The sequence below is a fragment of the Oncorhynchus nerka genome, linkage group LG16 (assembly GCF_034236695.1).
Source record: "Oncorhynchus nerka isolate Pitt River linkage group LG16, Oner_Uvic_2.0, whole genome shotgun sequence".
Lineage (NCBI taxonomy): Eukaryota > Metazoa > Chordata > Actinopteri > Salmoniformes > Salmonidae > Oncorhynchus > Oncorhynchus nerka.
This window is the reverse complement of record NC_088411.1, coordinates 12,268,040-12,375,116: the sequence shown is the minus strand read 5'-3', so window position 1 is coordinate 12,375,116 and position 107,077 is coordinate 12,268,040. Positions and strand designations below refer to the sequence as shown.

The 107,077-nt window shown below is 42.9% G+C and overlaps 1 protein-coding gene across 1 annotated transcript; it reads right to left on the bottom strand.

Annotated features, from left to right (window-relative positions):
- Positions 1-5,193: 5,193 nt before the first annotated feature.
- On the bottom strand, positions 5,194-96,465 carry LOC115144032 (1-phosphatidylinositol 4,5-bisphosphate phosphodiesterase epsilon-1-like). Its single transcript, XM_029684649.2, is given in 32 exon segments — positions 5,194-8,168; positions 8,683-8,889; positions 14,238-14,435; positions 14,545-14,673; positions 14,818-14,936; positions 15,185-15,446; positions 16,871-17,034; positions 18,686-18,979; positions 24,065-24,187; positions 24,526-24,643; positions 24,829-24,953; positions 26,366-26,498; positions 29,585-29,743; positions 29,949-30,065; positions 30,252-30,359; positions 30,621-30,786; positions 30,896-30,957; positions 31,181-31,419; positions 33,461-33,597; positions 34,089-34,211; positions 34,458-34,572; positions 42,668-42,785; positions 42,888-43,028; positions 43,289-43,635; positions 43,638-43,900; positions 47,783-47,979; positions 48,335-48,575; positions 49,630-49,775; positions 64,576-64,889; positions 71,300-71,561; positions 85,474-86,131; positions 96,267-96,465. Coding segments are annotated over 30 exon segments (5,568 nt in total). The 5' UTR covers positions 85,954-86,131; positions 96,267-96,465; the 3' UTR covers positions 5,194-8,168; positions 8,683-8,721.
- Positions 96,466-107,077: the final 10,612 nt, after the last annotated feature.

The window sequence follows — 107,077 nt, the reverse complement described above, 5'->3', positions numbered from 1 at the left end:
GTAACCATGCCAGCCCAGGACCTAAACATCCTGCTTCTTCACCTGTGAGATCATCTGAGACCAGTCACCCGGACAGCTGATGAAACTGTGGGTTTGTAGAAGGGAAGAATTTCTAAACAAACTGTCAGAAACCTTCTCAAGAAGCTCAACTGCGTGCTCGTCGTCCTCACCAGGGTCTTGCCCTGACTGCAGTTATGCGTTGTAACCGACTTCAGTGGAAAAATGCTCATCTTCGATGGACGCTGGAGAAGTGTGCTCGTCACGGATGAATCCCCGTGCAAATGGCGTGTATGGTGTCGTGTGGGCGAGCAGTTTGAATATGTCAACATTGTGAACAGAGTGCCCCATGGGGGCGGTTGGCTTATGTTATGGTTAGGCATAAGCTACGGCCAACGAACACAATTGCATTTTATTGATGGCAATTTGAATGCACAGAGATACTGTGACGAGATCCTGAGGCCGATTGTTGTGCCATTCATCAGCCGCCATCACCTCATGTTTCAGCATGATAATGACCAGCTCCATGTGGCAAGGATTTGTACATAATTCCTGGAAGCTGTAAATGTCCCAGTTCTTCCATGGCCTGGATATTCACCAGACATGTCACCCATTGATCATGTTTGGGATGCTCTGGATCGAGGTGTTCGACAGCATGTTCCAGTTCCCGCCAATATCCAGCAACTTCACACACCCATTGAAGTGTGGGACAACATTCCACAGACCACAATCAACAGCCCGGTCAACTCTATGAAGATGTGTCGCGCTGCATGAGGCAAATGGTGGTCACATCAGACACTAACTGGTTTTCTGATCCATGCCTCTACCTTAAAAAAAAAAAAAAAGTATCGGTGACCAACCAATGCCTATCTGCATTCCCAGTCATGTGAAATCCATAGATTAGGGCCTACTGAATGTATTTCAATTGACTGATTTCCTTATCTATACTTTAACTCAGTAAAATCGTTGCGATTGTTGCATTTTGTTTATATTTTTGTTCAGTGTGTGTGTGTACACACACATTTTTAAACATGACCAGCATGATGGGATGTTAATTTCTACATGTATTTTTAGATATAGATATAGGCCTATTGTAAGTGTGTAGTGTCACCATCTTTAGGCAAAATAAATACTTGATACACAGCGCCATAACACGTTATGACAAGGTCATAACATGGTCATCATAACACCTGTTGTGATATTCCATTATTTTATGGCTGGTTATGACACCTACACAAGTGTCAAAACTCACAAAACATTCCATTATACCATTAACATACGGTTGACATGTTAAATATATACTTTTTTATTCACCATATTGTAAAAGTGTACACAATGTCAGACATGCACCTAAAACAAAGCAGATTTCAGGAGCAGGACTAGGCACCTTTTTTGGGCTGATATAAGGGCATGTACGTGATAGGCCTATCTGGCTTATATGATTATGTCATAATGCTTCTTGGACAGTGTCATAAAGTTTATTTTGTTAGTCCAAGTAAAGTGACACAGGATGGTCATAATGCTTCATGAAAGTGTCAAAGTGTAATTTCTTAAGTTAACACTGTCATGAGCCACATTTATGACAAGTTATGTCAGCCGTTATGACATGACTGAGTGATTATGACTGTCATTACTTTACCCAACAAAGGAATAAACAGAACTTCAAGCTACATCTTCATTTGACATAGGTAATGAACTGTCCATTGATAAAAGAGGACCATGTTTTCAAAACAAGTGGTTCTGCACTTAATTCACCATTACACTGGTAAGCTAATGGTTAGATAATATCAGGAATGCATACAGACATCTAGTGAATGTGTCCAACACACCACCGCCTGGATTTATGTTTATTTATGTTTAGCACTTACTGACCAAAACATTATGATTACATTTTTTTTCTCTCAATTACATGTATTGCTAAAGTAAAGGATTAAGGAAATATAGGCAGGCACCACATTACTACAATACAGCTCACTCAATCAAGCCTGGTGGTATTGTACAGTTGAAGTCGGAAGTTTACATACAATTAGGTTGGCGTCATTAAAACTCGTTTTTCAACCACTTCACACACATTCTTATGAACAAACTATAGTTTTGGCAAGTCGGTTAGGACATCTACTTTGTGCATGACACAAGTCATTTCTTCAACAATTGTTTACAGATTATTTCACATAGAATTCACAGTATCACAATTCCAGTGGGTCAGAAGTTGACATACACTAAGTTGACTGTGCTTTTAAACAGCTTGGAAAATTCCAGAAAATTATGTCATGGCTTTAGAAGCTTCTGATTGCTAATTGACATCATTTGAGTCAATTGGAGGTGTACCTGTGGAAGTATTTCAAGGCCTACCTTCAAACTCCTCACTAGGATTAAATGTCAGGAATTGTGCAAAACTGAGTTTAAATGTATTTTACTAAGGTGTATGTAAACTTCCGACTTCAACTGTAAGTATAAAAGCTTGCTTTCATATAATAAATAAAAGCTTGAAATGTTAGTGGAATGGGATAATGTCTTAGTGTGGTGTGTGAATAATCCAATACTGTAGTAGGTCAAAGCTGTGTGCTGGAAAACCTTCGTTAACAGCTGTAGACTAACAGTGAAACACTTACTTATGGGTACTTTTCCAACAATGCAGAATTAAAGATAAATATATGTCCATGTAAATAGTGACACGAGGAATAAATACACTGTAAATAACAATAACGAGTAAAAATAACATGGCTATATACAGGGAGTACCAGTACCGAGTTGATGTGCAGGGGACGAGGTAATTGAGGTAACTGGGAGTTTCTCCCATTCTTCTCTGCAGATCATCTCAAGCTCTGTCAGGTTGGATGGGGAGCGTTGCTGCACAGCTATTTTCAGGATCTCTCCAGAGATGTTCGATTGGGTTCAAGTTCGGGCTCTGGCTGGACCACTCAAGGACATTCAAAGACCTGTCCCGAAGCCACTCCTGCGTTGTCTTGGCTGTGTGCTTAGGGTCGTTGTCTTGGTGGAAGGTGAACCTTCACCCCAGTCTGAGGTCCTGAGCACTCTGGAGCAGGTTTTCATCAAGGATCTCGCTGTACTTTGCTTCATTTCAGGTTTCCCTCGATCCTGACTAGTCTCCCAGTCCCTGCCGCTGAAAAACACCCCCACAGCATGATGCTGCCACCACCATGCTTCACCGTAGGGATGGTGCCTGGTTTCCTCCAGACGTGACGCTTGGCATGCAGGCCAAAGATTTCAATCTTGGTTTCATCAGACCAGAGAATCTTGTTTGAGTACTTTATGTGCCCTTTGGCAAACTCCAAGAGGGCTGTGCTTTTTACTGATGCGTGTCTTCCATCTGGCCAGTCTACCATAAAGCTCTGATTGGTGGAGTCCTGCAGAGACGGTTGTCCTTCTGGAAGGTTCTCCCATTTCCACCGAGGAACTCTGGAGCTCTGTCAGAATGACCATTGGATTCTTGGTCACCTCCCTGACCAAGGCCCTTCTCCCCTGATTGCTCAGTTTGGCCGGGCAGCCAGCTCTAGAAAAGAGAGTCTTGGTGGTTCCAAACTTCTTCCATTTAAGAATGATGGAGGCCACTATCTTCATGGGAACCTTCAATGCTGCAGTCATTTTTTTGTACCCTTCCCCAGATCTGTGCCTCGACACAATCTGGTCCCGGGGCTTTACGAACAATTCCTTCGATTTCATAGCTTGGTTTTTTTCTCTGACATGCACTGTCAACTTTAGGACCTTATATAAACAGGTGTGCCTTTCCAAATCATGTCCTTTTATTTACCGCAGTCATGGTTATGACTGTCATAATGTTATGACGCTGAGTATCAAGTAAAGTGTTTCCGAAATAAGTCTGACTTGGGTGGCTGAATTTTTGGATTTTCCTCGACACCGCCTGGTATAGAGGTCCTGGATGGCAGGGAGCTCGGACCCAGGGATGTACTGGGCCGTACTCATCACTCTCTGTAGTGCCTGGAAGTCAGGTGCCCTGCAGTTGCCGTACCAAGAGGTGATGCAGCCAGCCAAGATGCTCTCAATGGTGCAGCATTATAACTTTTTGTGCATCATACCAAATCTTTTCAGCCTCCTGAGGGGGAAATGCTTTTTCACAACTGTGTGGACCATGTTAATTCCTTAGTGATATGAACACACTGAGGAACTTGAAGCTCTCGACCCGATCCACTCCAGCACCATCGATGTGGAAGTAGGCATTGTGGTACTTGTTCATTTCCTGCAATTTGTATAGAATTGCAGGAAAATAGCTGAAAACCATCACATTTCACACTCCGGTGCCAATTCTGTACCAATTTTAGCCATGCCCTCAACCCCATTCATTGGTTGTAAATTTGTTGATATTGGACATTTAACCATTTACACTCGTGGGAATTGGCCTACATTGATTGGGTTAAATTGAAATGTTTCTTACAAAAGAAATATGAAAAGCACATGCATAAGCATGGTAGCAATTGAAAGGCAACAGATTAAGATTATGGGAAAATTATAAGACCAAAGTTCCCTTGACACAAGACTGACTCCAAACACTTTACATTTTCTGTACTTTTCACTGCGTTTGTTGATACATAAGAATATTATTGGAAAATATGGGGTAGGTGCAACTTAAGACAACGGTTTGAGTGAGGACTAACTGGTGTCTCCAAGTGGCCACACACCTCAAGTGTGCACAGTTCCTAAGTAATTTCAATGCACTTTGACTCAGTCTTCAACGATAATGTGCTTTTTTGAGCCCTCTAAGCTGTGCTGTTGAGAAACTAGAGCAAACACTTTTGTTTTGTTTGGAACACAACCCTGCATCCCCGCCATCACACAATTACTGTTGTTTACGCAATCCAAAAACGGCCCATTATATATCTCAATCTGGGTCAGGTTGGCATCATTTATAAGCTTGTTCGGGTGCCAACATGACCAGCGAAGTTATAAAATATGATTTTAAAAAGTGTTAGTCTTACACAGGGCAATTCAGAGAAACAGATTATAATTTTGGTGCGCATAGAAAGGAGTCATGGGTGCATTCAGGTGAGTGTTCCACAGTGAATTTTCTTCACAAAAGACAAACAGATTCTGTTCAGAACAACCCAGGGTATGACACCATGTCATATTGTAACTGTACATCAGTGATCAAACATTAACACTGTATATGACATGAGTTTTATGATATGGAAATGTGAAGTGCACATTGGCTTGCTTGCATGACATCAAAGCGGTATTTATTATAATCATCAACGTCTCATCTTTCAAAATACATTAAATCCTCTTGTTTGACAGCATTTCCCTCACTGAGACAAAACATTTGCAAAAGTTGCCCAATTAGCAGGAGGGATGGGAGCAACTACTTGTCGCGTGCGGTGCTCAAGTTCAGAACGGCTGTCAGTCAAAACCCACACAGCGCTGTGAAGCGCAGAGGTCTGACGTAATGTATAGCATGTTACTGTATAGCCACTGTGTTCCAATTTAGACACTTATCAGTGACTAAATCTGCCATTTTCAACCCGTAAACGGGCATGAGTGTAGTGGCCTATGTATTATAACTACTGTAGTATTTATACATCTCATACAGACGCTGTATAAAAGCCCATCATTTTGTTTGCTGTGAGATTGTATGGACCCAGGGGGAGAGGCTGAAATGTGTATCTAGATCTATAAGGAAGTTGACACTTTTGCAGTACCAATGATCAGACACCAAGTACAATATAAATCATTCATTAGAAATGCCACACCTTCATAGTTTTAAAACAAACTTATACTAAGTTGAAAAAAACTACAGACTGACTTTGTTATACAAATCTCACACTTAGTGATCACATTCTAAATTAAAGGAGGGAAACAACATGGCCCCCATTGAATCAAGTTTCTGACAACAGACAAATGGGCATAGGTTAAAACACCTAGTAGACAACTCAGTATAATTTCATCAATAAACAACTTGGGAACAATATCAGAAATCGCTAAACCCTGTATTGACATTATGATAGTTGTGTGTGCTCCAATAGACATCAACAAAATTACTTTAAAGCGGCAATCAGCAGTAAAAACAATTGCAAAGCGGCCTCCCCCACTGGTTCGGTTAAAAGTTGAGGGACGGGGCTGGAGAAATGTAATTACTCAAATTCATAGACCGAGCTATGGATGCAAGGATTGACCAACCATGATATCAAAATTAAACTTTAAACCATGTTGAGGCTATATAGTTTGTTTACATTTGGTTTGTTTACAAACATTGGAGTAAAACAAGCTTATATTTTGGGTTCTGATGGGGTACGACAGTTGAACTAAGCTTATGAGGCCTTTAAATTAAAGTTATATTATTCAAGAATCAAATGAGTACTTATCAATTTATTAGTCCAAAAATGGATGTAGGAATTGCTGATTGCCCCTTAAGAATGTACTTTTGATTTGATGTTTTACAAAAATAAATTATACCTGGGTATTCAAAAACCTCTCTTGCTTTTGAAATCAAGAGGTGATGGGGTTCTCAAGTGCTGATACGCTTGGACCTGCTGCAATGACGAGTTGAATTTGAAACCAAAATCTTATTTTGTTTTCAAATATCATATCAAACACCTTACACCATCATACATTGAGTACTCCAGTGTATTAAAGTAGTCAAAAGTTTAGTATTTGGTCCCATATTCCTAGCACGCTATGATTACTTCAAGCTTGTAACTCTACAAACTTGGATGGATTTGCAGTTTGTCGTGGTTGTGTTTCAGATTATTTTGTGACCAATAGGAATGAATGGTAAATCATGCATTGTCATTTTGGTGTCACTTTTATTGTAAATAAGAATGGAATATGTTTCTTAACACTTCTACATTAATGTGGATGCTACCATGATTACGGATAATGAATAATGATGAGTAAGACAGACGCACAAATATCATACCTCCAAGACATGCTTACCTCACACCATTACAATAACAGGGGAGGTTAGCATTGTTTTGGGGGTATGATATTTGTGTGTCTAACTTTACGATACATTCAGGACTATCCGTAATAACGGTAGCATCCACATTCATGTAGAAGTGTTTCGAAACATATTAGATTCTTAGATTCTCCAAAATATTTTTTACCCTCAAATTAAAGCTGACAGTCCGCACTTTAATAACCTCATAATCATTGTAGAATTTCAAATCCAAAGTGCGGGAGTAAGAAGCCAAAACAAAAACAGTCACCGTTACAATACTTTTGAAGCGCACTCTTTCATATCAAACAAGATAAACCATCGGGAAAAATGGCAATAAAAAATACTGAATATAACAGCAAAACTACTTCGTGCAAAACACTGAATATCATCAAATACACAACTATATAGTTATAAATTACAGTATTGTGAATACTGGGACATAAGGCCTGCATTATTTTTTTTCCACTAATTGGCCTTTTGACCAATCAGATCAGCTATTTTGCCAATAACTAGGCAAATGATCAGAATTGGGCTGCCTGTGTAAATGCAGCCAAAGGGAATCAAACAACAAGCCAGCTTGTTGGCCACATTCACAATGCCCTCATTCTTAGCAGGAGAAAGGCTACTGCTGCTTCCCGCACCTCAACTAAATCCACTGTCTGGAGTTCATGCAGACATTCAACACCAGCCTACAGTAGGCCCATGACTCAGCTGCGGGTAGAAGAAGATACAACATGGCCAAGAATCAAGCCTATATTCATTCAAAAAAACAAAAACAGGCTGAACAGGGTTCTGGCTGCTGCATTCAGCAACTGCGTTCAGCAACGGCCACCACTTCAGGGATGTATTCATTAGGCACCAAACAATAATAAAATGGACTGAAACAAGGAGGAACTACCTAAACTTGTCCAATAAGAAACACTTGTCTTTTTCCGTTGCAAAATGTTTTGCTACGGTGTACCCTAATGAACACAGAGGGATGGCAGCTAACGACACAGCAGATAACACGACCTTCCTTCACTCCGAACCGTCATCCTGGAGCCGCCATCCAACTCTACCAGCCAGCCAGGGTGGGACTTTCTGGGGGAAGCTCTTTACTCAACTCATCATGGTGTGTTCAGGAATACTGGTGCGCTCTAAGGTGGTCAGATAGCCGGTGTGGGCCCTGCTCCCAAGGGCCGCCACCACCCCCCAGGAGGAGCCTCTCTGCCTCCACCCAGCCCTCCACCACCCAGGCCTTCGAGTCCTATAGAGAGAGACCCTGAAAAAGGGAGAGAGAAGTAGTGGACAACAACACGACAGACATATCTGTCGTATTGTATACATATCTGAGTATACAGTACTTCATGGGCAGTTGTGTATTGCATATGTCATTGTCCACTCAAACATACTAATGCATATCAATCTATAGATGTCATTGTGTTATGTTAGTTGTTAAAATATCAATAATAAAATACTACACACACAACATTAAAATAAACATTTTGTTTGAAACACTGCAGATAACGTCGACTTCGACATTGTCCCCGAGTGACTCATTTATCCTAATTAATGAGGCGAGAAATAATTGCGTAAAAAAAAAAAAATGGCATTATATAAATATTGTATAAATAAATGAAGATGTCAAAAGTTAAGAGATTGAAAAAGGAAAACTGACTGTGGAAGACATTTATAGGCATGGCCAGAAGGAGGAGACGAAAAAGATGGGGGCTACTAGGGCCAATAGGGAAAGCCCTAGTTGTAAAGACAATAGGAAACAGTAGGGACTTCCGTACCTTCTGGGGACTCCATCCACACACTGCAGACCGAGCGTATCACTCATGGGTCTCAGTCAGAGGCACACCGTATGCTGCCCTGCTGCTTTCATCCTTACTGTGGCTGCTCTCTTGTGCGGCCGGGGCAACGGCGGTCTGGCTGCAACTCGTCAGTTTCTTCAGCTCGCTGGCAAACGAGATGCCTTTCCTCTCGTCCTCACGGGCCATCTGAGTGCGCACACACACACATAGTCAGAGTTATTTCTGATAAAAGCAAGAATTCTAAGGAGCAACAATAATCACTTGAACTTGTGGTTTGATGTGGGTGTGTTATGTTCGTATATTACTGAACAAAAATATAAACACAACATGTATAGTGTTAGTCCCATGCTTCATGAGCTGAAATAAAATCATCCCAGAAACTTCTCAAATTTTGTGTCCAAATTTGTTTACATCCCTGCTAGTGAGCATTTCTCCTTTCTCCATTCAATTCCACAGTCTAAAGTTTGAGTGTGCTGACTGCATGAATATCCACCAGAGTTGTTGCCAAAGAATTGAATGTTCATTTCTCGATCATAAACCACCTCCAACATTGTTTTAGAGAATTTGGCAGTACGTCCAACCGGCCTCACAACCGCAGACCACGTGTATGGTGTCGTGTGGGTGAGCGTTTTGCCGATTGTGAACAGTGTCCCATGGTGGCGGTTGGCTTATGGTATGGGCAGGCATAAGCTACAGCCAACGAACACAATTATATTTTATCCATGTGATAGAGGAATTCTAAATTCCTTTATGCTTTAATTGCCAAAACCAATTTCGCACTCGTTTCTAATTCATTAATGATGTGTAAGTTCATTAATTATGCATGAAGTAGATCGAGACCAGTCTTAAAAGCCAGGTAAGAGCGTTTAATTCCAGAGAGTACTGAAGCATACACATTTTTCCACAGGTTATAAACTGAACATGACATCATCAGTTTATCCCCCCTCTCTCCGATTCTCACAAGAGCCCATTGTTCATTTAGGCCTGGAACGTCTCCCAGACATTTCTTATCTGTCTGACAAGCCATAACCTCGCTCCTCCGTTAACTTCCCAAGAGGCCCAGACAATTAATTCATTCTGCTTACATTTTCAGTAACAGCTTAACCAATAACTTTGACTTTTCATACCATAACATAATAGTATTAGAATAAATGGTTCTAATCAATAATGTATACATAATTAATCATCTAAACTATAATTTCCTCTAACACCATGGCAATTTTTATGCACAGAGATACTATGACGAGATCCTGCGGCCCATTGTCGTGCCATTAATCCACCCCATCACCTCATGTTTCAGCATGATAATGCACAGCCCCATGTCGCAAGGATCTGTACACAATTCCTGGAAGCCGAAAATGTCCTAGTTCTTCCATGGCCTACATACTCACCAGACATGTCACCCATTGATCATGTTTGGGATGCTCTGGATCGACGTGTACAACAAAGTGTTCCAGTTCCCGCCAATATACAGCAACTTTGCACACGCATTGAAGAGTAGGACAACATTCCACAGGCCAGAATCAACAGCCTCATCAACTCTATGCGAAGGAGATATGTCGCACTAAATGAGGCAAATGGTGGTCACACCAGACTGGTTTTCTGATCCACACCTCTACTTTAAAAAATAAATATATATTTTTAAGGTATCTATGATGCGTATCTGTATTCCCAGTTATGTGAAATCCATAGATTAGGGCCTAATTTATTTACTTCAATTGACTGATTTCCTTATATGAACTGTAACTCAGTAAAATATTTGAAATTGTTGCTTGTCGCATTTAGATTTCTATTCAGTATACATATGGAAAAAAATAAAAATTGTCATTGATGACAGGTGCTCGGGCTGCGATTATGTCCGGTACGTCAGTGGCTGCAAATCATTTCGGACCCCACTGCATATGCATGACATTATGTAAAACATGTCTCACACTCAGTCATAGTTAGTAGAATAATGAATTGGCAGATTGGCACCTTCAACTTTTAAAAGGTTACGAGGAAAGTTAATAATTTGAACCACATCAATTAATACTCATTCACTGAATGTTAAGTATATGAAATTCAAACATTCCTTACCAAACTGCTTTCTATAATCCTGCAGACTATCATTCTCCATGAGAAAACATCTCAATTAATCTCTCGTGGACAGATCTACGTAAACCTAACTTGCACCATAGAATCTGTCGGGAAGGAATGGGATGCGAGGGATAATAAGCATTAGTAGTTCTGGTTTTATGGCACTTATGGTTTTGTCGGGACTGATGGTTTGTACGGTTGTGGCTAGATGAGTACATCGCCATCTAGTTGTCAACAACTCTCGTCACCAACGTGACAACTGTAGCGTAAACCCAAACCCTTTTCCTAACGTCTCTGCTGGAGCGTGTCCCCATACATGAGTGGTTAATTCATGTCAAATGACCAGGAAGTAGGGGCGGCAGGTAGCCTAGTGGTTAGAGCGTTGGGCCAGTAACCGAAAGCTTTCTAGATCAAATCCCTGAGCTGACAAGGTAAAAATCAGTCCTTATACCCCTGAACAAGGCAGTTAACCCACTGTTCCTAGGCCCTCATTGTAAATAAGAATTTGTTCTTAACGGACATGCCTAGTTAAATAAAGGTTAAATATATATATATATTTTTTAAAGTAGGAATGAGAACGTTTGAGTGGTGACACAGCGTTTTATACTTTTAAAAACATTATTTTGGGACCAATGTGTTAGTGCTGTTCTTAACCCCCAGTTTTTTGACAGGATTTTACTGTCCTGACTGAACTGCTAGGTCTAGCCACGACTAGCTAGGCTACATTGCCGTCACCGGCAAAGCTCGTCTCGCTTTGCGGATGGCTCTTGTAGCCGGGAAGGCTGTTTGACTACTCTGATTTTTAGACTGATCTGGAAATGGCCACAAAATTCTTGAAATATAAGACGTGTGAAAGAAGAAAAATTTACTGACATACACTTGTGATAAGTGTAAACAGTTCGTTGCCTCAAAAGACCGGATCATTGAACGGGGTCCTAAATAAAAGTCTTGCTCTGGCCAAAACGACTTCAATGCTGCATGCATTATTATCGAGGGGATAATCCAGGGTGCTCTACAAGACTGGGCTCCTCTGCAGTAGCTAATGTGGACACGAACATGGGCCACTTTCCGGTATTAAACATCCCACCGACGAGAACCAGAGAACTACTGCGTCTTGCTCTACACCATCGGAGACAAGGCGGAGTCGAGTTAGAGGTAGAAGAGGAGGAAAATCTCAACGTATCTTCCATTTGCCCTCTCCTCCAGACCTGTGGCTATCTAACCGTTTCAAGGCTCTGAGCTCCGTCTCCAACAGGGCCCTCCGCCGCTCTACCCGTCCTTCCCATTCCACCTCAGTACCGAGAGCAAGCTCCTCTGGATCTGGTCCTGGGTTACTGAGCCGGGCTGTCCACTGGAGCAGCCCCCAGAGCACGTTCCACACCTCGCAGGGATACTCTCGTCCTCTAGTGGTAGTTATAGGAAGCTCCATAGTTAGGGTGGTCACGGAAGCAAGGACCCTCGGCTTCCCTGCAGCCCATGTTCAGGACATAGATCACCAGGTCATTGCTGTGATGGAGCACCCGAATGCTCACACAGTAGTCAATTCATGTCGGTACAAACTACATCAATCTTCATAAGTCTGAGCAATTAAAAGCTGACTTCAGAGTGCTCACAGGCAGCCTAAAGGAGACAGACAAGCAGGTTCTAATTTCCGGGCCGAAACCAACAACAGGTTGCGGAATGGAACACTTTAGTCATCTACTCGGTCTACACTACTGGCTTAAATCCTACTGTTCCTCGGTAGATTTTGAGTACATTGACAATTTTGACCACTTCTGGGAGAGGCCCCAGTTTAACAAGGAGGATGGCTTGCAACCAAATAGGAGGGGCAAAGTTTCTTACCCGAGGAGGCTCTTATAAAACATTGACTCAACAACAGCCCAACCCCTGCTCAGGTAATTCTTCCCATTCCCACATTATTATCATCATACTGCTACAGATAATCATTGCCAGTGGTATTGTCAGTAATAATCTTATGCCCATACACTTGAATTCCACTGTTCCCTCTGTTACGGTTAGCCCAAATGGGAAGCCCATGAATCAGCTCGTCTAAATGGGAAGGAATGATATACAATCAATTTTAATTCCAGGTTATAAGGCAACAAAATAGGAAAAATGCCAAAGGGGGTGAATACTTTCACAAGCCACTGTAAAGATACATAAAAATAAAAGTGTTGGCCTATTACTTTGAGTCAGCTGCATGCCTGACCCTGAATTAGCTATGTTATCTATTTTTCATCTCTCTGGCAGACAAACACACACCCGTTAAACGCCTTAGAGTAAAAAACAGAACAAATCCTTTGGTCTCTATAGAACTTTCAGAACTTGTTAGAATGAGAAACCAGGCCTGAGCCAAGGCTAGAAAAATCGACTGTGTAGCTGATTGGCAGCTTTTCAGGCAATTGAGAAATAGATGAACCTCCTCAATTAAGAAAGCCAAATCCTGCTACTTTCTAAGTTTTATCTCAGACTCTGCTGGTGATCCATCTAAATTTTGGAAAACAGTTAATGCACTGAAGCTTGGAAAATGTCTCTCCCTCCCTGCCTAAGCAAGTTGTGTCAGACTCTAGCATCATATGTCTGCATATGAAACAATATATTTATCTTATTTTAGTCTTTGGGAGCTAGCAAGATTTTATCATCATCATCATCACACACACCGACAGCAGCTTATGATTTCTTCTTCCGTATAATGGCGGTTCACAAACAATTGTTTAAGGTGCATGCCACCACCTACTGTGATGGAGTGTGTGGTCCATCACAGTTACACAACTTTACATTAGTATAAAATAAAACAAGCACAAATACATTTTAGTCACAACAACATTTCACTGTCATATACAAAATAAAATCAGCTCCTCCCTCGACACAGATTGATCAACATCACATTTTTTCGGTCGGCCCACCACTTATTTTCCCTATAAGCAACAAAACCAATGCGTGTGCAACTGTGGAGAAATGTAGGCAGGGTTGGCTTAGAATCGAGGGATGGTTGACAATATTGAAGCTGTACTTCCTCTCCATATCATTATAAAAAAATATATAAATTGCACAATGAGCACTCAAATTGTTAGTCGTTTCTCATCCAGCTAGCACATTTTTTGGCATATTAGCATACAGTAGAACTAAAAACAAGACATGGTATCAATGAGATGCAACGAGCTGAAACGAGCCATCTACGATTCCCCACGTGGCAGCTTCTTGTCATTGTTGCTAGCTATCCGACAGTCCAGAATCACAACCCCATCGACGCGCACGCATCGATTTCATGACGTTGTCAGCTAACCCGTCTACTGTATATGAAAGGAAAGTAGTGTGTATTTCATAATATGACCCCAGGACGGGGCACTTAGAATGAAGAAATTGATTAAAAAAACAGTATTTGCTTGACCGGTTTCTCATTAAAATAGCTCGACTCTACAGCAGTCATGGGAAATTTCCGTTGAATAAAGTAGTACCTCTTCCTTGGTTTTAAGGCAGATTCTGCCCACATATCCCTCTTCGGGCTGCCAGCTGTTGATAACCCTGATGATCTCCTCCTCAGGGGCTACGGGGCGCTGCTGAGGACACCTCTTACGGTCACTGCGCTCCTTCCCCAGTGACACCTTCTCCTCACAAAGGAAGTACTCACTGGCACCATCTGTGGACATCAGCAACTAAAGTGGGGAGAGGAAAAATGGATAGGCCACTATGAACTGAGAGCGTGGCGGGTCTGGTGTGTTTGTGTGGGTACATTTTCCTATCGGTGGGTGTGCCAGGACTGACCGTGTCCAGTAGCTGTCCGGCGGTGGTCTGCTCTTTCACAGACACTACAGTGAAAGGCTCTCGACCTGGCACACCGTGGACAGTCACTTTGTGTTGCTGGGCTGCCCTCCGCTCCTCAGAACTAAACAGCTGCCAGGGAAATACAGTGTTGTAGATAGTCCTTACATGTATTTTAAGGTTACTAGCTAATTAGCTCATCAGATGCTGTTCAAAGAGCTACAATAATATAAGCAATCCCTAGCTGCTCCTCAGGGGTGTGTGTGTGTGTATTACCATGGCAGCAGGCAGGGCTGTGCCGGTGGGGCTCTCCTCTACTCTGCGGCTATAGATGAACAGACTGGACACCTCCAGGGGCTCGTTGTGCTGCGTCCTCAGCTGGATGTGTCTATAGCCTGGAACAACAGACCACCAACCATAGACATTAAGAACAGAGAGTAGAAATGTATATTACCTGGCCACATGCCATGCTGTAGCTGCTAGCAAACTCTGTGCATAGCATGTTGCTAAATATCATTGTTCAATTATCTATTAATAGGTTACATGCTATTGATGTGTATACTTGAGAAAAAAATTGTCAGGAATATTTCAAGTGTAAATAGAAGTTTAAAGTCTTCACTTTCTTCCTCCTCTTCTCCCTCACCTGGTTTGAGGGCCCGTAGGGGCAGAATCCTTTGAGCAGTGGTCTGGTAGCTGTTGTTCTCGACCACAGCGATGCGCAGGAAGCAGGCGTCCTCAAAGTGCACAGGGAATCGGAAGTGCTCTGACCACATGGGGTTGAGCGCGTTGCGGTGGATGGGCTTGGTGCGGAATTGGAAGCTGTCCACGGGCATGCCCATCACTTCCACCTCCACACAGGGGCTGCCCGCGCCGATGGCAGGGCACACGTTCTGCCCAGACACAATCTGACAGAGGGGGAAAGGACACCTTTTATTCATTATATACTGTATATATATACTGTGTATTCAATAATCTCAATCCACTATAAGACAGATACTTGGCATTACACGTGTAATTACATTACTCAGTTTTACTTAATACTTTATAATACTTACTGTATGTCATATTCCTGGCAGATTTGATAAGAAATTAAACATCTGTTTACACAACTCGTTTTACGACCTCTTTTCCCATTCACTATTGCAGAAGATTAATTGGGTGGTGTCCTTGTCTCAAATAGAGAAATCATACTGTATATATGGTGCAAATATCTCCAATAAACCCATCAAAACTATGTTGAAGAGCCCGATGGGAGTGCTTTGGGTAAGTGTGTGTGTGTGTGTATACCCAGCAGGGCAGTTAGTGAGAGAGACCAGTATATGGATCATATTGAAGTGTGTTTGGCTACATTTTAAAATACGTTTTTGATGGGTTGAGTGTCTGTGTATCCCTAGAGGGGGAGAGATTGTGTGTGTGTACCCCCAGCAGCATACCACCCTGCATCCCATTGCTGGCTTGCCTCTGAAGCTAAGCAGGGATGATCCCTGGATGAGAGACCAGATGCTGCTGGAGGGCCATTAGGAGGCACTCTTTCCTCTGGTCTAAAATTTACAAAAACTTTCCCAATGCCCCAGGGCAGTGATTGGGGACAATGCCTTGTGTCAGGTGCCATCTTTCGGATGGGACATTAAACAGCTGTACTGATTCTCTGTGGTCACTAAAGAGCTCATGGCACTTATCATAGGGGTGTTAACCCCGATGTCCTGACTAAATTCCCTATCTAGCTATCATGTCCACCTAATCATCCCCAGCTTCCAATTGGCTCATTCATCTCCCATGTAACTATTCCCCAGGACTTTGCTGTAAATGAGAATGTGTTCTCAGTCAACATACTTTGAAAAATAAAGGTAAAATAGATATTTTTTTATAAAAAGTGTATGTTCGCATGCTTGCTTGTGTGCATCCATGTAAACTCCCCTCCATATGTTCATATCCATTCAGTTTCTATTAGACCAAATAGAATCCAAAACACAATCAAAACAAACTGGAAATACATCCAATAAGTTTGTAGTCACAAGCTTGATGTATTCATTGCGTGGAAGGAATATGGGACAAAATACTAAACTTTTGACGATAAGCAAATTTGTCCACATACTTTTTCAAAATGGGAGGGGGGACAAGATACATAGTGCTTTCATTTGTAAACAGTATAACAGATTTGTATGAAAATACCCTCACATAAAAAGGTGCCATTCTGTACTGTCACCTCATATGAAACATTTGATCTCAAATCCAAAAGTAGTATCGAGCCTATGAAGCAGAGAGCCAAAAATGCTTTTAGCAGTCCAAATACATATGGAGGGGAGTGGGTGTGTTTGTGTGTACTCACAGTCAGAGAGTAGAGTGTTGGGCTTATGCTCTCCACGTCTCTCTCCAGGGAGCAGAGTTGCTGGTAGAGGGGACAGCTGCGATCCCACAGCACTGGAGGTTTCAGGACATATCCACAATGCCCATTTGCCTCAAACAGAGCCGTGTTCAACTGCATGGGCAGGTCTGGAGAGAGCAGAGGTGGCGACGGAGAGAGTGAAAGAGAGAAGGTGGTGAGAGAATGAGAGAGGAGAAAGAGTAAGGAAACAGACAACAGCAGACCATCCATTGTTTCACAAGCATCACTTATCCTAATTTTAGTTTGAAAATTGGCACAGATGAGTGGAGAAACATAGCTTGCAAATCTGCAACTAGGCTTTATAAATGTGTAAAACAGACAAGCCTGTAAAACGCATGTTTTATTTATTTATTTAACTAGGCAAGTCCGTTAAGAACAAATTCTTAGTTACAATGACGGCCTATCAGCATCACGACCATGTCCAGCGTACCGAGCTGACTCAGTGCTGCCCAGGTCAGAGCTCCCCCTTACAGAGAAATGAGCAATGACATGCAAGATAACATAACCCAGTGTTTCCCCAATACATCTCCACACGGTCATATTGTACCCTGTCCAAGCCATTTCCAATGAATAGGCAACTAGAGTTTCTTGAAAAGTTAAGAGTTCATAAGTTGTAAGTAGGGCCCTGAGTTTTTCCTGACCATGTCACCTGACCAGGGTACAAAATTACCTAGTTAAAGACGACACTGAACAAAAATACAACATATAAAGTATTGCACCCATTAGCCGAAATAAACGATCACAGAAAATGTTCATATGCACATAAAGCTTTTTTTGCTCATATTTTGTACACAAACTTGTTTACATCCCTGTTAGTTAGCATTTTTCCGTTGCCAAGATAATCCATCCACCTGACAGGTGTGGCATATCAAGAAGCTGATTAAACAGCATAATCATTACACAGGCGCACCTTGTGCTGGGGACAATAAAAGGCCACCTTAAAATGCACAGTGTTGTCGTACAACACAATGCCACACGTCTCGCGGGAGCGTGCGATTGACATGCTGACTGCAGGAATGTCCACCAGAGCTGTTGCCAGAGAATTGAAAGCCACCTCCAACGTTGTTTTAGAGAATTTAGCAGTACATCCAACAGGCCTCACAACCGCAGACCACGTGTATGGAGTCATGTGGGCAAGCGGTTTGCTGAACAGAGCGCCTCATGGTGGCGTTGGGGTTATGGTATGTGCAGGCATAAGCTACAGAATGAACACAAGTGCATTTTCATCAATGGCCATTTGAATGCATAGAAATACCTTGAAGAAATCCTGAGGCCCATTGTGAGGCCCATTTTTTTTTAAGGTATCTATGACCAACAGATGCATATCTGTATTCCCAGTCATGTGAAATCCATAGATTAGGGCCTAATTTATTGATTTCATTTGACTGATTTCCTCCTATGAACTGTAACTCAGTGAGATCTTTGAAATTATTGCATGTTGCATGTTCATATTTTTGTTTAGTATATAGGGGTTATTTCCCCATACCCTGATAAAGTCCCAGCCTGGTTATTTCCCCATACCCTGATAAAGTCCCAGCCTGGTTATTTCCCCATACCCTGATAAAGTCCCAGCCTGGTTATTTCCCCATACCCTGATAAAGTCCCAGCCTGGTTATTTCCCCATACCCAGATAAAGTCCCAGCCTGGTCCTGGACTAAAAATCATTTGCAATGAAGAATCTCCATTGAGCATAGTAACGTCCAGGGACTAAACTGGACCAACCAACCTTATCAGTAAGACTCCTCTCCATGTCCTTACCATCAGTCTGATAATTGAGAGCCACCACTTGCATGCCGTGTAGCCAGAACGGTAGAGGGTTGGGGTTGGCTGAGTCGATGCGTGTGGCGGCCGGGTAGGTCCTTAACAGCTGGAATGTGGTGTGCTGGATCAGCTTCTCTGAGTTGCGGCGGCACAGGCGCTTGGCAGTGTTCTCGTTGACAGAGGAGATGTGGTAGCACTTGGGAGTGTGGATGACGGCACTCACTGAGGCATTGGGGCTGAGCACGGGCGATGTCTGCTCTTCCCAGCTCAGACGGCTGCCCTCCACGCTACCTGGAGGGGGAAACAGTTACACATTTACAATCTAGTCATTTGGCGGATACGTTTATCCAGAGCGATAGCAGTGAAAAAGGAGCAGAAAAAAAGGACAGCTCAAATAACAATTAAAATTAAAAAAAACTTTTTCCCAGGATAGTAAGACAATGTAACACTAACATTTAACTAACCCAAATAGTACAGGTAACTGCCAAAATAATGAAAACACTTGAGTAAATCAGAGATACAAAGTATATTGAAAGCAGGTAATTCCACACAGGTGTGGTTCCTGAGTTAATTAAGAAATTAACATCCATCCCATCATGCTTAGGGTCATGTATAAAAATGCTGGTCAGGCCGTTATTTGACTACCTTTGGCCCTATAGGATGACAATTGGGATGTGGCAAATGTAAAACATTTCTGAACGTTTAAACTGCCCTTTTTTTTAAATGAAGATAGGCAACCAGGTGAGGAGAGTTCCTTACTAATTAGTGATCTTATTTCATCAATCAAGTACAATGGAGGAGTGAAAACCCGCAGACACTCGGCCCTCCATGGAATGAGTTTGACACGTGATTTAAACCATAAGAAAAAAAATCATAAAATGAAGTGAATTCACGATTCAGATATGGTCCTGCAAAGCAGCTCAATCTACCTTGGCTACCTACCAGACAGCGCTCACCTTACTGCTGTCCCCTACCCACTCAGCAACGATGTTACGTAATGCCGTTATAGGTTCTCTGCTGTGTCCCTCCCCTCCATGTTCTCAGTTGTCAGTACTTCATGTTCCACTTCTCATCAATGTGATGGCTCGTTGCAGTGATGTAGGACAGCATGTTCATAGAAGCCCAACAATCTGTTAACTCCACGTAGTACGGTGTAGGAGAGCTCACACTTTGTACTTGCAGAGCAATCATTGTACAGTTGTGGCCAAAAGTTTTGAGAATGTCACAAATATACATTTTCAAAGTTTGCTGCCTCAGTTTGTATGATGGCAATTTGCATATACTCCAGAATGTTATGAAGAGTGATCAGATGAATTGCAATTAATTGCAAAGTCCCTCTTTGCCATGCAAATGAACTGGCTCCTACCTATCTCTCTGATTTGGTCCTGCCGTACATACCTACACGTACGCTACGGTCACAAGACGCAGGCCTCCTAATTGTCCCTAGAATTTCTAAGCAAACAGCTGGAGGCAGGGCTTTCTCCTATAGAGCTCCATTTTTATGGAACGGTCTGCCTACCCATGTCAGAGACGCAAACTCGGTCTCAACCTTTAAGTCTTTACTGAAGACTCATCTCTTCAGTGGGTCATATGATTGAGTGTAGTCTGGCCCAGGAGTGGGAAGGTGAACGGAAAGGCTCTGGAGCAACGAACCGCCCTTGCTGTCTCTGCCTGGCCGGTTCCCCTCTTTCCACTGGGATTCTCTGCCTCCAACCCTATTACAGGGGCTGAGTCACTGGGGCTCTCGCATGCCGTCCCTGGAGGGGGTGCGTCACCTGAGTGGGTTGATGCACTGTTGTGGTCATCCTGTCTGGGTTGGCGCCCCCCCCTTGGGTTGTGCCGTGGCGGAGATGGTTGTGGGCTATACTCAGCCTCGTCTCAGGATGGTACGTTGGTGGTTGAAGATATCCTTCTAGTGGTGTGGGGGCTGTGCTTTGGCAAAGTGGGTGGGGTTATATCCTTCCTGTTTGGTCCTGTCCGGGGGTGTCCTCGGATGGGGCCACAGTGTCTCCTGACCCCTCCTGTCTCAGCCTCCAGTATTTATGCTGCAGTAGTTTATGTGTCGGAGGGGCTAGGGTCAGTTTGTTATATCTGGAGTACTTCTCCTGTCCTATTCGGTGTCCTGTGTGAATCTAAGTGTGCGTTCTCTAATTCTCTCCTCTCTTTCTTTCTCTCTCTCGGAGGACCTGAGCCCTAGGACCATGCCCCAGGACTACCTGACATGATGACTCCTTGCTGTCCCCAGTCCACCTGGCCATGCTGCTGCTCCAGTTTCAACTGTTCTGCCTTACTATTATTCGACCATGCTGGTCATTTATGAACATTTGAACATCTTGGCCATGTTCTGTTATAATCTCCACCCGGCACAGCCAGAAGAGGACTGGCCACCCCACATAGCCTGGTTCCTCTCTAGGTTTCTTCCTAGGTTTTGGCCTTTCTAGGGAGTTTTTCCTAGCTACCGTGCTTCTACACCTGCATTGCTTGCTGTTTGGGGTTTTAGGCTGGGTTTCTGTACAGCACTTTGAGATATCAGCTGATGTACGAAGGGCTATATAAATACATTTTGATTTGATTTGAATCCCCAAAAAACATTTCCACTGCATTTCAGCCCTGCCACAAAAGGACCAGCTGACATCATGTCAGTGATTCTCTCGCTAACACAGGTGTGAGTGTTGACGAGGACAAGGCTGGAGATCACACTGTCATGTGGATTGAGTTTGAATTACAGACTGGAAGCTTCCAAAGGAGGGTGGTGCTTGGAATCATTGTCCTTCCTCTGTCAACCTTTGGTTACCTGCAAGGAAACACGTGCAGGCATCATTGCTTTACACAAAAAGGGCTTCACAGGCAAGGATATTGCTGCCAGTAAGATCGCACCTAAATCAACCATTTATCAGTACATCAAGGAGAGCGGCTCAATTGTTGTGAAGAAGGCTTCAGGGCGCCCAAGAAAGTCCAGCAAGCTCCAGGACCGTCTCCTAAAGTTGATTCAGCTGCGGGATCGGGGTACCACCAGTACAGAGCTTGCTCAGGAATGTCAGCAGGCAGGTGTGAGTGCATCTGCACGCACAGTGATGCGAAGACTTTTGGAGGATGGCCTGGTGTCAAGAAGGGCAGCAAAGAAGCCACTTCTCTCCAGGAAAAACATCAGGGACAGACTGATATTCTGCAAAATGTACAGACAGGGATTGGACTGCTGAGGACTGGGGTCATTTTCTCTGATGAATCCACTTTCCAATTGTTTGGGCATCCGGAAAAAAGCTTGTCCGGAGAAGACAAGGTGAGCACTACCATCAGTCCTGTGTCATGCCAACAGTAAAGCATCCTGAGACCATTCATGTGTGGGTTTGCTTCTCAGCCAAGGGAGTGGTCTCACTCACAATTTTGCCTAAGAACACAGCCATGAATAAAGAATGGTACCAACACATCCTCAGGGAGCAACTTCTCCCAACCATCCAGGAACAGTTTGGTAACGAACAATGCCTTTTCCAGCATGATGGAGCACCTTGCCATAAGGCAAAAGTGATAACTAAGTGGCTCGGGGAAACAAACATCGATATTTTGGGTCCATGGCCAGGAAACTCCCCAGACCTTATCCTCAAAAGGCGGGTGGACGAACAAACTCACAAATTCTGACAAACGCCAACATTGCTTATGCAAGAATGGGCTGCCAGTAGTCAGGATGTGGCCCAGAAGTTAATTGACAGCATGCCAGGGCGGATTGCAGAGGTCTTGACAAACAAGGGTCAACACTGCAAATATTGACTCTTTGCATCAACTTCATGTAATTGTCAATAAAAGCCTTTGACTCTTTTGAAATGCTTGTAATTATACTTCAGTATTCCATAGTAACATCTGGCAAAAATATCTAAAGATACTGAAGCAGCAAACTTTATGGAAATTAATATTTTTGTCATTCTCAAAACCTTTGGCCACGACTGTACCATTTTTTAACATCTGGGCCGTTAAGGCATCTTGTAGTCTGGTTCTATATATGCCATCAGGGCATTGAAGCCAACATCCTCTACCATTGGCAATGACTGCATTTCAACTGCAATTATTTCTGTACTCAGTACTGTGATTACTGCAGTCAGCAACAGGTTGGGTCTCCCTTTCAGATGGTTAGGCATGGCACCTGTACTGCCACTGTAGCTCAATTCCACCTAGCAAAGTTGACATTTATTTCACCACCATCTCATTTAACTTCTCAAAGTACTGCCATACAGGACTTTGTGCTGTCACTTCCCCGTCTCACTCACTGGCATTTTTCCAACCGTTAACGATGATGACGTGCGAAGTGCCTTATATCCGTGGCAAATAAACGTTCACACCTCTAGATGACAATGCCCTCCCATCCACAGGGCACAAGTGGCCACTGAATAGTTTGAGGAGCATGAAAATGATGTAAGCCATATGTCATGGCCTTCTCAGTCACCAGATCTCAACCCAATTGAACACTTATGGGAGATTCTGGAGCGTTGCCTGAGACAGCGTTTTCCACCACCATCAACAAAACACCAAATGATGGAATTTCTCATGGAAGAATGGTGTCTCATCCCTCCAATAGTTAGACACTTATAGAATCTATGCCAAGGTACACTGAAGCTGTTCTGGTGGCTGGTTATGGGCCAACACCATAGTGAAGGGTTTCCTTTACTTCAGAAGTTACCTGAACCTTTCGAAGGGTTATGATTGATCATGAAAGAGGCATTAGCTACACAGCTATTCAAACTCTCTGCCAAGCCTCAGTGCCGAGACAGAAAAAACATGCCTGCAAGATATGCCGTTTCTAACAATCCCATTTCAACCCTTTTTACAAACCCTTTAAAAACTCCACAGCTTCACTCAGCATCTTTCACTATACTCTGTAATGCAGCTGCGCACACTAAGAGGGCCATTTTATTAAGGGATAGTCCACCCAACTTACAACATGACATTGGTTTCCTTACCTTGTAAGCAGTCTATGGACAAGGTCTGACAGCAATCCATGCTTTGGTTTAGTTTCCCTGGCACTGTTTCCACATGCTAACATTTGAGCATTTGTGGCACAAAACCCATTCATGTCATGGGACCAATATTAGCATGTCCAAATCACACGAATGTATCTAAAAATTGACTGTGAAACTCAGTCACTTATAGATGATTTGAACATGTTGAGCGAAACAAAATGCTTATATTGGTCGCATGACTTGAATAAGATTTGTGCCACAAATGCTAAAATGTCCATAAAGGAAAACCAACAATCCCTTTAACAGGCTGGTTCCAATGGGGGGGTAATCGGACTGAGTCTGTATGTGGGTGTCCTTACCTGTCCCTACACATCCCAGCTCCAGGTCAAGGTCTATGGGTCTGGCTCAAAGGCTCGGCCATACGTACCCTTCCCTGGTACCGCCTCCCTGGGGCTGCCTCCACTACGACCAGGATCCATGCCAAAGACGGACTTCTTGTTCTTTCTGTCTTTTCTTCTGCCAGAGGCTGAATGAGAGAGGGTGGAGAGGCCTGTTTCCCCCCACACACAGAAAGAAAGCGACAGATGAGAGTGTAAGACAAGGGCACCATCACACTTCCTTTCCCTTTCTCACGCTGGTTTAATGTTGCTTGTTTGTTCTGGCTGTGTTCTGGAGAATTATACCCATAGAAGATGTGCACCCGATTCTAATTTACAATCAATTCAGAGCCCTGTTTTACTCCTTTGTGAACATTCATCGTTCTCTCTTTCGGTTGGGAAAATCACCAGGCAGAATAAAAACACTGCGCTACATTCCGAACATAAACCATTTCCATGCTGGAATGAGCCATATAGTAAAGTTAATTGAACGGAATTAAAGGAGGACTACCAGGGAACTTGACAGCCTGGCAGTAGATGATGAGGTCAGAGAGCTCCTGAGCGATCTGTCGACTCTCCTTCTTGTTCTGGGGGGGATATAACTCTTCTTCCAGCTCTATGTCAAATACCTGGGGTAGGAACAGAGTCAGTGATTCAGATCTGGGATTACTTCTAGGGAAAAATATAAATTTAGGGTGCATTTGTCAAGCGTTTATATACTGTAGGCCTGGTGTCTCGTAGTTAATATTTAAGATCAGTTTTATCTCTATGGTCTCTCCTGGCTCAGAGACTAGAGGTCAGAGGTGAAACCCACCTTCCCTTTGTACTTGGTTACAGCATTGTCTGCTTTCTTCATCCTCTTGGCCATCTCATCAGTGATGGGATGGTCTTCCTTGTCACCTGATGACTTCCTTTCTGGTTTATCATTCAGGATGTTCTCTGAGAAACAAAACCATTGTCTTTGAGTGAGGGAGTCAGACAGAACAGCTTGAATTACTCAAATGACTGCTTCTAATGTAATGTTATTCAATGGCTTCACATTTAATCTTCCTTGTGAAACCATTACCGGTAAACTGAGATAAGAATTCCATCCCATAACAGTCCACATGCTTGCAATGCTGGGAATTGGGGAAATGTTATTCAGACGAAAACAGTGGCCCTCCACAAATCCCAAAATGCAACTCAATGTCTGTTAACAAAGAGCTGGGAGTTTGAGCCTTCAGCTCTTCTCTCGCCTACACACAGCAGGATACAATACACGACTGTAAACACAGATTTGATGTCAGCAATGGATCACTCAAAGATGATTTCCACCACTGCATTTCTACCACTGCATCATGACAGTTATTTTACTGCAGGAATCACACAGTTTCAGTGTCGTGTTGTCTGTCTGTCTCACACTGCTCTAGTTACGTGTGGTTGCTGCTGAGAGCCTATCCACAGAGGTAGTGGAGTGGGCTAGTGATTTTCACCCTCACCGCTCCATGTTTCGACAGGGTCGCACAGGGGCCTAATAATCCAGATGTCTTGGTTTTCTCTCTCTGATGAGCCAGTGTCACTAGCAAGGTCAGGACGTACATATCAAGACACAGCAGTGTATTTACACTACACTGGCCCTGTGTGTACTGACAACACAGAACCAAACAGATCATCAGCCATCAACCCACAAGCTCTTCAGCTTTAACCTTACTCCCTCTGCAGTTTAATACTATAATTACCCTCAATCACAATGTCAAGTTCTAGAATTCTAACCTACCCAGTAACCCCCCCCTTGGTACAGTAAAAGCCTCGATTTCGCCCCAGCAAGCAGGTAAGCAAGGGAGCCATGCAGAGCGTACAGTACCCGGGCCCACGGCACAAGCTCACTGCACAGACGGAGTGCTACAGCTGGAGCCATGCAGTGGAGCTGGTACTGTATATGCAGGGTGAGACCGCTTATGTCGTTCAGTTTACCTTCAAGGCTATAAGAGGCAGTGGAATCTGGAAAGATGTTAGCTGCTGCACAGAAGAACAGTCAGGGACAGAGTAATAGGAGGAAGGAGCACAGGAAAACAAACGCACCTCCAAGTAGAGCTACTGTTAATCCACTGGAGGATTCCCTTATGTTAATAACAGGGAATCAAGGGAGGCGTTAAAAAGAAGAGTAAATACAAGATCTCACTCCCCTACGTCATTAACCTTCATAACAACCATACGTTGTTACAGCGACGTACTATAGGGGCGGAGTGAGTGAGAAAGTAGTTAGCGAGGATGTCATTGAAACCACAAGAGACCGAAGCTTTGACCTGCTCAGCGTACGTGTTGTACACATTGTTAGTGTTTATCCCACAGCAAAAGCGAGTCTCTCTCACCATCAGACAGGGATTCGCAGTCATCGTCATACTCGTCTTCTTCCTCTTCATCATCATCATCGTGGTTACCAGGAGAGCTTCCTCCCGGGGCCCCGTTGCCGGTCTGTGCCTTTATGTGGGCCAGCTGGTGAGCCTGAGAGAACAGAGCATGATTAGTGGAAAGTCCTGTAGTCATTGCACCATGTCAACAGACATAAAAGCTTGTTCTTACATGGGGCCATTATCTTTGAGTGCTTCCAGGACTAGGCTCCTCAGTCACTTCCGAAGACACAGCTTGACTGACGTCATCCTCGAATGCGAGGGGCCGTGTGTGTATAATACTGTGTGCATGTGTTCACACTGTATAAGGTCTTGTAGTGTGGTAATATTTGATATACATACATATTATATACACAAACACACACACACACACACACACCTCACATGCGACCCTAGATAAGATTATCCAATTAGCCTATGAAATCCACTGCATGACTAAGGGACCTTACAAATAATTGTATGTGAGGGGTACAGACATTAAAAAATAGTAGTCATTCAAAAATCATGTTAAACACTATTGCACACGGAGTGAGTCCATGCAATTTATAAAGCAAATCTTTACTCCTGAACTTTATTTAGGCTTGCCATAACAAAGGGGTTGAATACTTATTGACAAGACATTTCAGCTTATAATTTATTAATTTGTAAACATTTCGAAAAACATAATTCCACTGAAATGATGGGTTATTGTTTAGGCCAGTGACACAAAATCCAAATGTATTCAAATTTAGGCTGTATCAACAAAATGTGGAAAAAGCTAAGGAGAGTGAATACTTTAAGGCACTGTATGTGTGACGACCTGAGGGGGTGTGCTGGGTACTATAGAGATAAGACAGACTTCCCGAGAGGCTAAAAGAGATGCACCTAAGGACTTTCAGACCATGAGAAACAAGATTCTTTGATGAAACCAAGATTGAACTCTTTGGCCTGAATACAAAGCGTCATGTCTGGAGGAAACCTGCCTCCATCCCTACGGTGAAGCATGGTGGCAGCATCATGCTGTGGAGATATTTTTCAGCGGCAGGGACTGGGAGACTAGTCAGGATCGAGGGAAAGATGAACAGTACAAGTACAGAGAGATCCTTGATGAAAACCTGCTCTAGAGTGCTCAGGACCTCAGACTGGGCCGAAGATTCCCCTTCCAACAGGACAATGACCCTAAGTACACGCCAAGACAACGCAGGGGTGGCTTCGGGACAGGTCTCTGAATGTCCTTGAGTGGCCCAGCCAGAGCCCGATCGAACATCTCGGGAGAGACCTGAGCATAGCTGTGCAGCGACGCTCCTCATCCAACCTGACAGAGTTCGAGAGGATCTGCAGAGAAGAATGGGAAAAACTCCACAAATACAGGTGTGGCAAGCTTGTAGTGTCATTCCCAAGAACACTCGAGGATGTAATCGCTGCCAAAGGTGCTTCAACAAAGTCCTGAGTAAAGGGACAGAATACTGATAGAAATATCACATCTCAGACCCTATTTTCTTTGTTTTTTTTATTATAAAAAACAGTTTCTGCTTTGTCAATGTGGTGTATTGTGTGCAGATTGTTGATGAGAAAAACAATTTAATCCATTTTAGAATAAGTTTGCAGCGTAACAAAATGTGGAAAACGTCAAGGGGTCTGAATACTTCCCGAATGTACTGTATAATGAACTAAAATATAAAACGCAACATGCAACAATTTCAAAGATTTTACTGAGTTACAGTTCATATGATGAAGTCAGTCAATTTAAATAAATTCATTAGTCCCTTATCTATGGATTTCACATGACTGGAATACAGATATGCATTTGTTGGTCACAGATAACTTAAAAAAAAAAAAAGGGCCTCAGGTTCTCGTCACGGTATTTACGTGCATTCAAACTGCCATTGATAAAACGCGATTGTGTTCGTTGTCCTTAGCTTATGCCTGCCCATAATTCCATAACCCCCACCAGGTTTCCACCCAAATTGGTGACAATTTTGCATACGAATATTCAAAAATGTGCACATTTTCCCACCAGAGAAAATGTTTCCTTCCCATTTAATTATTGCGGATTAAAGGCTGTGCGTGATGACGTAGTGCACATAAAAATACAATAAATGTTTTTTTACCCCCCTTTTCGATTTTGTCTCATCGCTGCAACTCCTCAACGGGCTCGTGAGAGGCGAAGGTGGAGTCATGCGTCCTCCGAAACATGACCCGCCTAACCGCGCTCCTTAAACACCCGCCAGCTTAACCCGGATGTCAGAGGAAACACTGTTCAAATAGCGACAGGGGTCATCCTGCAGACACCCGGCCCGCCACAAGGAGTCACTAGAGCATGGTGAACCAAGTACAGCCCCCCCGGCTAAACCCTCCGCTAACCGGACGACGCTGGGCCAATTGTGCACCGTCCTATGGGACACCCGGTTGTGGCAAAGCCCGGGAATGAACACAGATCTGTAGTAACTGCGATGCAGTGCCTTCCACCGCTTGGGAGTCCCCCTCTATTGACGGTTTTGTCAATAAAAATGTTGTATAGCATTTTCTATGTGCCCACTCTGTATTGGAACGTGCGTTCCAGCCAACCATTCGCAGATATAGTGTAGGTACAGCCTACATTAGATTATTAAGGACAAAAGAGCAAGATTTTTTACATGTCAGCCAGGGATCGATCATGTCACCGGAATAGGACCCTTGATATTTAATAGAAAGGAACATCAAGCATCATCATCGTGCACTTTCACCTCCCTGTGAAGTTCATCATAGATTATCTGTAGTCAAATAAACCGCACGCTTTCCGAGTCGTAGAGGGAGGATCACACAAAATATCATTGGGTGACTCCAAGTTTACATTCGATAAGATGGTTACAATATCAATATTTGCGCATAAAGGCATTTCCACCTTCATTTCTCACATAATTACTTTTAGACTCAAAAGATCGTATTTTGTTTTGCCGGCATTTGGAAAGTTTTCTAACACATTTGCTGTTTCCATCAGCCTTGTCGTGACATTATTTTTACTTTACTCGCATTAAAAAAGGTTGGATGGACACCTGGTTACTAACACTCATTTCAATAGTCAGTCCGTTGGATACTGGTGTGAGAGAGATGCATTTTTGCCTCTTGACGGGGGAAGAGCAGGCTGCCTCTTGAATATTTTCCATGCAGACCCAGAGGTGACAAAGCGCACATACGTTAGGGCCAAGCCTACAGTCTCACCTTCTGTTTGAGAATGTCAACAGGAGCTTGGTGTGCTGTCAGCTTCTTGTTCTTGAGGAGGATCTTTCCCTTCAGTTGCAGGGGGGAGGGGAGCAGCGGGTCATCAGAGAAATCACTTTCAAACAGGAATTTGCTCACCAGCTTGATTCCGAACACCGCCTTCAAAACACAAATAAACAGATCAAGTGGGCTGACCAAAGGAATCCTCAAAGACACGCTAAAATCAAAGGTGTTTCATCAAAGCACCATCAGAGTGGTCTCCAAAGGAGGAAGGAATGAAGTAACAAGGTTCTTAGGGATAAAACACATGACGTGTCAGCTAGAATCCGTACTGATCATGTCCATTGGAGCCAGAAGGAGGTACCTTGAAGATTTCAGCCATTTTGCGTTGCTGGGGCAGAGAGCAGTGGTTCTCAATGGACAGGATGACCGGCATGTCCGAGTTGACAAAAGCAGTGCGATTGATCGCCTCCACCACATCCTAGAAGAAAATACGTTACAGTACGAGGCATAACTACAGTCCTATTTATTCAATAATTCCAGCATCTAAGCAGTATTACTCAAGCTATAAAAGAGGTATGCCGTCATTGTACTGTATCTTGGCCAAACAGTGACATAAGGACAATTGCGGCAGTGTGACAAGGTTGTGGCAGGGTTACAGACTAACCTTAAAGGGGATCTTGGTGGTCAGGGTGTATCCGTGGTAAATAATGGGTGAGCCGTCGTCTCCATCCCAACAGTCCAGCTCCACACTCCTGCAGCCCTGCAGCAGCACCTAGACAACACAACAACCACATCCCATCATAAGACAGACACCAAAACATAATCCATCTTATAGTACAGTAGGAGCCCAGAGTTTTTCTGGTCAGGTCACAGTCTGGAAAAACTCCTAGCCCTGCTTACGGCAAACCGAAGATGACAAACTGATCCGATGCTTAGAAATCCCCGACAAACCTAAACTAGAAAAAGCACTTTTCCGGGAGAAAATATGTTTGTTTGCGTCAATTATCTAAAAGGATGATAGTGGTGATCTCACCTGGCTGTAAAGCTCCACGGAGGACTCTCCTTTGAGCTGGTGTCCAGTGAGGTACGTGTTGTGAGAGGACTCTATGTAGTAGTAAGACATTGGGTACTGGAGCTCCTCCGCATTCACCTGAGACTCCTCGTTCTTAGATGCAAAGTTCTCCTTGTCCATCAAAAACCTGGAGAGGTCACTACTACTTAAAACTGGTGACGAATGTCATTTCAAAATTCCTCTGACGAATTTCTGACGAGTTAACTAACGTCATTTTTCAGGGGAAATTAAGGTACCTGGCAAAACCTTCAAAGGACATCCAACCCATCTGACGTATGCTTACACAAGGCTCAAATGTCTGAGGGAGACAAAGGAAAACAATTGAACAATACATCACAGAAATATAATACTCCAAGTCTTACTTTATCACGTCTGTGTTCTGTACAGTATGTCGCAATGCATTGCGTTACACGTCTGCCAAGTTGAAGGGACATTACATTCCCAAAATCAAATTATGTCAGATGTTTTCAGACCGTAGGAGACATCCAAGTTCAGCCTGCTGGACAAGTCATGAGACCCACCTGGATGATGCTGAGGATCTCATCGTAGGTCAGGTGTTTCCGCTGGCAGTTGACCAGGAAGTCGTTGAGTTGTGGGATGGCCAGCCCAAGCACTCCTAGAGAGGCGTTCTCCACGCCCGTCCCATTGGTCACGATGCTGGCTGCAGCAATGGCGTCCGAGATTTGCTTCTGGTTTTCCGACGTCTGCTGGCGTGTTCGGATGAAGAGGCCCAGGTCCAATCCATTACGGGTCAGCAAGTCTGCGGTGGAGGACAGGAAAACTGACATCTTTAGAATGAATTCCCTAACTAAGACATTAACATCCAATACTCCACAGTGTTGCTTACTAATCTAAATCAGCATGTAACATTATGATAGTGCTGACCCCATTTAATCGATTGATCGATAGGCTGTCGGTCGACCGAGACTTCTTTAAACAAACAGTAGCACCAAAAATCATGGTGTACAAGACACCTGTCTGATTCCCGCCTGACTAATCTATTGTGGAGGCGGGACAGTTTATCACAAGACATGTGCTACTGAAATTGTATATGGTTATAAACTCAGCAAAAAAAGAAAGTCCTCTCACTGTCTACTGGGTTTATTTTCAGCAAACTTAACATGTGTAAATATTTGTATGAACATAACAAGATTCAACAGACAAACAGAACAAGTTCCACAGACATGTGACTAACATAAATGGAATAATGTGTCCCTGAACAAAGGGGGGGGGATCAAAATCAAAAGTAACAGTCAGTATCTGGTGTGGCCACCAGCTGCTTTAAATACTGCAGTGCATCTCCTCCTCATGGACTGCACCAGATTTGCCAGTTCTTGCTGAGAGATGTTACTCTACTCTTCCACCAAGGCACCTTGCATGTTCCCAGACATTTCTGGGGGGAATGGCCGTAGCCCTTACCCTCCGATCCAACAGGTCCCAGACATGCTCAATGGGATTGAGATCCGGGCTCTTTGCTGGCCATGGCAGAACACTGACATTCCTGTCTGGAGGAAATTACGCAGAGAATGAGCAGTATGGCTGGTGGCATTGTCATGCTGGATGGTCATGTTTGGATGAGCCTGCAGGAAGGGTACCACAGGAAGGAGGAGAATGTCTTCCCTGTAATGCACAGCGTTGAGATTGCCAGCAATGACAACAAGCTCAGTCCGATGATGTTGTGACACACCGCCCCAGGACCATGACGGACCCTCCACCTCCAAATCGATCCCGCTCCAGAGTACAGGCCTCGGTGTAACGCTCATTCCTTTGACGATAAACGTGAATCCGACCATCACCTCTGGTGAGACAAAACCGCGACTCATCAGTGAAGAGCACTTTTTGCCAGTCCTGTCGGGCCAGCAACGGTGGGTTTGTGCCAATAGGCGACGTTGTCACGTCTGGTGAGGACCTGCCTTACAACAGGCCTACAAGCCCTCAGTCCAGCCTCTCTGAGCCTATTGCGGACAGTTAGCACTGATGGAGGGATTGTGCGTTCCTTGTGTAACTCGGGCAGTTGTTGTTGCCATCCTGTACCTGTCCTGCAGGTGTGATGCTCGGATGTACCAATCCTGTGCAGGTGTTGTTACACGTGGTCTGCCACTGCGAGGACAATCAGCTGTTCATCCTGTCTCCCTGTAGTGCTGTCTTAAGCGTCTCACAGTACGGACATTGCAATTTATTGCCCTGGCCACATCTGCAGTCCTCATGCCTCCTTGCAGCATGCCTAAGGCAAGATCATGCAGATGAGCAGGGAACCTGGGCATCTTTCCTTTGGTGTTTTTCAGAGTCAGTAGAAAGGCCTCTTTAGTGTCCTAAGTTTTCATAACTGTGACCTTAATCGCCTACTGTCTGTAAACTGTTAGTGTCTTAACGACCAGTCCACAGGTGCATGTTCATTAATTGGTTATGGTTCTTTGAACAAGCATGGGAAATGGTCTTTAAACACTTTACAGTGAAGTTTTAGATTTTTACTAATTATCTTTGAAAGACAGGGTCCTGAAAAAGGGACGTTTATGTATGTATATAAATAAATAACACTTCTTTGGCTACAACATGGTTCCATATGTGTTATTACATAGTTTTGTCTTAACTATTATTCTACAATGTAGAAAATAGTAAAAATAAAGAAAACACCTTTAATGAATAGGTGTGTGCAAACTTTTGACTGGTACTGTATATACACGTTCTGACCTTATATTTTAGCTTTATGTTATTTTACTTTTAAACAATGACTGAACAGTACCAAATACAAACCACTCACAAACACATAGGGTTACATTAGCACAATGTGAGAGACATACCTAGGTCAGGCTGCAGTCCCGTTTCCTTGTCGTCAATCCTCAGGGTGGCGTAGAGGAGGGCAGACTCTGGGCCGGAGCTACTGCAAGGAACGGCGTAGGTGTCAAACAGCTCCTTCAGGTCTTTACGGCTCCGAATGCTGCACATCAAAACAAGAACAAGGGCTTTTACATTCAACTGACAAGAGAGGGGAATTATTATCCACTCTTGGGGGACAATGGGAGTGGACAATGGTATGGTTTTCTAATTATTACATGTTTCGGTGTGTAGCCTTAGTCTGTTATCAACTGAGAGAAACCTCAGAAGAACCCAGTATGTCATTTACAAAACAACCTTCGGAAAGATTGGTTGGATTTGTCAAAGCTTCTTCTGAATGGAATGCAATGTCTCCATCCTGTATGTATTATCAAAGTACAGCAGGCCTGTGTTGTATAGTGTGGGGATGATATACACAGCACATAATTGTGTTCTTGTCCTATGGGAATGCAGAAGGAATTCTCAGTGGGAATGATTAACAGAGACATGTTGAATTTAAATCACTACCATAGACCTGTATATAGTTACTATTCCTATATAGACTATGGTGACTGTATACGGTAAAGAGAGGAGCTCGGAAGTTGGATGGAGCACCTGAAAGACTTGAAGAGCTCGACGAACTCGATGAAGCTCATAGTGCTGTCAGAGCTCATGAGGTCCTGGAAGCCCTTGAAGTAGCCCTTCCCTAGGCCGTGCCAGCTCTTGCTGCTCCATGCACTACACAGGGACACGAGGAGAGGGATTGGTGACTGTTCCAAGTTAAAAACACTAGATTTAAAAAATGATATTTTATATTGTAGGTTAAGATGAGTAAATAAAGTGCTTGGTACAAGGTTCACGGTATGAGTAGGTTTACATGTAAGTATTTGACACTAGGTTTACAGATGAATTATAAACCATGGAGTGATAGAAATGCAGTGTTTACCCTTAGGAACAGGTCTGGGGTCAGGTTTTGGGTCTTACCCTGGCTGGGCCTTGGTGCTGCCTGAAAGGATGGGGGAGGAAGCCAGGGAGCCAGAGGTCAGGGAACCAGGGCTCTTGCAGCACGGTGGGGGGAGGGGTCCAGGGAAGCCGTCCTCTATGGAATCAATAAAGTACAGAGTTACACACACACACACACAGTATAAATGGTCAAACACAGTGAACTAGAGCATTCTAAAGGAAACTAAATCTGACACTATTTAATATCTCAAATATTCCCATTTTTGTATCCCTCCTTATAAAACATAAGCAAGGATGGTACAGTCGTGGACAAAAGTTTTGAGAATGACACAAATATTAATTTCCACAAAGTTTGCTGCTTCAGTGTCTTTAGATATTTTTGTCAGATGTTACTATGGAATAGTGACGTATAATTACAAGCATTTCATAAGTGTCAAAGGCTTTTATTGACAATTACATGAAGTTGATGCAAAGAGTCAATATATGCAGTGATGACCCTTCTTTTTCAAGACCTCTTCAATCCACCCTGGCATGCTGTCAATTAACTTCTGGGCCACATCCAGACTGATGGCAGCCTATTTTTGCATTATCAGTGCTTGGAGTTTGTCAGAATTTGTGGGTTTTTGTTCGTCCACCCACCTCTTGAGGATTGACCACAAGTTCTCAATGGGATTAAGGTCTGGGGAGTTTCCTGGCCATGGACCCAAAATATCGATGTTTTGTTCCCCGAGCCACTTAGTTATCACTTTTGCCTTATGGCAAGGTGCTCCATCATGCTGGAAAAGGCATTGTTCGTCACCAAACTGCTCCTGGATGGTTGGGAGAAGTTGCTCCCTGAGGATGTGTTGGTACCATTCTTTATTCATGGCTGTGTTCTTAGGCAAAATTATGAGTGAGGCAACTCCCTTGGCTGAGAAGCAAACCCACACATGAATGGTCTCAGGATGCTTTACTGTTGGCATGACACAGGACTGATGGTAGCGTTCACCTTGTCTTCTCCGGACAAGCTTTTTTCCAGATGCCCCAAACAATCGGAAAGGGGATTCATCAGAGAAAATTACTTTACCCCAGTCCTCAGCAGTCCAAACCCTGTACCTTTTGCAGAATATCAGTCTGTCCCTGATGTTTTTCCTGGAGAAGTGGCTTCTTTGCTGCCTTTGACACCAGGCCATCCTCCAAAAGTATTCGCCTCACTGTGCGTGCAGATGCACTCACAACTGCCTGCTGCAATTCCTGAGCAAGCTCTGTACTGGAGGTGCCCCGATCCCGCAGCTGAATCAACTTTAGGAGACGGTCCTGGAGCTTGCTGGACTTTCTTGGGAGCCCTGAAGCCTTCTTCACAACAATTGAGCCGCTCTCCTTCACGTTCTTGATGATCTGATAAATGGTTGATTTAGGTGCAATCTTACTGGCAGCAATATCCTTGCCTGTGAAGCCCTTTTTGTGCAAAGCAATGACGGCACGTGTTTCCTTGCAGGTAACCAAAGGTTGACAGAGGAAGAACAATGATTCCAAGGACCACCCTCCTTTTGAAGCTTCCAGTCTGTTATTCGAACTCAATCAGCATGACAGAGTGATCACTAGCCTTGTCCTCGTCAACACTCACACCTGTGTTAACGAGAGAATCACTGACATGTCAGCTGGTCCTTTTGTGGCAGGGCTGAAATGCAGTGAAAAGGTTATTTTGGGACTAAGTACATTTGCATGGCAAAGAGGGACTTTGCAATAAATCTGATCACTCTTCATAACATTCTGGAGTATATGCAAATTGCCATCATACAAACTGAGACAGCAGACTTTGCGAAAATTTATATGTGTCATTTTCAAAACTTTTGGCCACGACTGTACACTCTCCAACGGATTTATTTGGACAGTGAAGCTAAAACATTTAATTTGTCTCTATACTCCAGCATTTTGCATTTGAGATCAATATATATATATCACACATACATATACACACATATATATACATACATAAATACACACACGAGGCGACAGGACAGGTCACCTTTAATTTGAGGGTATTTTCATACATACAGTGCTTTCAGAAGGTATTCATACCCCTTGACTTAATCTACATTTGTGTTGTGGTACAGCCTGAATTCAAAATGGATTAAATATATGTTTTTCTCCCTCATCCATCTACAAACAATACCCCATAATGACAAAGTGAAAACCTGTTTTTGGAAATTTTAGCAAATGTACTGAAAATGAAACACAAAAATATAATTTACATAACAATGCACACCCGAGTCAATACTTTGTAGAAACACTTTTGGCAGCGATTACAGCTGTGAGTCTTTCCAGGTAAGTCTAAGAGCATTCAAAACCTGGATTGTGCAATATTTGCCCATTATTTTTTTCAGAATTCTTCAAGCTCTGTCAAACTGGTTGTCGATCATTGCTAAACCATTTTTCAGGTCTCGTCATAGGTTTTCAAGCAGATTGAAGTCAAAACTGTAACTTGGACATTCAGGAACACTTACTGTCTTCTTGGTCATCAACTCCAGTGTATATTTGACCTTGTGTGTTTGGTTATTGTCCTGCTGAAAGGTGAATTCATCTCCCAGTGTCTGGTGGAAAGCAGACTGAACAACATTTTCCTCTGCGATTTTGCCTGTGCTTAGCTCCAATCCGTTTCCCTTTTATCCTGAAAAACTACGGTCCTTAACGATCACAAGCATACCCATAACATGATGCAGCCACCACTATGCTCAAAAATATGGAGAGTGGCACTCGGTAATGTGTTGTATTGGATTTGCTCCAAACATAACACTTTGTATTCAGGACAAAAAGTTGATGTCTTTGCCACATTTTTGGCAGTATTACTTTAGTGCCTTGTTGCAAACAAGATACATGTTTTGGAAAATGTTTATTCTGTACAGGCTTCCTTCTTTCCACTCTGTCATTTAGGTTAGTATAGTGGAGTAACTACAATGTTGTTGATCCATCCTCAGTTTCCTCCTATCACAGCCATTCAACTCTGTTTTAAAGTCACCATTGGCCTCATGGTGAAATCCCGGTGCGGTGTCCTTCCTCTCCGGCAACTGAGTTAGGAAGGATGCCTGTAACTTCGTAGTGACTAGGTGTATTGATACACCCAAATTGTAAAATCTCAAAGAGATATTCAATATCTGCTTCTTTATTTTATTTGTGCCCATCTACCAATAGGTGCCCTTCTTTGTGAGGTATTGGAAAACCTCCCTGGTCTTTGTGGTTGAATCGGTGTTTGAAATCCACTGCTCGACTGAAGGGACCTTACAGATAATTGGATGTGTGGGGTACAGCGATGAGGTAGTCATTCAAAAACCATGTTAAACACTTACTGTACACAGAGTCCATGCAACTTATGTGACTTGATATGTACATTTTTGCTCCTGAACTTAATTTGTAAAAATTTGAAAAACTTAATTCCACTTTGACATTATAGGATATTGTGTGTGGGCCAATGACCAAAAATCTAAATGTATTCCATTTTAAATTCAGGCTGTAACACAGCAAAATGTGGAAAAGGTCAAAGGGTGTGAATACTTTTTGAAGGCACCGTTTCTGTTTTACCGTTTGGAAATTAAAGCACTATGCAGCTTGTCCCCCCAATTGAAGGCGCCATAAGTATTGGGACAAAAAATACCAATGGTGAGAGGTTAGCATGTTTTTTTGGGGGCATCTGTAACTTTCTCACTCATCATTATTCACGATTCATGATTATATACAGTACCAGTCAAAAGTTTGGAAACCTATTCATTCAAGGGTTTTTCTTTATTTTTTACAATTTTCTACATAGTAGAATAATAGTAAAGACAACAAAACTATGAAATAACACATATGGAATCATGTAGTAACTAAAAAAAGTGTTAAATCAAAATATTTGGTTAATATTTGAGATTCTTCAAAGTAGCCATCCTTTGCCTTGACAGCTTTGCACACTCTTGGCATACTCTTAACCAGCTTCATGAGAGACAAGTAGCCTAGTGGTTAGAGCATTGGGCCAGTAACCAAAAGGTTTGCAGATGGAATCCCCGAGCTGACAAGGTTCAAATCTGTTGTTCTGCAGTTAACTGAAAAAGGCAGTTGACCCACTGTTCCTAGGCCATCATTGTAAATAAGAATTAAAATGAGGAAAGCTTTTCCAACAGTCTTGAAGGAGTTCCCACATATGCTGAGCACTTGTGGATGCTTTTCCTTCACTCTGCGGTCCAACTCATCCCAAACCATCTCAATTGGGTTGAGGTCAGGTGATTGTGTAGGCCAGGTCATCTGATGCAGCACTCCATCACTCTCCTTGGTCAAATAGCCCCTACACAGCCTGGAGGTGTGTTTGGTCATTGTCCTGTTGAAAAACAAATGATAGTCCAACTAAGCACAAACCAGATGGGATGGCATATCGCTGCAGAATACAGGTTAAGTGTGCAATGAATTCTAAATAAATAACGACAGTGTCATAAGCAAAGCACCCCCAAAATCTGACATCTCCTCCATGCTTCACGGTGGGAACCACACATGCAGAGATCATCCGTTCACCTACTCTGCATCTCACAAAGAAAGCGATTGGAACCAAAAATCTTACATTTGGAATCGTCAGACCAAAAGACAGATTTCCACCGGTCTAATGTCCATTGCTCGTGTTTCTTGGCCCAAGCCAGTCTATTCTTCTTATTGGTGTCCTTTAGTAGTGGTTTCTTTGCAGCAATTCGACCATGAAGGCCTGATTCACGCAGTCTCCTCTGAACAGTTGATGCTGAGATGCGTCTGTTACTTGAACTCTGAAGCATTTATTTGGGCTGCAATTTGAGGCTGATAACTCCAATGAATTTATCCTTTGCAGCAGAGGTAACTCTGGGTCTTCCTTTCCTGTGGCGGTCCTCATGAGAGACAGTTTTATCATAGTGCTTGATGGTTTTTTGCGACTGCACTTGAAGAAACTTTCAAAGTTCTTGAGATTTTCCGGATTGACCGACTTTCATGTCTTAAAGTAATGGACTGTTGTTATCTTTGCTTATTTGAGCTGTTCTTTCCATAATATGGACTTGGTATTTTACCAAAAAGGGCTATCTTCTATATACCCCCCTACCTTGTCACAACACAACTGACTGGCTCAAACGCATTGAGGAAATAAATTCCACAAATGAACTTTTAACAAGGCACACCTGTTGATTGAAATGCATTCCAAGTGACTACCGCATAAAGCTGGTTGAGAGAATGCCAAGAGTGTGCAAAGCTGTCATCAAGGCAAAGGGTGGCTACTTTGAAGAATCTCAAATCTAAAATATATTTTGATTTGTTTAACACTTTTTTGGTTACTACATGATTCCATATATGTTATTTCATAGTTTCGATATCTTCACTATTATTCTACAATGTAGAAAATAGTAAAAATTAAGAAAAACCCTGGAATGAGTAGGTGTATCCAAACTTTTGACTGGTAGTGGATATATTTTTTTACTATTCAAACCGTTATTACGGAGACCGTGGACCAGAGATCTGGCTAGCCAATTAGCATCATCCAAAATCCATGACTGTCACAGACCAAGGTAAAACAGATATGAATGAAAATACCCTCAAATAAAAGGTGACATTCTTCACCGTCGCCTCAAAGAATGCTGGAGTATAAAGCCAAATGAAACACTTGAGTTTCACTGTCCAAATAAATACATAGGGGAGTGTATGAGAGGACAGTTGCATGTTTATTTTTTATTTCACCTTGATTTAACCAGGTAGGCTAGTTGAGAACAAGTTCTCATTTGCAACTGCGACCTGGCCAAGATAAAGCATAGCAGAGTGAACAGACAACACAGTTACACATGGAGTAAACAATTAACAAGTCAATAACACAGTAGAGAAAAAAAAGGGGAGTCTATATACAATGTGTGCAAAAGGCATGAGGAGGTAGGCGAATAATTACAATATTGCAGATTAACACTGGAGTGATAAATGACCAGATGATCATGTACAGGTAGAGATATTTGTGTGCAAAAGAGCAGAAAGGTAAATAAATAAAAACTGTGGGGATGAGGTAGGTGAAAATGGGTGGGCTATTTACCAATAGATTATGTACAGCTGCAGCGATCGGTTAGCTGCTCAGATAGCTGATGTTTGAAGTTGGTGAGGGAGATAAAAGTCTCCAACTTCAGCGATTTTTGCAAATCGTTCCAGTCACAGGCAGCAGAGTACTGGAACGAAAGGCGGCCGAATGAGGTGTTGGCTTTGGGGATGCTCAATGAGATACACCTGCTGGAGCGCGTGCTACGGATGGGTGTTGCCATCGTGACCAGTGAACTGAGATAAGACGGAGCTTTGCCCAGCATGGCCTTGTAGATGACCTGGAGCCAGTGGGTCTGGCGACGAATATGTAGCGAGGGCAAGCCGACTAGAGCATACAAGTCGCAGTGGTGGGTAGTATAAGGTGCTTTAGTGACAAAACGGATGGCACTGTGATAAACTGCATCCAGTTTGCTGAGAAGAGTGTTGGAAGCCATTTTGTAGATGACATCGCCGAAGTCGAGGATCGGTAGGATAGTCAGTTTTACTAGGGTAAGCTTGGCAGCGTGAGTGAAGGAGGCTTTGTTGCGGAATAGAAAGCCGACTCTTGATTTGATTTTCGATTGGAGATGTTTGATATGGGTCTGGAAGGAGAGTTTGCAGTCTAGCCAGACACCTAGGTACTTATAGGTGTCCACATATTCAAGGTCGGAACCATCCAGTGTGGTGATGCTAGTCGGGCAAGCGGGTGCAGGCAGCGATCGGTTGAAAAGCATGCATTTGGTTTTACTAGCGTTTAAGAGCAGTTGGAGGCCACGGAAGGAGTGTTGTATGGCAATTGAAGCTCGATTGGAGGTTAGATAGCACAGTGTCCAATGACGGGCCGAAAGTGTATAGAATGGTGTCGTCTGCGTAGAGGTGGATCAGGGAATCGCCCGCAGCAAGAGCAACATCATTGATATACACAGAGAAAAGAGTCGGCCCGAGAATTGAACCCTGTGGCACCCCCATAGAGACTGCCAGAGGACCGGACAACATGCCCTCCGATTTGACACACTGAACTCTGTCTGCCATCTAGTGATGAATGTGGCAATTGTGCAAGTTGAGACTAAACTGCTTGATGTAAACCTAGATTGTAAACGGACATGGTCAAAACATATTGATTCAACGGTTGCCAAGATGGGGAAAGGTCGGTACTTGACAAAGCACTGCTGTGCTTTCTTTACATCACAATCGACCAAACACGTTCTACAGCCCCTAGTTGAATTACTTCTAGACTGCTGCCCAGTTCTTTGGTCAAGTGCTGCAAAGAACAACATTAGCAAATTAAAGTTGGTGCCCAGATCAGAGCAGCACGGGTGTGGGTTCTAAACTGAACTGAACCATATAAACTGATATATGGAATTGTTTTAAGATTGGAATTTTAGGTATAAAAAAAACATTTGCGTGAGTTGCTAGAAATCTGAATGCATTTCCAGTGTTAATGTAATGATACTTTCCTGTAGATATATTGTCTCACATTCCTACCACCAAAAGGGCCAACCAGTAAAGTATGTTAAAAAAAAATCATTTTATTCAACATTCTGGCTTGTAGAGGTCGTGAGGGTAAACTTTCCTGATTCAAAACGCAAATTTCTGCCCGACATAGAATTCTATGCAATTCAACGTTGGGCTTCCCGAGTGGCGCAGCGATCTAAGGCACTGCATCTTAGTGCTAGAGGAGTCACTACAGACCCTGGTTTGATTCCAGGCTGTATCACAACCGGCCGTGATTGGGAGTCTCATAGGGTGGCGCACAATTGGCCCAGCATTTTCCGGGTTTGGCTAGGGTAGGCCGTCATTGTGAATAAGAATTTATTCTTAACTGACTTGCTAGTTAAATAAAGGTTAAATAAAAAATACATTCCAGGCAATAGTTAGCCCCGAAGGTAGCCTGCCACGGAGCAGGTTAGATCTGAAGGATCCGCTGCCATAGAAATGTACCTGGCTAAAAGTTTAGCCACTTCCGTGGTACTGGTTATCCCAAGTTGACCTCAGAGTTGACCAAAGTTACCTCGCTAACTCCTCAAACTACATTAGTACTATAGGGCCTTGGTTTTTGTTAGCGATATCGACGTATTGAAACAGCCAAACTGTCTGTTCAATAAGTACATGACATGCCACCAGGGGTCTCTTCACAGCCCCAAGCCCAGAACATGCTGTCTTGGAAACAGCTAATGGGGATCCTAATAAAATACTAATAGACAGGTTACCTAACTCTTCCTGGTGCACGCTGTCATAAAGCTCCGGCCCGTTTCTGCACAGGGTGTCCTTGCAGCTCTTGGTTTTACGTTGGCTCGTCTCGTCATCGGTAGCGTCCCCGCTGTATTTCTGTGTGATTTATGAAACACACTGTCAATGACACAAACTCAGAAAAATGTAAGACTATATTCCTCAAACTAAGACTATTTAAAAATATATTTTTATCCTAACCCTGACGAGAGCATTCTTCTTCTTCTTGGTGGTGGAGCTGTTCTTCTGCGTGCTGGGCTTCTCTGTGCCCATGTTCCAGCACCGCCCCCCAAACAGCTTGATGGCCTGAGCTAGGGTGGGACCCTCAAACCTGCCCTCCTCCTATTGTGGATGGGAGACAACAAACACACCACACAGCAATGAGGAGATTGCTCACTCAAGGCTTATTGGCATTAAGTGAGTCAAAATGATCTTCCTTGCATCTGTGCTCATGTTAGAGGCACACTGTTTCCCTTTTGAGTATTGATTCACAGGACATTAGACAAAACAAATGAATTCTACATACTTGTATATTCTAGACTGAGTCAATATACTTGCCATTCCATATTATCCACTACAATCTAAATTAAGTAGTTTTTTACCCAATAGAGGTGGATGTACTGCCTCCTGAGCCAGTGCAGCCTCTTATCTGGGAACTTCTTCAGCTTCCTCATGGTGTTGACCAGCTCCACCAGGCCCTCATACAGTATGCTGGCTGTGTGCCTGGGGGCCACAAAGTGCAGTAGCCTGTTGTCTGTAGTATGGAGCCCGTAGAGCAGACTGACCCCATTCTCCTCAGCCCTCATGGTGTTACACAGCTTGTTCTGCAGACACACAGCGAACATGTCCACCCCCTGGTGGCCCATGAACACAGCCTTGACCACAGAGATGTCCAGCAGGCCCTCCGCCAGGCCGCTCACAACGGGTTGACCCAGGCCTGGGGGATCTGTGGGGAGCTGCCGCTCTGGGGATTAGCCCAGGTCAGAAAGCAGTTGTCGGGCTGCAGGCGGAGGAAGCAGCGAGCGGTGAGGTGGCTCTCCTGGTCGTAGTGGATGACGGTGGATCCCTGCAGGAGGAACTGGTGGACGTCAGGCTGGAGGGAGAGCACGTACCAAGGGATGAGCTCTGTGCCGTGGCTAAAGGCCCGGTGGGTCTCCTCGGTGCCCTGGAATGCCACCTCTTTAGCCTGCTCAGACAGGTCACCCTCCACAAACCTGATGGGAGGATGAAGAATCGGGAGGATGTGAAATAGAGAAGCAGAACATCAAACAATAGATATTTGTAGAAGAGTTAATAGTTGTCAACACTTCAATCTTCTGTCTCTTCTTTAGGACATAGAGGAAATTGTCTCATCACCACCTTCTATTCAATGAGTTTAACACATCCCAGCCATGTTATCTACCTAAAGAATATCACTTTGAGGATAGCAAATCCATTGAATGCAACAGTCTCAAAACAGTTCAACTGTATTTAAAACATTTAGCACAGTTGAACAAGCATAAAAAAGCACCATGCAATTGTAATAGCAAATTTCATTCATACAATTAAAGCAAAGTCAGTTAGTGGGAAACCTCTAAAAAACGGCAGTCTAATACCTTACAAGACATGGTTCGAATCAGACCTGCTCCTGAAAGAGCTACGGTGGCGGGAGGAAGAACAGAGAGAAAAAGTCCGGAAGTGTCTAGCTACAAATAGTAAAACAGAAGAGTAAAAGAAGGATGACGGCTGTCACATTCGCCCTCATCTTCCCTCCAATCAGCCTTGTTGAGAGAACTTCCACATAAATCCATTGACTGGATCCAGAGGCCCCCTGGAGTCATAAATCAGAGGCCTTTTCCACCCAGAGGACAAACCGATCTCCCATCAGGGTCAGGAAACTACACTGAACAAAAATATACAGTGCATTCGGAAAGTATTCAGACCACTTGACTTTTACAGCCTTACTCTAAAATGGATTAAACTGTTTCCCCCCCTCAATCTACACACAATACCCCACGATGACAAAACAAAAACAGGTTTAGAAATGTTTGAAAATTTAGGAAAAAAAACAGAAATATCACAATTACATACGTATTCAGACCCTTTACTCAATCTTGGCACACCTGTACCTTTGGCAGAGATTACAGCCTCAGGTCTTCTTGGGTATGATGCCACAAGCTTGGCACAAATGTATTTGGAGAGTTTCTCACATTCTTCTCCACAGATCGTCTAAAGCTCTGTCAGGTTGGATGTGGAGCATCGCAGCACAGATATTCTCAGGTCTCTCCAGAGATGTTCGATCGGATTCAAGTCCGGGCTCTGGCTGGGCCACTCAAGGACATTCAAAGACTTGCCCCGAAGCCACTTCTGCATTGTCTTGGCTGTGTGTTTAGGGTTGTTGAGCCTTTGACCCAGTCTGAGGTCCTGAGCACTCGAACAGGTTTTCATCAAGGATCACTGTACTTTGCTCCCTTCATTTTCCCTTGATCCTGAGTCCTTAGGTGCCATTTGGAAAACTCCAAGCGGGTTGTCATGTGTCTTACTGAAGAGTGGCTTCCGTCTGGCCACTCTACCATAAAGGCCTGATTGGTGGAGTACTGCAGAGATGTTTATCCTTTTTTCTCGATCTCCAGAAATGATCTCTGACCATCAGGTCAGAGTGACCATCGGGTTCTTGGTCACCTCCCTGACCAAGGCCTTCTTGCTCACTTTACCGAGCGGCCAGCTCTTGGAAGAGTCTTAGTGGTTCCAAACTTCTTCCATTTATGAATGATGGAGGCCACTGTGTTCTTGGGGACCTTCAATGCTTCATACATTTTTTGGTACCCTTCCCCAGATCTATGCCTCGACACAATCCTGTCTCGGAGCTCTACGGACAAGTCCTTCGACCTCGTGGTTTGGTTTTTGCTCTGACATGCACTGTCAACTGTAGGACCTTATATAGACAGGTGTGTGCCTTTCCAAATCATGTCCAAATCAAGTTGTAGAAACATCAAGGATGATCAATGGAAACAGGATGCACCTGAGCTCAATTTTGAGTCATAGCAAAGGGTCTTAATACTTATGTAAATAAGGTATATTCGTTTTTTATTTTTAATACATTTGCAAAAAAATCTGAAAACGTATTTTCGCTTTGTCATTATGGGTATTGTGTGTAACATAACAAAATGTGGAAAAACTCAACGGGTCTGAATACTTTCTGAATGTACTGTAAACGAAACATGTAAAGCTTTGGTCCCATGTTTCATGAGCTGAAACCGATATTCTCCATACGCACAAAAAGCTTATTTCTCTCAAATTGTGTGCACAAATTTGTTTACATCCCTGTTAGTGAGCATTTCTCCTTTGTCAAAATAATCCATCCTCCTGACAGGTGTTGCATATCAAGAATCTGATTAAACAGCACGATCATTACACAGGTGCACCTTGTGCAGGGGACAATAAAAGGCCACTAAAATGTGCCATTTTGTCACACAACAAAATGCCACAGATGCCTCAAGATTTGAGGGAGAATGCAATTGGCATGCTGACTGCAGGTATATCCACCAGACCTGTTGCCAGAGAATTTCATGTTACTTTCTGTACCATAAGCTGCCTCCAACATCGTTTTAGAGAATTTGGCAGTACTTCCAACCGGTCTCACAACCTCAGACCACGTATATGGCATTGTGTGGTCAAGTGGTTTCCTGATGTCAACGTTGTGAACAGAAAGCCCCATGGTGGCGGTGGGGTTACAGTATGGGCAGGCATAAGCTACAGACAATGAATACAACTGCATTTTATCGATGGCAATTATATTGCACAGAAGCACCTTTAAGAAATCCTGAGGCCCATTGTTGTGCCAGTCATCCTCCCCAATCACCTCATGTTTCAGCATGATAATGCATACTTTGCCCCAGGTCGCAAAGATCTGTACATAATTCCTGGATGCGGAAAATGTCCCAGTTCTTCAAATGGCCTGCATACTCACCAGACATGTCACCCATTGAGCACGTTGGAATGCTCTGGATTGTTGTTTAACGACAGCGTTTTCCAGTTTCCGACAATATCCAGCAACTTCGCACAGCCATTGAAGAGAAGTGGGACAACATTCCACAGGCCACAATCAACAGACTGATCAATTATATACGAAGGAGATGTGTCACGCTGCATGAGGCAAATGTTGGTCACACCGGTTTTCTGATCCTCACACTTACCTTAAAAAAAGATGCATATCTGTATTCCCAGTCATGCGAAATCCATACATTAGAGCCTAATGAACTTATTTAAATTGACTCAAAGAATTCACATTATAAACACTCACAGTCCCCAGATAACCTGACATTAAATATTTTATAAAAAAATGTATCTGTTATTTTACCAGGTAAATTGACTGAGAACACATTTTCATTTGCAGCAACGACCTGGGGAATAGTTACAGGGGAGAGGAGGGGGATTAATGAACCAATTGTAAACTGGGGATTATTAGGTGACCGTGATGGTTTGAGGGACAGATTGGGAATTTAGCCAGGACACCAGGGTTAACACCCCTACTCGTACGATAAGTGCCATGGGATCTTTAATGACCTCAGAGTCAGGACACCCGTTTAACGTCCCATCCGAAAGACGGCACCCTACACAGGGCAGTGTCTGGGGCACTGCCCTGGGGCATTGGGATATTGTTCTAGACCAGAGGAAAGAGTGCCTCCTACTGGCCCTCCAACACCACTTCCAGCAGCATCTGGTCTCCCATCCAGGAACTGACCAGGACCAACCCTGCTTAGCTTCAGAAGCAAGCCAGCAGTGGTATGCAGGGTGGTATGCTGCTGGCAAGTAGAGTGGTATGCAGTAGAGTGGTATGCAGTAGAGTGGTATGCAGTAGAGTGGTATGCAGTAGAGTGGTATGCAGTAGAGTGGTATGCAGTAGAGTGGTATGCAGTAGAGTGGTGTCGTCAAGTAGAGGGAAAGACTAGACTAGATGAAGGCCATCACAGTATAATGGCGAGAGGAATGGATGGACTAAATATTCTTCCTGACACTTTAGGATTAGCCCAGATCTTAGATCAGTTTTGTGTTTTCCCCCTACAGGTCAAGGTTAGGATTTGGGGATCAGAGACTTCCTGATCCTGGTCACTTACTGGTTCCTGTCCATGAAATAGTTCCTGTGAGAGGTGAAGCCTTTGTGGTGGCCCCCTTTCTCTGTCTCCAGACTGCGGTTGCAGGAGCGGATGATCTGCAGGATGTTACTGACAGTGGCCTCCTTCACGTAGCTGTGCAGTCCATCTGGCCCCGCCCTCTGCAGGAAATGCTCCTGCCCGCCGTAGTCCGTCACAAACTACACAAAGAGAAACACAGTGAACCTGTTACTGTAGTAATAACTGTTACTACACAGGTATAACAGCAATTAAAGTATTCCATCAAAGTATTCAGCCATCAAAGTATTCAGACCCCTTTACCTTTTTTCACATTGTTACGTTACAGCCTTATTCTAAAATTGATTAACATTATTTTTTAACACACACACCACACACACACACTAAATCAATGACAAAGCGAAAACAGGATCCGGAAGAGCCATCAAAGCGGTGTTCAAAGCTTTAGGGTGATAGCAGGTGTTGTCAATACACCTAGCTTTATTCAGCCACTCTGCTACAAGCCTGGCATGCAAGCCTGGGCCTGGCCCACTTTACCTCTGGCAAGTCATGCGGTGAGTGGCGCAGGCTGATAATGCTGGCTGCTCCATCCAATGCGTCACTCAGCTCTTTGAGGAAGACGCCACAGAAGGGCACCACCTTGCACCCTGGGATGTTAAGTGCCACCTTCCTGTACTCGGACAAAGACTTGTGCTGCGCCATGGCATCTTTCAGGCTGCGCATGGTCTCAATGTCTGACTGGTCCATGAACTGCCACATCTTCAACACTTTACGAGACCTGGAGCAGAGAATAATTCCATATTGATCTAACCACATCTTAACTTCTCTGGGATATGTGGTACGCTAGTGAAATTGCCAGTGAAATTGCTAATTATGTTAAGTCAGCACCTAGCCACAGAAAAACATACAGCCATTTTCCAACCAAGGAGATGTCACAAAACTCAGAAATAGCGTTATAAATATTCATTTACCTTTGATGATCTTCATCGGAATGCACTCCCAGGAATCCCAGTTCCACAATAAATGTTTGATTTGTTCAATAAAGTCCATCATTTATGTCCAAATACCTCCTTTTTGTTCACGCATTTAGTTCACAAATCCAAACTCACGAGGCACGGGCAAGTCCAGACGAAAAGTCCCAAAAGTTTTATTACAGTTCGTAGAAACATGTCAAACGATGTATAGAATCAATCTTTAGGATGTTTTTATCATAAATATTCCCTAATGTCAACCGGACAATTCCTTTGTCTGAACGCAGCTACCGCTCACTGCCGCGCACATAATTTAGCTCATGGCATTCTGCAAGACACCTGACTCAAACAGCTCTCATTCTCTCCACCTTCCCAGTTGAAGCCTGAAACAAGGTTCTAAAAACTGTTGACATTAGTGGAATCCTTAGGAAGTGCAATATGACCCCATGTATACTTGATAGGCAAAAACTACAAACCTCAGATTTCCCACTTCCTGGTTGGATTTTTTTCTCAGGTTTTTGCCTGCCATATGAGTTCTATTATACTCACAGACATCATTCAAACAGTTTTAGAAACTTCAGTGTTTTCTATCCAAATATACTAATACTATGCATATTCAAGCTTTTAGGCCTGAGTAGCAGGCAGTTTACTCTGGGCACCTTACCTTATCCAAGCTACTCAATACTGCCCCCCGGTACCAAAGAAGTTAACTACATTGTTTTTGTACATTGTAGAAGACACTTATCCAGAAAGACTTTCAATAGCTGCGTTCTGAATATGACAATTTACAGATACGGTAGGAAGACTAAGCTAGATGTGTAATAAATGTATTTGTACTATAGTGTTGTCAGTCATAAATACCGTAATCCAGCCAGGAACTCCATGACAGCGTTGTAGTTGCCCATGTTCCAGCAGCACTTGGCTACATGGACCAGGTAGGAGAACATCTCTCTCTTCTTCTCCATGGTACCCGCAGTCAGGATTAACCAGGTCACCCACAAGCTCACCTATTAGACGCAGCAAATCTCAGTTAGAACATGGACCCCACAAGCTCACCTCTGGAGCACCTCTGTGTTAAAACAGACTACTTCATGACCTGCCAATGATCTGTAAAAGCCAGGCTGCACTTCAAGTCCCTACATAGTGCACTACCTGTATTAGGGTCCATAGGGCTCTAGTCTAATGTAGTGCACTATATGGGGAATAAGGTGCCATTTTGGACATAACCCTAGAATGAAAGACCAAGGACGAGGACTAGTGTTTCTCACTGCGCAGGTTAATGTTCTACACAGCATGATTTATGATGAACCAAGGTGAACTCATTGAAACGGAAATAAGCCTAAATTCAACCCAGGTTTCGCTGTCACCATCTCCAACCAAATACAAAAAGATGCTGGTAGTTGGCGCCACAACAAGTCATAAAACTCCTGTTTGCACCAGGTCTTGTTTGTTTCACTGGCACATAAATCCAACACAATAGTAGGCCTAAGGCAAAAGCTATATCGGCTTTATCGAAGTGCTGGCAGAAACCGTGGCCTGGACATAACAGTTGGCGCAAATATTTGCCAGCTGTCATGTTGTAGCTAACCACCACCCCCCCCCTGAAACAATGATGGTTAGATAAACAGTTCCACAGGCAGGACCCTGATTAGGGGTGTAATGGTACATGTATTTGTACCATTCTGTACAGGGACCTCAGTTTACAATAAAAATATATTTCCAACAAAAACACTAGGTCTGCATTGCAGTCCTATGCCTAGAGTAAATAAACATGGCAGGCTATTCCATTAAACTAGAGCTCACGTGCACCTCGTCAACAAAATCGAAACCCTAATTGGCGCATTTCAAACTGTCCTTTTGTGAGGCGCAGCCAGGAACTAGTTCTGTAGGACTATGACGCCGAGTGGTGGGGGGCTTCCCAGTAAATTACAACCGATGGACAGAAAGTTCTGGATAAAATGAAAACAGTATGTCGCCATGCTGATCAAGAATAGCCTATGCAGCTGCCAACACCTCAAATATGTTGACACATTTATGGGTCTTTCTATAAACTAGGGTGCCAGCGAGCATCTGTTTGGAGCTGTTACATTACAAGTCATAATAATTTACCTTTTTTAAGTGAATAAGTATAGGAAACATGGGTACATTCAAAATAATACAAACTGAGCAATCAGGAGAGAAGGGCCTTGGTCAAGGAGGTGACCAAGAACCCAATGGTCAGTCTGATAGAGCGCCAGAGTTCGGTTCTCCCATCTTTAAAGCAATCCACCAATCAGGCATTTAGGGTAGAGTCCTGTCCCCGCATGCAGCATATGTGTCTGGATTTCTAAGACGTTCTAAGATTTGTATCATATTCACAACTAAAGTTCCCAAAACTCTAAATCTAGCAAATAGGACCTTTTTCAAATGATCACTTTTAAGCTCAACATAGCCACTTCATAAACGCACTCGATCCGTAATGGGAAACATATCCTTTCTATTTCATTCAGCTAAGTTCAATTACATTAAATCATACAATAAAATAAAAGCATATATTGTCAGCTAAATGAAAAAGCCTACAGCCTATGGCATGGAGTATAGCCAGATAACATAGGCCTACAACTCATTCTGTTCTTCTGAAATACATTTTCTTCATATCATAATGTTTCTTCAGACCAGACTCAAATAAATAATGGATTTATTGTGATGTGTACAGTCGTGGCCAAAAGTTGAGAATGACACAAATATTAATTTTCACAAAGTCTGCTGCTGGCAATTTGCATATACTCCAGAATGGTATAAAGAGTGATCAGATGAATTGCAATTAATTGCAAAGTCCCTCTTTGCCATGCAAATGAACTGAATCCCAAAACAATATTTCCACTGCATTTCAGCCCTGCCACAAAAGGACCAGCTGACATGTCAGTGATTCTCTCGTTAACACAGGTGTGAGTGTTGACGAGGACAAGGCTGGAGATCACTCTGTCATGCTGATTGAATTCGAATAACAGACTGGAAGCTTCAAAAGGAGGGTGGTGCTTGGAATCATTGTTCTTCCTCTGTCAGCCATGGTTACCTGCAAGGAAACACGTGCAGTCATCATTGCTTTGCACAAAAAGGGCTTCACAGGCAAGGATATTGCTGCCAGTAAGGTCACACCTAAATCAACCATTTATCGGATCATCAAGAACTTCAAGGAGAGCAGTTCAATTGTTGTGAGGAAGGCTTCAGGGCGCCCAAGAAAGTCCAGCAAGCGCCAGGACCGTCTCCTAAAGTCGATTCAGCTGCGGGATCGAGGCACCACCAGTACAGAGCTTGCTCAGGAATGGCAGCAGGCAGGTGTGAGTGCATCTGCAGGCACAGTGAGGCGAATACTTTTGGAAGATGGCCTGGTGTCAAGAAGCGCAGCAAAGAAGCCACTTGTCTCCAGGAAAAACATCAGGGACAGACTGATATTCTGCAAAAGGTACAGGGATTGGACTGCTGAGGACTGGGGTAAAGTCATTTTCTCGAATGAATCCCTTTCCAATTGTTTGGGCATCCGGAAAAAAAAGCTTGTCCGGAGAAGACAAGGTTGAGCGCTACCATCAGTTCTGTGTCATGCCAACCGTAAAGCATCCTGAGACCACTCATGTATGGGGTTGCTTCTCAGCCAAGGGAGTGGGCTCACTCACAATTTTGCCTAAGAACACAGCCATTAATAAAGAATGGTACCAACACATCCTCGGAGAAAAACTTCTCCCAAACATCCAGGAACAGTTTGGTGACGAACAATGCCTTTTCCAGCATGATGGCGCACCTTGGCATAAGGCAAAAGTGATAATTAAGTGATAAGGGAATTTATATGTTTAAAGTAATGACTAAAGAATTCCACCCTGAAATGTAATTATTAGACTATGTGAAATGTATTAGCATAATTAGACTCTAATCCAATAATGTAAGGGTGAGAAATGTGTGACTGAGAAAACAGAGGACAATTGAACTATACATGACCTGACCTGGTTGGAACTTACGACAGGAAAGAGGCCCTGTCAAGGCCCCTCTAATCTAGGGAGGAAGGGAACGGCATGGAACTGGCAGCTTGGTAGAATAGTGATAAACGAGGAATGTGAACTGTGGAAAATGATACAAACAGTAGGCGGGCTGTATGTATATGAGGGGGGTTATAAAGACTGCTCACATTTTGGTGGACTTTAGAACGTACTCTGAATAAAGCTTATGAACCTTTTGCAGAATCTGAGTCTTTGCCTAATTATTATTAAACCCAGGGTCTTACAAACCTCAGGGATTGGTCAAAGCTTAAATAATTGTTAAGTTATCGTCATGGGGATTGAAAATTCTCGTAACACTAAGTGGCTCGGGGAACAAAACATCTATATTTTGGGTCCATGGCAAGGAAACTCCCCAGACCTGAATCCCATTGAGAACTTGTGGTAAATCCTCAAGAGGTGGATGGACAAACAAAACCCCACAAATTCTGACAAACTCCAAGCATTGATTATGCAAGAATGGGCTGCCATCAGTCAGGATGTGGCCCAGAAGTTAATTGACAGCATGCCAGGACAGATTGCAGAGGTCTTGAAAAAGAAGGGTCAACACAGCAAATATTGACTCTCTGCATCAACTTCATGTAATTGTTAATAAAAGCCTTTGACACTTATGAAAAGCTTGTAATTATACTTCACTATTCCATAACATGTGACAAAAATATCTAGACACAGAAGCAGCTAACTTTGTGGAAATTAATATGTGTCATTCTCAAAACTTTTGGCCATGACTGTATATTGATTTAATATACCTTTAAATGTAGGATGTTCCAAAGGGCCACATCAGCAGCTTGTATGCATGGAGGCCTGGAGATGCTAAACATGTTAAATGTTAATTAATGGTCAAATACCATGAGACAGGCAGCTTTTTGCATGACAGTAACCGCCACAGCCCTAATGAAAGTCAAATTATACAGAGCGGGTGTGATACTGCATGCGATTGAACAACAGCCAAAGTGCTGGAATTATTGTTGAGCTGGAGAATTGACAGGACATTGGTGTCTATTGTTACTGCGGTCAAGATAATTAGCCTATGTCCTGGACAACATTATGTCAAGATTCCTGAGGTAAGATTATGGTCAGTGTACATTTAGATAATTTGTTTGTCTTGATTAAAATGGGGCAAATCGGGAACGTGAAAATGACTTGTTTATTATTTGTTTTTGAATAGAAATAGAACACACTGAAAATGGCTTATTTGTTTTTGCACATCAAACAAAAAAAACAAAAAAAGGATGGGGCTAAATGCAGAATGCCTGTCATTGGTTAACCCTTTGATGCATACGATCACATATTTGTGATCATTGTTGAGATGTCCCTGCAGCGTACCATCACAAATAAGTGACTGGAACAGTATCAACAGAACGTATGATGCAACAAAACACATCTAAACAGCATTGTTGTCTGAAAAGCATCTAAACAACGTTTTTGTACTAATGGGAGATAAGTCTTCAGAACTTTATTCCACCTTTTATTGTAAAAGATAAACGCAAACTTTATCATCCAAACATCACACGGAACACATCCAAACTCATTCCATAAACCAGTCTAAATAACATGCTGCGCTGACAAAAAAAAAAAAACATGGGTTAGCGACGTAACATCTAGACTAGTTTACAATGTACCACATCTCTGGTGAGCACAAGGGATGAATGTAATAATGTTTAGAAAAGAGATGTGCATCAGCTAAGCTGACAGCAGCTAAATTCTTTATGATGGCAGCCATGTTTGTTTATGTTAGACAAGCAAAAACTCCCTGATCACAGAATGCCATTCACTATAAGACGCAAATATACAAAGTCAAAGATGGCTGTCCCATTGCCTGAAAAATGTTTACTTAGTTTAGCCACTTTCCAGCATATTAAAATCTTCAATGTACTTGTTACAGTGCATACAAGAACCGGAGCAAATCACTTGACAAGTGGTTAACCGTTTTTGACAAATCACAAGGAAAATATAATGTTATCACCTCACAGATCATCACACCAAATACAAGCCTACTGCCTAGCCTAACTGCAGCATGAAAGCTAAACAGGGATGAAACCATTTTAGGGGGGTTTTCAATTCCATGTGGGGTAAAAAAAAAAAAAATGGGGGAAGGCATCGAGGGGGGATATGATGCAGGAAATATTACGATGGGGGATTTATGAATAAATGGGTAAGGGGGGGGGCAAACAAAAGTTAAATAAAAATAAAACCCCTGGAAAGGAGGGTCTGAGCTGGCAACCCTTCGGTACCATAGTTACAATCTGATGCCGCGTTCAAAACAGGGAACTCAGAAATCTCTGACTCAAGTGCGTTCAAGACAACTGGGAACGCGGAAAAAAAACGAGCTCCGACTGGTAAAAATATTTTTGATCCCTCAACAAAATGCAAATGAATTACTTAAAAATCATACAATGTGATTTACTGGATTTTTGTTTTAGATTCCGTCTCTCACAGTTGAAGTGTACCTATGATAAAAATGACAGACCTGTACATGCTTTGTAAGTCGGAATACCTGCAAAATCGGCAGTGTATCAAATACTTGTTCTCCCCACTGTATATAGTGGGGCAAAAAAGTATTTAGTCAGCCACCAATTGTGCAAGTTCTCCCACTTAAAAAGATGAGAGGCCTGTAATTTTCATCATAGGTACACTTCAACTATGGACAGACAAAATGAGGGGAAAAAATCCAGAAAATCTCATTGTAGGCAACATGAAGTCCTATGAGTGTCATCTGATGAAGATCAAAGGTTAGTGATTCATTTTCTCTCTATTTCTGCTTTTTGTGACTCCTCTCTTTGGCTGGAAAAATGGCTAGGTGCTGACCTAACAATCGTTTGGTGTGCTTTCGTCGTAAAGCCTTTTTGAAATCGGACACAAGAAGTTTCTTTAAAATGGTGTAAAACACTTGTATGTTTGAGGAATTTTAATTATGGGATTTCTGTTGTTTTGAATTTGATGCCCTTCAATTTCACTGGCTGTTGTCGAGGTGGGACGCTACCGTCCCACTTGTGCCAGAGAGGTTAAAACACATTTAGCATCTCCTGGCTTCCAGACATGATACCACTGATGCAGACCTTTGGAACACCTACATTTAAAAAAAAGTATATTAAATAATATATAATTAATTAATATAATAAATAATTAAATAATAATAGCCTACACCATCACAATAAATCCATTATTGATTTTAGACAGTTCTAAAGAAACATGATATGAAGAAAAAATGTAGTCTATTTCAGAAGAACAGAATAGCATACTCTGCGTTGTCCTAATGTTAGGCCCTGATCTGGCTATGACATATGGCTGTGGGCTACACTAGTTCATTTAGCAAACAAAATTATCTTTGAATTCCGTGGCATTATTTTACAGTATGAAGAATACAATAGAAAATAGCTGAATAAAATATAACTAATATTTTCTCCAAACGTTTGAGGCAGTGCACACATGCGGCTATTCTATGTTGAACAGTTAACAAAGAAACAGGTACACCTATGCTTAATTTAGCGTTGTGTAACTTTAGATGTGATACAAATGTTGGACTACAGTGCCTTGCCAAAGTATTTCGGCCAACTTGAACTTTGCGACCTTTTGCCACATTTCAGGCTTCAAACATAAAGATATAAAACTGTATTTTTTTGTGAAGAATCAACAACAAGTGGGACACAATCATGAAGTGGAACGAGATTTATTGGATATTTCAAAAAATTTTAACAAATCAAAAACTGAAAAATTGGGCGTGCAAAATTATTCAGCCCCCTTAAGTTAATACTTTGTAGCGTCACCTTTTGCTGCGATTACAGCTGTAAGTCGCTTGGGGTATGTCTATCAGTTTTGCACATCGAGAGACTGACATTTTTTCCCATTCCTCCTTGCAAAACAGCTCAAGCTCAGTGAGGTTGGATGGAGAGCATTTGTGAACAGCAGTTTTCAGTTCTTTCCACAGATTCTCGATTGGATTCAGGTCTGGACTTTGACTTGGCCATTCTAACACCTGGATATGTTTATTTTTATTTTTTCCATTGTAGATTTTGCTTTATGTTTTGGATCATTGTCTTGTTGGAAGACAAATCTCCGTCCCAGTCTCAGGTCTTTTGCAGACTCCATCAGGTTTTCTTCCAGAATGGTCCTGTATTTGGCTCCATCCATCTTCCCATCAATTTTAACCATCTTCCCTGTCCCTGCTGAAGAAAAGCAGGCCCTTACCATGATGCTGCCACCACCATGTTTGACAGTGGGGATGGTGTGTTCAGGGTGATGAGCCGTGTTGCTTTTACACCAAACATAACATTTTGCATTGTTGCCAAAAAGTTAAATTTTGGTTTCATCTGACCAGAACACCTTCTTCCACATGTTTGGTGTGTCTCCCAGGTGGCTTGTGGCAAACTTTAAACGACACTTTTTATGGATATCTTTAAGAAATGGCTTTCTTCTTGCCACTCTTCCATAAAGGCCAGATTTGTGCAATATACGACTGATTGTTGTCCTATGGACAGAGTGTCCCACCTCAGCTGTAGATCTCTGCAGTTCATCCAGAGTGATCATGGGCCTCTTGGCTGCATCTCTGATCAGTCTTCTCCTTGTATGAGCTGAAAGTTTAGAGGGACGGCCAGGTCTTGGTAGATTTGCAGTGGTCTGATACTCCTTCCATTTCAATATTATCGCTTGCACAGTGGTCCTTGCGATGTTTAAAGCTTGGGAAATCTTTTTGTATCCAAATCCGGCTTTAAACTTCTTCACAACAGTATCTCGGACCTGCCTGGTGTGTTCCTTGTTCTTCATGATGCTCCCTGCGCTTTTAACGGACCTCTGAGACTATCACAGTGCAGGTGCATTTATACGGAGACTTGATTACACACAGGTGGATTGTATTTATCATCATTAGTCATTTAGGTCAACATTGGATCATTCAGAGATCCCCACTGAACTTCTGGAGAGAGTTTGCTGCACTGAAAGTAAAGGGGCTGAATAATTTTGCACGCCCAATTTTTCAGTTTTTGATTTGTTAAAAAAGTTTGAAATATCCAATAAATGTCGTTCCACTTCATGATTGTGTCCCACTTGTTGTTGATTCTTCACAAAAAAATACAGTTTTATATCTTTATGTTTGAAGCCTGAAATTTGGCAAAAGGTCGCAAAGTTCAAGGGGGCCGAATACTTTCGCAAGCACTGTATTTGTTTAGATTTTTTATACATGCTAAGGCTGCATGATGCGACTAATGATGGTTTGAAAAAAGGAGCATGAAAGCCATTAGCTCTGCTTAGTTTTTTGCACAAGTACTATTGGGAAAATCTATTATCCTGAGCAAGCACTTCTCCCACATGGTGACCTCGGATGTCACCTACTAAGGAAATGGCGTCTATAACAGCATTTGCAACATTTAAATGCAACTAAACATTTATAAAAAGCTAACTATTATTGTGGTTTTTGAACCATCATTTGTTAACAAGCACGACAGCTGTACTTTTAGTTTATGGTTGTGTCACGAACCGGCTCAAAGCCCGTAACAAAGGGAGACAACGTGGAGATAATGAGTAGAAAGATATATATTTATTAACTAAAGCAAATAATTATAATATACAATGGTGTGTGTAATCAGTAATCAGTAGTGTAAGTGAGTGTTTTGCATGCGTGAATGTGATAATGCAGGGTGATGAAAGGTGCCAAAGCAAACAAACAAACAAACGGCCATCAAGAACCACAACACAATCTACAGAGGGTGTCTGCATGGAGAGAGTCTCCTCCATGAATGGGGAAGTGGTGTATTTATCCTGGGAGACACCGGGCCCAGGTGTTTCCCATGTAGCTGACGACCCTCCCAACTCCGCCCACCAGCATCCTAATAAGGAAATAACAGAGAGAATACAGCAGACAGAGTGGGAGGGTCGTCACATCCCCCCCCATAAAACCGGGGACCAACAAGGACCCCGGAACAACATACTGGCCTCTGTAGAATCCCACTGTTCAGTCTCAGAGGAAGGTGCATAATAGGGTTTTAACAGATTTACATGGCACAGCTGGTGTGCTTTCCTCCGTTCTGGAGTGGCAACTAGATAATTTTGCTCAGTGCACTGGCGCACCACTGTATATGGACCTTGAAACTTGGCTTGAAAAGGAGAACCAACAATTGGCAGCAGAGCAAGAACCTGGTCACCTGGACTAAAGTGACGAGGCTCAGTTCGGCGATCAAATATGCCCTTCATCCTCTCCTGTGAAGATGATAACTTCTCTTTAGCCATTTCACAAGCGGCATACAGCCGTCGCCGGAAATCACACACATACGATAACAGGGACTGAGGAGGCTCGGGAGACTTCCAGTCATCCTGGAGAACAGATAAAAGTCCACGCACCCTATGTCCAAACACAAGGTCATTTGGACTGAAACCTGTGCTCTCCTGTGAAACTTCCCTAGCAGCTAACAGTAACCAAGGCAACCCCTCCTCCCAATCCTTATCCATCTCAGTACAATAAGCTCTCAACAAAGACTTTAGTGTTTGATGGAAACGTTCCAGTGCTCCTTGACTTTGCGCGTGATAGGCGCTAGACAAATTGTGTTTAATATGGAGCTGTTGAAGAACCTGACCAAACAGATTAGAGGTAAAATTAGATCCTTGATCACTCTGAATGACCTTAGGGATTCCAAACAATGAGAGAAACTGAGTCAAAGCTTTTAACACCGATTTAGTCGTGATAGATCGGAGAGGATAGGCAGCAGGAAACCTAGTGGTCTGACACATCACAGTGAACAGGTAACTACTACCCTTTTAGAACGAGGCAGAGGACCCACACAGTCAATAATCAGATACTCAAAAGGTTGGCTGAGTACAGGAATAGGAAACAATGGTACTGGTTTAATAGCTTGATTAGGCTTACCAGTTAATTGACAGGTGTGACAAGTTTTGATAAAATCAGAAACATCCTCTTTAATCTAGGCCAAAAGAAATGTCTTAATATGCGATTGTAGGTTTTCCTCACCCCCATATGTCCAGCCACGTCGCTGTGAGAAGTTTCCAACACCAACTTACGAAGCTTAACTGGTACAACAACCTGACTAATTGCCTCCTCCAGAAAAACACTATCATGAGACACCCACTTTCTCATCAGGACATCCTCTTGGAGAAAATAGCCATGGGCGACATCTCCCAACTGTTCTATAGGCACAATTTGATCACGCAACTCTTCCAACGTGGGGTCATCCCGTTGCGCATTGATTAGATCTGAGCGGGTTACAGATAACGGGATAACAGGGAAAACAGTGACATACTTTGTATTATTATCAATAGTCGGCGCAGTGACCAGTTCGCCACGGCTCATAGAACGTGTCACTGCACACGCAGAGAACACCTCTGGGAAACTCTGTACACTCTCATCAGGAATCCCAACAAATGACGGCTTAGTGGAAACCACTAGAGATGGAAACACGACAGGCCATACACGCTCACCAGCCAAGTTATTCCCAAGGATAACATCGATACCCTCAATAGGCAACGAAGGACGCACACCCACAACAACTTCACCCTTCACCAGCCCACAATCCAACATCAGTTTATGCAATGGAACTGACAGAGTGTTCAAACCTATTCCCCTAATTAGAACACTATTCCCCCGAATCAGTCTCAGCAGAAAAGGGTAACACAGACTCCAACACAAATGATTCAGAGGCACCTGTGTCTCTCAGGATCTTCACTGGCACTAGGTCTTTACTTCCTAACATAGACACAAAACCTTCTGTAATGAAAGGTAAATAGTCTGGATCAATATGGACTTTCACATTCTCCTGGGCCTGAGGAAATGAGTCATGAATGAATTGATGTGGAACAGGTGCAGCTAACGCAGTAGGCTTAGATTTAGCGTAAGCACCCCTTGACCTGAGAAGTGGACATTCGTTTTCCAATGACCTGAACCTTGACAGTAGTGACACTCCTGCCCAAAGTCAGCTTTACCATGGGAGTCAGGTTCAACCCTAGTTGAATAGAACTCTGCCCGAGAACCAAAGTATCTCGGTGAGCGAAGCCCAAATCTATCCGAACGCTCCCACTCTTTCCGAATACGGGGTTCTGCAAAGACACTTTTGTGAGTCAACACATACTCGTCTGCCAAAACTGCAGCTTCAGCAACATTCTTTACTTTCTGTTCATTAATATACGTGGCAATACGATCAGGAATTGTGTCCTTAAATTGCTCTAACATAATCAGATCACACAGCCCTTGGAAAGTCACAACTGCAGAGGCGGAACACCAGCGATTAAACTGTAAAGACAACTGTCGCGCAAACTCAACATGAGTCTGGTTATCATCCCTTTTTAAAGTTCTAAATCGTTGGCGGTAAGCCTCAGGGACCAATTCATAAATCTGTAACACAGCTGTTTTAACTTTATCATAACTGGCACTATCGTGTACACTAAGAGCTGAATATGCTTCCTGCGCTTTACCAGTCAGCACACACTGCAACATTAAAGTGCGGTCAGAATCAGGCCAACTCCTAGCGTCAGCAACCCGCTCAAACAACGAAAAGAATGTCTCGGGGTCCCTTTCATTAAACCGAGGCAATAACCGTAAGTTCCCAACAATATCAAATGTCTCTGGGGCACGACCAAAAGCGGAACTACCCCTAGGTAAATCTGGGTCACCTTCCCAAAACAAACTCTCCCCTGAGATCTTTCCTTCCCTAACCAAATCTATACGTTCTTGTTGCAACTTGATTTTAGCACGCTCCATATCTTGTTTAAATGCCAATTCCTTTTCATATTTTACACGATCATGCTCTAGCTTCTCACGATCATGCTCTAGCTTCTCACGATCATGCTCCAGCTGTAACAAAAGCAGTTCTTTCTGCTGTTCAAAAAGAAGGTTACTAGGACTAACCGATGGAATGGCCATTGTAACGTTATGGGGATACGACAAATCCTCAGCAGAGGCTGGCCCAGTGGTAACTTCTAGAATACCACTCTCCATCAGATTGGCCTTCAATATCAACCTAATATAATTCTTTAGACGTTTATCACTAATCTCAACCTTGTAGTGTTCCGCGACCTTCAACAGCTGTTCTTTAGTACCTAAATCTAACAATTCCTCTGATGGAGAGCGAATGAACTTATCTACATAAGACGCCATAATCACACAAAAAAAAAAAAATTCTGGCTCTTCCCTTCTGCTGAGCACACCAGACCACAACCCGAGAATTATAATCACCCTGAGTACCACAGAAGAGAGATGGATACGGAGCTTCCCCAAAACCTACAATAACTCAACCCTAGTCTTCGTGCAGATTTGCGGTGGGAATTTACGCACTGTAGCCCGCTGGCAAGGAAATAGAACTCCCCAGCATGCTGGAAAAATTCCACCAAGCCACGGATGTGCCCCCGAGACAACTGCTCAGTCCACAGACACCACACAAAAATAACAAACATTAACCATGCCCAACATATTCCAAAAATGAAACACGTCGCTAAACCTATCAGGGGAAAAAGGCTATAGCTCCGGGTAGCAAGTTTCACTACCCTACCCAAATCTCCCACCGAGGTACACAGCAGACTACTCACCTCAGACTGATGTCCCAACAGAAAGTAGAACAAGAGTTCAGGCTAGGCAGGGCCTGGAAACTAACCATTATAGTCTCTCCAACACAGCACACAAACCAAACAACAAAAGGCAACCAATACTGGGCCTATCAAACTCAAACAAAATATGCAAACCAAACACGTACCTCCACGGTCTCCCAAACCAATAGTTCAAATATCCCGGACGAGCCCCCACTTGTCACGAACCGGCTCAAAGCCCGTAACAAAGGGAGACAACGTGGAGATAATGAGTAGAAAGATATATATTTATTAACTAAAGCAAATAAATATAATATACAATGGTGTGTGTAATCAGTAATCAGTAGTGTAAGTGAGTGTTTTGCATGCGTGAATGTGATAATGCAGGGTGATGAAAGGTGCCAAAGCAAACAAACAAACAAACGGCCATCAAGAACCACAACACAATCTACAGAGGGTGTCTGCATGGAGAGAGTCTCCTCCATGAATGGGGAAGTGGTGTATTTATCCTGGGAGACACCGGGCCCAGGTGTTTCCCATGTAGCTGACGACCCTCCCAACTCCGCCCACCAGCATCCTAATAAGGAAATAACAGAGAGAATACAGCAGACAGAGTGGGAGGGTCGTCACAGTTGACACAAGTCCAAATCACATGAACACATCCAACTGGTATTTATGGCTTCACAACTGGTAAATTCCCACCTCCTACAAAGTTACAAACGCAGCATCAGATCTGGATCAATGGCATTTTATTTTCCGGCTGTACCGAAACAGTACCCTAAAACTGCAATACGTACCAAACTGTGGGTTTGGAGAACCAGGGGTGCAGTTTGATTTCCTCCAGAAAAAACACTTCAGAGACACTAAATAAAGTTACAGCCCCATTACAGACATCACCCACCCATCCATCCTCCTCCCTCGTTTCCAGAAACGACCGTCACTGAGAGACGGTACCAAAGTGATAGAGAAGCGAAAACATTCCTCTTCTCCCTCTCCAAGTGTTTGCAGTACATTATTTGAATCCAAACGGACATTACAGCTATGTTTCTCAGCGTTAAACCGTTTTGGCGGTGGACATGAAAGCACTGGTAGGCCAAGTAGATTAGAGGCAGGCACATACTTTGCAGAGCAGCTGATATTCTAGATATCGATGGGAGGATGGGAGTTGTGCTAAGTCAGTATTAAATGGTGGGAGATCGGTGGTGATCTAAAATAGGCTCTAGCTGTTATGTGGTGTCCCTTTGATAATAACACAGGGGTTGCATCAGAATGACAACCTATAATCGACTGGACTGAAAACCAAGCGGCACTTTGATTTATAGTACATCATATTGGTGTCATTTGATCAGTGAATAAAAACCTACACAATGTACTTACAAACTTGATTCATTTGTTGTGTGTGCTATTGCATTATTAGGGTTCAGTTTTCCCATGATGGAACTATTACATATTCAAGGTTGACAGAGTTATTACAAACCCACCATAGGAGCATATTGTGTTTGTCAGAAATAACCACTCCAGACAGCTACTACAGGCTCAAACGGTCCAATAACTTCCCCCAGTTTATCTGCTCCAGTTTGGGAAACTGGGACACAGCAGGTAACCCAGCACACAGTGAGTCCATCTCATCATGCTGTAGAGGTTGTCAGACTTGTTCTCTATTGGGAAGAGTCACTCATTTGATTCTAGCTCTGCCACATGCCCAAAAATGGTCAGGATGCACATTTGGGGAATCTATTTTTTACTCCCTCTGCTTTGTTCACTTAATGAAAGCCAGCTGATGTTAAGACATGCAACCTAAAGATAACATTTCCACTCCTCCGCTCAGTACTCCGTGCTTGGGACTGACCTCATTCCGATGTGGCAGATACGTTTTTCGTAGTTGTTTATTCTCAAAGTCAAATCAGTATAGAGAGTAGCTCAAAGGGCTCCGTTTATAGTGTAATCACCGCAAGTACGAGAGAAACTGTCAGAATAAGATACACTATAGCACGAGGTGGTCAATTCCACCTCTAACATTACTGTCAAGTGAGAACTTTGATAAGCTAGTACAAGAGTGATCACCAATCTTGGTCCCGGAGAGCAACAATGTGCGCAGGCTTTTGTTCTAGCCCATCATTAACACACATGACCCAACTTTATTAACCATCAAGACATTCATTATTTGAATCCCATCCATTAGATATTTAGGACAAGGATTGTGATTGACCACTCAAAGCATAGTAACATTAGCAGATCCTCTCTACAATAGTCTCACCTCATTGAATCGTGTGACCAGGTCCTCCACAGAGTTCCTCTGGGTCTGCGTGGGCAAGGCCGGGCCCGACAGCGAGGCCTCGAGGCTGGGGTGCAGGTGCTTGCTACAGTCGGGGCTGCCCAGGTCCCTAGTGAGGAAGCAGAGGTAGTCCAGGGGTAAGATGCGTCGGTACAGCTGCCGCTCCTGCTCCGTCAGGATCCGAGCAATCTCCTCGGGGAACTGGATCAGGTGGCACAGCTCAGCCAGCTCCTTGCTGATGTCCATCATGTTGGGTGGAAGGGCGCTCGACACTGACATGCTGCACATCGGACGCTCTGAGAGACAGGCAGATGTACATGGTCAACTAAAAATGTTAACTTCAATGTCAATGCCAAGGTAATATTAAACATGGTGAGAAAGCTGAACACCACGGTCTTTCATAACAAACATGTCTTAAACTCCATAGTTCAGACATTAAACTTCAGTGCCCTCAGCATCCCACATTTATAGTACCTACTGAAAGTCTACCCTTGCACAGTTCACATTCTGCTGCCTTAAATTTCAATCTAAAAAGTGATTCAATTGTGATTCATTCTCCATTGATCTACACATCTATTTGCAAAAGTAGTAGTTCTTGTGAATTAAGAATAACTTTCCCTGTAAAGTCCCTTTGGACCAATGGATGTCAAACAATGATTGAACCTCAGACACACCAATGAGCTTTAAAAAGCATGTCTAGAATAAATTTTTAGACAGGCGTAGATCAGGGGAGATAAAGAAATAATTTGTTAACACTGAATAACTGAATATCCCTTTTAGTATGGTCCAGTACTGTAATTCCTCTATGGGTGGTGTGTTCCCACTTGGGCTCCCGAGTGGCACAGTGGTCTAAGGCACTACATCTCAGTGCTAGAGGCGTCCCTAGACACCCTGGTTCGAATCCTGATGATATCACAACCGGCCGTGATTGGGAGTCACATAGGGCGGCGCACAATTGGCCCAGCATCGCCCGGTTTGGCCGGTGTAATCCGTCATTGTCCCCCCCTGCGGGACGGTTGAGCTAACGTGCGCTAATGTGATTAGCATGAGGTTGTAAGTAACAAGAACATATCCCAGGACATAGACATATCTGATATGGGCAGAAAGATTAACAATAATTTAAGCTAACTGCAATGTCCAATTTACAGTAGCTGTTACAGTGAAATAATACCATGCTATTGTTGAGGAGAGTGCACAGTTACGAACTTGAAAATGTATTAATAAACCAATGTGGCACATTTGGCCAGACTTGATACAACATTTTGAACATAAATACAATGGTTCATTGGATCAGTCTAAAACTTGGTACATGCACTGCTAAACTGCGCCTAAACTGGAATAATGCATTGTGGCCTTTATCCTGCATTTCAAAGATGGAGAAAAAAAAAAAAAAATTATTTGCATTATCTTTTACCATATATAATGTGTTATATTCTCCTACATTCATTTCACATTTCCACAAACTTCAAAGTGTTTCCATTCAAATGTTATCAAGAATATGCATATCCTTGCTTCCGGTCCTGAGCTACAGGCAGTTAGATTTGGGCATGTAATTTTAGGTGATTTTTTTTTTAAAGGGTCTGATCCTTACGATGTTAACTGACTTGCCTAGTTAAATCAAGTTTAAATTTAACAAAAAAATCTAAATCACCCAAACACCGCAAATATCTGGGCATCCTTCCGCACTGAGCTGAAAAAAAAAATGGAAACTGCTCAGGGACATCACTACAAGGTTTAAGATCATTTTTAAAAAACACTGAATTCATTGGCTGAGCTGATAAACTGTGCATGGATTAACATTGTATTCACTCCACATTACTGGCTTGCATGACAAAGTGAAAAGAAAGAAGTCTGTTAAAAAAAAAAAAACATTGCAAATCATCCATTCTGTTTGCAACAAGGTTGTTGAACAATACTACAAAACAAAATGGCAAAAAAAAGTTTTTGGCCTAAATGTCAAACTTCAAATCGAATACACCTCAGAGTGAAACAGGGACTGGGGAATTTGTCAGAATAACAATACATATGAGGGAGAAAAGCCCAGGTACAAAAGTTTACGGAAAACCTGCCTCAGTCTTCTGAACACCTAACTCTGGGACATAGTTGTATTTTCCAGTGAGACAATTAGGCCTACTGTACACAAATTCTAAGGGTCAATTGCCGCTTAGGCAGTTTTAAACACCAGAAAAGTTGGTTCTGTGTATCATCGATATGAGTCAGAAACATTGTTGTCAATTATGACACTAAGGGTTAAATTAGATTTCAAATCTAATGTTATTTGTCACATGACTGGAATACAACAGGTTAAGACCTTACCGTGAAATGTTTACTTAGAAGCCCTTAACCAACGTAGTTAAGAAAAACAAGGGTTAAGAAAGAGATTGACTAAATAAACTAAAGTAAAATTAAAATAACAATAAAATAATGAGGCTATATACAGGTTAGTCGAGGTAATATGTGCATGTACAGTGCATTAGGAAAGTCTTCAGACCACTTGACATTGAGCGTCGCTGCACAGCTATTTCAAGGCATCTTCAGAGATGTTCGATCGGGTTCAAGTCCGGGCTCTGGCTGGGCCACTCAAGGACATTCAGAGACTTGTCCCGAAGCCACTCCTGCGTTGTCTTGGCTGTGTGCCTAGGGTCATTGTTCTGTTGGAAGGTACACCTTTGACCCAGTATGAGGTCTTGAGCACTCTGGAGCAGGTTTTCGCCAAGGAGCTCTCTGTACTTCGCTCCATTCATCTTTCCCTCGATCCTGACTAGTCTCCCAGTCCCGGTCTCTGAAAAAAATCCCCACAGCATGATGCTGCTACCACCATGCTTCACCGTAGGGATGGAGGCAGGTTTCCTCCAGACATGACGCTTTGTATTCAGCCAAAGAGTTCAATCTTGGTTTCATAAGACCAAAGAAACGTGTTTCTCATGGTCTGAGAGTCCTTCGGTGCCTTTTGGCAAACTCCAAGCTGGCTGTCATGTGCCTTTTACTGAAGAGTGGCTTCCATCTGGCCACTCCACCATAAAGGCCTGATTGGTGGAGTGCTGCAGAGATGGTTGTCCTTCTGGAAAATTCTCCCATCTCCACAGAGGAACTCTGGAGCTCTGTCAGAGTGACCATTAGTTCTTGATCACCTCCCTGACCAAGGCCCTTCTCCCGATTGCGCAGTTTGGCCGGGCGGCCAGCTCTAGGAAGTGTTGTTGTGGTTCCAAACTTCTCCATTTAAGAATAATGGAGGCCACTGTGTTCTTGGGGATGGTCAATGCTGCAGACATTTTTGGTACCCTTCCCCAGATCTGTGCCTCGACCCAATCCGGTCTCGGAGCTCTACTGGCAATTCCTTCGACCTCATGGCTTGGTTTTGCTATGACATACACTGTCAACTGTGGGACCTTGTATAGACAGGTGTGTGCCTTTCCAAATCATGTCCAATCAATTGAATTTATCACAGGTGGACTCCAATCAAGTTGTAGAAACAAAGGATGATCAATGGAAACAGGATGCACCTGAGCTCAATATCAGTGGATATTAAGTTTAGAATTAGCGATCTAGCTAATGCGTTTTAAGTTTCCACTTACTCAGATGGTGAATTAGCCCATGATATTAGGGCACATAAAGATGTAGGCAAATTTATATCTATTGAACATAGGAAAAATCTGAATTCTGGAGCCCTATTTTAACAATAAAATAACAATAAATGCTTATTTGTCAACATACAATTCATGTCAATCAATGGATTATATTACACATAAAAATATCTTGAACCATGCATTCCTGCATGAACAGGTTAGATTAAACAATGCATTTATCGAAAGCCATATCAGAAGTCTATTGACCCTCAATAAAAGCACTGAATGACTTTATAAAGATGACTATTTTTTATATTGTGTGTGCGCCACAATTCTTTTGTGGGTGCTACCAAATCGTGTGTTGGTGCCACCAACTAAGAAGCTTTCAATTACTGTAGCATGAACCATGGTATGATGAATCACCTGGCTATTTACAGTATATTGACCCGAGCAGAGCACAGAACCTTGAACATGAAGTCTGACGTTACTCACCGCTGCTGTGATGACAATCAGGGCCGGATTAAGAAATTATAGCGACCCCCCCCCCCCCCCCACTGTTGAGTTAGATTATTAGGATACAGGTGCAATTTCGAAATGTAGTTGTGCATCAGCAGTTTCTCTTGCTATGTCAGTCACTGAATTGACCATGTCAGCAAAAAAATCTTTAGGCTAATTTGCCAGTCATCTAAACTTGTAGTAACCATGGCCGAACACTGACCAAGCATACACGTGCCATTCCAGTCACACAGGCAAGTGACAAACCAAATCAAATCAAATTTTATTTGTCACATACACATGGTTAGCAGATGTTAATGCGAAAGTGTTTTTCTAAATGTTTAGCTGAAATGCTTGTGCTTCTAGTTCCGACAATGCAGTGATAAAAACATGCAACAAGTAATCTAACTAACAATTCTAAAACTACTGTCTTATACACAGGTGTAAGGGATAAAGAATATGTACATAAGGATATATGAGTGAGTGATGGTAAAAAGCAGAGCAGCATACAGTAGATGGTATCAATACACAGTATATACATATGAGATGAGTATGTAGACAAAGTAAACAAAGTGGCATAGTTAAAACTGTGGCTAGTGATACATGTATTACATAAGGATGCAGTCGATGATGTAGAGTACAGTATGCATATGAGATGAATAATGTAGGGTAAGTAACATTATATAAGGTAGCATTGTTTAAAGTGGCTAGTGATATATTTACATCATTTCCCATCAATTCCCATTATTAAAGTGGCTGGAGTTGGGTCAGTGTCAATGACAGAGTGTTGGCAGCAGCCACTCAATGGTGGCTGTTTAACAGTCTGATAGCCTTGAGATAGAAGCTGTTTTTCAGTCTCTCAGTCCCAGCTTTGATGCACCTGTACTGACCTCGCCTTCTGGATGATAGCGGGGATGAACAGGCAGTGGTTCGGTGGTTGATGTCCTTGATGATCTTTATGGCCTTCCTGTAACATCGGGTGGTGTAGGTGTCCTGGAGGGCAGGTAGTTTGCCCCGGTGATGCGTTGTGCAGACCTCACTACCCTCTGGAGAGCCTTACGGTTGAGGGCGGAGCAGTTGCCGTACCAGGCGGTGATACAGCCCGCCAGGATGCTCTCGGTTGTGCATCTGTAAATTCAGTTCGTGAGTGCTTTTGGTTTCTACGACAAGCCGAATTTCTTCAGCCTCCTGAGATAATTCTTACATGTTGAAGAGGCGCTGCTGCGCATTTTCTTCACGACGCTGTCAGTGTGAGTGGACCAATTCAGTTTGTCTGTGATGTGTATGCCGAGGAACTTAAAACTTGCTACCCTCTCCACTACTGTTCCATCGATGTGGATAGGGGGGGTGTTCCCTCTGCTGTTTCCTGAAGTCCACAATCATCTCCTTAGTTTTGTTGACGTTGAGTGTGAGGTTATTTTCCTGACACCACACTCCGAGGGCCCTCACCTCCTCCCTGTAGGCCGTCTCGTCGTTGTTGGTAATCAAGCCTACCACTGTTGTGTCGTCCGCAAACTTGATGATTGAGTTGGAGGCGTGCGTGGCCACGCAGTCGTGGGTGAACAGGGAGTACAGGAGAGGGCTCAGAACGCACCCTTGTGGGGCCCCCGTGTTGAGGATCAGCGGGGAGGAGATGTTGTTGCCTACCCTCACCACCTGGGGGCGGCCCGTCAGGAAGTCCAGTACCCAGTACCCCAGTACCCAGGGTCACAATTGACACCCCTAAAGATATGTATAAATAAAGTAGTCAAATGTAGTATTCGACTATATCAAGCTTGTGACTCTCCACACTTGTTGAATGCATTTGCAGTTAATTTTAGTTGTTTCAAATGATTTATTACCCAAAAGAAATGAAAGCTAAATAATTTAGTGTGTCATTTTGGAGTAACTTTTATTCGCTTACATCCTCAACACCAGTGCCCCTCCGGGTGTGTGCTTAGTCCCCTCCTGTACTCCCCGTTCACCCACAACTGCACGGCCAAGCACGACTCCAACAGCATCATTAAAGTTTGCTGATGACAACAGTGGTCACCGACAATGATGAGACAGCCTATAGGGAGGTGGTCAGAGAGCTGGCAGTGTGGTACCAGGACAACAACCTCTCCCTCAATGTGAGCAGGACAAAAGGAAATGATCGTGGACTACAGGAAAAGGAGGGCTGAACAGGCCCCCATAAAAATCGACGGGAATGTAGTGGAGTGGGTCGAGAGTTTCAAAGTTCCTTGGTGTCCACCTCAACAAACTATGATGTACCACCGCACATGGACTCTGTACTTTAGTTTATTTAGTAAATATTTTCTTAACTATATTTCTGGAACTACATTGTTGGTTAGGGGCTTGTAAGTAAGCATTTCACGGTAAGGTCCCCTGCTGTATTCTGCGCACGTGACAAATAATTTGATTTAACCTTTAATTAACTAGGCAAGTCAGTTAAGAACCAATTCTTATTTACAATGACGGCCTACGCCGGACAAACCCTAATGATGCGGTGTCAACTGTGTGCTGCCCTATGGGACTCCCAATCACGGCCGGTTGTGATACAGCCTGGAATCGAACCAGGGTCTGTAGTGACGCCTCTAGCACGGAGATGCCGTGCCTTAGAGCACTGCGCCACAATGCGCCCTTAATAACTCACCCCCTCTTACCTTTGAGCATGGCGTGGCCAGTGGAGCACACAGTGACTCTGGGCAGAGCACTGCGGGCCCCGATGGCGGTGGTGGCCTCCAGCAGGGCCCCGGTCAGACAGGCATACACAGAGGTCTTCTGGGAGCTGGCCCGGTACCCGTACCTAGGCTGAGCCGGGCAGAGGTAGGGAGGCCCTTCCACCCTAAGACACACACATCTGGCAAAGGCTAGGAGCTTCCTGCATGGGTGGACCAGGTTGTCAACACTCAGCACATGGTGGATCTGTGGACAGAAGAGAAGAAATGTATTTATCGAGACTTGTATAAACAAGGTGTTAAAGTGACTAACTTTAACACATCTAATCCTGGCAATCTTATGTAAAACGTGAAAAGATCAGAGGATGTTTTTATAATGTTGTCCAAAAGCAATTTTGCATCGAAGGAAAAAGTCTAAAGCAACAGCTTGACCTTAGAGGCCGGCCACCTCTTCCCAATTCATTTCAGTCTCTTCCAAGAGCACTTCATCTCACTCTGAAAACGGTTCTGTGAATCCAGCTGCCATTAGTAACCCCGGAGCACTATTCTGCCAGGCGGTTTCAGGAAAACCATTTACTAGCTCTTCCTCTGAGCAGAATGACCCTGCTACTTCACAAGATCTACAGCACTCTCAGATGGTGACAATATGAAAAAGGATGGACTGGATCAAACAGTTTGAATGGAGTGCCTGAGCAGGAGCTGCACCATTGCCAGACTGCAGTTTAGGAGGTTGTCAACTCTGGAGACAGTATGTTAAGGGAATGGAACACTGTGCTCTGTTAGGTCAGTTCACAGACCTTTGAAGTCAGAGCAGCACTGAATACTTTCAAATCTCCTCAGGAGAGACAGCAAGACTGTTTAATTGTGTGAACTGCATGTTGGTTTTGAATGTATTAAGAAATGACTCATCCAGTTATGGTAAATGTATCTTCCAAGGGCTGACTAAATATTCACAACAGAAATCCTGAAATCATCAGGTAGATCATGTTTCAATATCATGACTCCAATAACACCATCCTTGCCTCGTTAAAACCACATCAACCAGGATAAGAAGACCCTCTATAACAGGGTTCCCCAATAGGAGGCCCGGTGATTTTATTTGGCCCCCAAATTTGTATGAGCAAAATTGTTGGACGTAAGTCTAAAAATCACTAAGAAAATCAGCTGAAAGTGATTTGAATTTAGAAAAATGTTCCAAAGTATTCCCATACATAAATGGAGGCATATGTGATCGTATCCTAATGTAAGTAAGGTTGGAAATTATTCTGTTTTTGTCAAACACTATTGGCCCGCGGCTGAATGCAAGTGGGGACCGCTACTCTATAATACTTAGCAAGTCAATTAGCTGCTTCTCATTTCTGCGTCTATTTCATTGCCACAGAAAACTACATATCACAGCTTATACATAAATATACAGTTGTCTGAACTGTTCAAGAATACAAGTCATGTTTGGTTAGTCTCTTGTCCTTTTTAACCAGACCTGGGTTCAAATATGATTTAAAATCATAAAAGATACATTAGCTGTACTTGATTGATCTTGCCTCTTGCAATGGAACCAATAGAATAGTCCCAAATGTGCACACTGTGCCCCTAAAACCAACGCTCAAGTATTTGAAAGATTTCAAATAGCATTTGAACCCATGTCTGACTAACAGAAAGCCCCGATGTTGAAAGAAAAAGGGCAAAAACGTCCTGTTTTATGATAAAAGCAGGCCAGAAGCCATGACCCGGCAGCCACCAGCCTGAAATCTACCAGGCTACACACAATTAGGCTAAAGCAGCCAGTCACAGAATTGGCTAGTTGCAAAGCTGCTGTGACTTTGTGGCCTGCATTGCATAAGCAGATACATGCAAGAAAACCAACCAACTGCAAACTATAGGCAGTGGGTTGTCCACTGCCTCGTGTCAGACAACTCTTTTACAGCATATGTAGTAATATCAACCAGTTACGATAAAGCCGTGCAGGACAGACAGCAGAAGCCCAATAAATGCCACTTATTTTTCTGAACAATGTCCAAACACACACACACACACACTTGAGCCCAAAAAGTTCATGCCAAAAAAAAAAATCAATAAGAAAGTTTCTACTGCATAAAATAGCCAGTCATGATCCAGTTAGGTAGATACATCCCAGCTAAATCCACAGGAGTTGGAACAGACACTATTGGACACTCTAGTGCCAGATCTCATACCAAATAACTCTTTAAAGGGTTAGAGAGGCAGCGCCTCGTATGCTCCAGTACCAAGTGACAGGGTCCCCATGTCACCCCTTCCCCATGTCACCCCTTGCAGACCAGACCGCCCTCAAGAATGACCCTCTCGGTTACAGTATAGAGACAACCTGGTCTATATTACAGCGTCAGTCTGCTCTATACTACAGCTAGTCAGGTACAGTACCTCAGCATAAAGATAAATAAGTTGTCCATCCAGACAGTGTAAACCAACCGATCCAGCGACCTAAGTACAGACGAGTATGTCCTTCTCCTACGAAAGCGGTTAGAACATGAGAACAATCTGAGAGAACGGCGTGCAGTCATCCACTCTAGTCAAAGTCAATAACTGACAAGCCTATTTTATATTGTCTTTCAGGGTGACAGAGAGCCTCTCCCAAACTCCTGTCCACCGCTCTTCCGGTGTCTTCACAAGGTAATGTTTGTATTTCCTTCACTGGATGTCTAAACCTTTTCCAGCATTAACTAAATATTTTAATGGCAAGGCCTCGTCCTCTTATCCTGGGAAGCAGAGCTGGCTTGGGCCTACTGAAAACAGCAATTCATGCTGTTTAGAGAAGCTGATAGCCACCATATTTACTTCACCAATACCATAATACTGATTGACTACACATAGCACAGACATGTAGTACTGACACTCCACAGTGGTTGAGAGAGGGGTACGGTGGCTGGACATGCAGTGACCCAGACCCCGCTACTGTCGGAGATCACACACTGAATCAAGGTATTTGGGGAATGGGTAGACAATAATAATGATGATGATGCTGATAATGCTGTCTCCACTCCACTGTGATAAATTACTGTACTGTAAACCTATGCTTGAAAACAAATAAAAATATAGCTAAGTAAAATACAAAGAGGCTGAATATCCAGATAAAAGGATCTTTCCAGATAAAAGAAGTGACGTTCTTCGTAAAACAGAACTAGGTAATTAGGCTATGTAAAAGGCTCAGGGAAAGATCCAGAAGAATGTACCGTTTAGTCTCCTGGAAACTATTAACATTAAAAAAAAAAACTTGCACTGCTCTGATCCTCTAGGACAGATCATAATCCCCCGTTGAATTTCACAAGTAGCTGTTTACGAAGCCTCCCCTACCCAGTGATGGAAAAAATACCCTATTGTCATACTTGAGTAAAGAAAATGACTCAAGTAAAAGTGGAAGTCACCCAGTAAAATACTACTTGAGTAAAAGTCTAAATGTATTTGGTTTTAAATAAAGTATCAAAAGGAAATGTAATTGCTAAAATATACTTAAGTATCAAAACTATGAATAATACATTTTAAAAATCCTTATATTAGGCAAACCAGACAGCACAATGTTCTTCTATTTTTTTGCTTTTTTTATGGATAGCCAGGGACACACTCCAACACTTAGACATAATTCACAAACAAAGCATTTGTGTTTAGTGAATCCGCCAGATCAGAGGCAGTAGGGATGACCAGGGATGCCATCTTGATAAGTGTGTGAATTTAACAATTGTATGTCCTGCTAAGCATTCAAAATGTAACGACTACTTCTGAGTGTCAGGGAAAATGTATGCAGTAAAAAAAAAAAAAAAAGTACATTATTTTCTTTAGGAATGTAGTGGAGTAAAAGTAGTCAAAAATATAAATAAAGATACATTATTCTTTACTTAAGTATTTTTTGGGGTTAAGTACTTTACACCACTGCTCCTACCAAAAACTGTACACGTTTGAACACGTTCAGGCTTAATTGGCGTGTGTGTGCATGTTGTGAGAGTGCGTGAGCGAGGCGACTTACAGGTCCAATGCAGCCGTTTCTCAATATCAAATCATTTGTCTAACAATTAAGTTATTGTTTTCAATTCAAATATAACAGAATCAAAAATAGCTTCTTAGCAAAGAGCAAATGCTCCTCCAAATATTTGCTAGGACTGTCGGAGTGGTCTGAGTGAAAACTATCCGGTATTGGCAGAGAAGTTTGGAACAATTTCTTATTGGTCTAATAACTAGTTAACCAGGCTGGCCAAAACTCCATCCCACCTTAACAGGCATACATTTCAGGTGGTCTTTTCAAACAGCTGTAACCCGGAAGCAAGCTGCACCAATGTGTTGAAGGAAACACTGTTCAACTGACAACCACGGTCAGCCTGCAGGTGCCCGCTCGCCACAAGGAGTCGCTAGAGTGCAATGAGCCAAGTACAGCCCCCACGGCAAAACCCTCCCCTAACCCAGACGATGCTGGACCAATTGTGTGAAGCCCTACGGGACTCCCGGTCACGGCCGGTTGTAACAGTCTGGGAACGAACCTGGGTCAGTAGTGACACCTCAAGCACTACGATGCAGTGTCTTATACCACTGCACCACTCGGGAGGCCTAGTCACCCATCTTCTAATGAGCAATGTACCTGTTATTACACTTTAAATGTCACGAATATATCTGCCACATACACTACATACACCCAAAAGTATGTGGACACCCCTTCAAATGAGTGAATTCACCTATTTCAGACACATCCGTTGCTGACAGTCAGTAGCGGTGCGTGGGTAAAATCACTGGGGAAGCCAATCACCCCCCAACCCCAATTTTGTTTTAAGCCATATTACAATCTGGGTTGTGATAACTGCATTGCTTGCTCTATAACCTGTTAATTTACATGCCTTGCGACCGTGATATATAGGCCAAGACAGTGGCATAATAAATTCAACCACACCTTTGATGTATCACAAAACCAGATAGCAATCACTGTCCAGCGAAATCCAAAGCATATTGCGTGTGCGAGTGTTCATGCAAATAGAAAAACATGTTGGCTCACCCTACTTGTAGAGAAACACCAATGCCATCCTCTCTTTCATGTTGATGAAACAGTATCACTCGGTCATACAGTACACAATTGTTTTTTTGTTGTCCTAGACTACTTGACTAAAATGCTTGCTTGCTAGCTTAACTTCCATTCATGGGCAACGTTAGCTAGTTAACATTAAAGGCATGAGCTCTGCTTTGTTTTTTTTGCGCAGGCTGTACACACTTTAGTCTCTCACTTACAATTTCCCGGCTGCATCCCCTTTGTGTGGCCATAATCCCCCGAATAAAATCATGCATTTTGTGGCCAGTGGCCGTTATAATTCCCTTCTCCCCGCTGTGTGCCGAAGCACCACTCACTCACATGGTTCCGTCATGTGAGCAGGTCTTTCTCACAGGCTACAAGTGAAGACCGACACGTCGGGGACAACTATGCGCATCCTTATTCAATTCCGAGGAGCATATTGGAAGAACTGTTCACATTTACCATTCGTCAGCCAACAAGAGTCGGCCTAAACGAACAGCAAAAGCACGAGCCTATGTCAATCTATTATCCCCCATAGGAAAAATAAATAAATCACCTATTCTATTATGTGCGAGAAATAAATATTCCAAACATAGTCTGGGACAGTTGTGTGATGCGATAGATTCCAAATTATTACAACCACTAGCATAAAAATACACTGAGGCTGACACAACAGAACGTTTAGCTTAAAATGTTGATAGCCTAAGTATATTTCTTCACATTATAAGCGCAGCAATGAGCACACGATAGTAGGCTATAAGCAAGATTGGTCACTTTTGAGTATGGTGTTTTCTAATGGAACACAAAAATCAATTAATGCATATAATGCTTTTATTATAAAAAAGGTGCATTTTTAAATGGTGAAAATTATCTTCCCCAAACATGCTGCGTATGTATGCCAGTTAGACTCAACACCCATTGTAAAGCGAACTAATGTGCCATATTTTAAGATTTCTTTTGGCTACTTTAGTTGTGATACAGACGAAGACGTGGATGTCGATTAAGGAAGCCCCCCGCACCTCTCTAATTCAGAGAGGGTTGAGTTAAATGCAGAAGACACATTTCAGTTGAAGGCATTCAGTTGTACAACTGACTAGGTATCCCCTTTTCCCTTACTGCACACAGAGACATATGAGGTAGCCATAGGATCTGAACAAGCTTAAAAATGACACTCATTTTCCCTGTAACAGAACAAGCTGTTAGATAACACTGATGTTGGAGACACACCTTCCTGAAAATCACAGGGATAAGCACTTGCAGTGGGCGGACTGCACATTTTACGTGACAGTTAACACCCTACAATTTTACACATTTTGCAAATGGAGCAAAGACAAAATGCTGCCGTTGAAAAGCAAATTTCCTGCAATTCTACACGTATTTCCATGAAGCAGAGAAAGATTTGCAGTTTTATAGCTAAATCTCAGGCTATTATATACATGTAAAAATTCACAATATTGCCGTTTTACAGCTCATTTCCTGTAATTATAAACATTTTCACCACGGTGCGTTCATATGCTATCTGGTGAGTGGGGGGGGGCTTCAAGGCACAAAGTTAACACTATATGTTTATTTAGTAACCTACTTGGTATGTCTAATTAAAGCAAGTCTCTGATAATAAGTGTGTGGGCCAATCATCTCTCCACCCATGCAATATGGCTGCCCACTAATGTCCCCTGAGACTGTGGGAAGCTGATGGAACATGCCACCCTGGGACGTCAGACCACTTGATCCTGGTCATTAACCGGCTATGCCCACATTTGGCATGAGAAACCTTTAGAAAATACCCTTAAAACAATGTCAGCTTTCTTTCGGTTGAAACGCTTTGACACTTTGTTCACACTGCAACACAGAACGTCACACAATATCCACCATAAGCCATCACGTTTCAGCTTTTCTGTTCAAATTATATATTCAGAATTCAAAAGCCTATACTAACCCTGACCCCAAATGAACATATTTTCATGTTTTTCACTTGTGTTTTTGTCTTGCAACCTCTATCATCAGTAGCTGTGTGTCAGGAGGTGAAGATATTTACCTAAACACAGACCCTTAGTCCATCCACTTAATTCAAGTGGGAAAACTCACCCATTCCATGCTTTGTAAGCACCTACGTGATCCCATGAACAAAGGACTTCCTTACACATCAATGCCTTTGATCAATACTTTGTCAAATTAAATGCACTACTGTAATTAAATTAGGTACAATGCCCTTCGATACGTTGAACACGATTCCCTTGACATGGTGACGATATAGATTATTCACGTAATCATTTTAGGAGGGGAGATTATTCCTTTAGTTTCCATGGAGCGATTGAGGAGCCGAGGTTCTGGTTCAGATTACATAAGTACTGCCACCATGTGGTGAAAGTACACTAACAGGCTAGATCACAATGCTGAATAAAGGAGCCTAAAATCTGCTGATAAAACTGATAAAGCATAAGGAATATCAAGCTGAGGCAATACCTCCAGTATACAGCCTCACCCTAACAGTGTTCACCGTTCATACACACAAAACACATTTGTCCAAGTAAAAGGAAGGACATGAAATCTGACCAAGAAATCTGCCTTGGGGCCAGTTCTTTCACAATCTAAGCTTTCAAATGCCAGCAAAACTTGAGAAGTCGTCCAAAAATACTGCCTGTGGTCACTAGATGGCACCCAATAGCAGCCATGCTGCTGGCTTACGAGAACTCAGTTTCCACAGCCTGTGCTCTTGTAAACAACCATCCATTCAATGAGGTACTAAATTCTATTTACTAAATCAAATGACTTGTAAAATCGCTCTAGTAAAAAGCCAACATATTGTACTAGAGGGAGATTGTTGCAGTGCTTTCAGAGAATATTCACACCCTTGGACTTTCTCAACATTTTGTAGTGTTACAAAGTGGGTTTAAAATGGAGCTGTCCTTGTTTGACAACGATCTACACAAAGTATTCTGTCAAAGTGGAACAATAATTATATTTGTTAACATGAAAAATAACTCATGTCTTGATTAGATAAGTATTCAACCCCTTGGAGTTTATACATGTTAGAATCACCTTTAAATCGCTGCCAAAGTTAATGAGCTTTGCCATATTTTTGCAGTACTACAGTACTCTGTTGTAAACAGGATGCATGTTTTGGAATATTTTTTTTATTTTGTACAGGTTTCCTTTTCACTCTGTAAATTAGGTTAGTATTGTGGAGTCAACAGTTGTTGATCCATTATTTTACCCATCAACCATTCAACTCCTTAACTGTTTTATTGGCCTCATGGTGAAATCCCTGAGCGGTTTCCTTCCTCTCTGGTAACAGAGTTAGGAAAGAAGCCTGTATCTTTGTAGTGACTGGGTGTATTGATACACCATCCAAAGTATAATTAATAACTTCACCATGCTCAAAGGGAAATTCAATGTCTGCTTTTTTACCATATACCAATAGGTGCCTGGTGTTTGAAATTCACTGCTGGACTGAGGGACCTTACAAGTAACTATGTGTGGGGTAAAGAGGTCGTCATTCAAAAATCAAATTAAAACACATTGCAACTTGTTAAGCATTATTTTTACTCAACTTATTTAGGCTTTCCATAACAAAAGGGGTTGAGTACTTACTGACTCAAGACATATCAGCTTAAAATTTTACTAATTCAGAAACATTTCTAAAAACATAATTCCGCTTTGACATTATGGGGTATTGTGTGTAGGCCAGGGCCAAAATCTCAATTTGATCAATTTTAACACAACAAAATGTGGAAAATGTTAAGGGTTGTGAATATGTTCTGAAGACCGCTGTATCTGTTTTGCCATTTGGAAATTAAAGCACTTTATGCATCTAGTTCCCCCATTTGAAGGGGTCATAAGTATTTAGACAAATTCACTTACAAAATTACATTTAGTCAAAAGTTTAGTATTTGGTCCAATTTTCCTAGCACACAATGACTACATCAAGATTGTGACTCTACAAACTTGTTGGATACATTTGTTTTGGCTGTGTTTGATGATGTTCTGCCCAGTAGAAATTAATGGTAAATAATGTACTGTCATTTTGGTAACATGTGAGTGACGAGGAACTGCGAGGCTCCAGTTCATGAGGTATGTAATGACTAAAGAAAACACCGACCAAGGGTGGAGGATACACACCCTTAGGGAGTAGTTTAATAAACCATATTCCTCCAGCCTCTAACAAGGTTTGTTTACTCTCAAAGTGGAGCACACACACACACCAAAGCTCTCCACAGGACATGACAATAGGGATGTTCTTTCTGGACCTCACGGTAGACTAGATGGGGGGGTCCCACATCAGTCCTGTACTCACACAAGTACAATACATCATGGGGCATCTATGATCATTTATCTTGCATATTTAGGATATTTCCTAAACATAGTGACTGGCAGAATGAGGATTGCATGATCACAGTTCCATCAAAATCCTTTTAAAAACAGTTACACTGCAGGGACTCATTGACTCAATCAATAAATAAGGAAATAAATATGCAGTGGATATTTATCTTACGGATAGGCTAGCTGAAGGTCCTTCCTCAAAACAAAGCCCCAGGCCATCCTAGAGCAACAGGAGATTCCTCAAATAGTGATGTGTTTACTACTCACCCTTTTTTTGTGTAGGAGAGCATCTGGTCAAACTGAAGTGTTACACTCCCCTAATCTCTGCATCACCCAACTGGGAAAAAAAGCACGCCGCCTCGTCACATTCCACTGGAATAGCACAACATACTGCTATGGAGCAGGTAGAGAATGGCTCTACCACCTGCCTCTACAAATCAGCTATTCAGTGGCCTAGTGATGGTCCCAGACCTTGAAAGCTAATTACAGAGGAGTCCTATTGGACTTTGTGTGTGTGCCCGCGCACATATCTTTCTAATTTCCTGGTATCCATTACACTTCTCCTAATCAAAGTTTGTCAAACAGCAGAGCCCCTAAGATTTTGTATTCAAGGATTAGGTTCATGGAAGCAGGAAGCTACTAGCTAGCAACTGCCAGCTACAACTGATCAGCGCCGATACTACTGACTCCTATCCCTGTTTCTTCATACTTTTCTCATGAGTAAGGCCATAGAGTCTCTCTCTCTCGCAAGTGACAGTGGTGTGCTAGTGAGTGTCCTTATCAGCGAATCCTGTAATTCTGCTCTCCTGACACCCAACAGACAGGAAGTGATACGGCCATGAAGGTTAGTTGAAGCTCGCATCCACTACAAGACCATGGTGCTTGCCTACGGAGCTGTGAGGGGAACGGCACCTCAGTACCTCCAGGCTCTGATCAGGCCCTACACCCAAACAAGGGCACTGCGTTCATCCACCTCTGGCCTGCTCGCCTCCCTACCACTGAGGAAGTACAGTTCCCGCGCAGCCCAGTCAAAACTGTTCGCTGCTCTGGCCCCCCAATGGTGGAACAAACTCCCTCACGACGCCAGGACAGCGGAGTCAATCACCACCTTCCGGAGACACCTGAAACCCCACCTCTTTAAGGAATACCTAGGATAGGATAAAGTAATCCTTCTCACCCCCCTTAAAAGATTTAGATGCACTATTGTAAAGTGGCTGCTCCACTGGATGTCATAAGGTGAATGCACCAATTTGTAAGTCGCTCTGGATAAGAGCGTCTGCTAAATGACTTAAATGTAATGTAAATGTTAGTCAGGACTGTTGTTTTTGTGAATCAAACAGCAGACTGAGTTCCTGTAGTTAAGGGGCGCTCAGCCGAGCCAAGACTGAAAAAGACCCCAAATAATGAGAATTGTGTGTATAGTTAACGCGTCATTTCAAAGTTCAGATTTCAATAACGTCGTCGCTATATTAGTCAGATCCTGTCGGATATCCCACTCAATACAAGGTAAAACTGCAAAGCCGATCCTTTTATTCACATACTATAACAGCTGTGTGCCATCTATACTGAACAAAAATATAAATGCAACATGTAAAGTGTTGTTCCCATGTTTTATGAAATTAAAGATCAAAAGTTTTCCATGAGCACAAAAAGCTTCTCAAATTTTGTGCACCCCTGCGTTTACATCCGGGTTAATGAACATTTCTCCATTGCCAAAATAATCCATCCACCTGACAGGTGTGACATATCAAGAAGCTGATTTAACCTGTTGAGTGTAAGGGGCAGTATTTTGATGTTTGGATGATTTACCCAAATTAAACTGCCTATTTCTCAGGCCCAGAAGCTAGAATATGCATATAATTGTCAGATTAGGATAGAAAACTCTAAAGTTTCCAAAACTGTCCAAATATTGTCTGTGAGTATAACATAATTGAAATTGCAGGCAAAAACCTGAGGAAAATCCAACAATGAAGTACCTAAGAGAAACAAATCTCCCTGTTCCATTGCTTGCCTTCCCTCCATTTAAAGGGATATCAACCAGATTCCTTTCTCTATGGCTTCCACATGGTGTGAACAGTCTTTAGACATAGTTTCAGGCGTTTATTCTGAAAAATTAGCGAGAAGGATCACATCGTGTCAGTGGATGGCTGGGTGCCAGCAGAGTTTTGCATGCGCAACAGATTGGAGCAGACATTTTCTCTCTCTCTCCTATTGAAAAAGCTACGGTCCAGTTGGAATATTATTAATTATTTATTGTAAAAACAACCTGAGGATTGGATTCTAAAAAAAACATTTGACATGTTTCTACGAACTTTACGGATACTATTTGGAATTTTCTTCTGCCCCATCGTGACCGCTCAAGCCTGTGGATTTCTGAACAAAACGTGCCAACCAAATGGAGGTATTTTGGATATAAAAATAAATCTTTATAGAACAAAAGGAACATTTATTGTGTAACTGGAAGTCTCGTGAGTGCAAACATCTGAAGATCAAAGGTAAGCGATTCATTTTATTGCTTTTCTGACCAATCTACTTTGCTGCTAGCTGTTTGTAATGTTGACTGCTGAGAGAGATGTTCTAACATAAACGCTTGGATAGCTTTTGCTGTAAAGCTTTTTTTTAAATCTGACACGCCAGGTGGATTAACAACAAGCTAAGCTGTGTTTTGCTATATTGCACTTGTGATTTCATGAAAATAAATATTTTTAGTAATTTAATTTGAATTGGCGCTCTGCAATTCAGCAGATGTTGACAAAAATGATCCCGCTAACGGGATGGGTGCGCCAAGAAGTTAACAGCATGATCATTACACAGGTGCACCTTGTTCTGGGGACAATAAAAGGCCACTGTGCAGTTGTCACAGAACACAATGCCACAGATTTCTCAAGTTGAGGGGCATGCAATTGGCATGTTTAATGCAGGAATGTCCACCAAAGCTGAGAAATGAGAGAAATTAATGCTAATTTCTCAATATGCCGCCTCCAACGTCGTTTTACAGAATATGGCAGTACGTCCAACCGGCCTCACAACGGCAGACAACGTGTAACCTCACCTGCCCAGGGGCCTAAAGTTTGTTAACAAGACATTTTTGGGGTGGTTGAAAAACTAGTTTTAATGACTCCAACCTAAGTGTATGTAAACTTATGACTTCAACTGTATATAAAAAAATGTATATGTCCGATTAATCGGTATCGGCTTTTTTGGTCCTCCAATAAATTGGAATCGGCGTTGAAAAATCATAATCGGTCAACCTCTAGTTCTTTCCATAATATGGACTTGGTCTTTTACCAAATAGGGATATCTTCTGTATACCACCCCTACCTTGTAACACAACTGATTGGCTCAAACACATTGAGGAAAGAAATTCAACAAAATGAACTTAAGGCACACCTGTTAATTGAAATGCATTCCAGGTGACTACCTCATGAAGCTGGTTGAGAGAATGCCAAGAGTGTGCCAAGCTGTCATCAAGGTTACTTTGAATAATCTTGAATATAAAATATATTTTGATTTAACACTTTTAGGGTTACTACATGATTCCATATGTGTTATTTCATAGTTTTGATGTCTTCACTATTATTCTATACTGTAGGAAATAGTACAAATAAAGAAAAACCCTGGAATGAGTAGGTGTGTCCCAACTTTGACTGGTACTGTACATCTCAGCGTAATTCCGTTATTGTGAATTGCCCCTTTCCGCACTCTGAGTTTACTACTCCAGTGTTGCCCCGCTAAGATCCCTTCACCATATAATCCTGTGTGTCTTGGCTCACTTAATTTGCTGTGGAAATAAACACAGGATACCTTGGAATTTCTCGCATGAAACTCCACTTAAATTATTGTATAGTTAAAAACTCCAGGGGGGTTAGGCAGAGAAAAGCACAGGATTCAGTGAGCATTCTGTTTTGTTCCTATAGTAACACCATAGGAATAGCGCAGATCGAGTTGACAGGTGCTGTGATGATTACCCTTTTCAATGGCCTCCCTATTTGCAAAGATGCGAGCCTTAGATAAATGCAGCCCATATTGCACCACAAATGACCCATAACAACCCTGCATTTCTAACCACTGCAGTGGCCGGGTTGGTTACCACAGACTCTCTCAGATGTTCACTCCGTTGTCGTATTTAGTGCATGTACACACAGTGGTGTCCGTTAAACGTCCACGGCAGTGGTTTATTTGACAAGGAAGGTTGGAAGTCAGATAACTGCACTTTCTTCGGCCCTATTCATCTAAACGCTCGGTGACAGGTCCTCTCAGCGTCGCAAAAAGTCCTCACACCACATGTAGCACGTGTTCCATAGGAAATTAACCTTAACACGGAACCGGGCCTCTCCCGCTCTGTGGATATTACAGATTTCCATGGCTATAACTTCAATAGAATGGTAGCTCAGGCTCAGTAATATTGGGATCTGAACTAACTGGCCCTAAATAATTTTTCCGCTGCGGACTGCGGACAAAACGACAGTGTGACTGTGGTTCCGCTTACTCTTCCTGCAGAGTATAATAGATGGAACATTTCAATCAGAGAAGAAAAACAACTAAAAACATTGTTTTTTTTTCTGTGAACCAATGATTTGTTGTTCTTGTTGGGAGGGATTGAATTGCTGATGCCTAATAATGAGCAAAATACTGCACACAACAGAAATATTTGCATAATGTTTCAAGATAGTGTTACAATCTGATGGAGTAGATTTTGTGTGTGTGGGACCTAAACCGACACTTTCATAACAGAAAGCCGCTGCAGCTGCACAGAGCTCTGATAAGAGGGTTCTTACATGAAACCTGTAGCCTGAGGGTGAAGAACAAACGTGCTTACCTCCGAGAGTCTGACTCCGGAGTAGCCGAGCAGCCCCCTGCAAACCCGCAGGCTGATGGCCAGAGTTTCCGCGCCGTGCCCTCTAACTGATACGATGGGGTGCCAGGTCCTTCTGCAACCAGCCTTCCAGGCCCTAAAACCCAACCCTCCCATCCTCCGCTCCCCCAGAGACGTGGCGCTGAACTGGTCTAAGGCACTTGCATGTTTAGGGTTGGAGTAATCCCAGCATTTGCATCCTGCTTCCAAAAACATCCCCTGCCCGGTGTCATAAGATAACTTCAGAGACAGAGGGAGGGGTGAGCAGCAGCCTCTGCTGCCCTGGTTGCTAACTTCTGGCTGGTGAGAAGGTGGGCGTGCTTTGCTTGGACTCCAAGACATGCTGTAGTCTGAAGTGATGAAGTCATTTCTGGTCTCGGCTGACACGGCAGACTCCAGCACTGTCCCACGACCCACAGCAGCTGCTATGTCCTCAGATGCCATAGTGACGCTCAATGACCGGAGAACAGGTGACCCTTGGCAAAATTAAGAATTTCCTGAGAGATCTGTCCGGTGTTGAGAGCATGCATATCCCTTCTTCGGAGTGGGGTGTGTGACAAGGCAGTCACTGACGCTTTGGCTCGCTCCTCCCGAGTCCAACAGCCATGTCTGCTTTCTGGATCTGAGAAAAGCAGAAGACAAAAGGGAAACACAGATTAGCACCAGAACAGACACAATCACATACTGTAACATAAGCCAAGTTCCTTTGATACTTGATCTTTGTAGAGACTATCATCATGCTGTTCGAATGTCAGTTATAACAACCTAGTTCTGTTGTCTCTGCATACACTATTTGGGTTTTGTAATTTGTGTTTCGCATTAACACCAATGGACAGGTGGGGAGGGGGAGGGGGTTCTGAAGTCTTTTGTCTGTCTCCAACCTGGACAACGTCCACTACTGAAGCACAGGTTGACTCATAACCAGTCCCCTTGTTTACAACCACGGGCAGGCTGGTTTAGGGTAATGAAATATTGTATGGATGAAGACAGGTGGGTGGCATCATTTTTGTGCAATCTATAAGCTACATTTAGATTTTCCTTTCATTATTTTTAGGCTATCTAGCATTAGGCCCTGAAGCTTAGGCTTCCGCACTAACTTTTAGTGCGCCAAATTGTCTAAATGTCAATCGCCGAAATGATTTAATATTCTTTTCTATTATTGGGCACAAAATAATCTGAAACGCAACCAAAACAAACAGCAAATGCATCCAAAAATTAATAGAACTTAGACCAATGGAAGAATCTATTAGTTTGGAAGTTGCAGCAATTCTCAATACAATGGAATTCAGTTGACTGCCCGACTCTCTGTGCCCTTTAATGAAAAGCTGTAATCAGCTGTAATCACAATGACAGAAAACAAGTGCCAAGTGATCGGAGCCTGTGTTAGTTTAAATCTCTTTATTAAAAGGGGCAAACCTAAACAACAAAGCCTTTTGAGGCTATGCAGAGTTTATTTATACTATGTTACAAAGCATTGGAGTAAAACAAGTTTAGGCCTAAATCCACTGGTCATTGAGTAGAATATATTTGGGGTCCTGATGGGGTTTCAGTTAAACTAAGCTCATGAAGCATGTAAAGGTTATAATTCTTCAAGAATCACTGGTCACCCCCAAAGCCAACTCCTCCTTTGGCAGCCTTTCCTTCCAGTTCTCTGCTGCCAATGACTGGAACGAATTGCAATTTTTTTTTTTTTTTTAAATCACTGAAGCTGGAGACCCATATCTCCCTCACTAACTTTAAGCAACAGCTGTCAGAGCAGCTCACATAGATCACTGCACCTGTAGATAGCCCATCTGTAAAAAGCCCATCCAACTACCTCATCCCCAATCTGTTATTTATTGTTTTGCTCCTTTGCACCCCAGTATCTCTACTTGCACATTCACCTTCTGCACATCGATCACTCGTGTTTAATTGCTAAATTGTAATTATTTCATCACTAGGGCCTATTTATTGCCTTACCTCCCTTCTCTTACCTCATTTGCACAATGTATATAGACTTTTTCTCTATTGTGTTATTGACTATGGTTGTGTATTCCATGTGTAACTCTGTTGTTGTTTGTGTCGCACTGCTTTGCTTTATCTTGGCCAGGTCGGAGTTGTAAATGAGAACTTGTTCTCAACGAGCCTACCTGGTTAAATAAAGGTGAAATAAAAATGAATTAAAAGTTTGTACTGAGGAAAGTCGTATTGCATGCTCATGAATGTGCTGGTTGTCATACTGATGCCGCCATTTCAATGGCATCTGAGAACATTTTTGAAACATGAACACGCTAGCTAGTTCCATTCAAACAACTGACTGGAGAAATAAGCTCATCAACTACGTCTACAGCAAACGCGATACCCTCGGTCATGGCATTTAAACGCCTGCTCAACAAAACTGCCGACATAGGCTGTGAACAAGCAATTGTTGGCATTCTCTTTACTGTGTCGCCACCATGCTCGATGCCATGTACAAAGACCGCTATTTCGATGCAGACAAGAAACAGGGTTTACGTGAAATGTTACATACACAACTGGACAAGATGGAAACGGACAGTGACAGTGAGTGCCGAGGAAGAGAGGCCATGGACAGACAGAGCTGAAACTTCACTGCTTGACATGTAGGGTGAAATCCTGGTTGAGAATGAAAACGACTGAACAACAAAACAGCACAGCAAGTAAGTGAAAGAAATAGATTTTAATTATGTTTTACTGGTAATGGGGACATCCGTAAATGCCAAGAAAACTTTTTGGTCAATGGGTGTGTAACCTTTATTTAACTAGGCAAGTCAGGTAAGAACGTATTCTTATTTACAATGACGGTCTACCCCGGCCAAACCCGGACGACACTATGAGAATCCCAATCACGGCCAGATGTGATACAGCCTGGATTCGAACCAGGGACTGTAGTGACGCCTCTTGCATGGAGATGCAGTGCCTAAGACCTCTGCGTACATGTGTGTGTAACTATTTAACTGTACTAGAATGCTTAAAAGGCCGCTAAAATGTTAAATATCGGTTATCGGTATCGTTTTTTTGTCAAGGAAAATATTGAATATGGTATCGGCCATAAATGTAATATCGGTGCAGCACTAGAATCATGTAGTAACCAAAAAAAAAAAAAAAAAGTGTTAAACAATTCCATTTTTTAAAATATATATTACATTAGCAGTCCAACTCATCCCAAACCATCTCAATTGGGTTGAGGTTGGGTGATTGTGTAGGCCAGGTCATCTGATGCAGCACTATTGCTCTCCTTGGTCAAATAGCCTGGAGGTGTGGTTTGTGTCATTGGTTTTTCAACAGGACAATGATAGTCCCACTAAGCGTAAACCAGATGGGATGGCATATCGCTGTAGAATGCTGTGGTAGTCATGCTGGTTAAGTGTGCCTTGAATTCTAAATAAATCACAGACAGTGTCACCAGCAAAGCACCAGCAAAGCACCCCCACATCTCCTCCTCCATGCTTCACGGTGGGAACCTGTTAATGGGTTATGTTTTAATAAATTATTAGAATATTACACTCTGAAACCATATTGTATGAAATTGATTAGAATCATTAGATTATTTTAATGCTGTGTGGGGTTTTAGTCAGTAGAATTATATCATGGAGTGTAGTTCTTAGTCAGAATTAATGTTTTGGTGACAATATGTCTAGTACCTTGATAACAGACTGTCTGAGCAAGATTCGGTGCAGACCTTGGCTGGTGGTACTGAGAACTTCCCAGGGTCTCTCCCGATCTTGAGGGAGGGCGGGAAGAAGTTATTCTCACGAACTCCCCTAATCTTTGTCGGATGGGTAGCAGGACAGTGTAGGCTTAGGATACCTAATGTTTGGTGTGGAAGTATGTGTGTCGCTATAAAACGAAGGACTTTGTACTGTGCACGCCAGAACGTTCCCGTGAAAAGACATTGTACTATTGTGGACTGGGCCTCTGTTTTCATTCCAACCAGTATATTACAAATCCTGGTCACAGACTGAGTAATTTAAATGAATTGGTTTATGAACATTGAGAACCTAATTCTCGGGACAGAACCACACATGCGGAACCGCATCATCCGTTCACCTACTCAGCGTCTCACAAAGACACGGCGGTTGGACCAAAAATCTCAAATTTGGACTCAGACCAAAAGGACAGATTTCCACCGGTCTAATGTCCATTGCTCATGTTTCTTGGCCCAAGCAAGTCTCTTCTTCTTATTGGTGTCCTTTAGTAGTGGTTTATTTGCAGCAATTCAGCCATGAAGGCCTGATTCACACAGTCTCCTCTGAACAGTTGATGTTGAGATGTGTCTATTGCTTGAACTTTGCGAAGCATTTATTTGGCCTGCAATCTGAGGTGCAGTTATATCTAATGAACTTACCCTCTGCAGCAGAGGTAACTCTGGGTCTTCCTTTCCTGTGGCGGGCCTCACGCGAGCAAATTCTATCATAGCTTGATGGTTTTTGCAACTGCACTTGAAGAAACTCAAAGCTCTTGATCTTTTCTGTCTTCAAGTAATGGACTGTCCTTTATCTTTGTTTATTTGAGAGGTTCTTGCCATACTATGGACTTGATCTTTAACCAAATAAGGCTATCTTCTGTATACCACCCCTACCTTGTCACAACACAATATGTTTGAGCAAATCAGTTAAGGAAAGAAATTCCACAAATTAACTTAAAAAGGCACACCTGTTAATTGAAATGCATTCCAGGTGACTACCGTGTGGCTTTTTCTCAACCAGCTTCACAAGTGTGCAAAGCTGTCATCAAGGCAAAGGGTGGCTACTTTGAAGAATCTAAAATACATTTTGATTTGTTTAACACTTTTTTGGTTACTACATGATTCCATATATGTTATTTCATAGTTTTGATGCCTTCACTATTATTCTACAATATAGAAAATAGTACAAATAAAAACCCTTGAATGAGTAGGTGTGTCCAAACTTTTGACTGGTACTGTAATTATGACAGGGAATAAGGTAATTCAAAGATTAGTTAAAATAATAAAAAATCCACTGGAAACTCCTATGATCCATGAATCACACTAAACTAACAGATCAGATGAGGAAAAACATTAATCTTGAAAGCAAAGGAAAGCTGGGAAAGCAAGCAACATGTTTTTTTATGGCCAAATCACCTTTAAGAAACATCAAATATGGAGTTGATTTGGACATTGTTTTTGTTTTTTTTAAATCATGCTCACATGCCACCGCCCCCCCCCCCCCATCAGTTCCATTAATTCCCCCCCATCAGTTCCATTAATTGGTAGCTTGTAGTGGCTAAGGTTCGCTGAGGTTTGTGGTGGCTGTTTAAAGAAAACTGTAGTCCATGGTTCAGTTTCGACTTGGCCCATATACTACTTTCAGGGTGAGGAACTATCTAACATCAAGTTGTAAAATAGTGAACCACTCCGTTAACACACAATGGAAATGAGCATTGGGCCCCCATACAGAATATTGCAATGGCGAAGCACTAATAGCTCAACCACCTCAGTCCACACGTCAACTGATCAAAGTTACTTTGTTATCGGCTTAGCTGCAATTATGACTATACAAACAGAGCTCTTGAACGGCAAATCACAGCTTGGTGCAATAGAAATTGGGGAGGGGGAATCAGCTCGGTGACCTGACAAGACACTGCAGAGACAGCAGATATGAACATATTCAAAACTATTTTATATAGCCTATAAATAGTCCATTTCAGTCCTTACCTCTACAGTTATTAGTGCTAAATGAGACATGCTTTTGAAAATACAGATGGCTATTTTATGGATTAGAGATTGAAAATAAATTGATAATGAAATGGCAATGTAGGACTCTACACCTTCTCCCTATCAGAGGAGTATGGGTAGGAAGGGGTTAGGCTAACCCTAACCGTCAAAGGGCAAAGGGTGGCTACTTTGAAGAGTCTCAAGTATAAAATACATTTAGATTTCTTTAACACTTTTTTTTTTGGGTACTACATGATTCCATATGTGTTATTTCATAGTTTTGATGTGTTTACTGTTACTCTACAATGTAGAACATAGTAAAAATAAAGAAAAACCCTTATCTTGGCCAGGTCGCAGTTGCAAATGAGAACTTGTTCTCAACTAGCCTACCTGGTTAAATAAAGGTGAAATAAATCAAAAAAATTAAAAAAACCTTAAAAATTTTTTTTTTTAATTATTTAACTAGGTCAATCAGTTAAGAACAAATTCTTCATTACAATGACACCGTACCCCGGCCAAACCCTAACCTGGACGACGCTGGGCCAATTGTGCGCCGCCCTATGGGCCTCCCAATCATGGCCAGTTATGATACAGCCTGGAATCGAACCAGAATCTGTAGTGACACCTCCAGCACTGAGATGCAGTGCCTTAGACCACTGCGCCACTCGGGAGCCCATGACCCACGTGACGTGGGAAGTTGTGTGGGAAAAATATTATTCTATATTCCATTATATTCTTAGCCTACTATAAAATTTAGGCTGTGTGTGTTGACTGTGATCAGGGTAAGTTGCTGTCTGTTAAATGAACAAAATAACTATGGATTTCATGTGCATGGCACAGCCATGTAGTACTTTGGCTGCACAAACCAGTAACATAATTCAACTCAAAATATGCAAAAAAAATCTGTAGAAAATACATTAGTAGTCATCTTTTAGGACCTGCCTAAACAAATGTATAATGGACCTCTTTGTGATGGTGTATAAAATGAATAAAATGAATTTATTAAAATAGACGTGCACCCGTATCGGCCCACGCCTCTTTCCACTCCTTAACTTGCCGACATGTGCACGTTAGGTATGAAAAGGTTTATCCCAGCCAAAGCATGTGGTAAGAACGGGACTATATGAATTTTATTCCTGAAAACGTCAACTGATTTTTTTTTACAGGCAACATATCGTTTACATATGTATAGATTGCATACTGTACTGTTAGTGATATTTGGGTTGTTAGATTTGTTTCCGACATTTCTTAAAAATATACAGTACTAGTCAAAGGTTTGGACACACCTACTCATTCAAGGGTTTTTCTTTATTTTTACTATGTTCTACATTGTAGAGTAACAGTAAACACATCAAAACTATGAAATAACACATATGGAATCATGTAGTACCCAAAAAAAAAGTGTTAAAGAAATCTAAATGTATTTTATACTTGAGACTCTTCAAAGTAGCCACCCTTTGCCCTTTGACGGCTTTACACACCTTTGGCATTCTCTCAACCAGCTTCATGAGGTTGTCAGCTGGAATGCATTTTAATTAACAGGTTATCCTTCTTAATTTGTGGAATTTCCTTCTTAATGCGTTTGAGCCAATCAGTTGTGTTGTGACAAGGTAGGGGTGGTATACAGAAGATGGTCTTTTACCAAATAGGGCTAAGTTCATATTATGGCAAGAACAGCTCAAATAAGCTAAGAGAAACGACAGTCCATTATTTTAAGACATGAAGGTCAGTCAATTCGGAAAATGTCAAGAGCTTAGAGTTTCTTCAAGTGCAGTCGCAAAACAAAGTGCTATGATGAAACTGGCTCTCATGAGGACCGCCACAGGAAAGGAAGAACCAGAGTCACCTCTGCTGTAGAGGATAAATTCATTATAGTTAACTGCACCTCAGATTGCAGCCTAAGTAAATGCTTCAGAGTTCAAGTAACAGCATATTTCAACATCAACTGTTCAGAGGAGACTGCGTGAATCAGGCCTTCATGGTCGAATTGCTGCAAAGAAACCAATACATAAGGACACCAATAAGATGAAGACTTGCTTGGGCAAAGAAACACGAGCAATGGACATTAGACCGGTGGAAATCTGTCCTTTGGTCTGATGAGTCCAGGGGCGACCAGTCATTCAGAGCAGGTGGGGCATGCCTGTTTTGCATATTATTTTGGCATTAATACGTGTCACATATCAATTTGTAAACAATGTAAAAAATATATAATTTAGGTTAAAAAGTTGCATACAAACATGGTCTCTTGTTTTCTTGAGTAAGGCAGCTCCAAAATGCAGGTGTTTCAGCCTAGCTCAGTGATTTCTGTTGTGGTGGGGCAAGCCAGCAGAAAATACGGAGCATTGCGCCGTGTTTGGCTCAATGTTCTGTCACCCATGGGGACACTACATCACCACCAAGTCTAATGGTAGAGCTAGAAAAGTCTAGCCCCTTGGATGCTGCCATAGAGTTACAATAGAAGTGCCCATCCATGAAGGAACAAGGTCATTGGCCACGATAAAATGATATCAAATCACATATATGTACAGTAGCATTGATTCGTCATGTCGTCAACATACTTTCAAAAATCTTAGCTAGCAGTCATCATGAATCAAATCGACAATCTACTGGCAAATCATTTTTAAACCTTGTCATAAGAAGAGAAATTATAGATAAAAAGTATCAGTGCTCATCTGCCATTGGACATAAACATTACGCAACAAGTTGGAAATCGCAACTTCAACAATGAGTGGTTTGGAAGGAATAAGTGACAGCCAGTGGCTAACTGCTAGCATTGCAAAGCAATCACTAGCCTGCTATTCAGTAGAGTGTCTGTGTGGTCACAAATCTGGGATTAAGGGCTCTTTTCCAAGTTAAAATAATAAACATTCAACATTGGCCATGCTGTCAATGAAGCATGATTTGTGCTGCGTTCAAAACAACTTAACTCGGAACTATGAGGTCTTGAACTCCCTGAAGTCAAGTTACCTGGGAAGTCGGGAATAAACAAGCTCCGACTGGGAAAATAGGTTATGAACGGTCATCCAACTCGGAATTGTAAACCCAGCCTTTTTCTAAAGCTACGACCTGACGTCATCATGATTCAACCTTGATTTTTTTCCCCCGAGTTCCAAGTTGTTTTGAAAGCGCCATAAATGCAGAGAATACCAGACTTTGATTACAAAATTTGCCCGCGAAGGACTGCCGCGCCACCTCCCTGTTCAAGTGAGCACAGGACAAGGGGAGTCCAAAAATATATTTTATGCTGCTGCATAAATTAATGTAATATGCCAGGGAGATATGTAACACTGTAGCTAAGAAACTAATACTAAATGTATGTTGTGAAGTAAGCCGTTAGTAGCCCATGTGCCTCACCCTAATAATTTGGTCCCTTTCCCCCTCTTAAATATTGCCTACTGTTCTGATTTGGTGGTGCACATGAAGCCTATAGCCTGTTTTAGAGAAATGTAATCATTGAATATTATAAGAGCTTTCATTGTCTGCCTATATGCCCAATTCATTTATCTTACGGTTCTGACTTGGTGTACAGGGAGAATACTGGAGGAACGACCCATGTTCTGAATTCTGTCGCTGTACATTAAGTGATAAACAAATAGTTATATTGACTATATCCGTCCTAGCTCTTAATCGAAATGACGGATTGCCTCTTATCTGCTTGTCGTCGCCTTATGCCATAGTTTGTACATCTCAATTGTCATTAGAAACCACATTTGTTTAAGCAAGTCAGCCATATCAGCAACATTTTTTTCAAAGGCAGTAAATGAGGCTGAAAGAACTGTTTCACTGCCAGACAAGGCTCAGCTGATAGCCAGGGGGGGGGGGGGGGGTTTACCCCACCAAGATTTACATGCCAAAATCACCAATGGCTCAGTCTAAATTTGAGATTTTTGGTTCCAACCGCCGTGTCTCTGTGAGACGCAGAGTAAGTGAACAGATGATCTCTGGTGGTTCCCACAATGAAGCATGGGGGAGGTGGCATGATGGTGCTTTGCTGGTGACACTGTCAGTGATTTATTTAGAATTCAAGGTACACTTAACCAGCATGGCTACCACAGCATTCTGCAGCAATACGCCATCCCATCTGGGTTGCACTTAGTGTGGACTATCATTTGTTATTCAACAAGACATTGATCCAAACCACACATCCGGGCTGTAAAGGGGCTATTTGACCAAGGAGAGTGGTGAAGTGCTGCATCAGAGGACCTGGCCTCCACAATCACCCGCCCTCAACCCAATTGAGATGGTTTGGGATGAGTTGGACCGCAGAGTGAAGGAAAAGCAGCCAACAAGTGCTCAGCATATGTGGGAACTCCTGCAAGACTGATGGGAAAGCATTCCAGGTTGAGAGAATGCCAAGAGTGTACAAAGCTGTCTTCAAGGCAAAGGGTGGCTACTTTGTATAATCTCAAATATATTTTTGATTTGTTTAACACTTTTTTTGGTTACTACATAATGCCATGTGTTATTTCATAGTTTTGATGTCTTCACTATTATTATACAATGTAGAAAATAGTACAACAAAAACAAAACTTGAATGAGTAGGTGTCCAAACTTTTGACTGGTACTGTATACAAACATTTTACTGCAATGTTAGGAGTAAGTAACATAGGCAGTTTCATGCACCTGCTATAACATCTGCTAAACTGTATATGGACCAATAAACTTTGATTGGATGACTAAATCAATTCAAACATGGATAGCATTGGCTGTGACACCCTGTCCTGAGCAAATGATTCATTTCTGAGTCAACAATGAAATCAGACAATTAGGCCTACATAACTCATCTGTGCAGACTGAGGTTCATTTAACAAATTCATTTCAATGAATGGACTTAAAATAATCACCAAGATGAGACATACAAGAGCAGAGCATCGTGATAAGTCTGTACCCATAAACATTATGAAAATCGATAGTTACAATGGCAGTAAGGAATCACTAGTCATTTGAAGCATGCCTTGGCACGTGTATGCATATGCATGTGCGCTCCAACGTGCTTTCTCTACACTTAGCCAAGACTTAGCTACATCTCCCAGAAAATGTGTATAACGTACCAAAAATGTAGGCAAATGTAGTGGAAACTCACGGTAAACAGTCCTCAAAAACGATTCAATTAAAAAGTTATAGGACTTTTATCCCCCACGACGAATCACGAAACCGTGAAAGTTGCCGAGTGAGATGAAAAGGCCACCCCTTAGTAGCATTGATTAGGACCTGCTGCTGTTATTTTGGTAGTTGGTAGCCCATTTGCTGCGGTGGCGGTTGGACAATCGCCGCTGGGTAGTTAAAATATGCAAATTCAATGCACTGTCACTACATTGGAATGTCTGTGGCTAGTGTTTCACGAGGCAATTAGTTTGACAGTGGCCTTGTCCAAATACTTATACTTGCGTTTTAAATAGTATGCGATAAAATAACGTTTTATAGTATGTGAAAATGTTGTATGCTTTTAATTCCAGGATTTCATACACATTTCGGATTTTCATCTAGTTGGATTTTGCAGCGCACTATTGAGGAAGATACTTATCTTTCCAGACCCACGTGTATGACAATAGCTGAAGGGACAAGCTGTACCAAAATTAACGATTGGTGGGAAACAACGGAATTGTGCAGTCGTTTTTACTAAACAGTACGATGTAAATAGTATGTAGTATGCCGTTTAAGTAGGCAATCTAGCATTGGGAATCTGTATATTGGTTAGACCCCCTAACTATAGAGCTCCACAGTGGTGGTGTCGTAATACCCATAAAACCTTCTGGTCAAACAAAGAAATGATTCCAATCGTTTTTTCCACCACTCATTTTTCCATGGGGAATTTTAGAAACACTTACAATAAGGGCTGTGTTTCTTGTCAGCTTACCCCGTGTGATGTTTTGATAACCATGCAAATCTCACTCGGGCAAGGTGACTTTTATCAATATATTCGGATCTATTTACTCTCAGAATTGAAAATACTAATTCACATCAAAATAGACCTCATGCAGGTATTGTGTAAATGTAAAACTTGCTCAAGACAGTTCACAAAATGTACTATTTAAATAAATGTAGGTAATTAATGAATTGCTAAATTTAACTAACAATAGATTTTTATTTTATTTTATTTTATTTCACCTTTATTTAACCAGGTAGGCTAGTTGAGAACAAGTTCTCATTTGCAACTGCGACCTGGCCAAGATAAAGCATAGCAGTGTGAACAGACAACACAGAGTTACACATGGAGTAAACAATTAACAAGTCAATAACACAGTAGAAAAAAAAATGGGCAGTCTATATACAATGTGTGCAAAAGGCATGAGGAGGTAGGCGAATAATACAATTTTGCAGATTAACACTGGGGTGATAAATGATCAGATGGTTATGTACAGGTAGAGATATTGGTGTGCAAAAGAGCAGAAAAGTAAATAAATAAATAAAAAAAACAGTATAAAAACAGTATGGGAATGAGGTAGGTGAAAATGGGTGGGTTATTTACCAATAGACTATGTACAGCTGCAGCGATCGGTTAGCTGCTCGGATAGCTGATGTTTGAAGTTGGTGAGGGAGATAAAAGTCTCCAACTTCAGCGATTTTTGCAGTTCGTTCCAGTCACAGGCAGCAGAGTACTGGAACGAAAGGCGGCCAAATGAGGTGTTGGCTTTAGGGATGATCAGTGAGATACACCTGCTGGAGCGTGTGCTACGGATGGGTGTTGCCATCGTGACCAGTGAACTGAGATAAGGCGGAGCTTTACCTAGCATGGACTTGTAGATGACCTGGAGCCAGTGGGTCTGGCGACGAATATGTAGCGAGGGCCAGCCGACTAGAGCATACAAGTCGCAGTGGTGGGTGATATAAGGTGCTTTGGTGACAAAACAGATGGCACTATGATAGACTGCATCCAGTTTGCTGAGTAGAGTGTTGGAAGCCATTTTGTAGATGACATCGCCGAAATCGAGGATCGGTAGGATAGTCAGTTTTACTAGGGTAAGCTTGGCGGCGTGAGTGAAGGAGGCTTTGTTGCGGAATAGAAAGCCGACTCTTGATTTGATTTTCGATTGGAGATGTTTGATGTGAGTCTGGAAGGAGAGTTTGCAGTCTAGCCAGACACCTAGGTACTTATAGATGTCCACATATTCAAGGTCGGAACCATCCAGGGTGGTGATGCTAGTCGGGCATGCGGGTGCAGGCAGCGATCGGTTGAAAAGCATGCATTTGGTTTTACTCGCGTTTAAGAGCAGTTGGAGGCCACGGAAGGAGTGCTGTATGGCATTGAAGCTCGTTTGGAGGTTAATGTCCAATGACGGGCCGAAAGTATATAGAATGGTGTCGTCTGCGTAGAGGTGGATCAGGGAATCGCCCGCAGCAAGAGCAACATCATTGATATATACAGAGAAAAGAGTCGGCCCGAGAATTGAACCCTGTGGCACCCCCATAGAGACTGCCAGAGGACCGGACAGCATGCCCTCCGATTTGACACACTGAACTCTGTCTGCAAAGTAATTGGTGAACCAGGCAAGGCAGTCATCCGAGAAACCGAGGCTATTGAGTCTGCCGATAAGAATATGGTGATTGACAGAGTCGAAAGCCTTGGCGAGGTCGATGAAGACGGCTGCACAGTACTGTCTTTTATCGATGGCGGTTATGATATCGTTTAGTACCTTGAGCGTGGCTGAGGTGCACCCGTGACCGGCTCGGAAACCAGATTGCACAGCGGAGAAGGTACGGTGGGATTCGAGATGGTCAGTGACCTGTTTGTTGACTTGGCTTTCGAAGACCTTAGATAGGCAGGGCAGGATGGATATAGGTCTATAGCAGTTTGGGTCCAGGGTGTCTCCCCCTTTGAAGAGGGGATGACTGCGGCAGCTTTCAATCCTTGGGGATCTCAGACGATATGAAAGAGAGGTTGAACAGGCTGGTAATAGGGGTTGCGACAATGGCGGCAGATAGTTTCAGAAATAGAGGGTCCAGATTGTCAAGCCCAGCTGATTTGTACGGGTCTAGGTTTTGCAGCTCTTTCAGAACATCTGCTATCTGGATTTGGGTAAAGGAGAACCTGGAGAGGCTTGGGCGAGGAGCTGCGGGGGGGAGCTGTTGGCCGAGGTTGGAGTAGCCAGGCGGAAGGCATGGCCAGCCGTTGAGAAGTGCTTATTGAAGCTTTCGATAATCGTGGATTTATCGGTGGAGACCGTGTTACCTAGCCTCAGTGCAGTGGGCAGCTGGGAGGAGGTGCTCTTGTTCTCCATGGACTTCACAGTGTCCCAGAACTTTTTGGAGTTGGAGCTACAGGATGCAAACTTCTGCCTGAAGAAGCTGGCCTTAGCTTTCCTGACTGACTGCGTGTATTGGTTCCTGACTTCCTGAACAGTTGCATATCACGGGGCTATTCGATGCTATTGCAGTCCGCCACAGGATGTTTTTGTGCTGGTCGAGGGCAGTCAGGTCTGGAGTGAACCAAGGGCTGTATCTGTTCTTGGTTCTGCATTTTTTGAACGGAGCATGCTTATCTAAAATGGTGAGGAAGTTACTTTTAAAGAATGACCAGGCATCCTCAACTGACGGGATGAGGTCAATGTCCTTCCAGGATACCCGGGCCAGGTCGATTAGAAAGGCCTGCTCACAGAAGTGTTTTAGGGAGCGTTTGACAGTGATGAGGGGTGGTCGTTTGACTGCGGCTCCGTGGCGGATACAGGCAATGAGGCAGTGATCGCTGAGATCCTGGTTGAAGACAGCGGAGGTGTATTTGGAGGGCCAGTTGGTCAGGATGACGTCTATGAGGGTGCCCTTGTTTACAGAGTTAGGGTTGTACCTGGTGGGTTCCTTGATGATTTGAGTGAGATTGAGGGCATCTAGCTTACATTGTAGGACTGCCGGGGTGTTAAACATATCCCAGTTTAGGTCACCTAACAGAACAAACTCTGAAGCTAGATGGGGGGCGATCAATTCACAAATGGTGTCCAGGGCACAGCTGGGAGCTGAGGGTGGCCGGTAGCAGGCGGCAACAGTGAGAGACTTATTTCTGGAGAGGGTAATTTTCAAAATTAGTAGTTCGAACTGTTTGGGTATGGACCTGGAAAGTATGACATTACTTTGCAGGCTATCTCTGCAGAGACTGCAACTCCGCCCCTTTGGTAGTTCTATCTTGACGGAAGATGTTATAGTTGGGTATGGAAATCTCTGAATTTTTGGTGGCCTTCCTGAGCCAGGATTCAGACACGGCAAGGACATCAGGGTTAGCAGAGTGTGCTAAAGCAGTGAGTAAAACAAACTTAGGGAGGAGGCTTCTGATGTTGACATGCATAAAACCAAGGCTTTTTCAATCACAGAAGTCAACAAATGAGGGTACCTGGGGACATGCAGGGCCTGGGTTTACCTCCACATCACCCGCGGAACAGAGAAGGAGTAGTATGAGGGTGCGGCTAAAGGCTATCAAAACTGGTCGCCTAGAGCTTTGGGGGCAGAGGATAAGAGGAGCAGGTTTCTGGGCATGGTAGAATATATTCAGGGGATAATGCGCAGACAGGGGTATGGTGGGGTGCGGGTACAGCGGAGGTAAGCCCAGGCACTGGGTGATGATGAGACAGGTTGTATCTCTGGACATGCTGGTTGTAATGGGTGAGGTCACCGCATGTGTGGGAGGTGGGACAAAGGAGGTAACAGGGGTATGCAGAGTGGGTCTACTCTAGGGGCTCCATTGTGAACTAAAACAATTATAACTAACCTGAACAACAGTATACAAGGCATATTGACATCTGAGAGAGACATACAGCGAGGCATACAGTAATCACAGGTGTTGAATTTGGAAAGCTAGCTAAAAACAGTAGGCGAGGCTAATCCGCTAGCACAACAAACAGCAGGTAAAATGGCGTTGACTAGGCAACGGGGCCGACAGGTAAGACAAACAAGCAGAAAGGAGTACCGTGATTAATGGACAGTCCAGCGTGCGTCAGCTATGTAGCCAAGAGATCAGTGTCCAGGGGGCAGCGGTGGATGGGCAGGGGGGCTGGGCTGGCGAGTGTTATCCAGGTTTTTTTTTTTTTTTTTTTTTTAAACTAACAATGACTAACTAGCTTGTAGCTAGTTAGCTGGTTAACGTCTGGAGGTTCTTGAGTGTGTCATAAAAATAAAAGTAAAAGTAATAGCGATTCCGTATCACATTGGGTGAGGCAGGTTTCCGGAAGGTATAAACAAATTAAAAATCAAAAAGAGATAGAAAGTAAATGGGGTCAGAGAGTGATTGGGACGCGGTGGTTCAGACGGTTAGCAGGCCTGTGCTAACAAGCTAACAGTTCGTAGGCCCGAGCTAGACAAGGTAGCAGTTAGCGGACCGGAGCTTGACAAGCCGTTAGCAGGCCGAATTAGCAAGCAGGGAGATAGCGAGGGCTAGAGAGTTAACCTTTGGGGGACATCGCGATGGGGGGAGTCTGTTTATTCCTCTTCATGCGGTGAGCTGGAGATACAGCGATTCAGAAAGCTCGCGGGCCTTGGCCAGCAGATGGATCTTTGGCGATGTCGCAGCGGAAAAGCCTGTTGAAACCCCTCGGACGATTATGTCGGCGGACCAGTCGTGATGGATCGGCGGGGCTCCGTGTCGGCAGCAGAGGGTCAGTAGAGGGTCCAGGCCAATTGGCAAATTAGGTATCTTTGGACCTCTTCGGCTAGTCGGGAGATGGGCTTAGCTCGAGGCTAGCTCCAGGCTAACTGGTGCTTGCTCTGGGACAGAGACGTTAGCCAGGAGTGGCCACTCGGATTGCAGCTAGCTATTTACGATGATCCGGTATAAAGGTTCAGAGCTTGCGGTAGGAATCCGGAGATGTGGTAGAGAAAAAGCAGTCTGATATGCTTTGGGTAGATGTCACGCTGGTGTCCTAGTTAGCGTTGAAGACCGCTAGCAGTGGCTAGCTAGTAGCTAGTTAGCGGCTAGCTTCTGATGAGGGTTCCGATTCTAAAGTATAGAAAAAGCAGATCCGTACCACATTGGGTGATGCGGGTTGCAGGAGAGTATATTCAGCCTGTAGTTGGAAAGTGAGATTAAAATATGTACGAAATATATACAGAAAAAAAACGAAAAAGATAATTATCCAGAGATCTTACCTTTGCCTCAATTCGGCAATCTCGTCCAGACATCATGGCATTTGTAGTTCTTTATGATAGCCACATTAGCAGCTAATTAACATTTCATTTTTTGGGGGTAAATACAGGTGACTATATTGATAAAAAATCCCCTTGTCCTAGAGAAGTGTACACGGTTATCAAAGCGTCATGCCAGGGTAAACCTACACGAAACACAGCCTATATTTTAAGTGTTTGTTAAATCCCCTATACTGTGCAAATTTGCCCATTTAAGGACCTTCCTGTTCAAGTGAGCACAAGGTGAGTCCTAAAATGGATGGTAAGCTGCTGCATAAATGATGTAATATGCCAGGGAGATATGTATATGTATGTAAAAATAAAATAAAAAATGTATACTGTAGCTCTGTCTTGCTTCCAGACAAACTAAACAACTTTTTTGCTCACTTCGAAGACAATACAGTGCCACCGACACGGCCCTCTACCAAAACCTGCGGCTCTCCTTCACCGCAGCCAATGTGAGTAAAACATTTAAACGCGTTAACCCTCGCAAGGCTGCCGGCCCAGACGGCATCCCTAGCCGCGTCCTCAGAACATGCACAGACCAGCTGGCTGGTGTGTTTACGGACATATTCAATCAATCCCTATCCCAGTCTGCTGTTCCCACATGCTTCAAGGGGGCCACCATTGTTCCTGTTCCCAAGAAAGCGAAGGTAACTGAGCTAAACGACTATCGCCCCGTAGCACTCACTTCCGTCATCATGAGGTGCTTTGAGAGACTAGTCAAGGATCATATCACCTCCACCCTACCTGACACCCTAGACCCACTCCAATTTGCTTACCGCCCCAATAGGTCCACAGACGACGCAATCGCAATCACACTGCACACTGCCCTAACCCATCTGGACAAGAGGAACACCTATGTAAGAATGCTGTTCATCAAATACAGCTCAGCATTTAACACCATAGTACCCTCCAAACTCATCATTAGGCTCGAGACCCTGGGTCTCAACCCCGCCCTGTGCAACTGGGTACTGGACTTTCTGACGGGACGCCCCCAGGTGGTGAGGGTAGGAAACAACATCTCCACCCTGTTGATCCTCAACACTGGGGCCCCACAAGGGTGTGTTCTCAGCCCTCTCCTGTACTCCCTGTTCACCCATGACTGTGTGGCCATGCACGCCTCCAACTCAATCATCAAGTTTGCAGATGACACTACAGTGGTAGGCTTGATTACCAACAACAACGAGATGGCCTACAGGGAGGAGGTGAGGGCCCTCGGAGTGTGGTGTCAGGAAAATAACCTCGCACTCAACGTCAACAAAACTAAGGAGATAATCGTGGACTTCACGAAACAGCAGAGGGAGCACCCCACATCGATGGGACAGTAGTGAAGAAGGTGGAAAGTTTTAAGTTCCTCGATGTACACATCACGGACAAACTGAAATGGTCCACCCACACAGACAGCGTGGTGAAGAAGGCGCAACAGCGCCTCTTCAACCTCAGGAGGCTGAAGAAATTCGTCTCGTCACCAAAAACACTCACAAACTTTTACAAATGCACAATCGAGAGCATCCTGTCGGGCTGTATCACCACCTGGTACGGCAACTGCTCCGCCCACAACCGTAAGGCTCTCCAGAGGGTAGTGAGGTCTGCACAACGCATCACCGGGGGCAAACTACCTGCCCTCCAGGAAACCTACACCGCCTGATGTCACAGGAAGGCCAAAAATATCATCAAGGACAACCACCACCCGAGCCACTGCCTGTTCACCCCACTACCATCCAGAAGGCGAGGTCAGTACAGGTGCATCAAAGCTGGGACCGAGAGACAGAAAAACAGCTTCTATCTCAAGGCCATCAGACTGTTAAACAGCCATCACTAACATTGAGCGGTTGCTGCCAACACACTGACTCAAATCTCTAGCCACTTTAATAATTAAAAATGGGATGTAATAAATGTATCACTAGTCACTTTAAACAATGTCACTTTATATAATGTTTACATACCCTACAATACTCATCTCATATGTATATACTGTACTCTTTACATCTACTGCATCTTGCCTATGCCGCTCGGCCATCGCTCATCCATATATTTATATGTACATATTCTTATTCGTTCCTTTACACTTGTGTGTAATAGGTAGTTGTCATGAAATAGTTAGATAACTTGTGAGATATTACTGCATAGTTGGAACTATAAGCACAAGCATTTCACTACACTCACATTAACATCTGCTAACCATGTGTATGTGACCAATACAATTTGATTTGATTTGAAGAATGTAATGCTAAGTGTATGTTGTGAAGTAAGGTGTTAGTAGCCCATTTGCCTCACCCTAATAATTTTGTTCATTTTCCCCTCTTAATTTAGCCTTCTGTTCTGATTTGGTGGTGCACATGTAGCCTATAGCCTGTTTTAGAGAAATGTAATCATCGAATATTGTTTGAGATTTCATTGTCTGCTTATATGCCCCCTTTATTTATCCTACGGTTCCGACTTGGGAGTATACTGGAAGAACGTCCCATGTTCTGAATTCAGTCGCTGTACATTTTCAAAAGAGCTGAACAAATAGTTATATTGACTGCGTCCGTCTAAGCTTGCTCATTAATATCTTAATCGAAATGACGGATTGCCTCTTACCACTTGTCATCCCTTTATGCCATAGTTTGTACATCTCAATTGTCATTAGAACACATTTGTTTAAGCAAGTCAGCCATATCAGCTATGTTTTTTAAAAGGCAGTAAATGAGGCTGAATAAACTGTTTCGCTGCCAGACAAGGCTCTGCTGATAGCCAGGTGTAGCAGTGGTAAGGTGTTGGTCACACCTATATTGATCAAGCCACACCTTACCACACCCACCAAATTGGAGCAAATGTACTGCTACGGCAGTTGAAGTACAGTGCGTGCTGTTTTGAGGAAAAGTGTCATTCAGTCAGGGCCACAACTTTGGTTTTAGAAGTTGGGGGGACATATCATTTATTTTTTATTTTTTAGATCAGCTTACTTGGACACAATATAGCTAGGTCACCCCGTCCTGCCCCTATGGGTCCACAGCCCTGTAGCGCCCCACCCCAACACACCCCACTCAGCTTTAGGATCTTATTGGTTTCAGGTGTGTTAGGCCAAGGCCAGAGTGATCAGAAGAATAGCGCTGGAGGGGATTGCTGCTGTTTTACGGGCTCCTAACCAACTGTGCTCTTTTATGTGGTTTTTAACAAACTTATTTTGTACATAATGTTGCTGCTACCGTCTCTTATTACTGAAAAGAGCTTCTGGATAGCAGAACAGCGGTTACTCACCTCGCACTGGACAAAGATTTCTCTTTAATGAGCCCGACGCGAAGGATATACTGCTTCTCCGAGACCAGTCCCAAATCCCTGTTGTTCGCGTGAAGAAAAGACGGAAATACAGGGGGCGGAGATCAGGGTGCCTTGTGAGAATTTGTTGGCGAATGGGTAACCCGCCACTACCTTCTGTTCTATTGGAAAATAAACTGAATGATATCCACTCTAGACTATCCTACAAACGGGACATTAAAAACTGTATATCTTATGTTTCACGAGTTGTGGCTGAATGACAACACAGATAATATACAGTTGTCCGGGTTTTCCGTGCATCGGCAAGACAGAACAGCTACGTCTGGTTAGATGAGTGGTGGTGGTGTCTTTTTGTCAATAACAGCTGGTGCGCAATGTCTAATATTAAAGAGGTCTCAAGGTAATGCTCTTGAGTACCTCAAGATGAACTGTAGACCACACTATCTACCAAGAGAGTTTTCATCTATTTTTCGTAGCCGTCTATTTACCACCACAAACAGATGCTGGTACTAAGACCACACTCAATGAGCTGTATAAGGCCATAAGCAAACAAGAAAATGCTCATCCAGAAGTGGCACTCCTAGTGGCCGGGGACTTTAATGCAGGCAAACTTAAATCTGTTTGACCTCATTTCTACCAACATATCACATGTGCAAACAAAGTGAAAAAAAACTCTAGACAACCTTTACACCACACACATATAAAGCTTTCCCTCACCCTCCATTAGGCAATTCTGACCATAATTCTATCCTTCTGATTCCTACTTTGAAGCAAAAACTAAAGCAGGAAGTACCAGTGACTCACTCAATATGGACGTGATCAGATGACGCGGATGCTACACGACAGGACTGATTAGCTAGCATAGACTGGAATATATTCCGGGATTCATCAAGTGAAGATGAGGAGTATACCACCTCAGTCACCAGCTTTATCAATAAGTGCATCGACGACGTCGTCCCAACAGTGACCATACGTACATATCCCAACTAGAAGCCATGGATTACAGGCAACATCCGCACCGAGCTAAAGGCTAGAGCTGTTGCTTTCAAGGAGCGGGACACTAATCTGGACGCTGATAAGAAATCCCGCTATGCCCTCAGATGAACCATTAAACAGGCAAAGCGTCAGTACAGGACTAAGATTGAATCCTACTACACGTCGTCAGATGTTGCAGGGCTTGCAAACTATTACAGACTACCCAGCTGTGAGCTGCCCATCTGAGCCTTCTCAGATGGGCTAAATGCCTTTTATGCTTGCTTCAAGGTAAACAACACTGAAGCATGCATGAGAGCACCACCTGTTCCGGATGACTGTGTGATCATGCTCTCCGTAGCCAATGTGAGCAAGAGCTTTAAACAGGTCAACATTCACAAAGCTGTGGGGACAGACAGATTTCCAGGACATGTACTCTGAGCATGTGTGGACCAACTGGCAAGTGTCTACACTGACATTTTCAAACTCTCCCTGATCCAGTCTGGAATACTTGCATGTTTCAAGCAGACCACCATAGTCCCTGTGCCCAAGGAA